This window comes from Natrix helvetica (genome assembly GCF_964273705.1).
Source record: "Natrix helvetica genome assembly, chromosome: Z".
NCBI lineage: Eukaryota > Metazoa > Chordata > Lepidosauria > Squamata > Natricidae > Natrix > Natrix helvetica.
In genome coordinates, this window is record NC_138554.1 from 100,085,245 (window position 1) to 100,207,140 (window position 121,896).

Sequence of the window (121,896 nt, forward strand, 5' to 3'; positions counted from 1 at the left end):
AGCCAGTCCAGGTCGGTTCTGCGCGGCATCACTGCACATTCCACTGGGAGTGCTGCCACTTCCGCAGCCTGGGCCACCCAGGCCTCGATAGTTGACATCTGCAGGGCGGCTACGTGGTCCTCACTGTCACCCTTCGTGCGACACTATAAACTGGACGTTTTCGCCTCGGCTGAGGCGTCCTTTGGCAGACGAGTGCTCCAGGCGGTTGTGTCAGCAACTGAATCCCGGGAATCTTCTTCTGCCCGCCCAGATGGACAATAACTTGGGTATGTCCCATTGCTTGGACTCTCCAAGCGGTGCACAGGAAAATGACCATTGGCTTACCTGAAGGGTCCTTTTCTGTTCACCGTGGGAGAGTCCAACCCGCCCTGGATGTTCAGTCCGGGATTCAGGTTCTTCGTGTCAACAGGATTGTATTCTTGGATGCTTCGCCCCATCCTCACGTTCCTGGCTTTATCGAAATTCTGGGGGAGTGGCTACACAAGGAGGTGTGGTCAAAGGGAAAAAAAGTTCCTCAGTCCAAAGGGCAAGCAGACTGAATTAACCCATTGCTTGGACTCTCCAAGCGGTGCACAGAAAAGGACCCTTCAGGTAAGCCAATGGTCAATTTCAGTTTGTGGTATAAGGGAGCTCTAGGGAATGCAAAAAACAAAACTAAAAACAATAAAATGCTTTATATAATGCTTTTTTATTTTTCTTCTTCTCTGCTAGATCACTATATTCCACGAGGGAAGGGGGGACGGGAGCTCTTTACTGCTGTATATTCATTAAATCCATTCTGAACTAGCAATAATACATTGACTATTACTATGGAACATTGGTTCCGGTGTTTGGAACAATTCCCTATTACCTTCCTCCCACGCTGAAAAAAGGTACTTTATTTCTCCTCTTTGTCCTTTATGTCCTTGCTAGTTTTAAATTAATGACTTATTGTAGCCCAAGTTGTAATGTTTCTTCTACTTACTTCTATGTATACCCTCTAGAACCTTAACCAAATTCTCCTTATTAATTTTGCTTTGCCTCTTGTTCTACCTTTATTATTTCTTTGTTGGCTAAAATCTTCCAATTACAACTGGGTTATTGTTGTTTTAGTATGGAGTGAGAAGGAAAATTTGGTAAGAAATAATCATATAGTGGAAAAAATTAACTTTCTATTTTTTTTAAGCAGCCAGTATTTCTTGTTCATAAATGACTTCTTCCTTCCAGCTGTTGCATTATTGCTCTATTATGTTGTTTTCTTGAAAGGGGGAAAGAGGAAGAAAGGAGGTAGATAAAGAAGCTGCCTCCATTCTTGGCAATAAGTAGCATCATAATTAACAGGACAGGCTGTTCTGTGAATCTCATTTGCAGGTAAAGCATGTGCACAAATATGAGATTTTCTCTAGATATTATTCAATAATGTCTTTCAGTGAGACATCAGAGGGGGTTGATAACGCTGCCAGAAGTACAAATTCAGCTCTTCTGTTCTGGTTAGTGGACAGCCTAACCCTTTGTTAATAAGTGTTACTTGAAGAGGAATAGGTTTCAGTGTGGATTAGCTTTCACTCTCGCTTAGTTTCTTTGTTTTCCTCCCCACTGTGTTAGTAGCAGAAATGTGTTATAAGGTCCCTCTGCCCTCTTCTTGTTAAGAATATCAAATTGAATCTCTTAGATTCTGGCACAAATCATTTACAATATTATACCTAATGGCATATCCAGATGGAGATGCCATGGAGAAAACATATCTGCTTCTGTTTTTCTGACTATAGATGAATATTTCTGAAAAGGAAATAAAGGATTTAATGTAAGACCAGATATAGGTCTACTTTCAAGTCATGTTGTTGATGTTTTTTTGTAATTTTCAGTGTAACATTACAATGTAAGATATGATACTTGGTAAACATGCCAACAAAAATTTCACGCATAACTGTAAATATTCTACAATTTCAAAGTATTATAGTAATTTAATCCTCCTAAGAAGCTCTCCCATCCTAATTTTGGTATTCCACTACTGCAACAATGAAATGAATTGAGAGAAATCATCTATCCATTTGGAATCATCAATATACTGGTGATATTTAATTGTATATCTCATTCCTGACTGTAAGGGTGAAAATGTCCTGCCCCACTGTCTGCAAACTGTTTAGATCTGAATAGGAAGGAAAGGTCTCAGGCTTAATTCTGATTACATTGAGCAGGACTGGGACTGTTTTGGATTTCTAAATTTGGGATGGTTTTAAATTGTTGACCTGGAAAGGATTGCGTTTCCCCATTCAAGAGGATCCTCCTAGATTTTCAGAAACTGCTGAAGTGTGACAGAAAGCTATAGGCAGGAGGACTTTTGTCCACAGGTTCATCTAATTCACCAATTCCATCATTTAACTGACCAACAAAGAGGTCTATTTAGATGGTCATTCATGCACTGATAAGGCACTCTACATGAATTGACATTAAAAACCATATGAAAGCCACAATCATTCCAAATGCATCAGTACAAGCTGTAGTGGGCATTTCACGCCCATCACGTAAACTTTGCTTGACGAGCTGGACTGTTACCAGTTGGCTTTCAATTGCAATTTATGTTGTTGGTTGTCACCCTGTAAAGTCCTTCATGGCACAGGGCCTGGGTTTTTTAAGGAATTGTTGTATCTAATAATTTCTGCCTTTCAGGTATGATCAAACAGAGGAGGTGGTGCGCTCAGAGTGTCGTCAGTTAAAGACTGTCATTTATCAGAACCAAGGAAGTATATCTTCTCTGTCATAGTATCATCCTCTGCAATATTACTTCCCCAAGGTACATATGGTTTTCATCCTTCAAATGTTCTTTATATCTCTGAAGATCTGATTGTGCTCCCAGGCCTGGCTGTCCATGGAGCCCTGATAATTCTTCTCTGGCTGACTTGTGAAATTCACACAGTAAACTATAGTCATCAAAAGATCTAAATTGAGCCACAGAATTCATACAAAGTGTGTAAAACTAGACTATTCCTTCATCTAGCTGGGCATTGTCTATTGTCACTTGCTTGTCTGGAAAGGTGTGCCCCTATGTCCCTCCCCAGACACTGTATGCAAACTAAAGAATTTTCTTCAGCACCTCTAAGGATTAGAAGAGGTGGCATTTTTTCAATCTACTTTTAGTCGTCGTCGTCCCCTTTAACAATATAGCTATCATATCAAAACCTACTTTGAATCTCTTTCTTATAGTGTTACAATTTCTATAACAACTAAGCCTGGTTGGTAAAATCTCACCATTTAAATGATCATTTTTTCAGAAAGAAAGAAAAAGAAAGAAAGAAAGAAAGAAAGAAAGAAAGAAAGAAAGAAAGAGGAAGGAAGGAAGGAAGGAAGGAAGGAAGGAGAAAGAAAGCTCAAAGAAAACAACCCACACAAAACCAAAATGGTCAGAAGCAGAATGGCTAAGCAACTCTTCAATCACTATATTTCTCCAAATCTTCCAGTCTTCCTTTTTCTCATAAAAAGAAGACACTTGAAATTGGTTATAGACTTTGAAGACTACTGTCCATTTTATTTATATCACTATACTACAACTGTCTTCATTTTGTGAAGATCACACATCTGGATTGACAGCCTCCTATTGATACACATGATACTATAGGAGACGACCTTTGATTGGGTGAGTTTCCAGGCCCAATTAAAAAACCTGGTAATGATCCGTTAAGTTCTATACAGTTTAGTATCAGATTACATCAGGCATCATTTGCCCAGCTGGTAAGAACATCTTGAGAGCCCTATTAAGAATGTTCCCTCTATTTGAAGTGAGGGAGATATAGATTAGTTGGTGGGCATAGATTTCTTGCAATAACCCCATACTCTCCCACAAGAATCTATGGTCCAGTTTGACACTGATTCTCCTGAATTTGGAGCAGGATATCTATTTCTATTTTGATTAAACTCTGTATTGAAGCTTAATTAATTTGTATTGCTAGTTGAACATTTTTAGTTCTGCATGGTTAAAAATGCTGTAATGTATTTACTTATTTAACAAATTTATATAGCCACCCAACTCATACATAGGTGACTAAATGAACTGCTCTTATTTAAAAAAGGTTTTTTTTTTAGCTTTTGTTTTGTGGCTTAGGTCAGAGTCCATTTGCTGCAGTGAAATTCCATCTCCCCAAGCAAAGCTATAAAAAGACACTGTGAAAATGCCGTGAAATTAGCAATAATTAAGCCAGCCCACTTGATTGTTCTTGTGTCCCTGTTGTTCATCAACCATCCCACTCATCTTCAGCACTTTGGAGTAAAAACTATGATTAGGTTTGCACTCAACTCATGTTCTGAGCACTATTTTTTTCAGAGAACATGTTTTCAACACATATATTTTCCATCCCATTTTACAACTATGTCCTAAAAATATTGCACATTAACCGATGTTATTGAAAATAGATTCGAAAAATATATTTTAAACTGCTAGGTGAAACAGTTTGGTTTGGACATCAAATATTCTATTTATAACTTATAATTATTAATTTATAGTTTGAAATACAGAGAGGAACAAAAAGGATGGAGGCAAACAGAAAGAGATAATTTTATTTATAAAAGAATTTATTATAATTATAATGTACATGTTAAGGGTAGAAGTTAGATTAGGATTGTGTATATTTAATTGTATTATTAATGTTAGCACTGTGTAAAAAGTATATTGACCCAGTCAATACATTATCCACAAAATATGTATGTAAGGAAAACTACAAATAAAACATGTGGTATATTCAAAAAAAGAAATAATTTTATGTTCACTTATTGCAGACCATGAAGTCTAAGGAGTGTCAAAGACATCTTTTTATATAAAAATATATATTATGTATCTTTTACATAAAAGATATAGGGCTCTTTACATACCTTATAAAACATAAGCATATGCTGTAACATAAAAACAGATATTTAATGAAAGTCACAAGGAGAATGGCAGCATTATTTTTAAAAAACCAGGGAAATTGTCTCTAATGGATCATCATAAAGATTTTTTTAAAAGGGAATTTCAGATAAAAAGGTTGTAGTAACTGTTCATCCCGCTTCATCAAAGTTATTTGAACCAGTTTTTGATGTGCACTAGAATGTTAGAAAGGAATATATGGGAAAAGAGGCCTTAATATAACCAAAACCAAATAATTAAGGGTTTAAAAAGTTGAAACTGAATGTAGAATTTGATTTTTTAAGTTGCTGCATAATCATAGAGTTATGTTAAGGGGGTTAATTAGATGAAGCCCAGCCTCTGCTTAAGGCTGAAATTCAGGGGTATCCCATTTCATATTAATTTTATTAAATTTTACAAAATGTACACTTAAAAATAACATAAAGTCACACTCAGAAGGAAAGATGAAGAGGAAAAAAAAGATAAAAATAGAGGTGCAGAAACATATGAAGAAAAAGGAAGGAAAATTAAAATATATGCAAGAATGACTTCTGACTTCTTGCGAGGATATAAGAAACATGTTCAATTCTTAGATTAACACTATAATATAGTGTCCATTTTCTCCCACAAAAAGAAAAAAAAACTATTTTTTAAATTTTGACAATCATCTATTCCACATGACATATTTCAATTCTTTATATTTTATATCATATTGGTATAAAAGTACCAACTGTAGATAAATTTCTTCAGTGACTTTTCTGACACAGCTACTGTTGGCAATTCAGGGATATCTGAAGAATGTTATTTAAAAAGTCATCCCGATGGTATTATCAAAGTTCTAACCATTTTATCATGTGTATTGTGTGTGCAACACACATAACAATAGGCTAAGCTTTGGTTGCATTGTCCCATCCATTCACCATTCTGACTTTTTGGACCATTCCCCTCAGACACCCCCACCGAAACTGAAATCGAAACATCTCTGTCTATCTCTCTTTGATTATCAGTATATTTAATGCAAAGGAACCCCACCACCTCTCTGGAAAATCATTTTCGTTGTCAATCTGTTCTTTCTATTAGGAGAAGTTTAACTAACGTTCAATCAGAAGTTTGTTCATTTACTTATTTCTATTTCAACTTCATTATTTTTATAAGTAACCCATAACTACGTTCCTCCCACTTCCTATTTTTCTTATAACAATTGTGTGTGGTGGGTAGCTGAGAGAGACTGTGTCAGCGTTCCAAATATCATCCAGAATTAGATCAGAGTTCAAGGCATAGCTTTCATCAAAGTTCCAATTTAATAAGAGACACGTTGGTACAAACTGTGGAAACCCGAATCTGAAAGCTTTCGGGTTTCCACCCACTTGAAAGTTCAAAACCTTGCCCCCACACCCACAAGTCCATTACATGGTCCAATGTTCCTCTGCCACGCTGGCATTTCCACCCATCTAGTTCCGGTCAGGTAGAGGTACGGAGACAAAAGATGACATTGGGCTTCTGGAAAGGAATGTTTTATTATGACAACAACACATTCTTCAATTCTACTCCTTACTATTCCCCCTTCCAGTTACCCCACTATTGAAACAGCATAGTAAAATAATAGGGTGTGTGGCAGGCCAAAGATCCTAAAAGGAATATCAAATCAAATCAAATCAAATTTTATTTGATTAGCCGCAACCCTCTCCCGAAGGACTCGGGGCGGCGTACAATCAAAAAGATAAAATACACATAGGACACACATACATACGAAAAAAACAAGGACAATTACATTTGTGCATGGAGGAGAGTAGACCTGCAAGTGAAAGACAATAAACACAGCTAAAAACACAGTTAAAACACAGTTTAAAATCCCCTAAATAAAATTGCTGAATTAAATACCCCTCAGGAGCGTAACGAAGTTATGGTTGGGCCAGGCCAGATATTTGAAAAAGGTGGGTCTTGAGCTTAACACGGAAGGAGCGGAGGTCTGTAGTGGTCCTAATATCCGGGGGGAGGTCATTCCACAGGGCTGGGCCCGCCACAGAGAAGGCTCTGCTCCTAGGCGCCGCCCCATGGCATTGTCTAGTGGACGGCACCTGGAGAAGTCCCTCTCTGTGCGAGCAAATAGGTCGTAGGGATGTATGGGGCAGAATACGGTCCCGGAGGTAACTAGGTCCTGAGCCATGGAGCGCTTTAAAGATCGTAATCAAAACCTTGAAACGCACTCGATAGACCACAGGAAGCCAGTGCAGCTCGCGCAGGTGTGGTGTCACATGGGAGTACCTAGTGCTCCCCATAATCACCCGCGCGGCCGCATTCTGGACCAACTGTAGTCTCCGAGTGCATTTCAAGGGAAGCCCCATGTAGAGAGCGTTACAGTAGTCCAGGCGAGACGTCACCAGCGCATGGGTGACTGTGCGTAGATATAACTGCAGGCCTGACAGACTGGCTATAATCCAAGGTCACCCTCCCAACTTTCATGCCTAAGGCAGAGCTAGAATTCTGAGTCTCATGTTTAATTCATTATTCCACGACTTTCTCTCTTGTACAGTACAGAACATTATTTTAGATGTTTTGTTCATGTTTTTCTATTCTTGCTTCCTATTGGTTGCTTCTTAGGACTGAAAGTGATTGGCCTAAGTCACCCAGTTGGCTTTGTGCCTAAGGTGGTATCCCAGTTTCTAGCTTGATGCCTTAACCCTTACATATCCACCCAATTTTGAGTCAACTGTGAATGACCATTTGATAATGCAAATTTGAACAGCATTTCTTCTTTTTTTTATCCAGGTCTAAAGATGTGGAACAAGACCTAGAATTAAATCCTGTGATACTGTAGCTTCATTCACCTCCCATGTAGGATTTGGGCTTCTATTACCATCAACCTTAAGCAAAGGGTAAATAGTAAAGGACTGCTAAGACCTGCATTGCAAAACACATCTTGAAGTCCACATATCTTGTAGTTACCAGTGTTTGAAAACACTGATCTACTAGTTAGATCTGACCCTTCTTAGTTTTTCTACCTATTTTTTCAATATCAGCCAAGGTCATCCAAGGGCAATGCAGCATCTTCAAAGGTGTTAATAAATAGTTATGAAGGCAAAGAGTTTTACAACTTAATTGAAGCTGTATTTTGCTTTTATTTTCCAAATATGAGCTATGGATATGATTATCATTTTAAGGAGTTTGGGCCACAAATAAATAATATCATTTTGGAATGGAAGACTAAAAGCTGAGCCTTTCACAGCAACTTTCAAAACCAATTTTTAGACTTATCCTAAATTAGCAAGAGACCAGCTTTTTTTGCTGCGGCCATCAAGAGAAAGAGAAGCAAGGGTTTTGAGAGAGAGAGTGAGTTAGGGAGATACAGAGACATAGATTCACATTAATATTTATTTTGTTTTTGTTTTGGGCCCCTAAAATAAATGTTAACTCCTGGAAACTGACTGGACTAATCACCACAATTTTCTTGATAAGGTGTTTTGGAAGTAGTTTGCTATCATCATTGAATTTGCCAGCTTGCTAGAGCTGACAAAGAGTCACTAGTCCAAAGCCATCCTGCTGATTTTGTACCTAAAGTAGGTCTAGAAACAGTTGTCCAAGTTTCTTATCTTACACCTTAACTACTACACCAAACTGGTACTTTCAATATTTAGACAATGGCATTTTCATTTTACCCATTTTTTTCCAGGTATTGCACAAATGCATCATGGCAATATCATGTTTCTGCCAGGTCCTCACAATGTTGTTTCATCTTCTCCCTAATTCATTAGTAATTTGTCTTAATAAGTCTACACAATTGATATTTAAATAAATATTTTCTCTCAGGTTCAATCCGTATCTAGGGGAAGCCTCCAGAAGTACAAAAACTTGTTTCATTATACACCTGTCTGGGGTGAATGTAGGAAGACAGTGACTGGGAACAAAGGCATTTTTAAAAAATCCCATCCCTTTTTTATATACACATCACACATGTCTGAAACTCCGAGGACATCTCTACATCCCTTAGGCATTAAAGCTAACCAAGTGATTTTGGGCCGGTCCCTGTTGCTCAGCCAACCTACCTTACAGGGTTGTTGTGCGAAATAGGTGGGAGGAATATGAAGTATGTTTGCTACCTTGAATTATATGTGCTAACTCTAAAAATTTCCATAAGCATTCTGTTTTCTGTGGGTTGGAAAAAACGCCGGTAATCAAAATAAAAAAAAAATTAATGGCCAAAGACCATGCATTACGCTCCATACTTCTGCGGAGGAGTAAATAATTGCCAGAGGAATTCTGACTACTCAGATCTCGTTTCGCTAGCCAAGAGAAGTCGAATGGCGTGCCAAATAATGGATGCGATTACTGGAAAAAAGCAAGACGAAACCCCGCCTCTTTGAGAACAGCCAATAGCAACCGCAGCCTTAGCAGAATCTGGGCGGCGCTGGCGGAACCTTCCTTTTGTTACTGCATTGAGAATCCAAAGACAGAGACGGGAAGACCGAAGCAAGTATTCAGAACTTTGAAATGAGCCCGAAGCGATCCGAGCATGTCTGGGGCTGTTTCCTGCTTCTTAATTAAAAAAATAAGGTACATCTCCTGAAATCTTTCTTGCATTTCTCTTCTTTCCCTCGGTTCGCCTGCGAAATGGTTTTAAGGTAGCGAAATGCTATTTTGGTCTACTTAGCCATGCTTGAATCGTCACATAATACAGTTTCCTTGGTGGGGTAAGGAAGCGAAGGAAGGGATTGGTTTTTCCTCCAGCTTGGGTACGAACCTTTTAAGTTCTTCTCCGTTGCAAATATTCTTCCACTGTAACGCGTTCATTTTTTAAACATTGCCTCTTGCCCGGGGACGATTGATGTTTAGTGGTGCTGGTATTCCTTCCTTGTAATAAATACCTTGGATGCCGTTCGGGAAGGACCCCGGGCGAACGTGAGGAATTCTGAAAAGTCGTGTTTCTTAAAACCTGACCGGTTTTTTTTTTTTTACATTAAAAGAACGAGTTTGCATGTGTTTGTGGTGTAAAGCCCAAGAAATTATGGAAAGTAATTCATAATTAGATCATATGATTAAGAAGAGGTGAAGGGATTAGTTCATTGAACTAAAAATTTGAGTTTGCACAAAGCGCAACCTTTTCTATATTTAAAATATCTGGGTCTCTTTGGACTTAAATTTAAACCCACCTACGTTTCAGGCTAAGCATCTTTTCTTCTTAACTTTGGAAAAGGCGGCACAGTTAGAGTAAATCATCCTTGCACACAGAAGTCTTATCCCGCCGGCAGGTTGACAGGTTCTTTGGTTTGTTCCCAGTGGGTATCTGCCCGCCCGCATCATATCGCCCCTTGCCACCTGTCCTAGAAACGCAGCTTACTGACATCATGGAAACACCCCGCCGCCCAGGAAAGCGCATGCAAATGCTATTCGCTCTAACGATTTCATTTGGTCAAAACAACTGTCAATCAATGGAAACGATTCTCTGCCCCTTCTGAAAGACCCCCTTGGAACCGAAATGGGACGAGCTCAAGAAGCTCCACCCTATTTCCACAGGTAGCGTTGCTTAAAGTGAATATATTTCCGTTTCTCGCTCCCGTCCGCCCTGTTCTTTGCTTTTTAGCTTTGGCAGCTTACTCAGAGGAGGTGAAAAGCCTCTTGGGTGTTACTCTTTCCGCGCTAAAGATACAACAGCTTTGAGAAAGCTTATACTTGTCTAACCTATGTTTCAAGTTGCTGCCAGATCTCAGGTAAGAACAAATTTCAGGAAAGCTTGTTATTCCAGGTAGATTTTATTTTTGAATGTTATAAGGGGCAGGAAAAAACTTTTAGCGGTCTGCATTTTGTACAACTTTAATGTTTCTTTCCTGTTCAGTTTTTTATGCTTCCCTCTATTCATTTTGTTTTGTAAAAGTAGTTTTATAAATAGTTTTGCTCATGCACAGATAATTCTATATATATATAGATATAAACAAGGCCAGAAACTAAAGTGAATTCCTTTAGATTGATAACAGGGTACTGTACCTCTAAATGCAAAAAGTAGATTACTTCCATGATTTAATCAGGTTTTGAAGACTTTTTCCTTCTGAGCGGAAGATTACTGGTCTAAATGGTGAGGTTAGAGCCAATAAATTGGTGCTTTTTCTTCTGATATAACATGATTTATTACATGTTTAGGGAAGTCATATTGCAGATTATGAAACGTCTGGGCAGGGGCTAATAGAAGCTGTAATATCTCTGGAAAACATTAAGCTGCTGTAGGAGAAAACTGCCTAAGTAAATTAATGTTTAAGAGTGTTTAAGAACCTCTGCTGAAAATCACCCCATTCATCCTAATAGCCATGAAGACATGGATTGTCAACCAGGATAGCAGTTAATAAGACAGCTGTTTCAGGGCTGATCTAGCCATCCAGAGGTCCATCCTTCAAGCAGTAATTTTAAAAGTGTTTGTAGTATTAAGTGTTGTGTGCTTTGTTTTTAAACTACCATAAATACATTACCCTTTCCAGAAAAAAATGAGCGTATTTCTTGGAAACAAAGCCCATCTTATATCTCAAATTCAATAATGTATTCCCAAAATACATCATTGATGGGCACTTGTGTTTATCTCAGTGGTTTCTTATTTCTTGACTGCAAAAAGGCTAGGCAAAATTTTATATGAGGCATGAATGCCCCATACTGACAAAGCCACTTGTGAACTGTATATGTATCATCAAAAATCTATGAAATGGCTCACATGCACCAAAAGCAATCTGTGTTTTTTACCTGCCAAAGAGTGCTATGAAGTCAATATTCATGTATAGTTTCTTGTTTTACAACCGATCCATCAAAAAAAGATATAAGCTAATTTATTTTTAGGTTCCCCATTTTCTTAGGCCAGTTTGCATCAAACCATCATGTTACAACAAAAACATAACTAAAATGGAAAAAAGAACTTTTTCTTTACAAAGACTTTTTTACAATTAGGAAGAATGTGGGAAATAGTTGATATCAGAAGACCTGGAAATTCGTTGGAATTTCAGGAGGTCTAAGTCTCAGAACTTCTGAAAAGTGAGTTTTAAAGCATCCAACTAACCGATCAGTGCATCTGTAACTTAACAGAGGCAATTTTAATTGAAATTTTAATGCAAATAGTGGGCTGGGGTAAGGAGAATTACATGAAGGGGAATATATTTCATGTTGGCCCTTACACTGAGAAATTTTATGCCTCTTATATTACTCCACAAATTCAGAATAAGATATTTTCAAGCACAATTTAAAATTGCCATTCTGATTGAGTCTAAACTTTTATTCAGTTTATTGTGGTTCTGTATAACAAACATAGATGAGTTTTTTAATAAGTGTGAGGCTAGTCATTAATCCATCACAATATCTCTCTCACCAAAATTTTAGTGTAGTGTTTTGGGGATCAAGATTGTAAATAAGAAGAAAGAATGTGTTTCCTTAGGCTTAATACACCCCTTTTCTTTCAGAACTCTTCTTTAAATGTTCGGTTCCTCAGAGGTATCATCATCATGCTCCTTTAAGCACTCACAGGCTAGGTTAAAAAAATAATTTTGACTTAAAATTATATATTTGCAACAAGATGCAAATATATGGATGTGTTGTTTCCCTGATTTGCTTATAATATTAGCTTTTATTTAGAATTGAAACAAGTTTCAATAAACATGGCCAGCGTTTTTGCATTTGCAGTTTTCAAGAGATTTAGATTTTGAACATTATCCATACAACTCATACTAACATTATTAAAGATACAGTTTCTGACATTATCTTGTTTCATCCGCTACTTCATATAGATTTTCAATCATTTTGAATGCTTCCAGAAGATTGTAACATAAATATTTCTCTCTGTTAAAATCCAGTTGATATTAGATTAATTGCTTTATTAATCCTGTGTTTCTAAGAATTAATCTTATATTGCTGGATATATTGGCAGGGGGGATGCTTGTGGAAAGGTGACTTTCCTTGGAAGAATTCAGCAGGGAACAACTTCTGATTTTGGCCTCTGACTGTGTACCATGGAAATAACAATGGGCAACCAGCTAGCTATTGACTCTAACTTCAGAGGTTTTAAGAATAATTGTATTTTTCCTACTTGCAGAAAGTGCTGCTGGATTAGATACTTTGGGGATTTGATGCATTATTTCCTTCTCCTTGTGGGATACTATATTATGAGGAGGATTAAGAAGTAATTAAATTCAGTTATTTGGATATTGTTTACAAAGCAGTATAGAATAATTTCCTAGTCACTCTTAAATTCTGGCATCCCTGCTTGAAATCTTTCAAGCTGACTGGTATTGGGTGCCTGCTTTGCACAACGTAGTTCAGAACTTGCAGTAGTGTTAAATGTAACTATAACAGTAACTTTAATGGAAATGAAAAAAGGAACAAGGAATGTTAAAACTTTTGTTTTGAATGTTAAAGAGCCCAGCATTTTCAGGTAGAAAATCAAATATGTAAAAACTATGAAAAGTTTCTGCTAATTCTTATAGGGAAGTAGAACAATGAACTCATTGTGCTGCAGTTTTCATATATCCTTGGCTCAAATGACAAATTCCAGGCAACAAAGTTTACTTGTTTTTGGATTATTAGCATATGTTTAAGATTATTGCAATATTGTGTTATGTGCTTTTCTTGAGTATGAAAATTGTAGGAGAAAATACTTACCTTTTAACTTCCATTGATAGCTGCAGATTCCCAAAACAATGATTCTAATTGCTCTGTTTCAGAAGAGTTTATACATTGGATGTTTACTGCCAAAGGGATGAATAAATGAAGTATAAAACCTGTGGTGATCTTGAGTTTCTTTCTAGTTGTACTTCAAGTAATTTAATTACCATATTATCCAACTTAATTTCTCCCTGTTATATTGTTCAACAAGGCCTCCAAGGCCTCATTTATTTTGATCAAAAATCTATGTAACAACCCCCCTCCCTCCCAATATATTTACACATTGAGTTGTGGGAGAAGGAAATCTAAACATTGTGTAGTTCATATGGCTTGCATTTTAGACTTATTATGTTGTGGCCGTTGCCCATCACAGTTGTATTCTTTTAAAAAGGTTTGTGGGTGTCCTGTAATTTCCTTTAAAACCCATTCTTCCTCAATCTGCTGCCTTTCAGATATGTTTAGATTGCGGACTGTAGCAAGCTAATGAATGCTCACCTCTTCTAATAGTCTTTACAATCCTCAGAAATAGACTACAATGATTTGCAAACCTAGCCTAAGACATGAATGATCTATAGAAACTAATACGGTTGTCACATCTGGCACACCAAAATTCTTGTATTGAAAAGCAGGGAATTTGCTTACTATCAAAACAGATCACAAATATTTCTCCTTCTTCCTGTCATAAAAGTATAACAGAATTTGCTTCCATTTCTTGACTATTGGAACCAGCTGCTGAGGAATGCAGTGTCTACTCTTCCTATTGGTATGGTTGGTATTGTAGGATACATGCACAACAGGATTATATTGTTTGAGCTGAACTATGTCTAGTTTGTACTTGTTATATTTTTGTGTCTGAACTTTAATGATTATCTGATGCTTTCACAATGCCAGATTATGTTTCATAGGTTTGTGTAGCATTATTGCCTATGTTGTAAGGGAAAAATTGCTCAATGAAAACATTGCACTGAGAATAAAATAATCTAAGGGAAGGGCAAGAAAAACAGTTGCAACTGTGGTAAACCCACATATTAACTGCTTGCACAGGAAATATAGATGCCTGAAATGAAACTGATTTTTTTTTAAAAAAACCACTGACTTACATATAATTTTTTAAGAGACTGACAAAACATTTGCAAATTATAGTACTATTTGTAAGACAGGATTTGTCTGTTAAAAAAATAGTATCTCAATAAAGCTGTGAGCCTGCATGTCAAAACATTAAATGTATGCATCAGTAATGTGTACTTCCTAAATTTGTTTGCCTGACTTAGATGAAATTATTACAGTATTCCAATCATGTAATTTTTTCCCAATAGCTTAACATCCCAAGCTGTAGAGGGAGAGAGGATTGTAATATTGATAGTTTTTCTATCAACTTAAAAGCAGATTTCATAACATATAACACAGCCTTCCTTGATCCTATGCCCTGCAGAAATGTGCTTGCTGGGATTATGTTGCAGTGCAATAGCTCTACAAAGCTATGCCGTGGAAGAAGACTTTATTAACAGCCTCCATACTGAATGACAGTTTGTTATATAGTCATCCTGCCTTCAAATTCCAGCTGTATGGGAAATTGAGGCAATGTTACTTCTAGCATTTATAACCCATCCTTCCTCATGGAGGTCAGTCATCACAACAGTATCCATAACAAATCTCAGTGACATCAAAATGACAATGTGTGCATTGCAACATCATTTAAACCAGCTTAATACTGGCATTACAACATCTGATACAAGTATATAATTTGCATCATTTTCAGTTTGTCAATGTATATCAATATATTTGTTTTCATACTATCTACATTTATTATTTGAGACAGTGTTCAGTTGTAGTAACAACAAAGACAGCCATTTCTATGAAATAAACATACTTCCAAAGCTCTCTTAAAGACAAAGAAGTTTTATGTGTCTCTGAAATCCATATGTTCCAAAGAGTGAGGGCTGCTCTTAATAAAGCGTCAACAAGCCACAATTTCTCACTCCTTCTCTGTGTTGGGGCCCTCAACATAATAAACACCCTGAATTGGAAATGCAAACAGCCAGTGATTCATTCAGCAACATGCCATCCTTGGCCCCCTGTGAATGTTGTGTCATAAAAGTAGTTCTATTGAATTTAATCAGCAGATTTGTGAGTTGAACTCAATAAAAGGGAGAATAGACATGGGATACAATGAATGTATGCTCGGGTATGATATGCTTGATTATAACATACAATTTATGGTAATTTGTTGCCATTTTTGAATTATTCTCTAAACAATAAAAATGAATGGTGATTCTACTTACTTTTTATATATAACCAATAATGAACTTTACTGATGAACTTACTTTAAAATAATATCTCATCATCCAAATCAAAACAGCTGCCAGTCCAATATAATGTTCATCATTACATCATTTTATCATGTTAGATGTATAGATCTTTTTGTGTAGTTGGGAAAAAACAGCTAGAATTATCTTCCAGGTTTATTTTTTCAATGCTTGATTGCAAATGACTGTAGTTTTTCAGGTGCCCTTCAGCTGCAGCTCTTACCTGTGCCAGAGATACTTTTCCATGATGCACTCCCATATGTTTGCCTGTATGGGAATGCACTTTATAAGTGGCTCCCATGTGACTGAAGGCAGCCTCTTTATAATGTACAGATTTTACATTTAAGGTGTTATTTTGCTCTCCATTAAGATGCTTGTGTGTTTAGTTCTTTGATATTTCTGTCTAGTTTTCCAAGCAAATTCCTGGTTTGGAAAAACTTTTAAATGTGGCAGTGATTTAGTTGATGTAGACAAGTAACAGTATATAATTTATGGTGTCCTACTTCACTTCTGGTTATATCTTTAAAAGTTGCTATTAACAGTGTGTATATAATTTATGCTGTTCTTAATTTCTGGCTATATCCTTTTAAAAGCAACTATAAACCAACAAATGAATGGGAAACTCAATTAGACCAGAAATGTTACATGTCATAAATACACTTTATCTTGAAATGACAGATACCCAAAAAGTCATTTATACTACTTGACCCAAGTGCAGTTCCTGTGATTTTAATTAAAATGATCTGGAGTAAATGGATTGTGGATTACAGCCCAGATTTGCAGGACTACTACTATATGAGTTGAAGTTAAGCCAACCCTCTTTCATAAGCAGATGGAACAAAGCACTGAGTTTCTGATCTACTTGACATTGAAAAGTAGTATAAGTTATTTTATAGGACACATAAAACTTAAATATGCACTATTAATTTGAGGCCACTTTGTTAATAGTGGATGAATCTTTTGATCGTATGAAATAGTGTAGGGATACAAATAACTAAATGTGTAGTTTTGGAATGAAATACTGAAAATCAAGATAAGACTGCAGGCTTATTGCCACAATCTGAAGCATGCCTAATAAACTGCGTGATCCTGATTTCCTCAAGTTCATTACTCGGAATTATGACATCCAAAGGGTTTGTGGTGTTTTAGGTGCAGGGAACTACTAGAAAATCTGTTGCTGGAACTTTTATCTTTGTTTCTCCATTTTTCATCACTTCTTTTTGAGAGTTGCTGCTCTGCTAAGCAAATGAAAGAGCTTGTCCAGCATGTACTTTTAGCTGTGTTGGTTCTTCCTTGCAAGTCTATAAGGCATCTTATTTTAACAAACAGTTTCTAAGGGGAAAAAAAGTGGCATTTTGTTATTGTTGTTAACATGCCTCTCTAGTTTCTGATATTACAATATTCTATTGATCATACTTGTGGGTTGAAGCAAATAATTATTAATAAATTAATAAATACACTTTCTGACTTTCCCCTTTCCTTCCTTTATCTTCATGAGAACTAGTGATGGTGTTCCCTGAGTACATTTACTCAGATTACATTCGTGATCCAGAACCACATATCTTTTATCCAACAATTCTCTAGCAATTCCTCCTATTGCTCAAAACCATTCCCTCGCCCCTCTATAAATATAAATGATAAGGTTCTGGATGGGACTTTTATTGCTGAAACATTATATGAAATGCATAGCCATTTTTAAAAAAAATCTGCTGTTTTGTAAATATCATAATAGTACTAATTCTTAGTATCGGGCTTAAAATAAATTTTCAGAATTTTAAATATTGAGAATGGGGAAACTCTATTCAAATCTCATTTTTCAAATTTTCTTTTGGGTATAATCTATATCATAACTATAAAAGATAATATGAAGCAACATTTGCATTCTCCATACCTTGTCATGAAATTATGATTTAACCAGTGACGTGCAGTCAGGTGAGGCAAGTGAGGCACAGCCTCACCGCTCTCATCATGATAAGAAAAAAAATGTAAAAGGAAAAAGCTGAGCTAGTTGCTGCCTCACCATGGATGACTCTGCTTAACTGTTAAAAAAAGCTTCTAAAAAGCGCCCTCTACTATGAGGCAGGAGAACTGCATGCCTCATCTAGTCTGACTTTAGGCGTTTTATGAGCAGAGTTAAGCAAGGGTGAAAAGCCTAAAAATTCCTGACGTAGGTGAGGCACGCAGTTCTCCTGCCTCATAGTAGAGGGCACTTTTTTAGAGGCTTTTTTAAAACAGTTAAGCAGAGTCATCCACGGAAGCCAGGCAAAGAGCCATGCTGTAGCACACACACTTTCCCCCAGCCTCTTTCTTTTGGAAGGCTCAGATCGGCTCCCCTCCAGCTTCTCTGCCTCTCCTCTCACACCAGCCTGCCAGCAAGAGGTGAGTGGGTGGGCTTTATTGCGTTCCAGGCATTTCCCACCCAGACAACAGGCTGCATTTGTAATGGTGGAATTGTTTGGGGAAGGCAGCAGGGGAATGGGGGGAATAGCAGAGGAGCTGCTTTCAAGTCACTGGAAAAGATATCCAATTAAACTTTTGTGTGTGTTGTGTTTGTTTGAGAGTGAGTGAGAGAGGGAAGGGGTTAGGAGATAGTCCAATCCAACTTCTGTGTGTGTATGTGTGTGTGTTTGAGAGAGGGGGAGGAAGGGAGAGAGGGAGGAAGGAGGGGAAGGGAGAAGAAAAAGAAAATGAAAAAAGGAAACTTATTTCGCAAAGGAGAAAAAAAAATGCTGTCGTTTTAAATCGGAACTGAGCATGCCTGGCTGTGGAATTCTGGGAGTTGAAGTCCACAAGTCTAAAAATATTTGAAACCCACCACTGTGTCAGTGCCTCACCAGCCATAAACCTCACCGCACGTCACTGGACTTAACTATGATTTAATAAGGAAAATCAACTTTCAAGCATAGTTTATTAAGATCTATTAACTATAACACAGTTAAAGACAATTCATAATTCAGATTACAGATAGGTACAATAATTCTAAAAGTTAGTTGAAAATTGACAGCTTTTGATAATTCATGTTACTTAAAGAGAGTATGGTCTTCCTCCTTTCTTTCCTCCCTCCCTCCCTCCAATCTGGACAAGAAAAAAGAGGAGAAAAGTGTGAAATCTTTTTTTAAATATTTTTTTTATTTTTTATTTTCAAAACAAACACAACACATCCTTCTTTACATACTGTAGAAAGTGTATCAGTTGATTACAAAAAGGCCTATGTGCATCTCTTCCACAGTCAACAAACATAATTCATATTAACTCAAGTATTTTAACTCAGATATTTATACATGTTATCATCATCATATCTCCATTTTCAATTTGACTATAATTGTTTAAACGTCCATCATAAAATATACCAAGATTTAATACATAACCACATACTGGCATTTCATTTACTATTTCTAAAATCCTCCAATAACACTGAATCCTTATGTCCTATTCTAGCTAAACATCCATAATGTTTAATAACAAAGTTTTCTAATCCTCCTTTCCAAATCACTGTTTACAATTTACATCCAGTTTCCTTATGTTGTACCCATACCTGTATATACTTTGTTATCATTATCCCTCCTTTATTTAACTATGGCCTGCATCATAACATTTTCCCCCTAATTATCAAGACTTAACTGTATCTAATAGTTCTTTTTTTATTAACTTTTATATATAATCCAAAAGGATTTCTAATCTTCCTTTCATGGATACCATTCAATAGTCATAGTCAATTATTACTTACTATAACACTACACATTGTATACATTATTATCATTATCAATTATTTATTTAACTATATCTATTGTCACTAAATTCACTAAGTTTAACTAGTTTTAAATTATACTCTTCCATCTATCAACCTGTATCTTTCCAGTAGCAAAACAGTCTCATATCTTCTGCCATTTGTGGTGTCAGTCCTTTAATCATCTCCTTAATCAACTTTGTATGGACTCCTCTTAGCAACTCCTTGCTTATAAAATCTCTCATGTAATTTCGATGCATTTCTTCTGTTTCCTTAATCAGTTTATCTTTGATTGTTGGTAGTGTTATCAATGATATTGGTAATAAAATTTCTGTCTTTAAATCCATAAATTATTTTGTTTTTTCTTCTTCTGTATCTTGCCATCTGGGGTAGATTTCTCCTCCATTTAATTCCTCTTTCAGTATCCCACTTTTTCCATTTTCAGAGACAAACCAATCACCATAAATATCAGCAATTTTAATTTCTTTATATTCATTTTCCTCTTCGATTTTTAGAATTTTAACCACCACTTTTTCCACCTGATAAACATCTCCAACTTCTTCATCATATTTTGCTGCTAAATGCTCTAAGTCTTCCAACTTCTTCTCTATCCTCTCATATGTGTTTGATAATTTCTGTATTTCTGAGAATATCTTTTGCAGACTTAAAATTTCTTTCTGCTGTTGAAATTGTGCCATTATCTCCAGCTAACAAGCACTGCTGCTCTATCTTGGAAGGTTTTAACAAGATTAAGCATAGATTAACAATAATGTTTTATTTTCACCTTTCTCTAGTTAAAGATTTACTTCAAAGGGACATCTGTATGCTTTTCTTCTTATCACTCTCTCTATAAATAAGCAGTGACACCTTGGAATTCCAAGCCAGGATAATCAGTGAGAAAAGTTGGGAGTATTTGTTTCCAGTACACAAACCTCCAGCCTCCGAGTAGCAGTGTTATTGTTGCAATTTTCTTTGTTTCTTTTTGTATCTTTTTTGTATTTCAAGTTTTTAAAAAAGTCCGATTCTTGAATGAGTTAGAAGAACACCCACAGTAATGAAAGAGGAGAATTTTAGTTCATAGGTTACAAAGAATAATAAAAGAAAAAAAATAGAAGAAGAAAACTTAAGCCATTCGTTTTAAAAGGCTTGCATAAATTCCATCCATGAAGATAGCATTTAAAAAGTAAGCTAACCCACTGTCCACTGTCCTCCTTGGAGGAGGAGCCAATGTCATGATGAGACGATGTGCAATCTCAAAGCTCTTGAGATCACCGTCAATACTTTTGCAGCTGGCTGATCCAAACGGACCTAAACCGTCCCGCAGGGATGGTGAACAGGAAGAATACGTCTTACTGATTTCAGGGACATTGCAAAGTCCCTGATCTATCCAAGAGAAGTTCTTCAAACTGGCGACAAAAAATCCAGCCATTAGGCTGATGAAGTCGGGCGGCTCCAAAACGGAAGGATATGGAAAGAGAAAGTGTTTCCAGCTGGTGAGGCATTTTTACCATTTTAAAAGAGACTGCCTATAAAAAACTTAAAATTAATTTAAATTGGAGAACAGAAGAAATAACTGGCAGAATTAAATTTAGAAAAGTGTGAAATCTTGATGTTTGTCTAGGACAGTGATGGCAAACCTATGGCACATGTGCCACAGGTGGCACACGGAGCCATTTCTCAGGGCACGCATGCGCATGCTGGCCAACTGAGTTCATCCTTTTTTAAAGCCATTTTTCACCCTCTCCAGGCTCCTGAGGCTTTATAGGAGCCTGGGGAGGGCGGAAAGAGCCCCCTGACACCCGGAGACCCTACGGAGGCTTCATGAGCTTCTCTGAAGCCCCCAAAGCGCAAAAAAAAGGCCCTATGGGCAAACCGGAAGTTCGGGAACGGACTTCCTGTTTGATTGGAGGGTCATTTTGACTGCTCCAGAGGCTTCAGGGGAGCCTCTTGAAGGTCCCTGAAGCCTTCAGAGCACTTAAAACGACCCTCCGAGCAAACCGGAAGTGACTTCTGGTTTGCTCGGAGGGTTGTTTTGACAGCTTCGGAGGCTTCAGGGAAGCCTCCTGAAGGTCCCTAAAGCCTCCAGAGGGCTTCCGGGGGGGGCAGGGGAGGCTGTTTTTGCCCTCCCCATGCTCCTATAAAGCCTCTGGAGCCTCAGGAGGGCGAAAAAAGCATGCAAAAATGGGGGGCGTGCCTGTAGTGCGCGCATGCGCACTGGGGAGTGTCGCACATTGCATTATGGGTGCGGCACGCCTGCATGCGACTAAAATCTAAAAGTCATAGGGTTATCAGTGCATGTAGCATAGATGTTTGTGCGGGTAAGATGATAACTCCTGCTGTCAAGCAAAACCAAGCATTTAATAGTGAGTGGCATAACATGTGCATGAATCATACAAGTTGAAAGAAAATAGGGGCAGTCAGGGATAAAACAGGTTATGTAAACAGTAAACACAGGGTCAATCAAAATGGACTCAAATATTATTCACCAATGCACAGAGTATGAGGAATAAACAGGGTGAATTAGAAATTCAAGTAAATGATACGATATTGTATCTGCCCTCATATACTTGAATTTCTAATTCACCCTGTTTATTCCTCATACTCTGTGCATTGGTGAATAGACATTTGAGTGCATTTTTATTGACCCTGTGTCACAGACCCTGTGTCTGTGCCATTAGAGAAACTTGGTGGGATGAAACCCACAATGGAACATACAGCTAGAAGGATTTTAATTATTTAAAAGAAATAGACCAAATAAAAGAGGAGGTGGAGTTGCACTATATATAAGAAATAACTACCTCTGTACAGAAATAGAGCACAACAATGATGAGAACTATCTTGAATGCATTTGGGTCAATATTAAAGGTTGGGGGGGGGGTGGAATGACATTGCCATAGGTCTATACTACAGACCACCCAACCAAGCAGAGGAAGTAGATGAACTTTTTGCTAGTCAGCTAACTAAGATATGTAGGAAACACACCACAATAGTAATGGGGGATTTTAACTACCATGACATCAACTGGGAAACAAACTCTGCACCAAGTGGAAGATCCAACAGGTTCCTAACGAACCTAGCAGACAACTTTGTTTCCCAAAAAGTAGAGAAGGGAACAAGGGGATCGACCATATTAGACTTAATTCTCACTAACAGAGAGGAAATGATAGAAGGTGTTGAAGCCATAGGAACCCTGGGGGCAAGTGATCATGCAATATTGGAATTCAACATTATCCAAACACGAGTAGTAGAACAAAGTCAAACGAGAGTCTTGGACTTTAAGAGAACTAATTTCAATAAACTTAGAGAGAGCTTGGGAAAAATTCCATGGATGAGAATCCTCAAGGGGAAACAACTCAAGAAGCTTGGGGAATTGAAAAATGAGATTACAAAATCTCAATCTAGCACAATACCAATGAAGCACGTAGTCGGTTGGGAGACCGGGGTTTTTGGTCATTCCCGGTCGTTTGTACCAACCCCTGCATACTAGGTGGTCAGGATCTACAGACCCAAGGCCTGAGACTGCTGTTATGCAATGCGAGGTCCGTTGTCAATAAGGCCCCCCTCATCCACGATCTAATTTTGGAGGGGGACCCGGACCTCGCCGGAATAACCGAGACCTGGTTGGGCCACGAGGGAGGTCTACCCCTTGTGGAAATGTGCCCTCCAGGTTATCGAGCATTTCACCAGCCTCGGGCCCAGGGAAGGGGCGGTGGGGTAGCAGTGATTATCCGGGAAGACTTAGAGCCGAGAGAGTTCACTGTGCCGCAGACATCCGGGTGTGAGTCCCTCGTCGTGAGATGGGGCCCAGGGAGGCAGTTGGGCCTGCTGATAGTATACCTGGCTCCTCGCTATACTTCAGCGGCCCTGCCCGAACTCCTTGAGCTGATCTCATCGGTGGCGGTTGAGACCCCCAAACTTTTAGTGATGGGGGATTTTAATCTGCCGTCGATGGGAGAAGCGTCTGAGGGGGTTCGGGAGTTCATGGCTTCCATGACAGCCATGGACCTGACCCAGTTAATTCAGGGCCCTACTCACGAGGGAGGCCACACCCTGGACCTTGTTTTTGTCTCTGGCCAGTGGACGAGTGATCTGGGAATAGGGGATCTAGACACTATTCCCCTGTCATGGTCGGATCACTCACTTCTCCGGCTGGACTTCCCTGGTGCCACCCCCCGCCGCGAGGAGGCGGAACTGGAAGGTATTAGATGGTTCCGCCCCAAGCGCCTGATGGAACCGGATAGGTTCCAGACGGAACTTGGGCCACCTACTGTGGACCTGACCCGCCCCCGAGTGGAGGACCTGGTAGACGCATGGAATAGTGCGACTACCGGGGCCCTAGACCGGGTGGCGCCTTTGCGGCCTCTCTTGCGGCGACGAACCACCCTGGCACCTTGGTTTACCGAGGAGCTAGGGGTGATGAAACGCCACAAGAGACGCCTAGAGAGTCGTTGGAGATCCTCCCGTTCCGAATTTGACCGAGCACAGGTACGAGCATATTTGAAGACGTACCTTGTGGCATTAAGAGCGGCCAAACGTCAACATTGTGCCGCTCTTATTGCGTCTGCAGATAACCGCCCTGCTGCCCTGTTTCGGGTGACCCGTTCCCTCTTGTTTGAGAGACCACGGGAAGCCCCATTACAGGGCAGAGCAGAGGAGTTTGGGAATTATCTACAGGATAAAGTCGCTCAAATCCGGATGGGATGGACCCCTTTCAGTGATCCAGTAGAGACGCCCGTTGCGAGTCTTGAGGGACCGCTTTGGGAGGAGTTCGACTCGGTTACCATCGAGGATTTGGACAGGTTGCGTGGACGTCTGCGACCTACCACATGTTTATTGGACCCGTGTCCCTCCTGGCTTGTACTGGCATCCTGGGAGGTTACGCGCGACTGGCTCCTGGGCCTGGTGAACGCCTCGCTGGGTGAGGGTTCTCTACCGGCCGCCTTGAAAGAGGCGGTGGTGAGGCCCCTGCTCAAGAAGCCTTCCCTGGACCCAACGGACCTAGTCAATTATCGTCCAGTCTCCAACCTTCCTTTTTTAGCGAAGGTTGTAGAGAGTGTGGTAGCACAGCAGTTCCCACGTCACCTGGAGGAAAATGATTATCTAGACCCGCGCCAGTCCGGCTTCCGACCCGGGCACAGCACAGAGACGGCCTTGGTCGCATTGGTTGATGATCTCTGGAGGGCCAGAGATAGGGGTTGTTCCTCTATCCTGGTCCTATTAGATCTCTCGGCGGCGTTCGATACCATCGACCATGGTATCCTGTTGCACCGGCTAGAGGGGCTGGGAGTCAGGGGCACCGTCTTACGGTGGTTTGGCTCCTACCTCTCTGATCGGACGCAACGTGTGTTGACAGGGGAGCAGAGTTCGACCCGGAGGCCACTCACATGTGGAGTGCCACAGGGATCGGTACTCTCGCCTCTCCTGTTCAACACATATATGAAACCGCTGGGCGAGATCATCCGTGGTTTTGGGGTGGGATATCATCTGTATGCTGATGATACTCAGCTATACATTTCCACCCCGAACCACCCCAATGAGGCCGTCGAAATGATGTCCCGGTGTCTGGAGGCCGTACGGGTCTGGATGGATGGCAACCGACTAAAACTCAACCCTTCCAAGACGGAGTGGCTGTGGCTTCCGGCCTCCCGGTTCAACCAGGTGTTTCCATCTCTGGCCATCGGGGGCGTCCAACTAGCCCCCATGGAACAGGTGCGCAATTTGGGCGTCCTCCTGGATGCCCGGCTGTCCATGGATAACCATGTAACAGCCGTGGCAAGGGGGGCGTTCCATCAGGTCCGCCTGATGCGCCAATTGCGCCCCTTATTGGACCGGGATGCCCTACGCACAGTCACCCATGCGCTAGTGACGTCTCGCCTGGATTACTGCAATGCTCTCTACATGGGGCTTCCCTTGAGATGCACTCGGAGACTACAGTTGGTCCAGAACGCGGCCGCGCGGGTGATTATGGGGAGGACTAGGTACTCCCCTGTAACACCTCTCCTGCGCGAGCTGCACTGGCTTCCTGTGGTCTACCGAGTGCGTTTCAAGGTTTTGATTATGATCTTTAAAGCGCTTCATGGCACAGGGCCTAGTTATATGCAGGATCGCATCCTGCCCCACACATCCCTACGACCAATTCGCTCACACAGAGAGGGACTTCTCCGGGTGCCGTCCGCCAAACAGTGCCGGGGGGCGACACCCAGGAGCAGAGCCTTCTCTGTGGTGGGCCCAGCCCTGTGGAATGACCTCCCCCGTGACATCAGGATTACTTCCGATCTCCGCTCCTTCCGTGTACAGCTGAAGACCCACCTCTTTCAATTATCTGGCCTGGCTCAATCGTAATTATTCTTATTCCTCCTAACTGTTTTTAAATTGTATTTTAAACGTTAAATCTTAATTTTATATCGGGTTTTTACAATTGGGGTATTTTAATGCGGGTCTTTTAACTGTCTATATGATGTAAATTGTTTACCTCCTCCGAGTCCGTGTTTGTGTATCTGTATGTATGTTCTGTATGTACGCCTATGTGTTTTATATATTTTCTGTGTTTTATATGCCCCATTGTACGCCGCCCCGAGTCCTACTTGGAAAGGGAGCGGCTAATAAATTCAAACTTATTATTATTATTATTATTATTAAGAAGAAAAATAACAGCTCCCAAAAGAAACCAGCATGGCTGCATAAAGAACTCTCTGACAAATTGAAAGACAAAAAAGTTAAGTATAAAAAGTGGGAAGACGGCGACATAACTAAGGCAGAATATCAGCAAATAGCCCAAGCCTGTAAAGATGAAGTAAGGAAAACTAATGCTTACAATGAAGAAAAGCTTGCCACAAAAGTAAAAAATAACAAAAAAGCTTCTTCCAACATGTTAAAAACAAGAAAAGGGTTAAGGAAATAATTGGCCCATTGCTGGGAGAAAGTGGCAAGAAGGTGACAAGCAACAGGGAGAAAGCAGAACTATTTAACTCATTTTTTGCATCTGTCTTTACACAAAGGGATAAACAGTCCAACCTATCAAAAATAGCACCACAAAAATCAGATTAGGAACACAAATTGAAATAGGGAAGAAAATGGTGAGCACCTGTCTACCCTAGATGAGTTCAAATCACCAGGACCGGATGGATTACACCCCAGGGTTCTGAAGGAACTGGCAGATGAGATCTCAGAATTACTGAACTATATCTTTCAGAGATCCTGGAGCACCGGGGAACTGCCAGAGGACTGGAAAAGAGCTGGCTGGTTCCCATCTTCAAAAAAGGGGAAAAAATAGATCCAGGAAACTATAGACCTATCAGCCTGACATCAATACCAGGAAAGATTTTGGAAAAAGATAATCAAGCAACAAATTAGCGAACACCTAGAAGTAAAGAAAGGAATAGCCAAAAGCCAACATGGGTTGTCAAAAACAGATCATGCCAGACTAATCTTATTGCATTCTTTGACAAATTGACAAAATTAGTGGACCAGAGGAATGCCATCGACATAGTTTACTTGGACTTCAGTAAGGCATTTGATAAGGTAAACCATAACCTACTACTAGATAAAGTAGAAGAATGTGGGTTAGGCAGCATCACCACCAGATGGGTTTGTAACTGGCTGACCAACCCCACTCAACGTGTAGTTCTCAATGGAACTGCATCTACATGGAGGAAAGTATGCGGTGGATTAACCCAAGGCTCTGTTTTAGGCCCAGTACTCTTCAACATCTTCATCAATGATTTGGATGAGGGAATAAATGGGGAATTCATCAAATTTGCAGATGACACCAAGCTGGTAGGAATAGCCAACACTCCAGAAGACAGGCTTAAGATACAGAAGGATCTTGACAAACTTGAACATTGGGCAGTATCTAATAAAATGAAATTCAATGGTGAAAAGAGTAAGGCTCTACATTTAGGCAAGAAAAAGGAAATGCACAGGTACAGTATAGGTGGTACCTTGCTCAATAGTAGTAACTGTGAGAGGGATTTTGGAATCCTAATGGACAACCATTTAAATATGAACCAGCAGTGTGCAGCAGCTGCCAAAAAAGCCAACACAGTTCTAGGCTACATAAAAAGAGGGATAGAATCAAGATCACGTGAAGTGTTAATACTTTATAATGCCCTGGCAGTGACATGCGGTGAGGTTTATGGCTGGTGAGGCACTGACACAGTGGTGGGTTTCAAATATTTTTAGACTTGTAGACTTCAACTCCCAGAATTCCACAGCCAGGCATGCTCAGTTCCTATTTAAAACGACAGCATTTTTTTTCTCCTTTGCGAAATAAGTTTCCTTTTTTCATTTTCTTTTTCTTCTCCCTTCCCCTCCTTCCTCCCTCTCTCCCTTCCTCCCCCTCTCTCAAACACACACACACACACACAGAAGTTGTATTGGACTATCTCCTACCCCCTTCCCTCTCTCACTCACTCTCAAACAAACACAACACACACAAAAGTTGAATTGGATATCTTTTCCAGTGACTTGAAAGCAGCTCCTCTGCTATTCCCCCCATTCCCCTGCTGCCTTCCCCAAACAATTCCACCATTACAAATGCAGCCTGTTGTCTGGGTGGGAAATGCCTGGAACGCAATAAAGCCCACCCACTCACCTCTTGCTGGCAGGCTGGTGTGAGAGGAGAGGCAGAGAAGCTGGAGGGGAGCCGATCTGAGCCTTCCAAAAGAAAGAGGCTGGGGGAAAGTGTGTGTGCTACAGCATGGCTCCTTGCCTGCCTTCCGTGGATGACTCTGCTTAACTGTTTAAAAAAAGCCTCTAAAAAAGCGCCCTCTACTATGAGGCAGGAGAACTGCGTGCCTCACCTACATCAGGAATTTTTAGGCTTTTCACCCTTGCTTAACTCTGCTCATAAAACGCCTAAAGTCAGACTAGATGAGGCATGCAGTTCTCCTGCTTCATAGTAGAGGGCGCTTTTTAGAGGCTTTTTTTAACAGTTAAGCAGAGTCATCCACGGTGAGGCAGGAACTAGCTCAGCTTTTTCCTTTTACATTTTTTTTTCTTATGATGAGAGCGGTGAGGCTGTGCCTCACTTGCCTCACCTGACTGCACGTCACTGTGCCCTGGTAAGGCCACACTTGGAATGCTGCATTCAGTTTTGGTTGCCACGATGTAGAAAAGATGTGGAGACTCTAGAAAGAGTGCAGAGAAGAACAACAAAGATGTTTAGGGGACTGGAGACTAAAACACATGGAGAACAGTTGCAGGAACTGGGTATGTCTAATTTAATGAAAAGAAGGTCTAGGGGAGACATGATAGCAGTGTTCCAATATCTCATGGGTTGCCACAAAGAAGGAGTCAAACTATTCTCCAAGGCATCTGAGGGCAGAACAAGACACAATGGGTGGAAACTAATCAAGGAGAGAAGCAACTTAGAACTGAGGAGAAATTTCCTGACAGTAGAACAATTAATCAGTGGAACAGCTTGCCTCCAGAAGTTGTGAATGCTCCAACACTGGAAGTCTTTAAGAAGATGTTGGATAGCCATTTGTCTGGAACAGTATAGGGTTTCCTGCCTAGGCAGGGGTTTGGACTAGAAGACCTCCAAGGTCCCTTCCTACTCTGCTATTATATTGTATATCTTTAACTACCAGTATAATTTAGGATTATATCAGAATATAGCCTAAAATCTGAAAAAACTGTTACAATACTATTTTTGGCACTTTCATATAAAAAATACTTAGTGGTTGGTATTTTTCTTTTTATAAAATCAATATAGATCATAGGATTTTCCCCTTTTTTGTGTTTAATTTTCATTCTATAAATTTTTAAAGTTTTCTAATTTTTAATTTTAATGTTGATTTTTCTATATTTTTATATAACCATAATTTATTGATTATGTTATACATCACCTAGAACCCCTCTTTAAGATGATGAACTGTTTAAAATATGAAATATAAATAAAGTTTATATTTATATTTGTATATATGTATGTATATAAAGAAGTTACCTAAAATTAGACAACAAAGTTCACCTAAATTTCAGTTAGGCTTAAGAAATCACTTTCCTCAATTCTGGGAAGTTTTTTTTATAGTATTGTGAAATTTCCCTCATTGTAAACAGTACTTTTTCAGCTACAAAATGTGCACTTTTATTTCATTCTATTTTAGAGAAAAACAAGAAAGAAGACATAAAGAAAATCAGTGAAAATGGTTGCAACTGGTACACAGACATAACTGGGTTAAGACATTTCTAATGATATTGGAGTATTGGGGAGTGTTCCAGATTCTGAATTTACTTTTTCACACAGAATGGAATTTATTTCCAAACAGACTGAAATACAATTCTCAAATTCATTTCTTGATTCCTAACACCATATTGGTCTGTGCAGGTTGTTATCTAGATGATAGTCAAACAACCATCATTTCCTTCCTTCAGGTTGGATAAAGGATGTCTTCAGCATAGAGGTAGAGGTTGAGCAAAACAGAATAGATAGATCCTGTGAGCATTTTGGGACAATTGCTTAGATGTATAACAAAAGACCCCAGATGGAAATGTTTCATAAGGAATAGTGAACCAAAGGCTCAGTCCTGCCAAAAATATACCACAATTGGTTATATGAAAACCTAACCTTGCTCCACTTTGGGCTGTAATCTCCTGGATGTTACAGAAAGGTTAAATGCAACCTAGACTACCTCAAAGACGCAAATAGGGTTGCTTCTGCTCCTCCTAGCATCTGGTAGGGTTTTAAACAAACAGTGACTGTCTTAGTCTGAACTATATACCACATTTATTGATCTTTCTCCTTTGAACTTCCTTTTTAATAAATTTATACCAGACTTGTGAATGTCAAGCTGATCTCCAGTGCTAAGTACAAAAAAATTAAAGATTCAGAAGAGCAAACAACTGAGTGGCAATTTGTGTTAGCTCTTCAAACATAATGCACTAGATAAATCAGCACACTATATTCCTATGAACTTTTTTGATATTTAGAAATTCCAAGAACAGAGACAGAAAATACAGAGTATATAAATACGTCAACCAGTGTATTTCTTAAGAAAACAAAGCAGTACATCCACATTGGACCACTACCTAGAAAAAAGTTACCTAATACTATAAGTAGGTGACCTTTTTGAGCTGGAGAGTGCATTACAAAATGCCAGGGGGCAGGCTTGTTAATTCATAAGATGCGTAAATACTAATTTACTAGAAGAGAAACTACCAAGAATGTTTCCTTCCGCCCATTTAATCTCCCAAGAAAGTCTCTGGTTTATATAATTTTTTGTGTGTGTCTATAAGCCTTATTATTTCCATTTTTAAAGAATGCCTGTGTTGGACTCACTAATATCTTGAGGTCAACTCTTTGCCAACTTCCTACTTTTAAAATTAAATGAATATAAAAATAGCCAGGTGGGCAGGAGGATTATTGAAATGAAGGAATGAAGAAATGTTGGATTTACTCAGGGAAGGAGGAAGAGAATGCCAAGCCATTACAATAAGGATATTTGAATCTTGTGAAACTAGAAAGCATGAAAAACAAACTTGGAGTAACTCTGTTTTGATTCTGTTGGGTATAAGGTGAAAGAGAGAGGGTAATTTGATGGACTTTCAATATTCTGTTACAGTATTATAACCACATAACAGTACTTTCCAGGATTCCTAGTGATTTCATGATGGCTACCTTAAAAGGCTGATAGAAGTGCCCATGGTACAACAGGACCGACGCATACAAAATCTCCCTTCTGAGCCATGTTTGTTTATTTGTTTTTGAACTTCCCTTTGATATTGCAAGTGAGTAAGGACATGAAGAGCAGATTATCTGCATTTCCTTTCACTTTATTTAGAACATCCTAAAATATATAGAGCATATGGTTTCTATGAAACTACCACAGTAGAACTTGTTTGATAACTTTGAAGGTGTGGAAGTAAAGGGGATTGATATTGTTTCTTCTCTTTCCCGGAAAGTATGCTCTTCATTTACGTCAGGAGCTTAATATTTGTGTTTTGAGGGGGGGGAAATTTGCAGTCAATATATGGATATTTGGTTAATGAAACATGGTACATGTAATCCAGCCTTCACAAATCCTTGTTAAAGTATGTTATTTGATGTCAACAAAGAAATTGAACCAATACCTTCCTTGGAGGTATGAGGATATGAATTACGTGTATAGATTGTTATTGGAACGTGTTGCAAATAATTAGGATTGTGTAACATTTACTGGAGCTTGATAATTAAACTTGAACAGTCGAGTGATTTCATCTAGATACCTAGGGTGTATATATTTGTATTTGCATTTGTCCTTCATTAAACTTACTAATTACTCACTGATTTACAAAGGTATTTGAGGAAGAGTATATTTACATATTAGATTATAGCTTATTTTCATCATTTATTGGATGGCACTAGAAAGAGATGCAGTTATCTAGCATGAGATGTGTGGCACTATTTATCTCCATGGAATAAATATAATACTGGGACTGAAACTCTAAAAATTTCTAACAAACAAGGTTTATTCAAATGGCAAGAAATTCTAGCAAACACAGCGCCAAAACAACTGGAGGGGCCAAAGTGGAGAAGCTGGGGGAAAACACAATGAAGAAATATTTATTATTATGGATTTTAACCTGCCTTGAGAGGTAATTTTCATCAACACAATTCTATTTGTGAGAGATGTACAATACTTTTGAACACAATAAGTTTTTCTAATAGTTGTCTGCCGTTTATCAGCCCAGATATAAAAGCTATCACTCCAAAACGAGGTAAAGTTAAAATAAACATTTCTCCTGTGCACTACTTGGAGAGTCCAAGCATGGGTTAAACTCAGCCTATTCGTCCAAGGACTGAGTTGAAATTCTTAACCACGCCTCCTCTCCTCATTGAGGTTCATTTCAAAAACTCAGTCCAGCCCAATTCGGCACGTTTTGGGGAGCTCCTCAGTTCTTGTGTGAATAGACTGGGACTTTCCATTAGTTAGCTTAGATTTTCGTAGTTTTGTCGTTTGCTGAGAAATAAAGATCGCTGGTGATGCTTTCGGATTTCCAGGTTCCGCATTGCTGTGGAGCCTGCGATTGTCGGGGCATTTGTCCAGCGACTGCTGGCGAACGCAAGGGAAGGTAGGAGGCTTCCTTTTCCCACGGCTGTCTTCACCTTCATCTGCGGCTGCCGGAGTCCTCGGCGGAGGCTCCCATTTATGCCTGACAGTTCCCTGAGTGTCCGAGAGCGAGGTGGCCATTTTGAAAGCGTTTTTCATGCGTTTTTCGCTGCCAGCCGTTTGGAGTTACTTTGCTTTTCCTCCCAGCCTGCAGATTGCTGCGAGGGAGTCTTTGGTCTTCGTTCGGGGCTCCGGCAAGGCCTCCTCCCTCCAGACCATCTATATTGCAGCCTAGGAGAATTTTGGCTGCCTGGTCATACTCCTGTCCCACGGACATATCTGCGCAGTGCACAGCAGCTCCCAGCTTGCGCCTGTGCCAGCCTACTGCCTGCAGAGTCTCCCAGAAGAGCCATGTGAGTCTGTCTTCGATCCAGCTGAAGAACATCATGGCTGACAGTGGCAAGAGGGTGCCAGAGGAACATCCTGCCTCCTCGCCAAAACGCAGTAGGCCGGACCCTCCTGGGGTAGAACAGGGCAGTAAGAGCACCAAGGGAAAGGGGATCCCTAATCCCAGAGGTGGCAAGGCCCCATCTAGAGCTGAGGCCTGCAGACGAAGACTTTTGAAAGGGCCCAAAGGCTATCCCTATCCTCTGGGCAACCTTCCCGTGATCCAAGAAACTTGTCCCAGGTGCAGGATTCTCCCTCCCAGCCTCGTCCACCAAGAGCCATATCTCCTTCATTGGAAGATGACGAATGCCAGGCTCCCTCTCCTGCAACCTCTCTAGGCTATCCGGATTCTTCCTCAATGATTGAGGAATCCTGTCCCTTTGAGTCTGCCATGGCGGAGGAGAACCTGATCCCTTAGGGGGCTCAGACAGGGGGAGGGCATGTAGACCCCGGCCTGATGAAGACCAGGGGCCCAATCTGTCGGTTGAGATGCAGAGGGTTATTGAGCAGGCCATTGAGAGGGGCATTGCTTCTGGAATGACCAGAAAGAAACAGGCTGCCAGAAGCTCCTCTGCCAAATCTAGGCACAAGCCTGGCTAGAGTGGGCAAACTCAGGGACCTCCTTCCCCAGGCATCTCCGTTGCCACGGAGGAATCTGTATTAGAGGAGGATAACATTGGGGAACGGGAACTCTCAGAAGATGAGACTCCTATCCCAGATAAATCTGCCTTCACTGAATTATTCAGGCCTTCCCTCTTTAAAGCAATACTACACAAGGCGAAGGCCTCTACTCAGGAAGGTACCCCCATTCAGGGAGCTCCAGCTCCCTCTGGGACCCAGGATCATAACCAGGACTATTCAAAGAGACTGCTCCTGTGCAGGACCTGGTTCCTGTGCTGAGCTGTTTGTAAACGTGATCCAGCGCCAGTGGGCACAGCCTGGATCACTGACCAACCCTAGTGGGGCTGACAAACACCTCTATTCTGTGGAGAATAATTTGGAGGATATCTTGGAGCTTCCACAGGTGGAGGCTCCAGTGATATCTCTCACTTCCAATTCTGTTCTACTGGCTGACCTCCTTGAAGGGCTCAAAGCCGAGGACAGAAAGGCTGAGAAAGCATGTCACAAGACCCACCAGGCGGCCGCCTGTTCTATTAAGATATCTACAGCGGCTTTGTTCTAGAGCCTCACTGCTTTGGCTGAGGCAATTGAGAGTGAATCCCCCCTCAGAGGGCTCCAGATGGATGCATGACCTTATCAAAATTATAGCAGCTGTGTAGTATTCGGCTGATGCTTCACTCAATGCTGCAAAATTTGCCTCCCAGGCTCTGGCTTCAAATGTGACCTCACGGCGTCTGTTGTGGCTTTGTCACTGGCAAGCGGACGTGAAGTCGAAATGGAAGCTTGCTTCCGCTCCCTTCAAGGGAGGACAGTTGTTTGGTGACACATTAGACAAATTCCTAATCGAGACCAAGGATAAACATCTACTGCCCATAAGGCTGACAGGAAGAACAATTCCTTTTTTCGGAAGCAGTCCTTTCGGGGGAATGACAACTCGGGTGCAGGTCCCTCCTTTCAGAGACCTTACCCCCAGGGCAATGAGTGTTGCCAGGACAGGTCATCTTTCAAAGATAAGGGTCGACAGCAACAGTCTTTCCGACGCCCCTTTCGTGGTGGTTCAAACAACCGCTCCTACCATAGGTCCAAGTGACCACTATGGGATTCTCCCATAGGCGGCCATCTCCAACTTTATGCTGCCCAATGGAAGTTGATCACAACGGACACTTGGGTTCTCAACACGATCAGGCCAGGCCTGACCTTGGAATTCCTATCCCTTCCCCCGCGAACTTTCATCTGCTGTCCAGTTTCCACCTCCCTTCCCAAAGGACAATGCATGCAGGCAGAGATCTTGCATCACCTCCAGATAAATGCCATAGAACCAATTCCCATAGAGCAGGGGGTTCTACTCCATTCTTTTCCTTGTCCCCAAAAGCTCCTGTTCCAGAACACATAGAGGAGATGCTTTCAGACAAGTGCAAAGCCTTTTCTATAAAAGTAGCCTGGGTTAAGCTAGGAGTATACATTCCAACAAACCTGACGAGCTACCTATGGGATTGCCTTAACTTTCTGTAGGAAGGTAATTTTTAAAAATGCATGTATCTTCAATGGAGAAAGGGTTTAAATCAGAATAAAGTATATACCTTCCCTTCAAAATTGAAAGCAGCAAAGTACAGCGCTGCTCATCTGAAGCAAATAATGTACAGCCTTCAGTGACACACAGAAATTATGATCTTAACTGCATAACTGCTATATTTAAAAAAAAACATGAGATGTAATTGCAACTCTTGGAGATTCAAAGGAAGAGTTCTTTTAAAATCCCATTAATCTTTTTTCCCTCTCTAACAGAGATTATTGCTTCGGGTTCAGAATTACATCTTACATAAAAGTTAGCTTCTATTCGGTCATCTCACTCCTACTTTGGCCTATTTTGACTGCTGGACTGAAGAGAGTAACTTCTATTTATTCACTCATGATCATTAGCAATGTGTTATGAAAGCTGTCAAATTGGCAAGCATGATAGTGTGAAAGGAGGGAAGGTGCTTGAAGGAAGCAGTAAGCTGAATTGGGCAAGTTGTTTGGATTTGCTTGCATGCCTGTACTTACAAGTAGGGTTTTTAAATGTTAGTCCTTATTATATATCATATATCACAACTGACATGGAGATAAGCTATTTTAACACTCTTACGAAATATTAATAATCTATTCTATTCAACAGTGAGGCAATCCAAAATTAAGAATGCCTGATAGGATGTTTTTTTTTCTGGAATGGGTGAAAAGGCATCATTTACTTTACTAAAGTCCTTTCACAATGGAGGAAAAAAGATGAGTGATATATGCATTTTATTTTCACCATGCCCCAAAGACTTGCAGTAGTTTTAATGAAACATTAAAAAAATATTGTCCCAAGGGTGCTTTTTCAAAAGGTAACTAAACTGTTTTTTTTTCCTTGAAGATTTTGCTTCTCAGCCAAGAAGCTTCTTCAGTTATCATTTTTAAATAAAAATAAATGCCAGGCATTATCTTCAAGGAATGCTATCCAATCTTAGGGAAGCTTTTGAATGAGATGAATGGCATGTCACCCTGCAAATTTTGGGGGAATTTAGTTTAGTTTTAGTAAATCATCTGAAGAATCAATTGGTGTATTTCCATTCAAGTGATGTTGCTTTCTAGGAGGCAGCGTGCCTTGCTAATTTTAAGTGGTGACTTGCATATTTTATTTTTCAATATTTGCATGTGTCTTTCACAGCTTTTTTTCTGAAACTAGACAAGACACAAGACCTTTAATTTTCTCTTTTTCTCTGCTCGTTGATTCAACTTGCAGGCAAAATGAAAGGGGATAAGCAGAAGAAGAAAGATAAAATGGTGTGGAGGGAATGTAGCCAGCTGTGATAGTGCATAGGGATGGATCTAAAATTTTAAACAAACACATTTCCTGGATTCCTTCCTTCTTCCTCATAAACACTTCCCTAAACTTTGTAGAGCAACATTTCATTGAAAAATTGCAACAAAGTTGCATCAGAAAAAGTTGCAATTAAAAATGTTTATGTTAGGAAAAGTGGAATACAAAAAATAAATGTGCTTTTTTTGTATGTGTATTTGATTAAGATCCATTATGAAAAATGCAGGGAATCAAAAGAAAATTATGTACATGCTGTAACATGGACTGGTTGTAATTAATACAGCCGTATAGATATTTGAAGAATCCTCCTTAACGTGGAATAGCTATACCACACTGCTTCATTCCCCAGCAGAAATTTCTGTGTACATTCAACACAGGTACAGCATAGCTATTAGAAAGGTAGAATGGCTGATAGGTTAGCCTCAATTCAACAGTTTATAAAGTATCTCACCAAAACAAAGATTCTAAGCAACCTATATGAACAGATATCTATATCCTATTTGTTACATAATAGGACTCACTTGGGTCAACAGATATAGTTAAACACATAGCTTGGAATCATGAGGAGCAATGAAAGAAACCTTTTCATCTTTTCTCTGGGTGTATCTGTTAAATAACTGCTAGTTCTGCAATGGCGAACCTTTGGCACGCATGTCACAAGTGGCATGCATAGCCATTTCTGAGGGCATGTGAGGCGTTGCCCTGTCAGCTCCAGTACTCATGCATGTGCTAGCCAGTTGATTTTTGGCTGTTTCTCACCCTCCAGAGGCTTCCCTGAACGAACCATTCCCATTCAGGAACAGACTTCCAGTTTGCACGTTGGACTGTTTTTCGCCCTCGCCTTTGGAGAGTGAAAAACCGCCCAACGCGCAAACTGCAAGTCCGTTCCCGAACTTCTGGTTTGCGCATTCGGCCATTTTTCGCTGTCCAGAGGCTTCAGGGAAGTCTCCTGAAGCCTCCAGAGAGAGAGAAATGGTCCAATGGGCAACCCAGAAGTTGGTAAACGTGCCATTTTTGATCTCTGGAGGGCCTCCAGGGGTGGGGAAGGCCATTTTTGCCCTCCGCATGCTCCTAGAAAGCCTCTGGAGTCTGGGGAGAGCGAAAAATGGGCCTTCTGGTCTGACTGGAAGTTGGCCAATGGGCCATTTTTACCTCCAGAGGGCCTTGTGGGGGCAGGGAATGCTGTTTTCTCCCACCCCAGACTCCTAGAAAGAGTCTGGAGCCTGGGTAGGGCAAAAAATGGGTCCACCATGCCATCATGTGGCAAAAGCAGGGGGAGGCAGTGAATCACACATGCATGCGCGGGGGTTCGCATGGGTGGGGAGGGCGCATAGAATTATGGTTGTAGAAACGAGCTCACACGACCCCTTCCCCCGGGCTCCCCCCGCTTTTGGCACGCGATGGTGAAAAGGTTAGCCATCACTGTGTTAGATCTTTACTATGCCAATATTGCATCATTGATTATTTCATTAGATACCATATTTTCGGAGTATAAGACGCATCAGAGTATAAGATGCACCTTAGTTTTTGGGGAGGAAAATAGAGGGGGGGGGATTCTGCCTGCCAGGTATTTATCTGGCTACCACCCTTAGTCTGGTCAAGTTCAGCACATAAGTGCTGGTTATGAGCGTGCACCCGTGCTTTTTGTCCCCTGGTTGAGGGTAAAAAACAGCTCTAAAGCACAGTTGATCATTGGAGAGAGAAGCAGTGTGAAAAGCAGGCAAAGCATGGAAGATCGCTTCACTCGTTAGCGCCTCATTAGGGCTAAAAAAAGCTTCGAAAAAGCTACATTTGGAGTATAAGATGCACCCAAATTTTCAGCATTTCAGGGAAGCTCTTGAAGCCTCTAGAGGGCCTCTGGGGGGGGAGGCTGTTTTCGCCCTCCCCAGACTCCTATAAAGCCTCTGGAGCCTGGGTAGGGCAAAAAAAGCATGCAAAAAATGGGAAGGAGTGCGTGTCATGCATGCATGCGTGCTGGGGGGTTGCAGATTGCATTATGGATGTGGCATGCCTGCGTAAGACCCCCCCTGCATTCCCCGCACTTTTTGCACACGATCCAAAAAAGGTTCGCCATCACAGGTGTAGAGTCCCCTGCTTGGGCGGAAGGGTTGGACTAGATGACCTACAAGGTCCCTTCCAACTCTAACTTAATCTTTTACTAAGAATGCTTAGATTAAGTATTTAGCATGGCAATTGAAATTAAAGATTCTAGGTTTTGTCATCAATGTATTCTTTTCTGTAAGACAATACCATTGTGTATCAATCCTAAAGATAATGAAGGATGAATAATATTTTTTCATATACATATGTCTACTTTATTCTCAGTAAGTCATCTTCACAAGAGATAGCATAACAATCAAAACAATCCCTCATTGTTAGGAGGACACAAAGTTGGATTCTGTTTTTATTTTTCCACATAACCCACCTGACATATAAATAGATTGATAAAGCTGAGTGTTGTTTATTATACTTGGGGCAAACCAGATTAGATAATAAAGCTGCACATTTCCTTCCCTTCATGTTTGCTGCATTTCAACAAGATGGTTGAATATGTTTGTGCTGCCAATCTGGAGCCAGATATAATTTGATGTATATAACATTTCTGGTGGATAAACTATTTTGTGCAAGGTTTATGGTAAGTATTCCATAATGTAACTGCAACCTCTTGTTTTTTGTCTGCTTGAAAACAACTGTAGGATAAAAGCCATTTTGTAAAATAGTTTTATCCCACCATAAGGTTAAAACTGTGAAGAGGAACACCTAAAACCCCACACAAACATCTACAGAGAAAGGTTTTGTCCACAGATGTACTCCCTCTTTCAAAGCGATATCATCTTTATATCCTTTCAAGTCAAAATATCCCAGATAAATTGATCAAGAGTTAGGAAAGTTGCAATGCAAAGCCAAATTGCCTACTTCTTGATGAACATAATGCCCCAGTTCCCAGAAACTACTGCAGTCTGCTACACATGTTTACAGGTGAGGGGATATCATACTCAAGAAAAGGATGGTAACAATAGACAGCCGAAGATTTAATTTCCATTGAAAACCTTCACATTCAGTTTTAAAGTGGTAGTTTTCATTTCAGACTGAAGGGGATACAGCTCATTGCAGTAAGGAGGGTGGGGGGTGGAGGGAAAGGCAGTAAGAAGAGCAGAATCAAAACAAGATGATTCTCCATTGCTTCTTGCTGTAATTTTCGGCTGTCATTCCTTTTGGAAGAGTAAGCTTTATTCCGGTATGTTGAATTTGAATTGTTTTCCAGCACTCAAAATCAGAGCATACACATTTGTTCCAGACAGTAGCACATTGCCACATTTTCTCAAGGGTGCAATGAGTCACCTTTGCTGGAAGATGAATTTGGGGTTAAGTAATTTTGATTTCATTTCCTTTGGATATTCCAAGCCATTTTGTTTCATAAACTAGTTCATTGCTTGCTTTGATGTGTCTGGTGGCTTTTGCTGTTCTTACATCAGCAAAATCGTGGGCATGAGAAGGGAAAGAGGCTCAAATATCTTTCATATTTTGAAATCAGTAGGTCTGGGACAAAGAACTAAGTGCTGCAAAGAATCTGATCCCAGTTTTCCCATTAGCTCCCACACAATTAAATTTATGTTCCATATCATACTTAAAATACCAACAACTTATTTTCTTTTGTGTATATGTGAATGGGCCATGCCCAAGAGTTTTTAGAAGAAAGAAAAAAAAACATTTCATTAACCCCACTGGAATCAAATCAATCCTCCTTATGGTTAAGAAAAACTATCAGGAAATTGACTGCTAAAATAGAAATATACAGTAACATATTATGAGGATCCAGATTGTTGGGAGCAATATGCTGACTCTGTAAACCGCTTGAGAGGGCTGTAAAGCAGTATATAAGTCTAAGTGCTATTGCTAGTGCTACTGCTATCTAATAGTTGTAATATACATATTCAATATTATATAATAGTAAAAACAGCTCGATTCTCGCTGGAAGTGGCTTATTAGCTGCTATTGTCATTCCTGATTGGTGGATCCCCTATCATATTATTTATTATTTATTTATTAGATTTTTATCCCACCTTTATTCCTTTTATGTAACTCAAGGTGGCAAACATACATAATACTCCTTCCTCCACCTATTTTTTCACACAACAACAACCCTATGAGATGAGTTGGGCCAGAAGTGGCATCCTACTGGTTTAACAACTGGTTTGCTGAGCGTGTGCTTTGCTTTGGACATTATCACTTATGGATGTACTCACTTTTGTTGCCAGCAGTTTAGACATTAATGGCTGTGTGTAGCATTATTTTCAGGGGACAGCACATTTACAGTTATAAAAGCTGTATACTCACTGCTTTATGTTGTAGCCAAGTGTCATTTCTTCAGTATTGTCACATGTAAAGATATACTTAAATATTTACAAAATGTGAGAGGGGGTACTCATATCTGTGATATAATGTATAACTTAATGACCAGATAATTTTGTAATAAGATGGCCATTGCAATAGTGTACAGCAGATTTTACCATTACTAAACTTTCTTTGTTTACTTTTTACATGTAAATTTCTAGCATTTATTTAGAGATGATTTAGCACCAATAAATTGGGGAACAAACTATTAATTTCCTCCATGTTCTTTACTATATCTGAATAATATTTGCATATGCTGATACCTGGATATAACAAGCTGTAAGAATAATTTTGAGGAACAGGAAGTAGATCCACACATAGCCAAGACAATAGTTAGATAAGGGAATCAGAGCCCAAAGCAGGAATGTAATTTGAGAAAGCATACTTTGAGGGCATTTTTTAAGTTAAGTGGAGAAAAGGAAAAGGGGCATTGTCTTATTCTGTTTCTGTAACTTTAAGTGCAAGTATTAGCATTCTTAACTTTTTTTCGTGGTTTGGACTACTTCAAAGGACTGACACATTGCATGTGGTCAGGGGAAGGTAAGGTGAGAAAAGCTGAAAGTTAGCCAACTTTTTATGCCCAGAGTGACACTTAAGGAAGACAAATGCTGTTTTTATTTTTTTCAATGTGTAGAGGATTTGAAGGGTGGGTTTTCTAACTTTTGTTCTTTAAATGATTATTGGGGAATCACTAGGCTGTTGTATTTTGTGTGGGCAATTCATCAAAATTATTTCCTGGGGTGAGAAAGAATGACTGTCCCAACGTCATCCAGTTGGCTTTTATGGATAAGGAGGGGCTAGAATTCCCATCTCCTGGTTTCTAATCTGGTGTGTTAAACACAGGCCAAACTGGCTCTTATTTCTTCCCAAGAAATCAGTGAATCAAAACCTAACATAACAATAAAGTTTTGGAGACTAGTTTTACATCTAAGACAGCTATTCACAGTGGAGTCACCATATTTGCTATTGATATAACAAGTAAAATGAAACACGACTTTCATTTACATTTCATGCTCATGAGCCATTAACCTCTTCCTCTGCTTAAGTCATATTCTGCTGATGAATTACATTCAAAAGATAATTTCGCTACTGCTTGTGTAAGTTGTTTTAAAAGGACTGAGTTCCACAGGAAAGGTAGTTGCACAATAGAATTCCTGTATTTGAGACTGAAGAGCTATCAGTCAAAATAACTTTGCAATGTTTTCTTTGAGGAGCAGCGCAGAATACTTTTGAGCTGACAGTTTTATGTCTGTAAATTACTGAAAACGTACCTTTTAAGTCTGTTGTAAGGATATGTAATGTGGCTTGTTACTTGATTATAATTACTTGAATGTGAATGTAAAAACTGCACTGTATTGCTAAGAATCCTTTTCCATTGGGAGGAGTGATAAAGAAGATTTTTTTTCCTCCTTTGAGAAAAGAGCAGGGGGCAAAATGGTAACCAAAAATCCTTTCTTCAAAGGATTTTGTTAATTTATTTATATCCCACCAGGGAACATAACACAATATTCTTTCATCCTCCAATATTCTTTAGTCCTCCCCCCACAATCACCCTGTGAGATGAGTTGAGAATGACTGGCTGAAAGTCCCCCAACCAGCTTTCATGTGTAAGGCAGCACTAGAACTCACAATCTCCTGACCTCTAGCTTTCTCCTTAACCACTAGAGAGGAAAGTGGCTGATCAATGACCTTTTAGAGCAGGGTTGTCAAACTTGATTTCGTTGAAGGCCGCACCAGGGTTGTGTTTGACCTTGGGGGGCCCGAGGGCCCTGGCCAGCGTGGGCGTGGCCAGCTCCACATCACTCATTGAGGTTCCATTTTCAGCTGCAATGGCCTCTTGCAATCCTCTTGCCACTGAAAATGGAGCTTCGGGAGACCATATGTAGCTCCCCCCCCCCCCCGGTCCATTTTCGCTTGCAGAGGTTTGCAGGAGGCCATCGTGGCCGGAAACGGAGCCCGGGCACGCCACACATCTGTTTTCACTGGCAGAGGCAAGCCCGTCCTTTGCTGTTCTCAGGGCTGGCTGCGGGCCCCATCTAAGCACACTGCAAGTTTCACACCCCTGTTTTGAGAATGTAATCTTTTAACTTGCTACATAAAGCTTGATGCTACTGTCAAAATGTTTAAAATTGATCCCAAAACATTAAATAGAACAGAAATTATTTCCATTCTGTTTTTCATTTCATTCTCCCTTTGTTATTCTTTTGTTTCATATTTTCCGATTAGCCTTTTCTTTGTAAAATGCTATGAAAGGGGTATTTTAGTGTCACAGTATGCTGCTAAAAACACTAACAAAAATCTATTTCAGTAGTTCTCAACTTTTCCTTCATCACAGACCCCTACCTTTTATGGCCATGGACATGGACCTCCTTAACTCAAAATTTAAATCATAAGATTTCTTCAAGCCGTTATGAACCCTCTGTGATGACATTGCGACCCCCTGGGGGGGTCCGAGGACCATAGATTGAGAATCACTGATCCATCTACAATATTACTCTTAATCTGTAGTACTATAGAAGGAAAAACATTGAAACTGAATGGAAATAGCTCTAATCAAGTGATCCATATCTCAGGTAAGATACAAACAAGATTTATTTCTACATATATAAAAACATCACTTTTATGGATCCACAACTTATCCTAATGGCTTTAAATTAAACATTAAATCAAAGCCCTCACAATAATCAAGTCTCTACATCCGTGATGGCGAACCTATGGCATGCATGCCACAGGTGGCATACGGAAGCCTCTCTATGGACACGCAAGCCCTACCTGAGCTCCATTAAGCATGGCTGCCGGCCATTTGATTTTCAGGTCTCTGCAAAACACTATACAAGCCATAAATATACATCCAACAGGAACAGGAAGTCGCTCACAGGAGCAGATAGAGGTAAATCCCAGAGAGACAGGAAATGCCTCACTGAACAATGGAGATGAATGCTAGAGAGGAATAAAGCTGCATACAAGGCCAACATAACTTCTGTAACAGTGTAGGCATGCAAAGGGGGGGGGGCGATCCCCCATGCCCCATTTTCGGTCCCAGGAGGCTTCAGGGAGGCCTGCTAGGTCCAAAATGGGGTGCGGGGATGGGTCGCATGTGCAGGGGAAGGTTCGGGGGCCACGTGCGCATTGTATTATGGGTGTGGGCATGCAGGTGTGTGCTGTTGTGCACACAAACACGCTTTCAGCACACAAGGACAAAAAGGTTAGCCATCACTGCCCTACATCAATACTGAATCACAATTTAAGATGTCGTCTTTAAACCGGTCAAACATATTTTTGTAGTTAAGAAATAAATAGGGAAATATAGATAATTGGAAATTGAGGGCATTCCCCAACTTTCTTGTTTAGGGGGAACAACTAACAATATAATTTCTTCTGCTTTTGTGCTATGATAAGTGTAGGGATTTTATTCTTCCAAAACCCCTCTATTTTCTCCACAAATATATAGAGAGAGGAGGAGGAGAGAGATAACCTTCAGTGTCTCTTTGATGCTGCTTGTCCATAGATATCATTGAGAATTTATTGCCCTGTCTCCTCTCCTTGCAAGCCTGGGCACAGCTGGGGGAAGGGAAACGTGGATCCAAAAATTGCTGACTTGTTTCAATACTGCTTTTGCTTTTTTTTTTAATGTAAAGCAGCTTCCTCAACAGAAGCAGTACTTAACCCCTTATCCAACTCTTGTTCTTATCCATCTCACCCTTAAATAGCTTACCTTTACTATATTTTTGATTCCATGGCTCTGCTCAGAATCATTGCATTGCTTTTCTTCCCCATGTATGCTAAGAATAACAAGAGTAATTGATTTGTAAATAAATCAGTCTATCATCTTGTCCCTGTAGGGATTTTCCAAATCTAATTATTTTTGAGAAGTAATGCTACCTGATTTTTCATCCCTTTCAGACTAATGAGGAAGGACAGCAGGCTATAAAATATTCAAAAGCTGCAGCAATACAACTAACCGTAACTGCTGAATAAATGAAAGAGCTGGTTGCTTTATTCATGAACAGTAAAGGGTACAAAGTATTTTTGAAAGGAAGTTTTTAATGGAAGAGATGAGGGGCGGCTATTGATATATTTTGAGGAAACATACTTGATTAAAGGTCTATGGTGTATACAGATAACCCAAGTACAGCAGAGACTCATTGTTTTGACAAAAACAGCTGATGTGAATACCTGGTCTTGTGAGAAAATTCTTCATGTCTCTTTTGCTCTCAATCAGGGGAACATTCAAGCTTTAATAATAAACACACAATAATTAAAATATTCCATTATTGGGGCATTCAATTCAGTTTAGTTACACTTTGAAAAATACATGGTTTTTGCAAGTTTAGAAAGCGGTAGATTTCTGGGGGAACAGTGGTGGGTTTCAAAATTTGTTAAAACCTATTCTGTAGGTGTGGCCTGTTTTGTGGGAGTGGCTTGGTAGTGATCAGGTAGGAGTGGCTTGGTGATCATGTGACTGGGTGGGAGTAGCTTGGCAGTCATGTGACTGGGTGAGAGTGGCCAAGTCGATGTCACTGAATTCTTTGCCCCAAAGAATGACCTACAAAAAGAAGATATAAAAAGAAAATTTATTATTTTTTGCACTTACTACTTAAATAAGAATAAAATAAGTACACAAAACAATAAAACAGCTACTTACAGAGGAAATATGGCTGTCCTTGCCGGTCTTCAACATTACTGACCACTTTACACCCCCACTTCCAGCCCCTTTGCCTCTTCCCTCTTCCTGGATTCACTCAGATGTTTTTAAAAGAGTGGAAGAGTGAATGCGTGTGCACAGGCTGTGGGTTTAAAAACGTCTTGTGTGTGCATGGGCTGTGGATTTTAAAAACATCTGAGTGAATCCAGGAAGAGGGAAGAGGCAGAGGGGCTGGAAGAGTGTGTGCTGTGCACAGGCTGTGAGTTTTAAAAACATATTGTGTGTGCACAGGCTGTGAGTTTTAAAAATGTCTTGTGTGTGCACAGGTTGTGAGTTTTAAAAACATCTTGTATGTGCACAGACTCTGAGTTTTAAAAACGCCTGAGTGAATCCAGGAAGAGGGAAGAGGCAGAGAGGCTGGAAGTTTGTGTTCCTATAGTATCTTGCAGCCCTTCTGCCTCTTTCCTCTTCCTGGATTCACTCAGACATTTTTAAAACCCACAGCCTGTGCACACGCACACACTCTTCCAGCAGTCCCTCTGCCTGTTCCCTCTTTCCCAACATCCTCCCCCTCCACCCCAGCCACTCATCAGTTCTTTCTTCTTCTGGTTCTTCTTCTGAGAACTTTTCGGCAGCATGATGCAGATGGGCAGGGCACGTGAAAGAGCGAACGAGGGGATGGAGTGTTACGGTACGGCGCCTCCTGACCAATGGGTACAGGAAGGCACGCTAAATTTCACCATCCGGTACTCCTGTACTGGTTGAATCCCACCCCTGTGGGGGAGGATCTTATTTCACAGCACTTTTGACAAATACACTCATAGATCATGGTTGATAAATTGGCAATATACATCGCTTTCAGAACTTTAAACTCATGATTAAAAAAATACATAAAACTTATATTGAATTATTTCAAGGAGCCTTTCCTAGTTAAAGAATGAAGCCGACTAGGATGGCATTCTAAACTTTAGATTCCACCACTGTGATTGTTGTCTCTCTTGTATGTCAGATACATACTATATAAAGGAGAACGTAGGCCAGTGCAGGCTAATAAAGAGCTTGAAAAATAAAGAGCGCTTAGAATTGTACCAAGGAGCCAAATGAGATACAGTGCAATTGTTGTAATACGGTTATAATATTTTACATTTCTCAGTTCCTATTAGTAATCTAGAGCTATTCAGAACAAAACATAGTTTCTAAACAACTTTCAGAAATCTTCAAAAATGATCCTAGATGCAAATTAATACCAAAGCTAAAAAGCTAAAAATGTGGGTTGAAAAAAAAAATAGAGCATAAGTAATCTTGAATAATGTAAGAACTTTTCTTCCAATCATAAAGTGTTATAATGCTGCCTTTCACTAATTTGCTATGCGAAACAGAATGCTGAATTGATCCTGGATTAGGGCTAATGTGAAATCTTAAAGGATTTATAGGATTTGAAAAACCCTTTATCCTTGTATACTTTATTCAGGTCAATTTCTCTTGCTTTAAATGGGGGAAAAGTCAAGGAACTTTTTGTTATCTTTTCCTGATTGGATCTTAAGTCAAAATCTTTGAACAAAATAGTTTTATTGTTGTTATGTGGATCACATCAAAAATCTATTGTTTCAGGATAGTGAAAATTTTTGTGCTAAGGACTTAAAATACTTGCCCAGACAATAATAGAAAATGAGCTTGTTTTCTTTTTCTCTTTTTCTTTTTGGTAGTGGTTAGGGAAGAATTGCTTGAATGATAAAGTAGGTAGTATTTATAGGCACTGTTTTGTATATTCTAAAAATAAAATGGATAACTACTAGGTTAGAGATGAGCCATAATTTATAAAGAACCATAGAAAGTGCTAAGCAACAGCAAAAATGTATAAATGCTCCATAGCAACTCTGCTTCCCACTTTTTCTAATATTTCATTCCAAGAGGATAAATGTGGAATTGGGAGTAAAATCATATCTTTGCTATATAAAAATAGTGTAACAGATTGTAGAAATCAGATTCTGTTATGGTGACAGCAAAGAGATTCCATAATACTGTAGTGTCTTCTGACAATTTACACTCCCACTCCAATAGAAGAGAATATATATATATATATGCTAAAAGCAGGGGAAGCGCAGGGGGGTCGTGGGCCACATGCATAATCTTATGTGCGTGACCCCGTGTGCATGCACAAACAAACCATGCACACACAACCCCCACCCTCTCTACATTTAGTGTGCAATGGTCTTGTTTTTCTCCCTCCCCAGGCTCCAGAGGGGCAAAAATAGCTTTCCCCCGCCCCCAGAGGCTTCTAGCGCCTCCCACTCGCACCCACAGTACCTGCCACTCCTGGCCGCCTTCAGACGCAACGGAGGCAACCGCTACTCTTGCTGGGACAGCCATGCTTACGCGGTCTTGACTTGAAGCCTCATAAGCCAAGCGCAGCTCACCTGCACCAGGAGGCACCGGACAGTGCTGGCGGTCTCCCAATGGCGGTTGGGGGTACAGTGCCCCCAATACACAGCGCCTTCCACCGGCACAGAAAGAATAACTAGAAAAGCAGAATCAGTTCATAAAAATAAGACTTGGAGGGTGATAGAAACTGATCAATTAATTGAAAACAACGTCGTTTGCACTTGGATGAATTCTCATTTAGCTAGTAATCCTCAACTTTGTAACCACAATTGAGCTCAAAATTTCTGTTGCTAAGCAGGACAGTTGTTAAATGAGTTCAGCCCCATTTTATGACTTTCCTTGCCATAGTTGTTAAGAGAAACCTTGAAGTTGTTAAGTTTGTAACATGGTTCTTAAGTGAATTTGGCTTCCCCATTGACTTTTCTTGTTCAGAACATGCCAAAAAGGTGATCACAAAGTCCAACACACTGCAACCATCATAAATGCACGGTAGTTTCCAATCATCCAAATTTTGATCATGTGATCATTGGGATGCTACAACGGGCATAACTCTGAAAATTTATTGGTCATAAATCACTTTTTCAGTTCCACTCTAACTTCAAAAACTTACTAAATGATTGGTTGTAATTTGAGAATTACCCGTACTTAGACTTTTAAAAGGATACTTTGTGCACTTAGAGATATAGAAACTGGAACAATCATGATGAATTTATACATACAAATTAGTTTTATTGGGTGCTGAACTACAAATATTGTCATTAAGTTGTTCTTAATATTTTAAGCCTTCCAGGTAAATTATAACTGTCAGGATTCCGACCGAGGCCCTATTGAGTTTTCTTTGGGTGTATATGCATGCTTTCATTCAAGTGACGTATTAGTAGATGTGACAGGATTTCCTACTTGCCATAAATATATCCTCATTTATTAGGGAAGATAAATAGGGAAGATAAATTGGGAGAATCAAAGGAAATATGTTTAAAAGTACAGATGTCCAGCAGAAAATATTCTCTATTTCTATTGTGCAAATGAAAGCTAATTCCAGCATTTAAAGAAAACCAACTTTAATAAATCAGATGTTAGTTCATGACCAGTTGAAAAGAGTCTATAGAAAAATATGAGAATTTGAAATAGTTAAAATAGTTACTATTTTATATACCTATGAAGTTATATAAGTGAGGTAAGACAAGAACTCCCTTTTGTGGGTAATTGCAGCTGAACCACAGCAGGAGCTTCCTACAATGTTATAATTTAAAAGAAAATTCTAAAACTGGTTTTGGTGTGGCATCCAATAAATCACAGCAAAAATAATCAAATAACAGCTTTTATTCTGTTCCCTCAAACAAACTAAACTAATCGGCTCAGAATCCAAAATGTTTCAAAACATCAATTTGGAAATTCCTACTGTATCTGAGATTCCTTTTGATATAGTATATTATCAAAACACTTTCTTTCCTGTTTGAGTTGTGAAAGGTATTGCTTTTTTAAACAATGTCTTTATACGGTAACGAGAATCTGTTTCCCTGGTTACGGTACTATAGTTGACATAATTCTCAGAGGGTCTGCTAGCAAAGTTTCTATTTCAGATATAGACTGCAATTCTTGGCTTTGGTTACTGTTTTCCTACCAGACCCAGTAATAAATGTAAACTGGAACATTCAATCTTATTAGACAAGAAGTATGATATTTTATGACTGTGTGTGCGCGCACACACTCGCACATGCATTTATGTATATATTTATGTATGAAGTTTATCTGAATGAATTTTTCAGCATTCACTATGATACTTTAATGCTTTCATGTTATTCCATAAGTTTATATTCAGTTAATGTACATGCATAAAAGGTTAATTAGTATTTTGATGAAAAAGTTGCATGGGAAGAAACAATTAAAGTGCTAATAACTATAAGCAATATGAAAAAAGACTGCACGACCCAAAGAAAAGACATGAAGGAACTACGCAAATTATTAAATTATTGTGCTGATTCCTTCTGCAAAGTTTTCTTTAAACTGTGACAAAGAAGAATATATCCATACATTAAGAAATAAAAGCAAAGTTGCAGAAAAGCTAGAGATGGATGGACAATTACCATAGTGTCACTATAACTGTTTAACAACCAATATAAGGCTGGCGAAATCGGAAGAGTTGACAAATTGAACCATAATTGGAGACTGAAACAGATAATCATTTTGTTAGCTGAAAGTAATTACAATTTAGAATATCTGATTATGAAAGTATGAACGGAAAGAAAAAATTCCAGATGAATGTTAAATGTTAATACGAAAGTAATTTCAGTAACCATACTGAATAAAAGTATAAATGATGGCAAATAAATAAAAGTGGTAGTAGATTTGTTTCCTTAAGTTCTGATGTAGGGTAGGGATGACAGTGGAAAATTAAAGAGATCAGTATTAGAATAGAAGGTAATCATAGTAAAGATATTTTCAATGTTAATCAGAGGTTGGTTTCTGCCCGTTCTGCCTGGATTGGGCGAACCAGTAATGGTGGTGGTGGGACGCTCCACCTGCCCACATGCACAGAAGCATCATGTGCGCACGAGCAAACTGGTAGTAAAAAAAATTGGAAACCCACCACTGATGTCAATATATAGCTGTAACAATTTAATATATTACAAATGGGAGAGGAAGAAAATAAATGCTTTGAATGGTGGTGAAAGTACAACAGACTCCAAGAAGAACCTATCAGTTTTTTATGGAAGAATAAAGACTGACATGAGGCAATATTCAGCAAACAGAAACTCAGATAATTTAATGAGATGGTGTTTGATTAGAAAAATGAGAGAGAGGGAAAAGAAAAAGAGAATGGATAAGGACCTAGGCTTATTGCTGTTGATAGTTTGACCTTAATTGTCCCTGTAATCACAAAATCTGACTTGATATGATTGCATATAATTAGTTCAACCGCAGAACATTCATAGAAAACTAGAGTGCTTATTAATAAAACCATCTGAAGAGAAATATCCTCAGGAAGGCTATTTCTAATATTAGGAAAATCATCTCCCTAATATTATATGTTCTCCCACAGTTTTTATTTTATGTCTTCAGAGAAATAAATAAAATTATGGCAACATATGATTTTTCATTGAAATATAGTTTCACGGCTCCTTCAAATCTATTTTGTTATTATTTTTCAAAATTTGGGGGCTATCTAAAATAGTTCATTTAATGATCATTCCAAGTTACAACAGCACTGAAAAAAGTTTTTAACATTTATGATGTTATCTTATTGGTCACATGATCAAAATTTGGACATTTGGCAACTGACTCATACTTAGGATGCTTGCAATGTCCCAGGCTCATGTAATCATCTTTTGTGACCTTCTAACAAAAAAAGTTAGTGGGGAATCCACATTCACTTAACAACTGTGTTACTAACTTAACAATATCAGTGATTCATTTAACAACTGTGGCTAGAAAGATCATAAAATGGGGCAAAATTAACTTAAAAACTATCTCACTTAGCAACAGAAAATTTTGACTCAGTTGTGGTTGTAAATCGAGGACTACCTGTATTGTATCACAGATTAACTTGCAGATTAATTTGCAATTTCGTAACAAACTATTGAGGTTTTTTCATTTGTAAAAACATAGTTCTTTCCTGGTGTTCCTATGACTATCAAGTGAAATGTATATATTGGGTCCCCTCCTTTCTTAGGAATGTCATTGGAATGTATGAGGGAAAGAAATGACTGCTCTTTCTCTTCTATTTCTTCCCATCCTTCTGATGCTGTTGTAAGTGATTTGATCAGAAGAATTTTGTTCTACAATCATGACTGAAGAAAAGAATCTGGGGGTGTCTCAGAATGCCTTGTCACCTTCAAGAAGTACCAGCAGCTGTTCTTCTAAACAAGGAAGTCGGCAGGTAAATGCAAAGTTATATTAATCTTTGTTTACAAACTTCTAGATTTGTGAAGAACATGAACCAAATATATAATATATTAAGTCCTGGCCATATGACTATTTCAAAGAACCAATCTGATATATTGAGCATGTAATATCAGTAAGTCCATGAATTTCGGACATTTTGTGTCAACATGGCGTCATATACCGATTATAAGACTTATCATTCTCTTGTAAATCACAGTATTGATATTTCATTCTAGCAGAGCATTTTCTGGAGAATTCGTTTACTTGAAACAAGAATAATGTCACACATTTTTAAAAAAAATTTTTTTTACAGAAAAATGGGTTCATGTATTTAAATGATTATATGTGAAAGTAATCCTTGGGCAAATCAGTTTGGAAAATTAGGCTCAGCATAACAAGAAACAGGTTTATTATTAAAATAATAGTTATAACTATTAACTAATATAGAAAGTAGATAATTTTATACATTGCATTATGTGATTGTATTTATACTCACCCTGCCTCATCCAAAATGATCTGGTTCCATATTTATAAAATTTAGAAAAAGAGATCATTTGAACAGCCCCATCATTAGAAATTATTGCTGAGTTTTTGTAATGGCTTCTAATTTATCAAAATCTTAGTAAGCTACCAGCAAGACTCCAGGATTTAATTAGTTAGCCATTTTATTTATTATATAGAACTAAGATCATTTTTAATAATTTTAGGATAGTCATTTTCTTATTGTGAAGTAATAAATAAATTGCATATTTTGAAGGTAATGAAAAACTTTATTTACTTATAAAGCAATGTTTCTCACTTATTTTATTTATTTTTTTATTTTTGTAATGGTGTTATGGGAAAACTTCCACAAACGAAGCATTTGACATGTTGATTATGAATAATGGGAGATGTTTTCCAACATAATTAGAGAATCATAATATTTTTGGTTATGTACAATAGATCTCAGGGAAATATTACCACTTATTTTTTTATTGGAAGTTCCTTCTGATGCTTATTTTCCTCCTTCCTTTTCAGTAACAATATTGGAGAGTATTTTTGTAGTACATATTTATTTCAGTAGAAAAAATATATATACTTGAATTAATAAACAAAATAATAAAGAACATTAGATGCAATCCAGGGACCAGAAGTTCTCCCTAGATCTGTTCTTGTATAAAAATTCATTGACTTACTTCACTTTCTCAAGAATGTAGATTAAATGTATTATTTCTCATGATGATATCAACTGCTAATCCTGGTACCAGCTTCATGTTTATAATCATCCTTTGACTGTGTATTAACAACACAATTGAAAATTAACATTCTAAGATTTTAGATCAGCTTGATTATAATGATCATGTGTTTTGTAAGTTACTTTGGTAGTATACTAGGAAAAAATCAGCATTAAGATGAGATTTTGCTTTCATGTCATGTCTCACTGAGTCGATTTGTCTGTCTCTCTCTCAGACACACACATACATTTGAAAGTCAGACTTGCTCACATATTTTCAAGGTCTCTATGACACATCCTTTGAAACAAATAAAAGAATAAGAAAAGATTTGATGGATTGCAGATCCATTTGCCTAGCAGACTGTTTTCAAAGGAGGCAAATCCAGTGCTTCTGTAAGGTTTATTGCCAAATAATAAAGAGGCCGGGGGGAGAGGCGAGGGAACCAACTTTTCAACCCTCAATAACTGCTGTTGAAAGAATCTGGAAGCACAAAAGTTCAGTAGACAAATGCAACTGAGTTTCATCTTTTGCTATGTTTTTATGAACTCCAATTATTAGAGAAATGGCGTTTATTGTAAATGCTCAGTTGTAAACTGCCCAGTGTCACTAAGATGAGATGGGCAATATAATAATTCAATAAATAAATAAAAATAAATGAATGTTCCATTTAAAATCATTTACAGGTAAAGAGTAAGAAAATTCCTTTTCTATTCTGCTTATTCAGCTTATTAAACAAAAACATAGCTAAAATAGTTTAAATCATCAAATCTTTATAAGGTCTCAGAAAGCATTTGCATGTTGCTGAAACAACACTTCTTTCCAAGTGACTTTTAATCAACACCTTCAACTATAACTGACAAAGGTATTGATCATTCCTTTAGCAATCCCACACACAAAATTGATCCTGCTTTTCCAATAAATGCCACTGCTGTCGATAAAACTTTATTGGATCCTTGGACTTCACTAGGGCAGGTGGTGGCCAATTTACTATATTCCATAAACATGTTTATTAAGTGGGAAAATTACCAAAATAAGGTACAGAAGTGTTGATTTTAGGATGGCATTACAGGTAGTCCTCGACTTATGATTACAATTGAGCCCAAAATTTCTGTTGCTAGTAAGACAGTAGTTAAGAGAGTGTTTCACCATTTTACAACCTTTCTTATCATAGTTGTTAAGTGAATGACTGCAGTTGTTAAATTAGTAACACAGTTGTTAAGTGAATCTGGCTTCCCCACTGACTTTGCTCATCAGAAGGTTGCAAAAGGTGATCCCATGAACCCGGAACACTACAACCATCATACAACTGTGTGAAAAAGTCCTGCACACTTTACAGTTTATGGTTTACGGTTTATGGCATTTTTTGGATAGGCCATTGATTTTATGATATTTTATGCTAACTGCTATGTAAATATTGTTATATTTAAATAAATACTGCTGGTTTTTAAGTGAAAAGCATAAGCTTTTTGCAATTTGGTGCTGTTTCGATGAATTTGTGAATTTTCTTGCATGCTTACAATGCATGCTTACAATGACTATGAAAACAGATTAACTGATGCATACCCAGTGGCATACATGTTGCAGTTACTAAGGGCGATGCTAGTGTTTTGTTAACATTTGTATTGTTTGTGGCCCAGAATAGGATCGTTTAGGTAACCAAACATGGTTACTAATATGAAATTGGCCAGGCCTTATTGCTTATCACCAGGCGGCATCGCTTTGACATAGACTGTATAAGCCTTTGCATGTGATCTCTGGTGACAATGTGGTGCCAGGTTGCAATAATGGTTTCAATCAGCTCCTGCTTGGTCTTCAGATGCTTCTTGCTTATTTCGTAACCAATCTTGGCCCACAAGTTCTCAATTGGGTTCAAATCCGGGCTCTGAGCTGGCCAATCCAGGAGTCGAACACCATGCTTCTTCATCCACTGCTGGACGGACTTGGCTCGATGACAAGGAGCGTTGTCATCCTGGAAGTAAAAGTCCTTCCCTACAAGTTGCTGAGCTGAAGGAAGCATGGTCTTTTCCAGGACTTCAACATACTGCTTGGAATTCATCATTCCCTGCACCATTTGTATCCGACCAATACCAGAAGCAGCGATGCATCCCCAGATCATCACATGCAATGGATGCTTCACAGATAGATTCAGGCAGTACGGCCTAAATTCTTTAGCTGGAAATCTTCTGACATACTTATTGCACTGATTCCCAGTCAAGTAGAAATTGGTCTCGTCACTGAAGATGACCTTGGACCACTGTTTGTTGGTCCACTTGGCATACTTCTTGGCCCATGCACATCGATGATAGAGGTGAGAGTCTGTGTTTACTTCGAGCCTTGCAGCCTTTGAGTCCTCTGGCAAGCAGTCTGCAACGCACTGTGCTTGTGCACACTTTTACATCACATGTTTCACCCCAAATTCTTGTAATCTGTGAGGTGAGCTTCCTGTCAGCCATTGAAATTTGTTACAGAGCCAGATCTTGCCGTTTTGGTGACTTTCTTGCTCTTCCAGAGCGGAGTCTGTCATCAACTGAACCAGTTATTTGGTATTTTTCAACCACTCTGCTCACTGTGGTGCAATGGCATTTCACTCTCTTGGCTATCTCTGTACAGGAGTAACCCTCTTCAGGAAGCATAATAATGCGATGCCGCTGCTCAGTACTGGTGAAAGCAAAGGCCTTCATCCTTGCCCGCACCCAGAGCTAAATTAAGTTTCTCGATGCTTTTCATGCCTATTTATAGTCAGAGCATATGACAACATTGATTGGCTCATAGACTTAGCCTCTGTGCATTTTGATTGGTCAGCCAAAGCTTGCTGCTGATTGGCTACTTTCGATCCTAACATTCCTGAAAATTCAAGTTGTGCTTCTTTTAGCACATAAACTCACTCAAAACCTTTAAAAGACTTTGGTTATATTAATAAAAATTATGCATCTCAATCCGACTTCAGAAATTTTCATCAAAGTACTTATTTTGCATGGTGAAAACCTATGAGTGAAAAGTTGATTAAACATGTAAATACAGCTTAAAACTGAAAGCGTACAGGACTTTTTCACATAGCTGCAAATATGAACCAGTTGTCAAACATCTGCATGAAATCACATGACCATGCGGATGCTGCAATGGATGTAAGTGTGAAAAACAGTCATGTTACTTTTTTTTTAGTTTATTGTAGTTTTGAATGGCCACTAAATGAATGGTTGTAAACCAAGGACTCCTAGGTTAAAAATGCAGATATGGTACCTTTTTATTTTATTTTTTACTTTTCCACATTAAGAAAACTTCAATCCTATGTTTCTATAAGATTGTACGTATTTAAAAAGAAATAATCAAGATCTCAAATTACATTTTTATTTCTCCTAAACTAATCACACAAATAAAGAAGATGTGATGGATTTCTTGGGGAACAAATTTATTGCTACAGAAGAAGAGCAAAGAATTACTTGCGAACTTTTATAAATTTTGCTTTTTTATTTCTAAAAAGGAGATTGCTTATGGGATTTTAATCTTTGGAATCCATACATGGTTGCGTTCACTCCTGCAGACCTATGATTTTGATGAATTGACTTATTTAAATCTCTGCTTTCCATAGAAAGCTCTGGTCTTTCCATCGTGCTGGAACTGGTGAGATTTAGAAAAAAGCTAGAAAATTAAAAAATGTCAGTACAATTATCTTCAGGTTTTTGTAGGGGTTCCACTGAATGTAGTGAGATGTAGTGGGATGTAGCCATTGTTTTTAGTATTGCACATTTAATAGCATGCATCACAACCCCTCCAAGCTTCCAAACTTTCGCAGCTTAATATATGTAAAAGAAAGAAGAGCATATTAATGACAATTGCAGCAAATCAATTGGGGATCAAAGAACAGTATCATAAAAAGCTCCCATGGTACAGAAATAAACAGCAAATTTGGGAACAATTGTACCAATTTTATGAGCTGTAACAAACACTTCCGTTGATGATGCCGATGCAAAATCCTGAACTCCCCCACAAAACTGCTTTCTATTTTGAGCAATTGAAAAATATGTACCACAACTGACTGTATTTTATTCTAGACACAAGTCTGGCACTGTCATCTGGCATGTTGATGGAGCTTTAAGAACAAAGAGTAGTTTGAACTTATGCTATCTCACGTGTTCCATTATTTTGTCCTAAAATAACATGCAGCTTCTTTGAGATTCTGGTACTGCCCATAGCAGAAAATTAGGGGTCCTATTTGATCATAGATTTCAGCACAGATTGTAACTGTGTCACTCCAAAGGTCTGACATGCTCTATATTCTGTACAAAAAGTGGATCACTAAATTCTTTATCTTCATGCTTTATATAAAAGGAAATGCTGAACAGATGAGTCATATAGGCATTAGTGGACAATTTCCATTCTTGTTCTTTCGATTTGTATAAAACTTGTTAAAATGTCTCATCTTAGGCAATTCTGTGGACAATTCCAGAAGTTATTGATCACAGGGTATCACATACCCTGTGATCAATAACTTCATTCTGATATTCGAATGATTGATTGTTGCTTTCATAGAATCAAATGATTCCTCTTCCCATGCATCCAGTCCATTAATGAGGGGAGGCCAGTTTAAAGTTTCTAAAATTGGGTGGAAAATATTAAAAATAGTACCATCAGACTTCAATGTGACATTTCCAGGAATTTATGATGTTGACATGTCTGTATTTTTAAAAAAATAGCATCACATTGGACTACTGTCTGCCACCTTCCAGTGTCCTTAGGGCTTGAAATTCAATCCTCATATTACGGTTTTTATAAGACACAAAGGCCACATAATTTATTTAGTGCATGGTCAGAATTATTTAGAATTATTTAGACATAAATAAAACCATTAAGTTTAAAACATGCATTAAGGACTATTATCTGACTGGCCTTTTTTATGCTGTCTCGAAAATATATTTTTAGTTTTGTTTAAAAAGATAATTATAAAACTATAAAAGATAACTTTCTACCTAGTTGAAGTGAAAGATAGAGGATACTTGGGATTATGAGAGCACAAAGCTATGCATATGTATTTGGGTAACTACTTCAGTGGTGGGTTTCAATTTTTTTTACTACTGATTCTGTGGGCATGGCTTGGTGGGCATAGCAGGGGAAGTATATTGTAAAATCTCTGAACAGAGATTCTGAACAGAGGCATGATTTCAGCTTTAAAGATTTGTATGATTTGTGTGCATTTCTAGCTTATAACAAAATGAATCTTTAATCTTCTTCTCCAATTGTCTAACATTAGAATATATTAGTTTCCTTTGCTGAAGCAAAATCAATAATGGATTCCCTGATAAATGTCTAATAAACAACCCAGAGCATGTTGTTCTACATGTGAAAAAGGTACACTTTTAATTTAAAAAAACTAAGTTCTTATTAACATAAATTCTACTAAATGTTTATGGTACCTTCTGGTTTTGAGAAGAAATATGGTTTTTTTTTAAAAAAAATATTATTCTGTTTGAGAATATTTAAGTAAGTTTCTCCAGCAAAAATTATATATTGATAGTTTGTAGCAAGAACAGTTATGAAATATATTTTTTATTGTAAAGTTTTATTGATTTTTACAAATTTTTCAAGGAAAAAGGGTGAATAGGGATATAAAATTTTTTAGACAGCTACATCGTGTGGAGAAAAAGAAAGTTCCCCCCAAATCTCGCCACTCTTAGAATATAGAAAAATATAAAAAAGCATCAACATTAGGTATTAGCAGTTCTAGGTCTAACAAATAGTCAATATGTTTCAATCATTTCTTTTTTTTTTGTATCACTTCATAAAAATACATTGTAACAACAATTGCAGTAATGTTTCAAATCATTTTTGTGATCTGAGTCTCCTAATTGTTGCCTCCCCCCCCCCCCCTGTCTGTTGGCAGAGCCTCAGCCACTCCCTCCCTCATCTCTTGTGTAGAATCCCCTATTCCATCTAGGAGAGCACTATGCCTCTTCATGAAAGCCTCGGCCTCCATAACTGTAGTAATTCTGATTCTACTGCCCTCCCAAAAAATCAACATGCCTTCTGGTAATAACCATTTAAACCAGACCCCCTTATCATATAACTTTTTTTGCTAAAGAGCAATATTTCCTCCTCTTATCTCTTATTTTCTTTGGGATCTGTTTAAGAATGGTTATTTCTTTATCTTTATATTTTAGTGGTCCACCCCTTTGAGCTCGTAGAACCTCATCTCTTGTGGTTTTTCTAAGAAATTTTACATGAACTTCCCTTGGAACATTATGTGTTCTTGCATATGCTGAGTTAATCCTATAAATCAGGTCAATATCCCACCCAAGTTGTTGTTTATCTCTGTTAATATATTCAGCTAATATTGTGGTCATAATCTCCTTAAGATCTTCATCCTCTGCTTCTTCCAGGTTTTGAAACCTAAGGAAAAAAGACATCCTTTCAAATTCTATCTTTATCATGTGGTTTTCAAATTCTACACTCCCCCTTTGGATGTTCTAACCTCCTCCCTCACCCCAACTGCACCCTCCTCCAGTACACCTATTCTCTGTTCATTTTGTGTGACTTGTTGTTGCGTTTCTCCGAGCCGATCGCTTAGGTCTGCAAGTTGTTTTTTTATTTCGTCCTGTCCCTTTAAGAGAGATTGAAGCATCTGTTGAGTAGATAAATCCTTTGAGCTTTCTTCAGGGGCTTTAGGTTGTAAGAAAGACCCCAATTGTGATTGATGGGTGACAGGGCTGGAAGTAGACGATGTCGGGGCCAGAAGTCTTGCCAGTCGGTACTTTTTTCGGAGCCATCATGAAGCTCAGAGACTGTTCAATTTCAATTTTCAATTTATTTGTGTTTCTAGACCGCCCCCTCTCCCAGAAGGGACTCGGGGCGGTGTACAGTCCATAGAGAATATCACAAAAATACAATAAAAAATTAAATATGTACAGTTCGGAGGAGGTTAAAATGCAATTAAAAGAACTGTACAAAGCTGAATAAATATAATTTTTTAAAATCCCTAAAACAGACACAACAGATAAAAAAACCCTAAAATAACCAGATAGTAATACATTTGCCAGGAGGGACAGTTGTAATTATGCCAGGCCTGCTAATCGGAACAGGTGAGTCTTCAATTTTTGCCGGAAGGAGCGGAGGTCAGAAGTGGTTCTAATGTCGGGGGGAGGTCATTCCAGAGGGTTGGGCCCATCACAGAGAAGGCCCTACTCCTTGGTGTCGCCCGTTGGCATTGCCTAGTGGACGGCACCAGGAGAAGTCCCTCCCTGTGTGAGCGAATTGGCCGCAGGGATGTATGTGGGAGGATGCGATCCCGCAAGTAACTAGGTCCCGTGCCATGGAGCGCTTTAAAGATGGTAATCAGCACCTTGAAACGCACCCGAAAAACCACAGGTAGCCAGTGCAGCTCGTGCAGGAGAGGTGTTACGTGGGAGTACCTCGTACTCCCCATCACAGCCCGCACGGCTGCGTTCTGAACCAACTGCAGTCTCCGGGCGCGTCCCAAGGGCAGCCCCATGTAGAGAGCGTTGCAGTAATCCAGGCGGGAGCAGTAATCCAGGCGGGACGTCACCAGCGCATGAGTGACCGTGCGTAGGGCATCCCGGTCCAGTAGGGGGCGCAATTGGCGCACCAGGCGAACCTGGTGGAACGCCCCCCTCGCCACGGCTGCCACATGGTCATCCATTGACAGCCGGGCATCAAGGAGGACGCCCAAATTGCGCGCCCGTTCCACAGGGGGCAATTGTTCGCCCCCTATGGCCAGCGATGGAATCAGCTGGCTGAACCGAGGTGCCGGTAGCCACAGCCACTCGGTCTTGGAGGGGTTGAGTTAAAGTCTGTTGTCCCCCATCCAGACCCCGACGGCTTCCAAGCACCGGGACATCACTTCAACAGCCTCGTTGGGGTGGTTTGGGGTTGTTATAAATCTTTACAAAGAAATGGCGTCTGCAGGAGGGCACATCCGGTAGAGATCACAAGGCAAACAAATCCAAAGGAGAATAAATCTTCTAGTCAAGTCAATTAGATAAGTCCAAGTGTTCCAAGTCCAAGGGAAAAAAGTTTTAGAGAGGCTCCTGGAGATCTCTGGGGTGGAGACTAGTTCAGAGCCATAAAATCTTGCAAGGAAGGAATCTTTTCCATAAGGATGAAGAAGGAGGATGAAGTGGCCATCTTGGCTCAGCCTTCACAGGTGGTCAGGAAACAACATCCCAAGTTCCCATACATAGTTCAAAGAAGAGCCAGTTCAGCCATCCTTTCTCCCGCAATTGCAGTCCAAAATTATTTTCCCATTATTAAAGAGAGTGAAAGTAGCTTTTAAACTCCCTCTCTCTCCTGCATGGAGAGAGATTTTACAAGCGCCGCTTTTCCGAGGGGGGTGGGTTCCCCCCCTCCAATCTTATTTCTTCCGAAATTGAAACCAAGGTCCAAACAAGCTGCAATCCATCCAATAATCAAACCAATAAAAGATTTGGGGAGACTTCCCCCTCACTGCACTTCGGCTGTATCTTCTTTTTACATTTGAAACCTCCCGGAGCCGTCCGACAAAGAGGCGATGTCACTCGCCCCCCCACTGCTCCCCGGCGCCTAAGCGAAGCTAGGAAAACACCCCCACTGGCTGCCGCCAACTGTGGGGGGTCCCAGCAGGCCGCCTTTCGGCAGGAGACCCTTCGCCTGAGTCTCCTGTGTTCCTTTCGGAACCCCCCAAGGAAGCGATCGGCGGAGTACGCGTCCGTCGCCATTCGGTCCCGGAAGCGGAAGTGGTTTATGAAATATTTTAATGTGTGTGTGTGTGCGTGTGCGCTTATGTGTGTGTGAATTTGTGAATTTGTTTGTCACTCACCTTGCAATGACGTGACTGGCCAACTTACAATGTTAATAGTTAACAGAGTCATAAATCAGAATAAAATAACTACCTTATTTATCAAAAATTAGTGTCTTTCATTATCCCAAAATATATATTCCTTATCAATTTCAAGTATGCTGTTAAGCTTACCTTTTCTGAATGCTTTATTTGAGTTTCTATTAATGTAAATTTGTCCAATGCAACTCCTAGGCCTCAAAATATTATGTTCATTGTATAGAACATGTGTTTCTCACAATAAAATGATATCCAGTTACTATTATGCAGTTTCTTGCAGATATGTCCCTCTTTAAATATCTAAATAATCTATGTACCCAAGAACTACTTTAAGTGTCATACACTTCTTGTAGATAAAATGTTTCTCAAGATCAGTTTCTTAGTATAAAAGTTATCTTTAATACAATAGGCATGCTAAATAGCAAATACATAAAGAAAAAAAAATTAAATGGCATGCTAGAAGAATGTCCTTGGTTCAGTTCCAAGCCTGGTTACCTAATTAAGAATGCTGGACGTTTGCTTGAAGTAGAGGTAACGTTTATTTTGAAAGCATGATATGCAATATAGTGATTGGAATGTAGGCTACAAAGTTAAAACACTGAAAGTGATATTGTTTATAGTAATAATGGACTTTGAGTTTGAAGTAATGGATATGTAACTTGAAGTGTTCCTACCCCTTTGGGTGGGTGAAGTTCGTAGAAAAAAAGTTTCTGTAGAGTTTGTGATCTTTGATGTGTAGATTTTTTTCCTATGTGTGGAATTTTTTTGAGGAATCTGGCATCAAGATGCAGTATTGTGATAAAAAAAGTACTTATCTTGAGGGGATTCCATTTTATCTTTGTTTTGGTGGTGTTGGCTGATTTCTCAGGCAGACATACTTTTGCTATCTTTGGTCTCAATAAGATGAAATGCTTTTTCTATAACTTACTTTGAAGATTAGGGGAGGCTGTTGCCTGTAAAAAAAGGATGACTAGGTGGGAAGTGGATATTTTTTTCATCCTACAGCCAAACATATCTCTCTCCATCTGTCCATCCATATGTCCGTCCATCTGTCCATCCATCCATTTATCCTTCAACCATCATCTATTTGTCTATCTCACATAAAAAGGTACTCACTCCCACTGTGTTAATATTACCAAAAAAAAAAAATTTCATTTTAATGTTTTAGATAGATTCAAGATACTGCTCCCACCTGGGATTCAATTTTTTTTTACTGCTGGTTCTGAGGGCGTGGCTTAGTGGGCGTGATGTGGCTTGATAGGCATGGCAGGGGAAGGATACTGTAAAATCTCCATTCCTACCCCACTCCAGGGGAAGATTGCTGAAAAATTCCCATTTCCTCCTGATCAGTTGGGACTCGGGAGGCAGAGAATAGATGGGGGCGGGGCCAGTGAGAGGTGGTTTTTACCTGTTCTCCTAACTACTAAAAATTTCCACTACCTGTTCTCTAGAACTGGTCAGAACCTACTGAATATCACCTCTGCCCACCACCCTTTCTCACCCCTGGGAATAAAGAAAGTAGCATTTAAGCTCATATAGTAACAAACAAGCTGAAAGAGAACTAACATTGTTACTCATCAGGTAAACACTGAATCTATAAAAATTCCACAGTGGCAGATGGGTTTGTAAATGTTTTTACTGCGGACAAAAAAAAAATTGTTCTTATTCTTTGTGAGTGAATGGCCAAATCAAAGCCTTTAAAATCTATATATTTTTGAAAAGGGAATGTTTATGATTATTCCTTTCTCTGGGCCTATTTGGAGTTTATGTATGTAACATCTTTGAAATTATGGCATGTTTCACATAATAAAGAGGTATCTTTATTTCTAGTCTTCAAAGCTGCCAGGAATCTTTGGTCTTTAACAGATGAGTCAGCACATTTTTTCCTGAATAACATGAAAGATTAATGCGGTGTAAAAATCAAATTTACAAAAGAAAGATAGGAGGTTTTACTGGAAAACAATGGATCAATGTTTTAAATAAGTTGATTTCTAATAATTGTTTTAAAGACTTTGAAAGATTGAATGCTGAATATCACTTATCTTTATATTTGCTTAGCAATATATACAGTTCAACAGTATATTAAAGAGGATAAAGTCAATTCTGCAACACTGTCTTAATTACTGGCAGATTTTGGGTCTTTAAGAGAAATAGCATTGGAATAAAGGCAAACAATCACAGCAACAAACAACAAATCAACTGTACAAAGCCATGATGGCAAACCTGTGGCATGTGGAACCATTTCTCAGGGCACATGAGGCATTGTCCTGTCAGCTGCAGTGGCCAGCTGATTTTCTACCTTGATTTGTGGCCGTTTGTCACCCTCCGGAGGCTTCAGGGAAGCCTCCTGAAGCCTCCGGAGGACGAAAAACCTCCCAACTCGCAAACTCAAAGCTCGGGAATGGATTCTGGTTTGTGTGATGGGCTGTTTTTTGCCCTCCCCAGGCTCCTAGAAAGGCTTTGGAACCTGGGGAGCGCAAAAAACGGACCTACCAGGCCCACCGGAAGTCTGAAAAAGGGCTATTTTTGGCCTCCGGAAGGGCTCTGGGAGGGGGGAGGCCATTTTCTCCCTCCCCAGGCTCCAAGAAAGCCATGCGCGGGGCAGTGGGGGATTACATGCATATGCAGGGGACACGGCTTGGGGGGGCACTAAATTATGGGGGTGGGCACGTGTATGTGCACAATAGTGCACACGCACGTGCTTTTGACACCCGAGGCATAATAGGTCATCACAGGTATAAGGAATGAAAAAGAAAATCAAAGTAATATATCTGAATAGAAGTGCAGGTTTTCCTGTACACCGCTTGGAGAGTCCAAGCAATGGGTTAATTCAGTCTGCTTGCCCTTAGGACTGAGGAACTATTTTTCCTTTAGCCACACCTCCTCCTGGTGTGATCAATCCCCCAGAATTCTTCCTCAGTCAGCCCGTTTGGACGTAATTAGCTAGAGCTCTGAGCTGAATTAATCTTTTTTTGCCTTGGACTCTCTATTTGCGTTTTATTTCTCTTTCCTAACATTTCCCCAACTTCGTGAGACGTTTTTCTCCTCATCGCTGCGTTTTTCTCCAGTAGAATTTACATTTGAAGGCCAGGAGGTAAGCTGGAAGGTGGTGGGGGGTGCCCCTCAGCCGATCCTTATGGGACGGCTTCGGAGGCCTGCCGCTTGTCGTTTAAAACGGCGCGGCTGCAGCAGCGAGGTTCCTACGTTCTCAGGCCCCCCCGTTTGTTATTTTAGACGAAGTTTTTTTCGTTCCCCGGCCTGCTAGAGGACCTCTGCCGCAGGGAGGAGTGAGCGATCGTTGCCATTCGAGGCGCGTTCGCTCCTCGCTCTCCCTTAGCCCCACGCTGTTGCGGCAGCCATTTTAGGCGCGAAAAAAAGCGTCCAGCCATGGCCGCCATTTTGCATCAGCCTCGTTATCAGGAGACCGCTGGAGGTGGCAGGGCCTAGCAAGGGTTTCTCAGGCTGGGATCACCACCTCCATCCTTTTGCCTATTTTTGCGAGCGGTGCTGGTTCCTGGGCCATACCAACGGTCATTATACCAGCTCAGGGAGGAGGCCTAAGTAAGCGCAGGCCAAAGCATTTTTCTAGTCATTCTCCTCCCTGCTTCTCCTGTGGAGCCTTGCGCCTCGGTGCAGGCCCCAATCCTACCCCTGGGCCTCTGACTGGTATTAAGCATGGGATAATTTCATACGTATTGACTCAATTACTGTGCATATAGCAATCTTGACAAATCTTTTTGTTTTGTTCCCCTTGCAGCAACCAGTCTCTCTCTCTAACTTCTGCCTTGTCATAGCCTTGCTCCATCTTGTGTGGTCATTGACTATGGACCTGCCTAGTCCCCCCGATTCCCAAGATACTAGGCCGAGCCTCTCTCAGGCCCCTAGCAAGGGTTCCTCCTCATCGGGGAGTGGGGGTGCGGGCAAGAGTGGTGGGGGTAGTTCTGGGAAACAGCGTTCCAGAACCCCTTCTGTGGCCGAGGCCAAGGATGCTGAAAGGTGCCAGTGGGCCCTTGACAAGCAGTTTGAGAAGGCCAGACGCCAGGCAGACAGGGAGCAGTCCCACTCAGGAATCCCTCCCTCCCGGGAGGATCTCCAAATAGTACTTGCCGAGGAGGTGGAGTCCCAGGACCTGTCCCCAAATAGGTCATTTGCAGAGCCGGCTTCCCCGGCACCCTCTTGGGCCTGTGAACAGGCCCCTCCCCCTGGGGATGCTAGCATAGATGATATGCAGGGTGAGGCTTCACCCCCCCTAGAGGAGGGTTTGGATCCTGATTCTGACTCAGAGGAATTATCTCCCCGCATGCAGGAACTGATGGCCCGTGCCATTGCCAAGGGCATCACGGAGGCCATGAAATTTAAGAATCCCACTGCAGTGGCCCCAAGGGGTCCCAAACCCGATCAGGCAGCTCCTCCTCCAAGCAAGCGTGCTCGCCATCCTTCCCTGGAATCCTCGGTGGTCAGCGAGGCCTCTGCCATTGAGGACCCTGACCCGGAGGTGCTAGGTCTCTCGGACGACGAGGACCTTCCCCCCCGAAGCGCCCGCCTTTGCGGGTCTGTTCAAGCCCAGCCTTTTCAAATCTGTCCTCCACAAGGTCAAGGCTGCCACCAGGGTGGGGATCAAGCCCAAACCGGCCGCGCCGGCGGCGGATGCCACTCTGGCTAATCCCAATGCGGTCATGTTTGATGTCCCAGCACCCCAACAGGAGCTGGTTCCGGTCCCGGGGCTGTTTCTCGACCTAATCCAGCGCCAGTGGGCTCAACCAGCCATGCAGTCCTCTCCCAGTGGGGTAGATAGGAAGCTTTATACTATGGAGCCAGTGCTGGAGGACCTTCTGGCCCTTCCCACTGTCGACCCGCCCATCGCTGCACTCACTTCTAACTCCTCCCTACCGGCCGACCTTCTGGAAGGCCTTAAGGCGGAGGACAAGAAGGCGGAAAAGGCGTGCCACAAGACCCACCTGGCAGCTGCCTGGGCCATTAGGGCCTCTTCATCCGCCTCCTTTTTCAATAGGGCTTCTGTGATCTGGCTACGCGAGCTCCTAACCAAGCTCCCGGCGGGAGACGTCCGCCTCCACCAGGACGTGTCTAAAATAATCGCGGCTTCCCAATACGCCGCTGACGCTTCCCTTAACGCCACTAAATTCGCCTCCAGGGCACTCGGCTCTAATATCACTTCTCGCCGGTTGATCTGGCTCCGCCATTGGCAAGCGGACCAGAAAAACAAGTGGAAACTGGCTTCCGCCCCCTTCAAGGGGTCCAAATTATTTGGCGAGTCCCTGGATCCTCTCCTCATCGAGTCCAAGGACAAGAGGAAGATCCTCCCTTCTCTAAACAAGAAGCAGGAACGTAAGACCGCTCCCTATTCCAGGAGGCAGTCCTTTCGTGCCTCCGAGCCTTCCACCTCTGCCTCTTCCTTCTCTCCCTCCAATAGGTCCTTCGGTCAGCAGGGCGACAGGTCCCAGGACAGGGCGCCCTTTCGGGACAGAGGCAGGCAGCAGTTCGGCTTCCGCAAGTATAACCGCGGTGGGGCCTCCAACAGGCCGTTCCGTAAGTCAAAGTGACTGCCCGAGCTCGGCGCCCATCGGGGGTCGGCTCCAGCTGTTTGCCTCCCATTGGGCCCAGACAACCGAGGATGCTTGGGTTCTGCAGATAGTCAGGGAAGGCCTCTCCCTGGAGTTCCTGTTCCTCCCCCTCCCAGACCTTCATCCGGTGCCCCATCCCATCCTGCCCTCAAAAGAGGGAGCGTATGGACCAGGAAGTCAGACATCTCCTAGACATCAGGGCCGTGGAACCCGTTCCCCAGGGCGAAGAGGGGAGGGGGTTTTACTCCATCCTCTTCCTGGTGCCAAAGAACTCGGGGGGGGTGGAGAGCCATCTTGGACCTCAAAAACCTCAACAGGCACATCGCCTACCGGAGGTTCAAGATGCAGTCACTGTAGTCCATCCTGGCGGGGATTCGACAGGGAGATCTCCTCACATCTATAGATCTCAAAGAGGCATACCTCCACATTCCCATCCGTCCACAGCACAGGAAGTTCCTGCGCTTTTATTATGCAGGTCGCCACTTCCAGTACAAAGCTCTCCCATTCGGCCTCTCGTCCGCTCCTCGGACGTTTACCAAAGTTCTGGCGGTAGTGGCGGCCCAGCTAAGACGCAGGCCCATAAGGCTCAAGTGCTACCTGGACGACATCCTTATCCAGTCGTCGTCCAGGCAGCAGGCCCTGCGGGATCTCCAAACCACTATGAGATCCCTCAGAAATCACAGCTTCACTCTAAACATAGAGAAGAGCCATCTCACTCCAACAAACAGACTTGTCCACCTGGGGGTGGTGATAGATACCAACTTGTGCAGGGTTTTCCTCTCCCAAGACAGATTGGACGGTCTAAGGTCCATGACCCACAAGGTGATGAGCTTGAGGCAGGCTCCAGTGGTCCTTCTGTCGCAGCTGCTGGGAAAAATGATCTCCTGCATTTCCATCGTGCCGTGGGCCCGCCTGCATTCCAGGGCGCTTCAGTGGCTGCTGCTGCCGCACCAGAGGGCATCCAGGAGCAACTCTCCCAGGCCGATTCGAGTTCCGCCGGAAGTGAAGAGGTCTCTCCAGCCGTCCTCAAGGGCCACCTATTCAAGGAGCCCGAGAGGTTAATCATCACCACAGATGCCAGCCTCTCCGGCTGGGGAGCCCACATGGGTTCCCTGGTTGTCCAGGGCAAGTGGTCCCAAGTGGAAACCAGTTACAGCTACTGTAACTGAGAGCTGCTCGCCTGGCCCTGCGCCATTTCAGCCGGTCCATCCAGCGTCAACATGTGCTTCTGATGACGGACAATGTGGCCACCAAGGCCCACATCAACCGCCAGGGTGGCACCAGATCCAGAGCACTGATGAGAGAGGCGGAGTCCCTGGGCCGCTGGGCGGAGCGCCATCTGGAATCTCTCCGCTCCGACCACATCTCCGGAGTGGACAACACACAGGCAGACTGGTTGAGCAGGACAACCATAGATCCTGCGGAATGGAAACTGGACCCTCGCCTGTTCCACCAGATGTCCAACAGATTCGGAAATCCGACCGTAGACCTGTTCGCGTCCAGGGACAACAAGCAGCTCAACCGCTTCTACTCCCGATTCTTCACACCGGGGGCGGAGGGGACAGATGCACTGCGTTGCAAGTGGCCCTGCGAGCTACTGTATGCCTTCCCTCCCCTGCCTCTCCTTCCTCAATTCATCTCCAAAGTCATCGCAGAGGGAGCGGAAGTTCTCCTCGTGGCCCCACACTGGCCCCGCAGGTCGTGGTTCGCCGACCTTGTCCACCTGTCGGTGTCTCCTCCGTGGCGCATCCCTCCGGACCAGATCTCCCTCAGCCAGGGGGCCGTGGTTCATCCAGAGCCCCAGTGGCTCCAGTTGGCCGTCTGGCACTTGAGGGGGACCAACTGAAAGGCGAAGGCCTGTCAGAGGAGGTAGTGAACACCATTCAGGTGGCGAGACGCCCTTCAACCACCAGAATTTATGATGCGTCTTGGGCCGCCTTCGCAAAGTGGTGTGAGGAGCTGCTCATCGAGCCGACGACCGCGCCTGTTTCCAGAGTCCTTGACTTTCTTCAAGCGGGACTCAACAAGGGCCTGGCCCCGAACACCCTTCGACGCCAAGTGGCGGCCTTGTCCACCGTCTGGTCGGGCGACCATCTTTTGCCTCTCAGCAAAATCCCGAAGGTGCGCCTCTTCCTCAAGGGCGCCTCTAACCTTCGCCCTCCCACCGTTCATCGCTACCCCACTTGGCAGCTGTCCGTGGTCCTACGGGCCCTCTCCGGCCCTCCATTCGAGCCTCTACGCACTACTTCTCTTCGATTCCTGACGCTGAAGACGGCCTTCTTGATTGCCATCACGTCCACCCGCCGGATTTCGGAGCTGGCGGCTCTGTCTGTTCGCCAGGACCTGTGCGTCATCCACCCTGACAGGGTCATTTTGAGGCTGGACCCGACCTTTACCCCCAAAGTAAACTCATGGTTCCATAGAGCGCAAGACATTGTGTTGCCAAATTTCTGTCCTCATCCGTCGCATCCCAGAGAGCGTTCCTGGCACAATCTTGATGTCAGGAGGGCCCTGAAGGTTTACATCGCTCGCACTGCGGAGTTCAGGAAGTCAGAGGCTCTCTTCCTCTCCTTCCAGCCTGGTTCCCTAGGGAAGAAGGTCTCTTCCTCCACGATTGGCAGGTGGCTTCGTGCCTGCATTGCGACAGCCTATGAAAGCCAATCCAAAGCCGTTCCGCGCGGCATCACCGCACACTCCACACGAAGTGCTGCTACCTCGGCGGCCTGGGCCACCCAGGCCTCAATCCTGGACATCTGCAGGGCCGCTACGTGGTCCTCTCCTTCTCCTTTTGTGCGACACTATAAATTGGACATTTTCGCCTCAGCTGAGGCGTCCTTCGGCAGGCGTGTGCTCCAGGCGGTTGTGTCAGAGACCGAATCCCGGGAGCCTTCTTCTGCCCACCCAGATGGACAATAACTTGGGTATGTCCCATTGCTTGGACTCTCCAAGCGGTGTACAGGAAAATGACCATTGGCTTACCTGAAGGGTCCTTTTCTGTACACCGCGGGAGAGTCCAACCCACCCTGGTTCTCAAGGCCGGGATTCGGGTTCTTCGTGTCAACAGTACATCATCTTGGACGCTTCGCTCCGTCCGCACGAACTGACTCCTTCTAAGAATTCTGGGGACTGATCACACCAGGAGGAGGTGTGACTAAAGGAAAAATAGTTCCTCAGTCCTAAGGGCAAGCAGACTGAATTAACCCATTGCTTGGACTCTCCCGCAGTGTACAGAAAAGGACCCTTCAGGTAAGCCAATGGTCATTCTGATTAGGGTTCTTAAAGAAAGAACTGCTTAAGCTTCTGAACTCCTACATGATCTTTCACTTAGAAAAGATTTCTCATTTTCTTTTAGCGATCAAATAATATCATTGCAGTTGATTTTAATGTCAATTTCTTCTACTTCAGTATTTTTCCTGCATAAGTTAAGTAAAAAAGGTCATTATACAATTTTGATATACACTTTTCACAGTTTTGAACTATTTAGTACTCCAAATATTTTTCAGCTATTGCTTTTGATACGTATTCTCTTGAATACTTCATTTCATTGTTTTTATGGTTTTCTTTTTTCTATTATTATTAGAATATTAGGTAGTTTTCTCATATGGGGTGATATATAAATGCAACACGCACAAACACAGTTAATTCAAATTGCCTATAGCACTAATTCAAGTTATTGATTCCAATTTGCATTTACATACAACACACATAGAGGCCATGGAAACACACACACACACACGGTGGGATTCAAAAATTTTTACTATCGGTTCTGTGGGCATGGCTTGGTGGGCGTGGCATGGTTTGGTGGATGTGACAGGAGAAAGATACTGTAAAATCTCCATTCCCACCCCACTCCAGGGAAAGGATACTGTAAAATCTTCATTTTCCTGTGCACTGCTTGGAGAGTCCAAGCATGGGTTAAATTAGTCTGGTTGTCGTAGGACTAACAAATCTTTTTCCTTGGCCACGCCTCCTGGCTCTCCTTAACGCCAGATTTTTTCTTCAGTCTGGCCCGTTTAAGGACTAATTTTGCAAGCTCCAGCTTCTACTTTTAATTCAGGCTTGGACTCTCCATTACTAGATTTTTTCCCCTCTTTTTCCTTGTTCCATTACTTTGTCTCACTACATTGGACTTTTTTTATCAGCAATTTCCCTTTTATTTGCAGCTTTTTTTGTTCCCTTTTCTTTCACATCGGTTCTACATTGCAGATCGAGGTAGGAAGAGACATGGGGGGTGCTCCGCTTGCCGCGCCACTTGTGGACGGCAGCGGAGAGCTCTTTGGAGAGTTTTCTCTTCCGGAGCTGCGGTGGAGCACTTGGCGGTTGCCGGGAGCAGGAAGCTGGCGTTTCTTGTTGGTTTTGAGTGCTGCCTAGCCACGGAGACTTGTGCAGCCGTTTTAAAAGCTGCAGCTGCCATATTCTCCTTCTCCACCCTTTCACTGAAGCATTTTGGAAGGCTTATTTTCGCGCCCTTTTCAACTGCTGCCTTGCCGCTTCCCTATTCCAACGCAGATAGCTGCCGAGTGGCCAGCTGACCCTTTTTGGGTATCCGACAGGGTCACTGCCACTCACCCTCTTCAACCCAGGGCGGCGCTGGTGTCTTGGCAGCCTCGCAGTCATACACCAGCTCAGAGAGGGGTGGATTCATTTTTTGTTCCCTCTCTGCATTATTTGCTAGGCATCGCAACCCTGCTGGTTCACGTTACCTTGGATTGGCTTCCTCAATTGACTGATCTGTGACAGATTGATAGACTCTTCATATTGAGCATTAGTTTCCTGAGTTCCAGCTGCAGTATACAGTGGCACCTGACATCATCAGCTTTGATCCAGCCCAGGTTTCATCACCATCTCCACCTTCCTGCCTGGTGAGATGGCTGAAGCCTCTGACGCTGCAGTGCTGGAGCAGCCAGGCCCTTCTGCAAGTCCAAGTGACCGTCAGGAAGTCTCTCCCATCGGGGGGTGACTCCAACTGTTCGTCTCCCAATGGGAGTAGACCATGATGGACGACTGGGTCTTACAGACAGTGAGAGAAAGATTCTCTAGAGTTCATCTCACGCCCCCCCCCCCAAGGAATTTCATCTGATGCCCCACTGCCTCTTGTCCACTCAGGAGAGAACTCATGATCCAGGAGATCCATCATCTCCTGGAGATCAATGCCATAGAGCTTGTACCACCCGACCAGAAGCGGAAGAGATTTATTCCATCCTATTCTTGGTGCCCAAGAGTTCAGGGGGTTGGAGGGTGATCTTGGACCTCAAGAACCTCAACTATAATCTGGCATATAGGAGGTTCAAGATGCAATCCCTGCAAACCATTCTAGAAGGGATTCGCCAAGGGGACCTCCTCACGTCCATAGATCTAAATGAGGCATACCTACACATCCCAATTTGGCCACAACACCAAAGGTTCCTGCGGTTCTTCTATGCGGGCCGACACTACCAGTACAGAACCCTGCCATTCGGCCTGTTGTCGGCACCCAGGACCTTCAAAATTTTGTCAGTTGTTGCAGCATACCTCAGGCAGAGGCCCGTAAGGCTACAGTGTTATCTAGACGACATTCTCATCCAGTTGTCGTCCAGGCATCAGGCCTTGCGGGATCTTCAGGTCACCTTGGGGTCCCTCCAGTCACATGGGTTCTCTGTGAACCTAGAAAAAAATCACCTCATACTGACAACCAGGCTTCTCCACCTGGGGGCAGTGATTGACACTTCTATCTGCAAGGTGTTTCTCTCCCAAGACAGGCTAGACAACATACACTCCCTAGTCCACAAGGTCCAGGGTTTGGACCATCCGGTCCTGTTTCGCCAGCTGTTCCACCGATTCGGCATCCCCGTGATCGACCTATTTGCCACCCGCGAGAACACGCAGCTCCAACGCTTCTTCTCCCACTTCCACTCTTATTGCAAAATCCCCATTTCTTTCCTGGGACTCGGGAGACAGAGAATAGATGGGGGTGGGGCCAGTCAGAGGTAGTATTTACTAGTTCTCCGAACTGCTCAAACTTTTGGCTCTCCAGAATTCCAGTTCTCCAGAATTATTCAGAACTGCTGAATACCACCTCTCCCTCCCTCCCTCCCTCCCTCCCTCCCTCTCTCTCTCTCTCACACACACATACACACACACACAAACACACACACACACACACACACACCTTACAGAAACAAAGAGGAAGGCAAGACGGGAACCGCAAAACAAAAGAAATAAAATCCGATGAAGAGGAGAAAAAAGGGCTGAAGATAGAAGAAAAGGGAAGAAAAAGAAGATCTGCTTAGGGATTAAATTTATGCAAGTAATTCTTCATTTATTTTTTAAAAACATCATGCTTTCTAGAAAGTGCAGTAACTATCAACTATGGCATCTCTGAGTTAGAATATAATCTCAATTGACAGGTTTGGAAAAAAATGCTTTCTTTGGAAGATCATTTCTCTTGTGTTTATCAAAATCCACAGCTTGAGCTCTGTGCATTTTGCTTTTAATTACCCATGTCTGTAATTATAATTGGACTAGAAAAATACTGTCAATAACCATCTGGATGTTTTTTTAAAAGAAATTTAACCATTACACTGTACATGCATACATTTTGAGTACACAGAGAGCTGAAAAGACCAGGTTACCATGCAGAGTATTATAATAACAGCAGGAATGTTATTAGTTTCATTTTGGGTTAGGATAATTCTGTGGAGCAGTTTCCAACATAACATTTTAACTAATTTTAATAGAAAATTCCTTCCAAATAAAGAATAAATTTTATCTTACAAACAAATTGTAATTTAGTATAATTGTGTTCTTTTTAATATATTCAGCTACTGCTTGGATAATCATAGGTTTCATGCATTAATCTTAGTCCATATATTATAGTTTAGAAATATAATGTTTCAGATTGTTGATTCATTTTCACTGCTTGAATTATTTCTCATGGCTTTACTGATTCAAAGAATGATATAATACCAGTACCATATTAAAATGATTAATAAAAAGTCACAAAGAAATGTTTTATGTTTGTAGTATAGGCATTTTGGTTAGAGAGATGCTACTGGTTTTCTGATGGTTTAAGCATCATATCTCCTATCTCCATTTGGAGTGGGGAGGGGAAATGAACAGTATAGCTTAGAATAGAAGTCATTCTAACAGGACCCTTGGAGACATTAACACCTCCACCTGCCTGATATTCCTTATAGATATCCTAGTCTGGATAAGTCAGAACAGTGCTGGGTTCCTACCAGTTCAGCCCGGTTCAGCTGAACTGGTAGTGATTTGGTGGCCTGGGTTGCTGGAACTAGCAGTGACCCAGGCCTGCCACGCCCCAGAACTGGTTCCTTGGCGGCGCCTATGGCGCCGCCATCTCATTTTTGGCTTCTGCGCATGTGCAGCCATCAGCGAATCAGCAGTAGAGACTGCTAGAGCTCACCCCCGAGTCAGACCATGATCTGGTCAGACATGTCTATAGTTGTCCAATTCAGAAGAAGCATTAAAAAAGGGATAAACTTGAGTCATATTCAGAGAAACATTCTGGTTATAGCTGATTTAATATGGAATATATTTTTACCATCTTGTGATGGAACATTTCTAAGCAGCAGAACAAGTAAAAGAATCATGTCTGCTAAAGTATAAATGATCGTATGATTAGAAAATCTGTTGTTTAAATCCCCACTAAGAATGATATTTTCCTGTAGTCTTCAGATACAATTTATTGGGAAGCTTACAAAGATATTATTGAACCCAGAAATGGGCTCTACACTATGATTATCAGAAAAATGATTTCTGAATGCCAAATAAACCCAAGGGGAAAACATTTTGTTATATTTTGTACCATTTCTTTGTTTGTTTATATATCCCATCTTTATTATAGTTTAGTTGTATTTCTAGTGTTTTCTTATTTACAATATTTATAGTCCAGCTACCATTCAGAATAGCAAAACAATATCATTAACTGAAAAGCATCTAAAGGCTGGTGTATGGTTAAGATGTGGAAGTGCAAGATTAAAGTTGAGGCTTCAAATAGTACTGAAGGGTAAGTAATGTTGGTAAAAGCCGGTTGCAAAAGAATACCAAGTTGTAGAGTCAGGATGCTGTGACATGAAAGTTCTTTCCTTCATTTCCACATAATGTACTTCAGAGGCTGGGGAGGGTACTCTTGAAGATCTTTGGGGTAGGCATATACTAGAAGAGATATTTTCTTATCTTACAGGATACACTTCCCTCATAAGATGATAAAACAATCCTTCCAAGAGATTTTACTAGTGAATGATTAATTTTCAGATTTAGATTTCCTGGTAAGCCAATGGAGCAATGAAAACAACAAGACCTCTCTTTAAAATGGCTATACTTGATTGACAATTGTCATGATTGCCAGTATGGAGTCCAGGTTCATAGATCTGAAGCAGGAACACAAGGTTACTTTTATAGACAATTGTGTAGATATGAAGGGCCCAAGTGTCCCTCTCAAGACAGTGTTTAAATGACAGCTGTTCTCTGTTATCCAGGGCTATGCCTTGTACAGGTATTACCATGTTTCCCCCAAAATAAGACCGGGTCTTATTTTCTTTTGACCCTTGAAATAAGTGCTTGGCCTTATTTTCGGAGAGGTCTTATTATTTTTGAGGTGCAGGAGGCAGTGAGCATGGTCACCTCATGGCTGCTGCTGTGTTGCAATATTTTAGGGCGGGCTTATTATCCAGTGAGGTCTTATTTTCAGGGAAACAGGTAAATAGACTGCCTGATAAGTGACCATGATCTGTATTCATTTCAAAAGAGATATATGTGAATGGCATAAATGACATGTTACAAAAAAAAAAAAAACCCCAAATAATTTAGTTTGCAACATATTTTGGGGGGGAATGAACAGGTCCAGCTGTCTGTTATTTTTTTAAAAAGATCTCTATATTGCTCATGTGATGACTTGGTACTCTTGATTTTGTGTGATGCACTTGATACATTTTGCTGAAGACTGTGGCACCTGAGTCCCATTTGAATCAATTATTTTTAGATTTAATTTGAAGATTCCTTCATAAGAAATATAGAGAAATGGGAAACTTCAACATTCATACAAGCTTAAATTGCAGCCTGTTTTTATCCCCATTTCTCTCATGTTTAGGTAGTCAAAGAAAACCTAAATTTTAATCTCTATGTAAATAATGACCAGTAATTTATTTTTCAGACTAATGTGCCACTATTCTACCATTTTGAGGTAGGTAGATATGAAAATTTTAATATATTTTACACAATAGGATCAAATACTTTATACATATCAGATATACATATGTTAATTAAGAATAGAGTTAGTGCTTTCAATGAAACACTAGAAACACATACACCTGTATATGTACATATGTATATGTATGCTTCTAGTGTTTTATTGAAAGGAGTGGAAATTGAAATATACAAATGCTATTGTCAGATTTGTGTAGACTTTAAATACAAAAAGAGATAAAATTATCCAAGAAAGTGTTTTTGATGAAAATACATTCCATTTTTTATTCCAATAATTATCTTATTATTAATTGCCAAGAAAAGCATTTCCATGAGAAGTGGCAAAACTTGCCAACCTGATTTTGGAATCACCTTGTTCTTGAAACTTTTCCAACAATTCTTGAAAAATATACTAATTTCTCTAAAATGTCTCTGAAACTGATCTGTCCCTCTGGCTTTCCTTCTAAAAATGTATTCCTTAATTTCCTGTTTTGCAAGGTGAAACATAAACTGGTAAGATTGAATAGATAGGACAGGCTCCCTAAAAGAGCTGTAAGTCTGATTTTTTAATATACTGTATAATATGAGTCTCAAATTTCACAGAAACCCCTTATGGATTTTAGATGATATTCTGCAGTATAAGGGTCCATTTTCAATTACAAAATAAATAAATTCTGTATTATATAATGAAAAGCAAAATGGTATGGTTTTCAGGCCAATGGCAATTGTGTTATAAAGATTGACATAATGAAGATATGTTATTGGGGCTGGGCACAAACTATATTTTTACAAAACTGTAGTCCCTATTTAGGATAGTTTTGAGGCAACTGGGTGGAGTTCAGCATTTACTGACTATATGCCCTTCCTGATGCCTACAATCTTTCAAAAATCTTAATCATGTATGTGACTAGTGCAACTGACTGAATGTTCTTTGCAAAAGAAAAAAATTATCCAACAAATTCTGCTGGGCGGAATGTATCTTTATGCAGGGTTTGTGAAAACTTTAATCCAACTAATGAGTGAGATCCAGATATGTGAAGAATTTCCTTCATATGAAAAGTAGCTTTTTTTTAAATAAAGAAAAAAAATTAAATTCATCCTGAAACATTCAGATGCCTCTTCTTTAATATGTAAAATATACTAAATAGCTTTCAAATTGATATATCCTGATTAAAAGGATTTTATATTGGAAAAGATATGTAAAGAATAATATTGATAAGATAAACCAGAAGAATGTAAATTATGCATTATTTTTCTCTTGAAAAAGCCTTTGACAATTTGGAATGGCTTTTCATGTTTGCAGTTCTGAAGTACATGTCTTGTTGCTGTATTTTTTTTCATAGATACAGTATATTTCTAAAGAAGAAAAAGCCAAAATTGTAGAAAGTACTCTTAGTTTGGAATAATATACCATATCGAAATGAACAAGACAGTATGAAAAGAAATAAAATTTCGGGAGTTAAATTAGTCACGAAAAAGACACACTAAATTTGTTTGTTTGTTTGTTTGTTTATTATAGCTGCCCATTCAACAATGATTTATTTACTTTACTGATTTGATGTTTACTCATATTGTATTTGCATTTACTCAGTCCAGCATCCTTTAACATTGTTGGTAAAATATATGCAATTATAGTTCTGGGTCAGGTTATCTAATGAAACTGTTGACATGGAATTCAGCAGAGAAAGAAAAGCTGTTGTCTATCAAGCAAGAGATTTTAACATTTCTGCCAAGGTCAAATATTCAGGATTCGTTTTTGCAAAAAGTAACAAAGATTTAAAGGTAATTGCTTTTCAAGCTATATAAATATATTATGAGACAGTTCCTGGTGGGGAAAAAAATTAAAACTGTCTTGGTTTGGGAACATTATGACTGTCAAAGTGAATATTATATCAAGATTCTTTTTCAAATTACTTTTATATTTATTGACAATAAAGTATAGTAGTCCTCGCTTAAGAACCACAATGGGGCTGGCAACTGAACTGCTAAGTAACGTGGTCAGTAAGCAAGACATCACCTGACCAACCTGCTCAGCGATGGCAATTCTGACAATCCCTGTTGCCATTGTTAAGTTAACCCCACCTGGTTGTTAGGTAAGCACCCACCCTAATTCAAGCCATTCCTGGCTTGGTGCCTCCTCCCAGCTTTTATTCTTTGTTCTTTCAAAATAAGAGACTGCCTCCCCTTCAAGTCCCTTCCCCTGACTACTTCCCTCATCTCCAGCCTTTAGGCTGCCCTGTATAGCAGCACTCCTTGATGCTGGGAATGCTAGAGTTAAAGTAGAGACCCAGGATTGCTACTGTCATATTTCAGCCCTGCTGGTCCAGCCCCAATCACTGAGTGCCGCATTAACCCCATGCTGCATCCAGCCACCCAAACCTGTGTTACAAAGCCCCAGTGCTGCAGCCTAAATCCCCTATCATCCTACACCAGTGATGGCGAACCTATGGCATGCGTGCCACAGGTGGCACGCGGAACCATTTGTCAGGGCACGTGAGGCACTGCCCTGTCAGCTTGCCAGCGCGCATGGTCACGCTGGCTAGCTGACTTCACCCTTTTTAAAAGCCATTTTTCGCCCTCCCCAGGCTCCAGAGGCTTTATAGGAGCCTGGGGAGGGTGAAAAGAGCCTCCCCCCCCCGGAGGCCCTCCGGAGGCTTCAGGGACTGTCCGGAGGCTTCCCTGAAGCCTTCGGAACACTTAAAATGACTCTCCGAGCAAACCGGAAGTCACTTCCTGTTTGCTTGGAGGGTCGTTTTGAGAGCCCGAAGGCATCAGGGAAGCCTCCGGACGGTCCCTGAAGCCTTCAGAATGCTCAAAATGAACCTCCGAGCAAACCGGAAGTCACTTCCGGTTTGCTCGGAGGGTCGTTTTAAGCGTTCTGACGGTCCCTGAAGCCTCCGGAGGGCCTCCGGAGGGCGGGGGAGGCTCTTTTCGCCCTCCCCAGGCTCCTATAAAGCATCTGGAGCCTGGGGAGGGCGAAAAAAGCATGTAAAAATGGGGAATCGTCCCTGTAGTGCACGCATGCGCACTGGGGAGTCGTGCATTGCATTACGGGTGCGGCACATCCGAACACAACCCCCCTGTGCTCTCCCCACTTGTGGCACGCGAGCCAAAAAAGGTTCACCATCGCTGTCCTACACTGTGCCACCCCTGCTATCCTCTGCTGACTTTTGCTACCTTCGTCCTTCCGCTAATCCTTCTGCTGACAAGATGTGTCCAGTTTGGCCCTTTGTGAAGCAGCTTTTAGCTGTGCACAGACTTGTTCCCCAAACTACACGCAGCCTTGCAAAGGACCAAGCCAGGCACTTCTCATCAGCAACAGGAAGAAGAAGATGGCAAAAGCCAGCTGGAGACAGAGGAGGCAAAATGGAGGGTGTCCAAAAGAGCAAAGTTAGAGGAAATAGTGAGTGGAATGAAGCTATAGTGTATTCTGTGGTTGTAAATCCAGGCAGATTGCCAAGCACCCGAATTTTAATCGTAGGGCTGCTGGAATAGTCATAATTTCTACAATTGAGCATAAGAACCATGCATTCCATGCTATTGTAACGTTGAACGGTCATTGAGTATATGATCATTAACAAAGACTACCTGTATTAAATATTTGGTGTAGATAAGTATTGAATTGCGTATGTTCCAATAAAAAACCAAGAATTAAATTCAAAAACTTGAAGGATCAAGAGAACAAAGAGACTGTTCTGAACTTCAGCTGCATTTTAATTCTACCTATTTAATATGAATTTCAGAGTGGAATATTGCCCTATGATTCTGTAACTTTAATGGAAGGGGCATCCTTCTGAGGTAGGTAAAATGAGGACCCAGATTGTTGGGAACAATATGCTGACTCTGTAAACCACTTAGAGAGGACTGTAAAGCACAAAGTGGTATATAAGTCTAAGTGCTATTGCTATTGCTATTCTTGGTCCACAAATTTATACATGAAATTGTGTCACCTACAAAATTTGGGTGTTAGAGACCCCCTTTTTTGTGTGTGTATAAGGCAAGGCAATGTAAATATTCTTCTCTTAACGAATAAGGAAGAAACATTGATTTGGACTATAAAATGGTCATGAAATATCTGATAATACTGAGAGTTTCTAAGGATGTAGTAGTACACTGTATATTAGCTATATGATATTTCAGATCTGTTGCTTGTCTGCCTGTATTTCTTTCTATGTAGTTGATTTCTTATTTGTACTATCTATTTCTTACATTTTTTTAGAATAAATAATGTAGAGAGAAAAAGGCAAACATGAATAAGTTTACCTCCCTTGTTTCTCTTGTGTGATGAAAACTTCTTGGAAAATCTTTATATGGTTTTTTTCCCCTCTTGTGACTAACACAAGATTGTTGATGTCTGGTGCCTTCAAGTCAGAATTGACTCCTGGCAATTGCTTGGGCAAGTCCCTGAAGTTGTTTTTGCAAGATTTCAGAAGTGATTTGCCATTGCCTGCTTCCTATGGGTGAGGTAGAGAGTGACTGGACCAAAGTCACCCAACTGGCTTTGTACCTATAGCAGGACAGAACTCACAGTCTCCCGGTTTCTGGCCTAATGCTTGACTAAGTGCTTCCCAAACGGTTTTCCTTCGTTACCCAAAACTGCTTATCAGAAAGTCCCTATTTAAATATCCCTGCTGAGTTTGTGTGAGAAAGAAAAACCACCTTTACTCAGTGTTGGGTAATTATTCATGTTTGGAAAGCACTGCCTTAACCACTACACCAGGCTGCCTCTCTAACACAATATCAAAGGGTTTTGAAATTTTTATTTGCTCTTCTGCCTATTGCAATGATTTGATTTGCAACCCATCAAGAGCCATTTCCTGCTTGCACGTAACTACAGAAAATCTTTGGTTAGCAATCATTGAACCAGTGACTATGTGACATTACAATAGCTCTGAATAAATGGTACTTGCAAACAGGCCTCAAAGTTCCAGCACCCCCATGTCACATGATTGTAATCTGGGCATTTGGCAACCACTTAGAAAAGTTGCAGTGCCCCCTGGTCATTTGATTACCACTTCTGACCTTCCCTGTGGGCTCCCATAAGCAAAGTCAGGTCACTCCGGTAAGTCACTTCTAATCTCCTCCATCCAGTAACAATGGACCCTGACTACACTTATGCTATAGTAGCCATTTCTGTACTCTCACTCTCTGGCAGCAATCATTTATCTGCCCACCAGCCTTCTAGTGAGCTGCCTGGGACTTGCAGATTTCTGCCAGCTTCCCCATTGACTTTGCTTGTGAGAAGCTGGCAGGAGGTTCTCACTTAATGTCCCACAATCCTTGCTTAGGAAAGGTATTGGTCCTTGAGACATCACATCACTGTGCAATTAAAATCTCATGTTTATCTGCCTTATAGATACTCCTTGTTGTTAAGCAAAGACTACTACATCTGTACAGCATAATCAGGCCTCAGAAACATCTCCCCTACCCCCCGGCATCTCTATGATGCTTTAGTCAATTTGTACTCAGATCATGAGTGATAACAGGCATAAATTGTCCTTGGCTGAAGTAGCATAACTGTTCTGATATCATCCAAGAGCAACCTAAGAATGTATAAAATTTTGTAGATTTTGTCCTTTTTAGGTAAAGTTAAGATGACTGAAAACGTGAAACTGAAACAAGGGAGAAAAATGGAAAACAGTGAATTCCAGTTCTTCTTTAAGCCTGGAAACCGGCTGGGTGACATTCAGCCACTCATTCTCTCTCAGCCCAAGCCACATCAGAGGATTGTTGTGGGGGAGAAGTGGGGGTGGCAGGAAAGTTTGAACAGAAAATGTCATGCTAGTAAAGTTTCCTGCTGATTCAAGAATGTATGAGTAACATTTTATCTCAATTGTGGGAAAGACTTAAGGTCACTAAGTAAAATAAAAACCAGTTAAAATTGAACACTTTGCATTCAAATGAATGTCTTTGAAAAATCGATATAATCAAATGAAATGTTTCCTGAAATTGATTTACAGTACATTGATAAGATGTTATTGTATCAGTTTTTTTTATTTTTTATATTGTCTTTATTATTTTTATAAATAACTGAAGGCAACAAACATACGTAATACTCCTTTTACTTTAAAAAAACCCTCATCAAATATTTTGAATTCTGTTTCTGAACAGGACAGCTGGGAAATCATAGAAGGACTTCGTGGAGTTATGAGTTGCACCCAGGAACCTCAGAAGCAGGAAGGCTACTTGCTGAAAAAAAGGAAATGGCCTCTGAAAGGTTGGCATAAGGTGAGAACCAGTCTCCACCGCTGGTATTTGTTTCCAATGCCATTTAAATCATTGGCTTGCTGTCCAGTGGTGGGATTCAACATTTTTTACCACCAGTTCTGTGGGTGTGGTTTTGTGGGCATGGTGTGGCTTTGGGGGCGTGGCAGGGAAAGGTTAATGCAAAATGCCCATTCCCTCCCCACCCCACTAACCTGCTTTCTAGCTCCATTCTCCTATTCGGGGCAACAAAAAACGATCAACTGGGAGGCAGCGGGGGTGGGCCAGGGCGGGCCGCGGCTATTTGCCATGTCTCCGAACTTTTCAAAATTTCCGTTACCGGTTCTCCAGAATCTGTCAGAACTGGCTGAATACCCCCTCTGTTGCTGTCCTTTTTAAAGTTGGCAGGGAGAATATTGCAACTGTTTAAAAATACATTTTACTGCAGTATGTTGTCCTGGCTGATTAAAAAGTCTTCTTTTCTATTGCAGAGATGGTTCTTTCTGGACAAAGGAATTTTGAAATACGCTAAGAACCCAGCCGATGTAAGTATTTCAGTATGCAGAGGTTGTCATATAAAATAATATTTCACAGCTTAGAAAAAGTAATAAGTAATTGTTTCAATAGACATATATAGGAAGAAAGAGATAATTCTGAAAACCAATATATTATGTTGTTTTCTCCTAAGCCAAACTAAATAATTTTAAATGTTTTTTTTACCAGATAGAGAAAGGGAAGTTGCATGGATGTATAGATGTTGGACTTTCGGTGATGTCTGTGAAGAAATCAACTAAATGTATAGATTTGGATACTGAGGAACACATTTATCATTTGAAGGTAATCCTAGTTAAATAATAGGAATATATTCTGAAGCTAAATAATAGAAATATATTCTGAAGCTAAAAATATTGTGCGGCTCTTAGATACCATTATATACAGGCTTAGAATCCTCTTGAAATTGCTTGATACAGTAATACATTTCTTTGCAGTTTGCTTAAAATGCAGGTTCACCATTTAATCTTTAATAGCCTTTTTTCTCCACATACATTCATATTTTGCAAAAGTCGCTGCAGCCAAATAGAGCCTTCATTGTAACAAAAAAAATAATAATCCAAAATTGGTTGTTAATAATAATGAATTGTGTCAGGATCAATTTTTTCTCCATATGTAATAATTTAATTTGTTCCTGTGGAAGATAGTTGAGAAAAGCAGCTCTGGGAGAAAACAAGTGAGCAAAATTAATTAATAAAGTGAGAATGAAGTGTAACATAGATATATCACTGTTTGTTTACTAAATTGCTTTAGGTAAAAATGTACATTTTGTGTAGCATATTGTATCAGAAAATGAGAACTATATTGAATCTATTTTTAATCCTGTTGGACAGAATGAACCAGAAAACATGTTGCTTTTTAACAGTATGTGCACAAATAAGATAAATTAGGCTTCCACTATTGATAGTAGTTTTAAAGGGCTTGATGAGGTTTTAAATGCTCAGATATAGATTTTGTGGGCCTTCTGTTTTTATTTATACATTGGGAGACTAGTTGAACTTTTAACTGTTTTTTCTGTGGTTCTCAGACTGATATTTGATGAAACCAAAGACTGCATTTGCTAACCTTCATGGACAAAACAGACTCTTATTTCCACTATCACCAAAGTGGATATATTTGGGAAGGTTTTTTTAAAATTAAATTTTGCATTGAAATCTTTGACAGATTTCTGCATGTGTATGATTCAACTTTTTTTCTACTGAGGGGAAAAAGAACCTTCAGTGGAAAGTATGGAGTTTTTTGCTTTTATTTTGCTGATCTGATTGGTCAACCAATTTTTTAAAAAAACCTGCAACTGAAAGCTAGTGAGAGAACAAACCTTTGAGCAACTTCCTATTCTTCATGATTTATATTTGATTAATATCTTCTGCTTTTGGTGCTGTTGTTTACATGTTCTAGGATGTTTGTTTTCTAGATACTGTACATTTCTGCTTTCAAGTGTCCTCCATCTCCTATCCCTTAGGTTGAAAAACAGAACTGATTACAATAACTTCATTAAGAAAGTAAATCTGTTTCATCTGCTGCAGTAAAACTTCTGTTTTCTATGTTCCCAAGGAGAAACATTATCCTATCCTCATGAAAAGCAGCCCAATCTGTTAACAAATATAGTACTTAGGGATAAATTATTGCTTTATTGTTTTGACTGGAGAAAGTAGGACCATATAGCAATAGCCCTTAGACATGTACCACTTCATAATGGTTTACAGCTCTCTCTAAGCAGTTTACAGAGTCAGCATCACGAGTCCTCATTTTACTGACCTTGAAAGAATCGAACTCCTGGCAGTGAGCAGACTCAGCCTGCAATATTGCATTCTAACCACCACATAACATGAATTATATATTTATGTTGGGATTTAGTAATTATTGTTTCTATCATCTTCAATTCTCTACTAGGCAAAATCTCAGGAAGTATTTGATGAATGGGTAGCAAAACTGCGTCATCATAGAATGTATCGTCAAAATGAAATTTCCATGTTTCCATATGATATCAACAATCATTTCTTCTCAGCTTCAACATCTATAGCAGATTCAGTAACTGGTCTTTTGGAATCAACAGCAAACAAAAAGGTAGATTTTGTTTTAACTGTAGATTAAAGAGCATCCATTTAAGGATTAATTTATTATCTTAATAATTATAATTAATAATTATAATTAATAATAATTATATTGATGATAGGATTTGAGGAACATATATAAAATGCAGTGCATAAACCATTATCAAAATGTTATTGGCTTTTTGTAAGTTCTTGGGATCTGATGAAAGACAAAATGTAATTTCTTCCTGGCATTTTTAATTCTGTTTTAATTAGCATAGAAACTGGGGGACAAAGTAGGTTTTTGTTTTTAATCAGCATTCTTTTGCAAGGTCATCTATGTAAGATAAGCAAGCCTGGACTCTTCCATGTTCTCCTGCCGACTTTAACTGATAATTGGCAGGGAGGGAATAAGGTCATGGCCCGACATTTAAGACACATTGTAATGGGAACTCTTTCCCTTTTGAATGTTCTGTGATAACATAGGTTTGCACTCTACGTTGTTGATTCAACAGGCATGTTTACTAATATATTTTGAAGTACTCTAACTACCTCTATTTAGAGTTAGGGAAAGAACCAACGATACTGAGTCCGTTCCTGGCTTTTTGTACTTGATGTCTCTGTTTCTGCAGATTTTTTGTTTGCTTTTTTGATAACTTCTAAGAATTGAAGGCAATACTTAGTGAGTCTTTTTGAAGTAAATCTTCATTTATCCAGTCAGCAGATTAATACAGTATGGAGAGCATCATACATATAATCTTAATTTTGGGCAAGCTTTTTTTAAATCAACTTTTTGAATATGAATGTAAACCTTGATAAGTTGATTTTGAAGTGTCCCTTAATCATAAGTCACACACTGTCAATCATTGGCAAACTGATTATTGTCATATTTATTATTATTTATGAAATCTTGTCATATAACAGAGAGGCAGCATGACACAGCAAAATTCAGTGCAGGCGGGAAGTTCTATGTCATTCCCTTGTTTAAATGAATCAAGAATTCCAACTTGTTTGCAGTCATCTGAAGATATGGAAAGATGTTCAAAAGGTAAAAAGAAAGTAGAATGATTTAAATATTCTACCCCTTCCAAATTTTCTCAGATGATTTTATGACATATGCCTGTTATCTTACAATGTCTACTTTCTAATGTTTAAATTAAAAATTTAGTCCATGTGATGTTGAAATAAATACAACTGGTGCAGTACCTGCTTGAAGAACTTGAATAATTATCTTTAAAAAAATGGAGTTGTGCAAGATGAGGAGACTTTCAGAAGAAGCATATATTTTTTTGTGTTCTTTCTGTATGAAAGTACAAGAATCCTTTGTGTAAATTGGACTTTCTTAGAAGTATTAATGAAATATCATTCCTTATCTTTGTAAAATAGTTCTATTCTGCCTAGCTTGGAGCTGCTGTAATTGGTTCACAGGAAATCAAACCTGTAAAATATAATGTGAAATTTATTCCCTTGGAAAAAAAATACAAGCCCTTACCGCTTTTCAAACAAAATGTTCTTACCTGGGAAACAAAACTGTACTATTGGAATGGGACCATCCTTTATTAAGCCTTTCTGTCCCTAACAAACAATATATAATAACCCTATTACCTTTTTCCCAGATGTTGATCAGTCACATGTGAAGGCTAACTTGAACTCTCTTTTCTCATTAGCAGTTTTGACTAGGAAATATTCTTCTTTATATATTAAATGGGGATATATGGAAGGGGGCCTTAATTATTTAGGAAATATTGAAATATTGAAGGATTAGCTGTTACAGCTTAATTCAAATAAACTTTCTGTTTTATGTATAGATCTTTTTTAATTTGTTCAGTTATGTCTAAATATCAGATTTATTCAATAGTTATTACCTAGAGAAATTATAGTATATGGCTTTTTGTATGTATGTATGTATGTATGTATGTATATGTGTGTGTGTGTGTGTGTGTGTATGTATGTATGTATGTATATATATATATATATATATATATATATATATATATATATATATATATATATATATATATATATATATAACAATATTATATTTTTGTAATAGAATATTAATAATCATACTTTTATTGATAATTCTGATCTGATCGAGAGAAAGCTGTTGAAACCATATTGTTCGTTTATGTTGGGAATTCTTTCTAGCATCTCTCTTTTTTCTAGGCAGTTTTGATAAGTGGATAGCCGAGCTATGCCACTTCAGAATGTACAGAATGGCTTTGCAACATATATTTGAAGTTACAATTAAATCCTGAAAAAGCTACTTATGACCCATTTTAGAAGTTTTGACGTCTGGTTCTCCCACATACACATGACTTCATTTGGGTACTCAACAACTGGCCCACATTATTACTGTGATTTTCAGTTTTTCCTCAGAAACCATTTAATTCTAGCGAACAATGGACCACTTTACAACTTCCACATTTGCTTTACAACTGCCATGTTCATCTTACAACTGCCACATTTCCTTAACCACCAGGGGGGGGGGATCAGATCCTGTTGGGAACCACTCCGCCAGGCAGGAGTGAAGTCTCAAGTGGGGAATTAATCTCAAATCCTTGCACAGTGACAAGATATCCAGAACTGAGCCCTTCTCTCCCAAGCTTCAGTGAACCCTATTCATATTTTCTCAGGAGAAAACAGAAGATTTTTTTTATAGAGAGGATATAATAAAACAATTAGTTTAAATTCTACACCTTGGGGTCAGGTTGCTTACCCCTGACAGGTGATCCACTTTGTGACCATCATGATTTACAGCCACAATTGCAGGCTGAATTACAATTATAACTTGAGAACAATTTGTACAGTGAAGATAATTGGCATCATTGATTAATTGGCATCATTGTGCTAAAAATAAGCAATAATGCATTCATGTCAACTAAGTAAATTATTCTAATGTACTTTTACAGTTTTAAGAACCAGAACTGTCTGTTAACAATAAAAGTAACATAGAACTGTGGGACACCCTTGAAGATTTAGTAAATTATATCTGCTAAAGCTGTAAAATATTGGAAAAGTCTTTGTTCTTGTTACATAATGCCCAAGGAAATAAAAAAATATGTTCAAAGATGGCATTAAATTCTTTTTTAAAAATTCTTTAATAGTTTTAACACATATATTTTAGGAAAGCATTATTTCAGATGCTATTGTCAAATAACTCTCTTTGTATTCTAGTTCATAGAATATTTATATTCTAAAATTTAGAACATAAAAAACTACATTCCAAGCTTTCTTTTAAATAGTTAATTCAACTATTAAATTATTAATTCTATGCTAATGGTAGAATAATAATAGCAGGTACTGAAATATTGAGTAAAAACTTTTGCATTCTGTCAGTATCTTATTTAACAATTAAGTACAGCAAGATGTTTGATGGTTTAGTCCATTATTTTCTTTCTTCTTTGCTTTTTCTCTCTTCTTTTCCACCCAAGCCATTGTTTTTATTCCAAACAGACCTCTCCCATTGTCAGAACTATCTCTTGGAAATGACCCAGCTTTTACAAAGCATGGAAGTTCTCCATAGGACATATTCGGCACCTGCCATAAATATTCAGCAAGTAAGTTGAAGAAATTGCCGCTTCTGATGGGGGTCACTCTGCTTGCAAAACTAGATTTCTTTCTAGAATAATGATAAGTGGTACGTTTTTCTTTTTCACATGCTGTTGTAAAGGGTCTCCTTTTTGAAAGTCCCAAAAAAGAAAAAAGAACACACAGAAGATGGCGTTCTAGAGCTCTTGGTAAAGATGCTAAAGGGATGTTGCAGGTAAACCACCTCTTCTATACCTCAACTTCATTTTCAGTCTATGATAGATGCTGTTTGCTGGCAAAAACTTACTTTTTCCAATAGAACTTATAGTCTTAGTTGCTATTTTTATAGTAGGAAGAGATTTCATTCTGCTTGTGAAGGCAGCATGGAATGAGTGGGGTTTCTAAATTTTAATCAGCCTATTGAGCTTTTTGGCCAATTCACTTTTAATGAAGAATAAACAGTTATTTCTTTATAAAGAAACCTGCTTATAAAAATTATATCTTTTAGAAGAATGTCAAATCCAAAGGGGGGGAGGGAGAGAGAGAGTTCATTCTGTGTCCATTTATTTGTGCATTGTTTCCAACACAATATGTAGGAAGGCACCAATCCTTCAAATTAAGTGGAAATTTCTGAGACAGGGCAGGAAACCTGAACAGAAATATTAACATATCAATAGTTAAATGTGATTAAGTATGCTTCTTGTGATTTTAGAATGGCTTGGTTCAATAAAATGTTTCTCATTTATTGAACACATCTCATCAGAGAATATCTCACTATTTCATATCTCACTATTATATTCAATCCATATTTTTTCAGGAGCACACATTCTTGACCCCATCTCTTTTTGATTTATCACCTTCAGTGTTTCTGACCTGCATTTATTTTTCTCTTGTCATAGCCAGCTCTCACTTCTATACAACTAAGTAGGAAGAAATCTGTTGTTATACATAACTATTTTCATTTCTTTCAATTAATCATTTATTTTTTTCAACAGACTACATACTGCCCACTAATTTTCTACCAGTTTGTGCCTGTTTTAAAAATTTCTCCATTTTTCTATCTCTTCTAAACATTTTACAAGATATACTAATTTATTTGCTTTCTCTAGTTTTGCACCATAATTTTCATAATTCACATAAACCAAGACAATTCACTTTATCATATAGTTTGTCTAGATCAATACACTTATAATAAACTTGTTTTTAAGAAGAGTCTAGATAGTCATTTATCTAAAATGGAATAAGTTCTCCTGCTTGAGAACCCTATTCTGTTCTATTCTGTTCCGTTCTGTTCCATCCATTCCCGCCCCATATCATACCATACCATACCACCCTAAACTTTCTCTCACTCATGTTTTTTAATTTCTTAAATTGCATAAATGCAAAGTCTGATCTCAACCCTCCCTACCCAGCATAGTCACACTGCACTTTCCAAATGTTGCTTATTATAATCTCTTCTATTCGTTAGTTAGAGAGATCATATTTTCATATGGTCTCTCAATCAACTAATCTTTCTATAAATGCTGCATTTATTCTTGCAGAATTTTCCAGAACACAGATGCAATTTTCACATATATATTAAACAAATTGTTTACAGCCACTCTATTAAAAAATCACATGAATGTTTTAGCATTTGTTCAGTTACACTCTGTTATCTAAAAATACGTAATTACCATTTTTTAGCATTCTCATGACATTAACATCTTCCTTTTCAGACATTTCTTGGATTTTAACATCTTCAACATATCCTAAAATTGTTATGCATATTTTCTCTTTAAAAAATAAAGAGAAACTCCTTCCAGTATTTCCTTACTTCATTCCAAATTATATTATATCCCCAAAATTTTATTTTTAAACCCATGCATTCCACTGGGAGGTCCTTGTTTAGTTTTATTCATCCATTCCATAGTATTTTTTTAATCCTCAAAATGGCTGTTTCCTCTTCCACTTCATTTGAACATTTTTACAAGAAATGTTTTTACACTTTTGCAAAATTCTGTAATTTTTATAATAAACACTAAACTATTGAAATTGATTTAAAGAAGTATCCTAGGTAGAGATCTAAGTATCACAGTGTTACTTTTAACAGAAAGGGAACATGTATTTTTCAAATAATCTATTGTGGGAAAAGAAATTGCAGGGCAAAAGAGCCAAACAGAGAGGTGTAATGGCCATTTTTGGCATTATTTCAGATATAGCAGCAAGGTTAATGTTTTGTTTCATTTGTGTAGGAGTTTGTATACATCATTTTTGTTCATTGGTTAAGGTGTCATGCTAAAAACTGAGAAACTTTGAATTCTATTGTCACCTTAAGCACAAAGCCAGCTGGGTGACCTTGGGCCAGTCACTCTCTCTCAGCCCTAGAAAGGAGGCAATGGCAAATATTAAAATACTGCCAAGAAAACTGCAAACATATCCAGGTAGTCTCTGAAAATTGGCACAACTGAATGGAAATATATAAATAATTATAATGTATGTTCTTTGCAGGTACCAGCTCCACTAAGGCTGCATGCTTCAAATCCTAATTTATCTACATTAGATTATGGGGATGAAAAACTGTATTCAAATGGTTCTGAGGTGACATCAGAATTTTCTAAATTGCAAGAGGACTTGTGTCACATAGCTCACAAAGGTAATTGGGATTTGTCCCCAATAGAAAGATGGCGAAAACAATTTGTAGGTTCATGAAAATCAAACTTGGTGAACACTGTATGAATACCGAATGTTGGACTATTTATGGAGACCACAAGATGCATTTTATAAATATTTCTTTTCATTATCACCCCCCCTCCCCCAAAATGGGAAGACGGTCTCATATTGACTGTTGTTCTGAATGTAAGATTTTGGAATATTTTAACACAACAGACATTTGTTAAAACCTTTATCTAAACATGTAATAGCAGATTGCCTTAGGTTTACTTGTACAGAGTCTCCAAGTGGCTTGCTGAATTTCAGCTTTAGCATGGTGATATAAAGGGTTGCTATGAGAGTAAGCTATTTTAATTAAAACAAAATAGAAAAAAATGTTGAGGAGCTCCAAGGCAAAGGAAAATGGCATTTGTCATCTATTTATTTACAAAATAAATAAAGCAGTAACTTAGCTATTGTGCCAGTAAAGTTTTTCCCATCTAAATTTATTTGATTGATTTTTCAGGGACTTTTTTTCAAATGAGAAAAATATTCTTTTATAGACAACTTTCAAGGCATTAATCACAAGATTTGGGTTTGTTTGTTTGCTTAGTGTTCTTTGTCTTCATTGTGATAGTTCTACATTTTGACCTACAAATCATTTCATTTCTGTAATTTTTTTTAACTATTTTTGTAGTGTACTTTACCTTAAAGTCAGCTTTTAGTACGATTTCAACAGAAAAAGAGAAGCTGAAGCAGATGTTTGACCATGATTCAATCGCATCTCCATCTGCTCAGATAATTGGACTGAAGAATGCCTTATCATCTGTAAGTTCCCACATTAATTGGACTTGTGTTCACAAAATGTGTCTTATCAATTACATTAATTCTTCTTGGTTTGATTTTTGCCTTCGTTTAGTTGAACTGAGCTGAGCTTTGATATACACTTGTTCATTGGTTTCTATAATAAGCTGCGAATTGTGATCTTCCAAGAGCTGCCTAAGTGTGGTAGAAGCTTTTGGAGAAGGCACAATGTGTGTCCTTGTGCTGAACACACAGGCATCTATTTCATTTTTTCTGAAGTGGTACACTTAGTGTGAATAGATTCTATCTCCATAATAGTTTTATCTCCAATTAGTGAGCTGCCATATTTCATCACAGAATTTAGTGAAGTTAATTATAAAAAAAAATATTTCCAATGCCCAGGATAATCTGTGCTTGTTAATCTCTCTATTGTTGCTCAAACTATAATATTGACTCCCAAAGTAGACCCAGAGGATTGTGAGAGCATCTACCCATTTATCTCTTCTCTTTTATACTGTATTGAATTTATATAATAAAATATAAATTGATAGAATGAACCAGTTGTATCACTTTACCCGCAATAGGGCAATCTGGCGTTTCCCTTCACCACCATTACTTTCATTCCCTAAGTCTTAAGAAACATCTTGAAAGCAATCCCTGATAGTCTGGCTAAATAAGGTGGAATAAAATCCCATCATTAACTTTGAGTTCATTGATCTTTGAATAAAACCTACCGTGTTTTTCCGAAAATAAGACAGGGTCTTATTTTCTTTTGACCCCCCCCCCAATACGGCTTGGGCCTTTTTATCAGGGGAGGGCTTATTGTTTTGGGGTTGTCGGATGGCTGCTCTCTTGCGAGCGGGCTTCCAAAGAGCTGGACACAGCCTCAGGGGCGAACAGCTGTGTTGTGCTGTTGCAGAAGCGCAACACAGCAGCCATGATGTGAGCACCTGCTCCCTGCTCCCGCGGCTTGGCGCCTTTGAAATACCCCTAGGTCAGTGAATGGCGCTCTGCATAGCTGGAAAGGGGGGTTGCACGAGCGCCTGTTCCGTTCCTCGCTCACACCCCTCCCAGGCTCACCATGCCCTGTCCTGGCAGAGCCTTCCAGCAGCCAGCCCACAACCATAGAGCACACTTCCAGAGCGGCCACTGCCGGAAGACTCAGCAGCCAATCTCAGGCTTTGGAAGCCAGAGAAGAAGCCATGGCACAGCGCCACTCACCGACCTAGTGGTATCCTGAACGTGCCAAGCAACACGAGCGTCTTTCTCTCCCTCCCCCTGTTCCCGTGGCTTGGCACCTTTGAGATACCACTAGGTCGGTGATTGGCGCTTTGCCTGGCTGGAGGTGGGTTGTCCAAGGGGCTTATTTGGGGGGAGGGCTTATATTTTTGCCCATCTGAAAAATATGGCATGGCCTTATTTTCAGGATATGTCATATTTTCAGGGAAACATAACTACTAAGATAAACAAATTTCAAGAGGTCAGCTTGCAGGAGAACCCTTATGTGGTGATTTATCTGAGTCTCAAGCAAGATAAAATTGATTTTGGTCAACTTGCTATTTAGATTGTTGATGATTAGTAATTGGAACCATCAACAGCAATCAATTTTGAAAGGGGTAAAATGTATCAGTTGTTCTCCTACTGTAAAGCAAATGGTTCATATTTGAGACTGAAACTGGAAGGAAATCGGGAGATGATGAATTGCCCTAACTACAGTCTTCTCTAAATATAGTTCCAAGATTGGAAGCATGGTGCAGAATGGAGTAGTGGAATAAATCATAACACTTGAAGTTGCAGTGCTTCCCACATACAAAGATACTTTTAAAGGGATAAAGGCTGTTGGTGAATCTGTAATGCAATATATCATTAGTTATTTTAGAATGTATACAATATAAGCGTATTATGAAAAATCCTATTTTCCTTCTTCATTTTGAAGTAAGGCTCTATTTTCATCTGTCTGGAATTCTTTATTTTTTCCCCTTCTTCCATATCCATAAGCAAAGTCTGCCACATATAATTGTAAAATCAGGTTCTGTTAATAATTTTATATTATTTTTGTATGTGTAAATAATATTTAAACTGCACATCAATAACTTTGGTGCTAAGATGTAAACAACTGTAGAATGTTTGAAGCTTATGTGCAGAATGTTCTATATATTAATAATTACAGTATCCTTCCTATTCATTTAGCTCTTAAATATTTTACAGCCTTCAGCTTGTATTTGCTGTACTCTCTAAAGAACAATAATCTTGTATTTTGCTTAGATTAGAGAATAAAAAAAATTGGCTGGAGCTAAAATATTATAATAGTTTATTCAGCTCTGGTGGGTGCACTCCTGTCATTTGCCCTTATTTCCCTTAACTCTTTCCCTGCCTCAGAAAGCTGATTGTAGAAGAGTTCTTTTTCCAAGAGACATTTCTTATCAGATCGCTTCTTAGACCTAATTTACTACAGATCAGAAATTAGAAATATAATTTGAAGAAATTTGCTATTCCAGTTTAAGCTCTGGAAATAGAATTTATATTGCTTCAATATGCATTGCTGTTTTATGGATTTGTGAGGCAGTAGTTCATATACTACAGTACAGCACAGTTGAGTTTTGTTTTTTGTTTTGCATTGCAGAATGCACAATAGTTTATTTTATTAGTTGGTGATGCAAATCACCAAACAATTGCCCAAAGTTTGGCAGGCATTTTAATATATTAAAGTTAAGCAGCTCAGGATATCCTAAAGAATTAGCTAAGAAAATGTAGCTAGGAATAACCCTGCTAACCCTCCTGGCAAATGTATTATTATCTGGTTATTTTAGGGTTTTTTAATCTGTTGTGTCTGTTTTAGGGATTTTAAAAAATTATATTTATTCAGCTTTGTACAGTTCTTTTAATTGCATTTTAACCTCCTCCAAACTGTACATATTTTTTTATTGTATTTTTGTGATATTCTCTATGGACTGTACACCGCCCCGAGTCCCTTCTGGGAGAGGGGGCGGTCTAGAAGCACAAATAAATTGAAATTGAAATGAATTGACTTCTTTCTGGGAATCAAATGTAGCTCATACATGGTTATGAAATGTGGACATTTTTCCTAGATTGGACAGAAACAAAGGAGGCACAATATCTAGTTATGACACAAGTATGGATTGACCAAAAATGTTTTTAAGTTCCTGAAGAAAAACAAAATATAATAAAAAATAATTTATATTATAAAGTAGAGCATAAAGTAGAGATGTGCCTAATTTTCACAAAAGTTAGGAAATGAGGTATGTGGATTTCTTTTCGGACTTCACTCCATTTCCTCCTATGATTTCATGTTGCATTATTAGAGCTTCTACCAAGGTACATTATGACATTTTAATAATATTATTTATATGATTGAAGTTTTGCACTGCTTAGTTAAAAGGGGTAAAACATGGTACATATCGATCCAAGCTAATGAAATAATACAAGCCACATGTAATCCATTGGTGAAGTTTCATTGCTCTAATAGATAAAGGAAGAATAAATATTCAAAATAAAAAAATGAAAATACTCTTATTTCAAACCTTATAGAAACTGGCATTTGGAAGTAAACAAATTCATGGGTGTTTTGTTGTTTAATAAATATCCGTGTGTGTGTGTGTGTGTGTGTGTGTGCGTGTGCGTGTGCATGTGTGTGTGTGTGTGTGTATCAGTGTCAAGCAACAATCCAGGTTGTAAATGTCTCATGCTTATAAATCATGTCATTTTAAATATTGATACATTTGGATACTGGATTTATAGCTATACAATAAGGCACTTAAGATAGCTAGTCATTATTTTCCGTAACATCCACTCAAATCCTAAATGTATAACATGCTTTCAGTCCATTCAGTTAATGAATAAACTGATTCTCCATGTGTCTATGGAGATTCTCAGTCAACCAGGTTATGGTTGTCCCAAAGGTGTTTTGAAAAACCAGGCAAAACCAGAAAGTCCAGTTGCCTCTTGAAAAAGCACCTTTGAGATGATTCTCCATATATTATAGGCATATAAACACCAGTAAGATTAAAACAATATAAGGAATTTCCATGATAATTTGTTCAGATACATTTTCAGAGTGAGAAGGAAATAAGAAGGTTGCCACTTTCTCAGATCCCAAAGCATCATTGAAATAGCCAAGTCTCAACGTTTTTGTTAAAGGCCAGGAGAGTAGGAATATGTCTGCTGTTAGGGGAATGTTATTTGAGAAAAGGCGATAGCATTGGAGGCAGTCTATAGATACCCAGGTCTTGAATCATGAAGACTTTCAAAAGTGATATTCACAGTAACACTTTGAATTGCACCCAGAAATATACTGTTTACCAGTTCAGAGATATCACATGGGCAAATCAACTGAAGCCAAATTGCTTGAGCTGCTGTATTAATCGCTAGCTGAAATTTCCAAATTGTACGTAAAAATTGGAACTATATATGGTGTATTACAATAATCCAAAATGGGGGAAAGGGGGCACTAAGGTATGAATAATAGTGCACAAAACCTCCCAACCCAGAAAAGTGTGTAATTGGCAAATAAAATCGAGTTGTGCAACAATTCTTCCTGACACAATTGCTACTTGCTCTTTTAAAAGTACTGAGAGTCTAAGTGGACCCTAGATAATACATCAAATTTGCATAGGGAGGCACCACTCCATTATAGAGTCAAAAATTGAATAACACTGAAATCAGAGAAGTTTCACGCTCAAAGTTGCAGTCTTTGTTTATTGAGATTGAGAGTCTTCTTCCCTATCAACATTCAGCTTCTGGACATCAACACAGATTCTCATCCACTTTTCATGTTCAACCTAGAATTGATACATGGCACTGTGCCAGCAGGTGATCTCCCATGTGCTTTATATAGATGTCACATAGGACAGGTGAAAATCTCAACATTTGAGACATACCAAACTGAGCATCCTAATTCTTGATATTTTGCACCTCATAACCATCAGTTGGAACTGCTCACTCATGATCTCATACTGTGCCCTGACTGGAAAGGGTATAGATAATTTGTTTTCTCCTGAGTCCTTTTCAAGGTACAGCTACAGAGTATAAGTAACTGGATTTCTCTGCAACACCTACTTTCTTAATGACTTTCCCCCACCCCCAAAAAACAGTTGGAAACCAGTCAGTACTTACCTAAATTTGCTAGGTTGAGCAATGACTTTTTCAGGAAGGGGGGCACTCTCTTTCCTGGAGGATTTCACTAATCAATAAGAAAATGAATCCAGGCTAGACATGCAAAGTTGATATCATGGAGAACTTGATCCATTTTCTCAGGATCCGCAGCTCTGAACTGTCCCAGATAACTTTCAGAGAAGTAGCCTATGTTACCTCTCTAGAACTGCTCTGCTTGTATCAAAGGCTGAATGAATTTGAATGATTTTATCTTCCACACAACTCACAAATTCTTCACAATTTTTTAAATAAATGTTGTTCCAGCCTAGCCTTCTCTAACACTAATAATTCTGATTTGAATAGATCTCTCTGAATATAAAGTAGATTTCTAAGTTCCAACCTGGTATCCAAAGGTTGCTCCTGTTTTTGGTTGGGTTTTTTCTTTTGTAATAAGTATGTGTTACAAACTCATTCATAATTTATCTGATATCCTTTTAAAATTTCCAAGTCAGAGGCTACCACTACCTCATATGAAAATAAATTTATTAGTTTAAGAAAGTAATATATGAAACTTACTTTCTCACTATTCAGCATTATTAGTAGGCTGTATTTTATATACCGTATTTATTCGAGTATAACGCGCAAAATTTTCTACCAAAAAAAGAAATCAAAGTGTGGGTGCACGTTATAAACGAGGGCTGGGGTGGGGTGGCAGTGGCGGCCGGTCCATTGAGGGCGCAGGCGAATTGTAAATTGTAAATTTCCGGACTGCAGCCTCGATCCCAGCCTCAGGCGGCGCTGCGCCGTGCTCAATAGTCGCAACTCAGCTGCCTGCCGCCTTTCCCCTCCTTTGTCTCTCAGCCGGGGCGGCCCGCCGCCAAGTTGCGACTATTGCCGCCGCTGCTGCCGCCGTTCACAGGACCCGCCTCTCACCCTCTTCCTCCAGTCGGCAGGAGGAAGAGGGTGAGAGGCGGGTCCTGTGAACGGTGGCAGCAGCGGCGGCAATAGTCATGGCCACACGTGTTCAACAACGTTTTTTTGTCAATTACAATGCTTGGTGTGAAACAAAATTTTATACCGATTTTTAATCGAAAATTAGGGGGTGCGCGTTATACACGTGTGCGCGTTATACTCGAATAAATATGGTAATTATGATTGATGGAGAAAACGTGACCCTCAAATAGAGTGGATATATTTGGATATTGGCAATGGAAATACTTTCAGAGTACCCACATCAATTTAGGTCCTTTATTTATCTATATATTATCCATTGCCAGGATTAAATTTGAAACTCCTTGAATTTTCTTCATTTTCTTATTTAATAGTTATATCAATTTATACAGTAGTAATTATGGCTGGCAAATAGGTTTTAAATCAAAGAACAGAAACAAATGATAGGCAACAATATATCTATCCATTTACCTATCTATCATGCTACATTTGATACATGCATTGACAGTGACATTCTAAATAATTAAAACTTTCCAAAACCGTATTTATGGTACTTGCTATTTAATGCATTGAAGTTTATTTCCAGATAAATGGATATAACATTGCAGTATCATTTCTTTTGACATGAAAGATAATTAACAAATTCCCAAGTGGTTACTCATAGTTGTCTTAAAAATTGTATTCTACTTGAAGAAATCATGTAACACCCACTTGGTGAGGAGTCTTGTTTGATCTTGCCCTGCTTAGTCATATAGAGATTAATGTGAGTTATTAACAAATGGGTGTGCATTTCCTGTCTTTTGCTTATGTTGTAGTTAAGTGGGTAATGCACCACACGGCTGCTACTATTGCACAGAAGCAAGTTTGGTTTGCATGTGTTGAACCTTCTTTCTTGAATCAACTCGTGGTTTCCATAATCTTTGCCTAATAGAAGAGAAAAGTCATCTTGTGGTGGCATTTTCATCTAGCAGTGATTATTTTCTAACATAACTCAAAGTCAGAAGAATGTTTGCTGTCTTTGGAGGGAAGAGAAAGAGATATTCACACCTAGTTGGTGTTGATGGCAGCATTAATTAAATGGAATGGGGAGGCATTCCATTAGGATAATTAGCACATATACTTCCTAACTTATTAGTCATACTTTTTCTAAAAATTACATTTTCGGAATATAGCACAAAATAATAATAATCCAAGGATCTGTCAGGAATGTAAGAAGCCTGCCACATACTTTAAAAAATGGAAGAATCAGTTATTATCCATAAATCCTGAATAATCTTATTTAAAACCATATTTGCTTTCATCTATCACCTATGTTTTCTTGGAAACCCTTAACTCTCAAGTGCATGTGATGTTAAATATGTAATGTCAGTTGTATGTTTTTCATTAAAATCGGATTTAGAAAAAAAGGATGGTAGAACCTCAAAGAAGTTTAAACTTTTCCTTCATCTATTCATTAAAAAGTAACTCATCTCTGACTTCTGACTATATATATTTTTAAAAAACGTTTATATCAATACTTTGATTAATTCGGTATCATGATAGAGAAATATTAAGACTTTCATCACTAGATGCTGTGGTCCTGTACCAAATCATTATTTCCCAATAAGCTGGCAGTGTAATACGCTACAGATTTAATACCATCTTCACTTACCTTCTCAAGTGACAGCAGTTCATACTACTTGAAAATTTACTATCATGGAGACTCTATAGCACAAGTTCATCCCAGAGTTAACCCTATCTTTGCTTTCTGAGCTGTTGCTTTGTAAAAGTTGCTTTTCAGTTGCTATACAGCTCTTACCATTTAAATATTACCCTTTCATCTAGAGGGAAAAAAGGAAAAATTATTTTGCCTCAAATACTCTTAGCATTCCATTTTGTCTCTCTTTTTTTTTAATACCAGAGAGACAACTATTTGTAATTAGCTGAGACATTATACTGGCCCAAATGTACTTTATTTTTTCTCTTAAATGTTCCAGGCCATAGCACAAAACACAGATCTTAAAGAACGGTTATGCAGAATACATGCCGAATCTATGCTCCTTGATTCAGCTGCTAATGCAAATTCGAGCCCAGATTTTGTAAAGGTGGGTATAGATTTCTTGTCTTTTTGCAAAGCTCCTTGTTGCATCTCTCCTCCATTTAGTTGCTCATTGTCTTGCCCTAGTGAATCTTCTCATCACATAGTATGGCCACCCAAACAATAACATCAGCTTTTGACATTCTTTGTAGTGTTGGTGAACAGTTGGTATATTCTATGTTTTAGTTTTTTATATATCAAATTCTTCTACACAATTTTTGCACTTCAAATAATTGTCAGAAACTAATTTGCCTTTGTAAACATAACCTTTTAATTCAGTCTGGGAGAAAATAACACTGTAGAAAACCCATGAAGATAAGGATTATTGTACAGCAGTCCACTCAGATTGATAAAGGGGCTTTTGGCGTGTTGGCGGGAGGGAGGGGCGGAGGTAAAAAAAAATAAGTTGAACTACAAAATGTTCTTATCAATTGACTAGTTTCTCTTTTCTTGCTGAATATGTTTCTGCCACTAATAACATTACCTAGAAACAGGATGAAAATTAATATAGATTCATTTAGATATAATAAGTCAACCAAATCTTATTTAAGTAGGTGCCCTCAAAATATATTGGGACTGAGCTATAGGTTTGGAAGAACTTCAGCTTAAGGAAGGCTGAGATAGAATGCATAACTTTGTAACAATGGAATAAGTGAGATTACTATAATAACTGAGACTTTTTAAGACAAACAAAAATGAATTTAATTTAGTCATGACAAATAGATAATATAGATGAGTTCCAGTCGTATATTTTGAGAATATGCTGTGATTTGAACTGAACAATTGGAGAGGTCAGATGTTAGTGGATCATAGTTTATATTGCATTTTAATGAGATATCTCAAGGCATTTGCCACTATGTGCAATGGAATTTCTCCTACTGTCTCATAAAGGCTATTGTTGTAATCGGAGACCAAGGACTTTTTTGACATTGGTGGCTTTTTAATGCTTATGGTGCTATACAGAACACTTGCAATTCATTTGCTGTAAGCTAGGCACACATTTATATTATACTGTTTTATTTCTTTGGACATTCCATTTTGTTTATACTAAAAAAGATAATCACACGTTAGTGTTTGCTGTTATGTACATTGGGGAATAAACTGCATCCAGAACTCTGTTTTCACCTTGTGTGGTAATTTAGAAGTGGGAAACTTTGGAGGCTTCGTTATTTTCATAGGCTAAGGCAGTGATGGCGAATCTATGGCACGCGTGCCACAGGTGGCACACGGAGCCATTTGTCAGGGCATGCATTTGCCAGGGAAGCCTCTTGAAGGTCCCTGAAGCCTTCGGAACGCTTAAAACGATACTCCGAGCAAACCAGAAGTCACTTCCGGTTTGCTCGGAGGGTCGTTTGACTGCTTCAGAGGCTTCAGGGAAGCCTCCTGAAGGTCCCTGAAGCCTCCGGAGGGCTTCCGGGGGGCGGGGGAGTCTCTTTTTGCCCTCCCTAGGCTCCTATAAAGCCTCTGGAGCCTGGGGAGGGCGAAAAAAGCATGAAAAATGGGGGGGTCGTGCCTGTAGTGCGCGCATACGCACTGGGGGGGCGTGCATTGCATTATGGGTGCGGCACGCCCACACACAACCCCCCTGCACTTCCCCCACTTATGGCATGCAAGGCAAAAAAGGTTCGCCATCGCTGGGCTAAGGGATCTGCAGGAAATAAGGTAGTCAGTTATAATATTAGAATGGGCAAGGGAGCAATTTCATTTGTTTGAGGGAATGCTATTGCTTTTAAGCTTTGAAGAGTCTAAGGCAGGGGTGTCAAACATAAAGCCCGCGGTGGGATCTGGCCTGTAGGGCTACCCTGGAAACAGTGAAGGTCCAGCCTGTGGTGCTTCTGCCAGCGAAAACAGAGCTCAGAAGGGCTCCGTTTTCGCTGGCAGAGGGCTACAGAAGTCCATCGCGACTGAAAACAGAGCTCGTGAGGGCTGCATGTGCCCCCCCTCCTGATCTACATTTTCACTGACAGAGGTTTACAGGAGGCCATTGCAGCCAAAAACCGAGCATGGAAGCCCGTTTTTGCTGGCAGAGTGCTTGGGCCACAGACACCACCAACACGACTGAGGTCAAGATGGCTATGCCCACCCTGGCCACACCCATCTCTGCCACACAAGGTCAGACACAACCCTGGTGCGGCTCTCAATTATATTGAGTTTGACATTCGTGATCTAAGGCATGTTGCTTATCCTCATCAAATTCAAAATGCCAATCCTACTTTTAAATGATGGAGCATACACCATCTCTGCACAAATAGGGTGGCTAGAAATGTTTTCCTTAAGAAAAGGAAATGCATCACTAAAAAGGACAACAGAGGGCACAGATTTACATATGGTGATTTATATTTGCAAATCCAGATTTAGAAATTATGATTAATTATTTCCAGTATATCAACATACTGAGAAAAATGATGAACCTCTGTGAGGTGTACTTACCCACTCAGCTGGCTGGATGCTATTGTTGAGGGCAGTATCAAGATCCATACTATTTCCTTCCCATTTTTATTTACTTACAAAGTTTACTGTAATTATTATTCATAAGCGATTGTGAAATGGGAAAGGCAAGACATGTCCTTTCTTGAAAAAGGTCTGTGTGAGAGAACAATCTCTGGCTATTCCATATCCATATACGCTAGTTATCTGCTGTTTTTATTTAAAAAACTGGGATCGTTAGGTTGGTTCTGTTAACATTTTCCTTTTCATTATATATCTTAATAAATTATTTAATTCTCCAATCCTCCCTGTCTCTCTCTCTCTGTGTAGCCTTTTAGGCCATTCCAATCTACTGACTTCTCAAATACATAATTTAGGATTAAAAGCAGATATTAAACGTTTAAAACTAAAACCGTACAGTAGATCTTAATATAATAATCTTACTGATATCGTCTAAGAATTCATAATTACAAATACATAGACTAATAGGCAATGGAGATAAGTATGGAGTTAATTTCATTTTATGGGTTAATCCAATTTTCCAGTTGCCTGTGACTGCTGATTTTATCTCTCTTTTTCCATGAGAGAAAAAAAAAGTAAGACTTTAGAAATTGCTAAATCCAAACTTTACACTTTGGTAACATCTTTTCTGTTTTGCTATTACTTTTATCCATTTGGATATATTATTGATACTGAATTTGCTTACAGTGAATCTAATAATAATAGTAACTATATTGAAATTATAAAAAGATATTACTTTTGCAAAGTAACAAAGTCATGGAGAGAAGTGTTCCTAATGGATTTCATATAAATCAATATCTTTACTGCAACTGATATGTATATTAATCAAATCCTGAATAATAAACAAATTATCAGAAAAAGCATAATTGACAGGCACCATAGGGCACATTAAATTAACTAATTATGCTTTTCTCTTTGATCAAAAAGTCAGCAAAATATATTTTGTCCAACAAATTCCTAAGGAATCTCTAACTGGAAAGATAAGTATCTACAAAATAAAAACCACAGACATTTTCATGACAGGAAAAGGGGCCCACCTGCAAATATTCTTTATTCTCCTGTGCTCAGTTTCCTTGAATGTCAGCTGTTTCTGCTGGGGGGATTTGGGATTGAGGGCAGGTATCAGAAAACTAAGACCCACACGCTGCATACCTTGCTTTTGTGATCACAGAAGCCTTCAACATCATGCTCAAAAATTTGAAACATATCAAATGAAAATGTCAAATAAAAGCTGCAAAAAAGATAAATTCATTTATGTTTACAAAAAGAACTAGGGTGGGGGGAATGTTGTGGCAATTTCATTCCTGTTCCTTTTGGTGACAATCTTTTACTGCACTGAAACCTTGGGTCACTCAGAAAATGTAGAAATTAATAAAAATGTGCTGTTTTACACACAAAAATTAACATTATTTAACTGGACATATGAGGTCACAAATCAAATGAAAAATGTCTTTAGGCTTCTCTATGTCAATAACTATATTAATTTAAGTATTATGAGAAACTATTTTGTGAGGAAAAATATCAGACAGAAATAAATTAACACCTGCTTCACTATTTTTTCTTGCTGAACCCAAATTCTTCACAATCTTGATCTCAAGGGATAAATATTATAGCAATGGCATTATAAGGCAATATAAAGATTGAGATGAAAGGACGGAAAATAATTGCTCATTATATTCAGCATTTCTATTTGACCTTGTCAGTTTCTTTACTGCCCTTGACTTTTATATATGTTAGCTTCTTACAATGCACTGTACTTCACAATTCTGTTTTGTTTTGCTGTTAATTTGCTTAGATGGGCTTTTTGACTTTCCTGCCAACCAGGATTTTGACACCTTTGCCTTAACTTCTACCTATCCATCACTGCTTGCAGTGATGTTGATAGGTCATTTGTTCCATTTTCTGTGAAAATTTATAACTAGCGTTAGTTCCTTTAAAAAGCTTAGAATGATTTCTACAAGCAAAGTAAAACACCCATCTATCTTTCCTGATTCAAACAATGGAAGATCCTAGCTTTGCAAATCTATTCTCTATGCATCATTATCTAGCTTACATTAGCTTTCCCTTTTCCCTTTGGAGTATCGCTTTGAGACTAAATGTTTGTCCACCCTTCCATCCTGGGTGGGCAAATCTACATTTTCCTATATATGTGCTATATATAGTAAAAATAACCATTGTATTTCAGGAAATAGTATTTTAGTAGAAACATAGTGTCAGCCTCTGTTTTGCTTGCTATCGGCTGCCATAGGAACGGGAGGGGGCATGGTATTGGGGAAGGGAATTATATTTACTGGAGGAGTCTTGTTCTCACCATCTTCTGCGGATGCTGGTGGCTGATGTTTGGATTTGATCAAGGCCAACCGTTTCACATACCAACTTGATGAGATTGTTTGAAGATGCACTCCACATGACACCTTAGGGAGTTGCAGATTGGACACTTGGTTGGGGAATTTGGGGGAGGGTGCTGGGTAAACGTTTGATATGTATATGTTCCCGCCTTTCTGGATCAGATCTTGCTTTCCTTTTTGCTGCATTCATTTCATATCTAGTAAAAGTACTTTATCTCTATTAAAATGGAGTTGAGGTTTTTCTTTCTTGGATATTGAAGGAGGCATGCCTGACACATAGGGAGCTTCTGCAATTACATACATGCTTAGCTGACTGTGTCAGCTTCACAGTGATCTCTGTATTAAAATCAGCATGTTTGCTGAAGAACTTTGTAATGTGTAACTATCTAGTATCATTTCATGGAGGGGGGGATGCTTAGTTAAGGAACTCTTGACTTCCACCCTGAAATTCAGCTTTAACTGCCACTAGAAGTTGAGGTATTTAAGAAAAGTTTTAAAAATTCTTATGGTTCCATGTTTTCGTTCCTAAGGTAATTTGTGTAGGCATCCTTCAAAAAGCCTGATCAAGCAGGCCTTTATACAGGTAGCCCTTGACTTAACAACCATTTGTTTAATGAACTTAATGAAGTTTAATGAACTTTCAAAGTTGCAACAACATTAAAAAAAAGTGAATTACGACCATTTTTCAGTTTTAAAGCACTTACAACATCCTCATGGTCATGAGATTAAAATTCAGATGTATGGCAGCTGGTTCATATTTATAACATTACAGTGTCCTGGGATCATATGATCACCTTTTGCGACTTTCTGACAAGTAAAAGTCAATGGAAAATCCAGATTCACTTAACAATTGTGTTACTAACAGCTTCAGCGATTCACTTAACAAGTGTGGCCAGAAATGGGGCAAAACTAACTTAACAACTAACTGTCTTGTTTCGGAGCAAAAAATTTGAACTCAATTGTGGTCACAAGTCAAGGGCTACCTGTATAGCCACATGTACTTATATTCTCTGCTGTAGTGCCTGACCTCTGGGACAGCATATCCCAGAAGGCCCAATATGTTGTTCCAAATAGTGTTGAAAGCCAGGCTGGGCAGACTGTGGTATGAACTCTTGTAAAACTTTGTATTCTGTTTGATATGGTTTTCTGTTTCTCTTTTTCATCTGTGTAAAAAGCCCAGAATCAGTTGTAGTCAGACATTCTTTTAAATCTATTTTAATAATAAATAAACTATTGATCATGACTGTTTTTATTTTTTGCAGGAAAGTTCTGAACATCAAAACAGGGGTTTGGTTCACCAAATATCCAATGAAAGCAGACTATCAATAACAGATTCACTCACTGAATTTTTTGATGCACAGGAAGTTCTACTGTCTGCCAGTTCTTCAGAAAATGAGGTCTGGAAAGTAGTTCAGAAACATTGGATTTGTTTCAAAATCGTGTGACCTTTATTATCTTAACAATCTCAGTGGCAACACCATGCACATTATTTCAGCACGCAAAACTTACTGATACTTTCTAAAGTATTTTAAGAGAATAGGGGGGTGAAGGAATGAATAAAAGATGTACTGCTTATGTGAAGATATTCCTATGCTTTTCTTAGGAAGAAATATTTAATTAACCCAAATTTGAATATTATTTCCATTTGGCACTGGCCATGTAGCAAAGTTCTCCATAATGTGGAAATTATATTCAAGCTTACTTTAGTCTTGTCCTTTCCACAGGCTAACAGTTGCTTATAGAGGAATTTTGTTGTTGCAATATCCATTTCAAACTTGATTGATGTATTTTTATTTCCTTTGCATAAATGTAGCAGTATGTGAAAAGAGATTTTTTTTCTGATTCATTATCAGAATAAAAGAATGTTTCTTTCCTCCCCAGGTATCTGATGATGATTCATATGCCAGTGATATAAGTGATAATATTTCCGAAGACAACCTAAGTAACGACATAGAGAATGAAAGGCAAACACTTGGTAGGCGTCTTTATTTATTTCTGGTCTCTGGTTTGTTTTTTAATTTTGAACTACCAATAACTAATAACCTAGAAATATGCAGATTAAATTCAGGATTCCACTTTAAACAATTGCTTTCTGCAGTTCTCATACTATGTGCAGTCATATCCAAAGAAGAAATAACTCACATTTTAATGTGTAGCTTTCCGTTGTTCTCTTCCACCTCTGATGATGTTCTATGTCTTTCTCTCTTACACATCCTTCTCCTATGTTGCATCTTGTATAATTCATGACTTGGGAGAGACCTGTGCAGTCTTACCAATCCAAATCATTCTCAACATCTTGCAGTGTGTAAATAACCAAGTTGTGGCAAAAGATTTTAAAAATGGATTTTATTGAGCCTATTCTCTCAAATGATGTCCAGCTGCATAGGAAAGGCCTGATACTAAAGTTTATGTGCAGTAGCCCCCACCCACCACTTTTGCTACTACAATCCTTTTCCTTCTAGCAAAGATCTCTGCCTACTGGGGTGCTCTATTTTTTTATGAAGTGTAGAAATAAGGAAATGCTCCAAAATGATTTTTAAAAAAACCGAGCCTTAAAATGAGCAAGCTTTACATAGTATCTTTGAAAATCCTCATTCTATAGGAATCTCATTCTGTAAGAATGGCAAGTGGTGATATTTTATTATTAATGGCCCATGTTTTGTGATTTCATTCTGGGAATCTGAAATCTAATTAAAACAAAATGTGTTAAGATATATAAAATGCAGATTTTAGCAAATTTTAGCAAGCATAATTATAGGGATAGAGGTATAGAGGTAAAGATTATCTTGTTTTTTTATGCTTCTTTCTCTTTAAACTCACCCTAACATTGTCAATATGGAGGGAATAGAAAAAGTTCATATATGTAAATAAGATCTTTTTAAACAAATAGTTGTAAAATGAGTGGGAGGGATATGCATGGATGGGATGGTTACATATATAGATAGCTATGTGAATGAGTAAGATAATTTTTATATGTATTAGAAACGTAGTTTTGGTTTTGCTCACCAATTGCATGAATTCTTTGGAAAATTACCCAGAAGAGAATGCAAGTGACTGACTGAAACAGATTCTATCTCTGAATGAAATAGTTGATTTTGGAAGCCAGGAAGTCCAGAGTTATTAAATTTTGGGTTGTTCTTAATCAAATCTCTATGGTTCAGCACAATTTGCTTCTCAAAGCTATATTTAACTATCTTCTATTCTGAGAAGTTTGGAACCGATATAATATGTAAAAAGAATGTTAACCAAACAGAGTGAATTCCAAAAAATATTAAATTGCCAAACTTATACCTAACATCTGTTTTCAAGATTGTGTCCCAGATGGTATTGTGGAATGCTATTCAAGGCGGAGGACACGTCTACCAGCCCCATGCCCCAATACAAGTAACATCAGCCTCTGGAACATTCTACGGAATAATATAGGAAAAGATCTCTCCAAGGTGTCAATGCCTGTTGGGCTGAACGAACCTTTGAACACTTTGCAGAAGCTTTGTGAGGAACTGGAATATAGTGAATTGCTAGATAAGGCAGCATTTACACCTAATCCCTTTGAAAGGATGGTAAGGAGAAATATGCTATACTGAAAATGAGAAAATTATTTACTTACTTTGTATTATATTACATTATAAATTATATTACAGCTTTACTTATTTGTTTACTGGCCACCAATCTTATATAACATACTTTTGGGCAGTTCACAATAGCTTAAAGAACAGCAATACACAGAACAATAAAACCATTTCAAACAACCAAGGTGCCATAATATTCCTAATCCAAATATACTTGTTCTGGGCTCAATTGAGGAAGACCCAGGTCAGCTTCAGGAAAGTGAGGGAAAACCAATATGCATATTTTTACTCAACTTTTAAATAATCTTAACAGTCAACTTGACTATTGAAATCAAACTTAGCTGTATGCTTGGATTTCAGATTCAAATAGAAATACAAATTCAAAATGGATCTTGACTGACTTGAATATACTGACCTGTCAATCCTCCTTTCCCATTATACTGAGATAGCTGAACAATGAAAATGGGGATAGTTGGGCAAACATTATTCCATGAAAGCTAGTTCATACAAAACCTGCCTATAGATTTTTCAGATATGGCTATCAAAATACAGGGGAAATAATGTACTTAGAAAGATTGAAATTATTGCCCCTTTGGCTAGGAAAAGAAATATTTCATCTATCACTGCTCATAGTACAAACTCAAAGAAGGAAAATGTGAAAGCATTACTGCATTCAAGAACTCATTAGCTTATAGGAGGTATTGATGTCAATGTGAGATCAAAATCTCATAAAAAAAATTAAACATTAAAAATCTACATACCTTTCCATAATGATCTATTTATTATGTTCTTAGGTTTATGTGGCTGCTTTTGCAGTCTCTGCCTATGCATCTAGCTACTACAGAGCTGGAAGCAAGCCATTCAATCCTGTGCTTGGAGAAACCTATGAATGTATCCGTGAAGATAAGGGTTTCCAATTTTTTTCTGAACAGGTAATGCAATTTTATCATGATGGAGAACTTCATGTTCCTACAACTTAAATTCAGACTTGCAAAGAAGATAACATTGTGTAGTTACACGATAACATAGCAACATTTTGGCCCTCAAGGTCTTGCCAGTTTATAGTATCTGTTGAATAACCAATGATAATTATATAAAAAATGGAACATAACATACATTTGTCTCAGTGGAGATTCTGCAGTTCATGAAATTGTTGTTGGAGGTCAAGAGAGTTATGAAGTCAGCAAGAGAGAAAGAGAATTTTGAGGAAAGTATTGGAAGAAGTGAAAATGTTACTGGTTCTGGTTTGTTACATTCTCCATATATAAAGTTTTCTGCTTTTCAGGGCCAAACAAAGAAGCAAAACAAAAAAGCAAAGCTATTTTGGGATTTGCTCCTTTCTTCCTTCCCTATTCCAGTTATAGTGAGAACAAAGTTTCTCTAGTTTCTACTACCTTAAAAGTTGTTAGGACACATTCTGTATGTTGTGCTTACATGAACTACGTTCCTAATGGGAAATACTATTCCCATTCCATAGTAACTTGCTTATATGTTAAATATTTCATATGGGATATGCCCTTCAGGTGTCTTACTATGTAAAGCGATCCAACAGAGACAGGAAAGTGTTCCTTGTGATTTTGAAACCATGTACAGAATTTTGTACTCTAGCAGACTTGCTTTGTGTCAACTTAATTGCTTTTTTTTCATCTAGAAAGGTTTTTTTAATTGCTCTTAATTTTTTTAACATGACGGGGTTGTGTTAGCTGCTGAGTAATTATTTTTAGAAACAAAATTCAGTTCCAGAGGTTTGATCTTTATTGTTGTTATTCTGAACTGTCCTAGGAAGATTTGTATCGAACATATTGATGTATATTTAGTTTTGTTTTTTTAAACAAAGTTTTTTTTAAAATTTACATATTTTAACTTCTTTTTTAAACAAACTGTTGTCCGGGTTTTCCCCCTTTACATCTTCTCTTATGCATAGTTCATTTTACATCATAATTCCATTTCATATTTGTCACCTTATTTCTTTCCATATTTTCCAGCTTAACTTTTAATTTTTTTTAATATATAAACAATATCATTATTTGCCTTTCCAAGTTAATCAAATTTAACATTTAATTTCCATCTATTATTCTGTTTTACTATCAATAACATATATCCTCAAATTTAATTTTATATAATAAACATTTCATTTAATTAATTATCCACAATTAATAGTATTGATCTATTTCCCTCACATCATATTAGCTATATACCCGTGATGGCAAACCTATGGCACACATGCCAGAGGTGACACACAGAGCTGTTTGGGCACATGTGCCATCACCATTTGCTCTTCTGGTTTAAAAAACAGGCCATTTTTCAGGCTAGAAAATGGCCCCCCAAACAGCCTGAAAAATGGCATGAAAACGGTCCAAAAATAGCCTGAAAACAGCCAGAAAATGGGCAAAAACTAGGCATGCGTGCAATGGCAAGCTGGTCTTCAGGTTTCCGGCATTCCAGGGCATGCACATACACATGTTCTGATTTGGGCACTTGTCATTACTGCTATATATCATTGGCAATATTTATTGTATTTCATTCTATTCAACTAGTAAATCCTTTCCCTTCTTTCCTCCTTTCAACCATTTTCTCTCTTCTCTCTGTCCATTTGCCTAGCTTTTTTTTTCTTGTTTTTGTAATGTCTATATTTTTTCTTCTCAATCTTTTTTCTCTTTTAGTTCTATTGTTTTAGTAACTTTCCCCAGTTTCCCCCCCTCCCATCTTTCTCCATTATTCCCACATTTGCTGTTTAATTTACCCTTTTGGGGGGCCACTTCCCCCTTATCTCTTTTTGATGTATCACTGTAAATCCCACTACAATCATCTGAATATTTTTCTTTTTCAATCTCTTTTTCTTCTGTAATATCTTCTTCATTTAGTCTCTTTTCTATCTCCTTTTCTCCTCCTCCTTGTTCTAGGTGTTCCTCTGAGTTTCCACTTTTTCTTTACCATTGAGCGTTTCACATTCATTTTTTAACATGTCAAGTAATTCATTATACATCCAAAATTTCAGTGTCTGCTTAGTTAATAACAAATTGTTTAATTTTTTTCTGCTATATCACATTTACTTAAACTTAAAGTTCATTAATTGATTTTTCCCCTTTATTTGTCCTTTCTTATTTCCAAATTCTAAAGTCCAGTTCCAGTTTTATTTTGTTTTTTCCCTTCCACCACAATAGTAAGTCAAATCTCCGGCCGGATGCAATGTGTGTTGACTGGGGGGCAGAGGTCGACCCCGAGGCCACTCTCTTGTGGGGTGCCACAGGGGTCGGTCCTCTCGCCCCTTTTGTTCAACGCATATGTGAAGCCGCTGGGTGAGATCATCCGTGGTTTTGGGGTTGAGTACCATCTGTACGCTGATGATACTCAGTTGTACATCTCAACCCCAAGCCACCCCAACGAGGCTGTCGAAGTGATGTCCCGATGTTTGGAAGCCGTCGGGGTCTGGATGGGGGACAACAGACTCAAACTCAACCCCTCCAAGACCGAGTGGCTGTGGCTACCGGCACCTCGGTTCAGCCAGCTGATTCCATCACTGGCCATAGGGAGCGAACAATTGCCCCCTGTGGAACGGGCGCGCAATTTGGGCGTCCTCCTAGATGCCCGGCTGTCAATGGATGATCATGTGGCAGCCGTGGCAAGGGGGGCGTTCCACCAGGTTCGCCTGGTGCGCCAATTGCGCCCCCTTCTGGACCGTGATGCCCTACGCACAGTCACTCATGCACTGGTGACGTCTCGCTTGGACTACTGTAACGCTCTCTACATGGGGCTTCCCTTGGGACGCGCCCGAAGACTGCAGCTAGTCCAGAACGCAGCCGCGCGGGTAGTCATGGGGAGTACTAGGTACTCCCACGTAACACCTCTCCTGCGCGAGCTGCACTGGCTGCCTGTAGTCTTTCGGGTGCGTTTCAAGGTTCTGATTACCATCTTTAAAGCGCTCCATGGCATAGGGCCTAATTACCTGCGGGATCGCATCCTCCCACATACATCCCTGCGGCCAATTCGCTCTCACAGGGAGGGCCTTCTCCTGGTGCCGTCCACGAGGCAATGCCAACGGGCGACACCGAGGAGTAGGGCCTTCTCTGTGATGGGCCCAACCCTCTGGAATGACCTCCCCCCCGACATTAGAACCACTACTGACCTCCGCTCCTTCCGACAGAAACTGAAGACACACCTGTTCCGACTGGCTGGTCTGGCATAATTTATAACATCTACCTCCTGGCATACACATTTTTACTGGTTTTTAGAGGGATAGTTTTTTAAATTTAATCTTATATGACATTGGGATTTTAAATTTTATACATTTCGTTTATTTATTTAGCTGTACAGTTTGGCATATTTTATCCTCCTCTCATATACGTATTTATGTAGTTATTACTATGTTTTAATTTGTTGTATTTTGATACGGACTGTACACCGCCCCGAGTCCCTTTCGGGAGAGGGGGCGGTATATAAACGCTAATAAATAAATAAATAATAATAAATCCACAGCACTGTTACAAAAACAAATCCTCCTTGTTATTTCCACCGCTTCAAAGTATTTTATCTTGTTACAGTCAGGGTCAGGTCTGCAGCTGTACTTTCCTCTGTTGTTTTCTATAGAGTAGTGTAGTATTCTTCTCACCAGTAGATGTCTCCCTCTCCACAATAGCAATATGCTCTAATCAGCTGGCTGTCAAAAGCTGTCAAAATTCATATTTAATTCACAAAAAATAGAAAAAGGTAGAAAAAGAAAGAAAGGAATTCCCCCCCCCCCTCGAATTCTTTTATTATTTTTAATGTTTCCTGATCCAAGTTTTGGAATAAAAATCTTCTAGGGCTTTCTGTTTAATCTCCACCCTTTCTTTTTTCCCTCCTTTAAATCCCCCATCTGCCAGATAGCCCCTAATTTCCTCTCCGGGTCTCTTTTTTAATCCAATTTTAAAGTTTCTTTACTTTGGGTTGATCGCTCTTTCACCCAGATCCAACACTTTGTACCAGCAATGCTCCTGCTCAAATAGCTTGGTCCAGTTTCCCTGACTTTGAAGCAGCCATTTGGCTGCTTCCACTGCTGCTGTTAGTTTGGAGAATTTTATCTCCAATCTTTGGAGGAACTGCCGGTTCCATTTTGGTCGTCGAGATGTTTCTCTTTTCCCCCCGTTTCCTCAAGAACAGTTCTGGCCCAAAAGTCCCTTGCAGCGGTTTGTCCGGTTGGGTTTTTGTGGAGCCCGTCAGAGCTCCGCTATTTCCAAACCAGTCTCGTCTGGCTTCCAGAGATGTATATTTTGGAGTTAATTCCAAAAAAGTGGGAAGATGCAGGAATATGAACGTAATAGTCATCAAGAAGAGACAGGAGCAGCCTTTAAGTCTCCCCATGCTCCAAAGCACTATCCAGCCTTCATATAGAATTTTAGAAAATGATAAGTTCATTGGAACTTATTGCCAAGTCAGCCTTGGCTGTTTTATGGCATTTTGTAGAAATGTTTAAAACATTTAATTTCAGTCTATTTGGAGATAATTTCACTGTTTTCTTTTTTTCTTTTACTTTTTTTAAGCATTTTACTACCTATTAGCCTCAACTGTGACTCTGTGAGGTTCTTGCTTGTTGCAGGGGGCATTTAGTGTAAAATCCAGTTGCTTCTGCATTGTGTGGGAGTCAGTTGTGTAGGAGTCAGTTGTGTAGCCCTTTGTGTTAATTTTGTGTAAAGTGTGATAGTTGGTTTTTGAGCTGTCTGTGACTCTGTGAGGTTCCTAGTTGTTGCAAGGGCCATTTTATGTGAAGTCTAGCTGCTTTTACAATGTGTATGAGTCAGTTGTGTGGCTTTTGTGTTGTTTGTGTGTAAAATGTGAAAGTTGGTTTTTGAGCTCACCTAGTCACATGATCATGACCACCCACTCACATGACCACCAAACCACACCCACTGAACCGGTAGGGAAAACTTTTAGATTTCACTACTGGTTTGTACCCTTGAATAGCTTTAAAGTTGCCTTTCTGAAATACATGAAGTATTGCTCTTTGAGTCTGTCAGATATGTGGAGCTAACTTTCATGTATCTTTGTAGTATTTGCTGAAATTTATCTTGATTGTAACAGAAATTAGTGAAATTGAAATTCAGTAAATTTGCTTGGAAAAAAAGAAAAACTTGGAGATTTTATGAAGACACTTTCTGGCATTTTAATGATTTTACCAGTGATGACTGGTATGCCCCGGTATGGGTGTATCAGTGCCTGCTGGGAGCACCAGGTACCGTTCCGGTACAGTGCTCTGGAGGGCACGCCCCCTCTCCTTACCTCTATTTGAGCCAAACTGGGCATTTGTGCATGGAGCATATGACGCCTGCGAAACGCTCCGCTGAGCAGCTGGAGCGTCACGGGCAGTGGGTACACATGCACATGCTGTGCGCGTGCATGTGGTGGGCTCCCGGCTCTGTTGCAGCATACCGGTTGCAACGGGATCCGGAACCCACCACTGGATTGTACATCAAGGATGCAACATATCCAACCTGATTCCATAACTTAGTCACAAAGAGGAAATGGTTTGCATGAAAGTCAGGAACGCAAGGAACTAGAAAAATGTTATTGCTGGAAAAATCTGTAAAAATAAGTTTGAGAACAACATGTATTTGCTTTTAACAAAAAATAGACCCTTTTATCCAAAGTCCATGACTTATTGTAACATGGTTTTATACAAATCTTAGAAGACTTTGAGTATGAATCTTAGCTGTATTTTTCCATTTGTTCTGTTTTTCCCACTTACATTTTCCTATATCTTAGATTTTATTTAATACAGGTCTTTTTAATTCACAGTTCACCTAATATATAATTTTATATAAAGGATGTTTTCAAACACGGTTTCTAGCAAGTCAAATAAAAATTCATTTATGATTCATTCTTCTTTTGCTTCCATGGCCTTTTTTCTACCATTTCACTGAATCCTTAACCTATTTTATTCATTTCCATTATTTGTTTTAAATTTTTTGCACTACTTTAGTAATGGGTGGTTTTTATTTTAATAGCTCCCCCTTGTGGGATATCTTTTCTTCAAAGAAAAATGAAGCCATTTCAAAAATAAATATGAGAATAGAAAGTAAGGTTTTAAATGTAATTGTAACCTTACCTTCCTTTCCCGTTAGGTCAGTCATCACCCAGCTATATCTGCATGTCATGCTGAATCTGATAACTTTATATTTTGGCAAGGTAACTCATTAATTTATATCATCGATTTTTGAAATGCAAGAACAAACGAGGAACATGTTTGGGTAGCATGGTAATAATTTGGATAGTAACCCAACTTTCTATTGAGACTTTAGAATGCAGTTTTTCCCCATAACTGTGGAACCTGTTTTAGGATCAACATGAAACCTTCAGAAGCAGGATGGAAGTTTCTGAGAAAATAATATTGGCTGTCATGCACCACCCTCCACAAAGAGAATGTCTATATTCAGCAGAGTTACTTTGAAGTCAGATTAGTTTAGGGAAGCAACCTAAGTAAATACATTTGCCCTAGTTGTCATTTCTATATTTTTTAATCTTATTAGTGATGTTATTTATTTTATTGATACTAAGTTTGAATGGGATTTGCACATTTGGTTTTTATTTGCGTTGTAAAATACTGTGACTCAATTGAATTGTATACAGCTTAGAACATAATAAATGTTATTGTCAGCAGGATGGCTCCCATCATGTTTCCATAATATACATCTATGTTCAGCTCTGCTGAAAAGATTAAAAATGCATGTTACATTGGTTTTGTATGTTTAACAGCACTGTTGTAACCTTAAAGGTTGGTGTTATCTTATGATATTATTTTGATAGTTTAGGGCTTATAAACTGATCAAAAAAGCTTAACTATAGACAGAGCTCTATCAAATATTAAGGATTTGTTTAATTTTGTTGATTATTTAATTTCAGATATCAGATGGAAAAATAAATTCTGGGGAAAATCCATTGAAATAGTACCAATTGGCACAACACATGTAATTTTGCCAGGGTAAGTTTTCCAGTAACAAATATGATAGTTGGATTGCTAGCAAGATCACCTTTTACAACTCAGTAGTTCTTAAGCCTCATTGGCCTAAAAAAACATAAATTATAGAAACTGAATTTTCCATATAGATTTTCTCATGTTGATAAAATAATCTTTTCTGTGGCTTGTTTCCTATTAATTAGATAGTTAATGTGAGCTAATTTTGTGACTTTTAAATTTTAAGTTAATTTTTTCCATTTTAGCATTTGCTTAAAAACCTATATTCTTGATTACGTAGCATTATTATTATTGCTTTATGGAGAATTAGTGAAAGAGCAGTATTTTTAAAGAACTTTGATTTAGCTACTTTTTAAATTCAGTAACTCATTTACCTATTCCACTGAAAATAAGCCATCCCCCGAAAATAAGCCCTCCTCAAAAAATATTGCAACACAGTAGCAGCCATGAGGTGACCATACTCGCCACCTTTGGCCCTCAAAGATAATAAGACCTCCCCGAAAATACGGCCAAGTGCTTATTTCGGGGGTCAAAAGAAAATAAGACCCTGTCTTATTTTCGGGAAAACATGTTAGTAAGTCAGCATTTTTCTCAGGAATATTGAAGGGGTGGTCACATTGTGCAAAGTCATAATTTGCTTAACCATTGTTTGTTTATTTATGTACTGAATAAACTGAGACTGGATGAATTTATGTTAAGTGATCTAACATATTTTATAAAACACAGTAGGTGGATTCACATGCTAGGCCTTAATGCTACAAAGCACCATATTGTTTAGAATATGTCAAGCAAGCAGTTTAGGCTGTTTCTGAAAAGATCAAATCACAATATTTTATTGAGTATTTTAGAAAAATACTTTATTAGCTATCTTTTTCTTTCTTGATGTGCATATAATTCTTCATTTGACTCCAGTTTTAAGGACCATTATGAATGGAATAAAGTAACATCTTGCATTCATAATATTTTAAATGGACAACGATGGATAGAACACTATGGAGAGATTATAATCAAGAATCTGAATGATGATAGCTGTCACTGCAAGCTTACTTTTGTAAAGGTAATTGAGACTTATTTTGGTTTTTATCTTCTATTTTGTTTTGAACTTTTAATACAGATTTTGCTCATTTTTCTCCAGACTAAATATTGGAATCGCAGTGTTCATGATATTGAAGGCAATGTTTTAGACAAAAATGGAAAAGTAGTACATCGACTTTTTGGAAAATGGCATGAAAATATTTATTGCGGAACACCATCTTCACCAAACTGCATCTGGAGAGCAAGTTAGTGGCTGATCGCCCATTTAATTTTTAAGTTTGACATATTATTGTTGTTATTATTTATTATAGTTTGTTGCACTGTCAGAAGTTCAGGCTGAATTTGGCATTTTTGTCTACCTAATTAGTCCTTTCCAAGGACCTGTGATAGGCAGATGTGGATGTTTGATGGTATTACAGATAGTTGCAGGATGTAAGCTGATCAGATTCAAGAAATATTAGATATGAAAAAATAGTACCACTATTTTTAAAGTACATCAAAAGCATAAAAATGCGCATAAAATTTATGTTGCTCTTTTAACTGTTGCTGAGAATAAGACAGTTTTAGAATTATTGCAACTAGTTTCAGACATAGAGTTTTAGAATTTGAAAGCTGAGGTACCAACACAAACACAAAACCCTTTGGCATTTGTTATATATGTGTTTGTTTTTTGTTTTTAAACTAAGGCTATAATATTTTAAGGGTCATGGGGAAAAGGTATAATGTTTACCTAAGAATTTATTATGTTTTTCATTTGCAGATCCAATGCCTAAAGACTATGAACAATGGTATGGTTTCACACAGTTTGCATTAGAAATAAATGAATTTGAGTCCATCAGTAGACCACTGTTACCACCTACTGATACCCGATTTAGGCCAGATCAAAGGTAATTTTTTAAACAAAAACTACTATATAAACAAAATGCAGAAAGATGTTATTATAGTCAAGACTTTTTGCTTCATCAAAAAAAAAAAAAGATAGTTCATTCTAATTGTGGAAAAAGCAGTGATGATAGCCATTTCTGCCCAAATGCCCTGTGTAATATGATAAGAGAATTACACAACCTTAGTATATAGCAATATGCTCATGTAATATTGTATTATAACAGGTTCTTAGAAGAAGGTAATATTGAAGGGGCAGAAATACAAAAACAAAGAATTGAAGAGCTGCAGAGAGCAAGGAAGAAAGTTCTAGAAGAAAGCAATATAGAACATCATCCTAGATTTTTCAGGTAATTTATAACATGACAGGTTAGTTTTTTTATTGAGTAACAGATAAATAAAATAAAAAGTTCTCATGTAATTCTGCTTCATGATGAGGGCTTCTTTTGATGTTTCCTGGTTAAAACAGGTTATAGAAATCAAACAAATTTGTTTGTTTTGTTTGTTTTTATTGGATTTATATGCCGCCCTTCTCCCAAAGGACTCAGGGCGGCATACAACATTAAAAAACAAAAGTTAAAAAGAAATAAAATACATATCCCAAAAAAAAACCACCCCGAATTTATAGGACAATACATTTAAAAATGAGTTAAAATTAACTTTGAGACCTTGCAACAGTCATAAATATGAATCAGTTGCCAAGCATCTGGATTTTGATCATGTGATCGCCGTAAGTGTGAAAAATGTGTAAGTTACTTTTTTCAGTGCCATTGTAACTTCAAACCATTACTAAATGAACTGATGTAAATGAAGAACTTCCTATAAGGAGTAAAGGGGAGAAATTCATGAATAGAATATTGGAAAAAAAATACCTTGTTCCACTCTCTCTGTTCAGAAATTCATTTCTTTTATTATTTTGATACAAATTACTCTTAAGTCTTTTTCACTGCGTGACAGTTCTAAGAGGTTAAAGTAGAATGAAATGCAACAAAAATGATGGAAATTTTGATATCTACTTACCGGTAGTCTAACACGTGACTGACTCACCAGATATTGCTCAACTGCAACTGTTAATGTCCTACCGCATTGGGGATGATTTGAAGGGAGATTCAGCAACATCTAGACATTCTATTGTTGTTGTTGTGAAGTTGTATCCGACCCATTGTAACCCCATGGACGACGTTTCTCCAGGCCTTCCTGTCCTCTACCATCCCCCGGAGCACATTTAAACTCATGCCAATTGCTTCAGTGACACCATCCAGCCACCTCATTCTCTGTCGTCCCCTTCTTCTTTTGCCCTCAGTCTTTCCCACCATTAGGCTCTTCTCCAGTGAGTCCTTCCTTATCATTAGGTGGCCAAAGTATTTGAGTTTCATAGACACTCCATTACCTCTGTCTATTGGAGAAGAGAATAAAAGCAGATGTATTAGCCACAAAACAAAATTGCTTTCTTTACTATTTTACAGGAAATCTGCAGATGACTCTTGGGTAAGCAATGGAACTTACCTGGAACTTAGAAAAAACCCTGGATTTTCCATGCTGGATAATCCTGTGTTGTGGTGAAAAAGAATCAAATGAAGAGGACCTTTAACAATCCTTTTCTGTTTGTAAGGAGAAAATAATGCATATAATTTTGATCTTATAGACTATTACTTAAGACTTTGGCATGCATGTATATTTACTTCATTCTGTTTTCTCTTCTATTTCAAAATTAATATTTTTTCAAAGTTACGAAAACTAATTTTCTTTATATATAAATCAATGATTACTGAATGTTATTTTTAAATGGAGACAAAAGAGAGATTAACACTATTTTTCCAAAGGATGATGCAAGTAAGATTTAATGCCTTATAAAGTTGTGTGACAAATATTATGAGTCAGCAGCATTTAGCCGCACAAACACAAATAGCTGACATTGATCCCTCAGCAGGGCAATACCAAAGCTGCTGTTTATTTATTATGTCTATTGTTTGAATTTAAACACTGGACTATTTTTCAATAGATTCGGTACCTTAACATTGTATCTAATTAAAAAAAATATTCAAAGAAATAATGTAAGTGGCAGTAGTATTGGTAATTCTATTGTCTTATAAAAAAGATAAAGAACTTTGGGAAGTTCTCTTATGACTTGGTGAAATGAACTGAAAACCGTTGAAGAATTGAAGAGTTTCACAGAACTTTAACAGAAGAGATTCCAAGAAAATTGTGTACCAAATTTTTATCATAGGATGTATATGGATAATGCTGTATAGAAAGCCGCTGTAACTCCTTTGAAAGAGATACTTTAAAAAGCATACAAAGCACCTCTTTAGAGTGGTCATGTCTTTTTTTCCTTCTCGGCTTGTGTGGCTGCTTTGGAAAGTTGTTTCAAGCTGCCTTCGTATGTGCATGGATGCACAGACATTTTACTTCATACGGAGAGAGCCATTCAAGTTTGGAAAAAGGCATGGCTGCTTGAGTGATTCATCTGTGTTCGTTCGTTTTCTCTCTCTCTCTCTCTTTCTTTCTGTCTCTCTCTCTCTCCCTCCCTCCCTCTTTCTCTCTCTCTCCCTCCCCCCCTCTTTCTCTCTCTCTCCCTCCCCCCTCCTCTCTTTTGAAAGTCTTAAAACTCTACAAACATAGAAAAATACCTCCTCCATTCAATCCCTTTCCTTGATGGTATCATTATGCTACTTGGCAGACTCCTGTGACTTTCCAGAAGCTCGAGAGATGAAATATATAACCTTGATCTTTCAAACAATGCTCCTATCTAATTTAGAACATGGGTAAAAATGACCAAATGAAATAATCTGATCTACTACTGACATAACTTTTTAGTTTCACTCTGTGGACTTTCCTCTTTAAAAAGTAATTAATATAAAAATCCTTCATTTTAACAATTTACACAGCAATTATGTTAAAAGACAAAGGTTTTTCTAATACAATATTTTGGTATTTTCTACCTCTTCTAAACAACTTGTTTAATATCTTGTATTTTTATTTTAAATGACCATCTGCCTTAGATAAACATTTGAAAATATATGACCTTGCTTTAAATCTAGTATTGGGTGATTATTTGTCTTGTACCAAATGATTATGTATTTTCCAGTATCTTGGTTTATATTGTAATATGTTCATTAGCAGACTTAGCCAGTATCAGAAAGAAACAAAAACAGCATTTTGGAATAAAATTGACAACCTTTTGTTTATTAAATTAATTTTATTTTAGTATTA

General features: G+C 39.1%; 1 protein-coding gene and 1 long non-coding RNA gene across 5 annotated transcripts in view; both read left to right on the plus strand.

The window, feature by feature from the left end:
- The window catches only part of LOC309400893, a 17,562-nt gene extending 12,834 nt beyond the window's left edge, over positions 1 to 4,728 (plus strand). Inside the window, exons 2-4 of one of the 2 annotated variants that reach the window (XR_014176728.1) lie at positions 712 to 872; positions 2,650 to 2,773; positions 3,252 to 4,728. This is a non-coding gene — a long non-coding RNA (uncharacterized lncRNA). Of the gene's footprint in view, positions 1 to 427; positions 873 to 2,649; positions 2,774 to 3,251 lie in introns of those variants that run through there. The other variant, XR_014176729.1, reaches the window with a different exon arrangement.
- A 4,527-nt stretch (positions 4,729 to 9,255) lies between these two features.
- Positions 9,256 to 121,144, plus strand: OSBPL3 (oxysterol binding protein like 3). 3 transcript variants are annotated; one of them, XM_081932913.1, is made up of 23 exons: positions 9,256 to 9,406; positions 51,626 to 51,750; positions 82,673 to 82,789; positions 83,257 to 83,310; positions 83,489 to 83,602; positions 85,211 to 85,384; positions 86,275 to 86,398; positions 88,807 to 88,910; positions 89,024 to 89,116; positions 91,369 to 91,513; positions 92,207 to 92,337; positions 100,353 to 100,460; positions 106,512 to 106,646; positions 107,131 to 107,224; positions 108,559 to 108,809; positions 109,613 to 109,750; positions 115,916 to 115,979; positions 116,694 to 116,772; positions 117,679 to 117,823; positions 117,902 to 118,046; positions 118,562 to 118,688; positions 118,911 to 119,033; positions 120,150 to 121,144. In XM_081932913.1, the coding sequence occupies exons 2-23, from the start codon at positions 51,658 to 51,660 to the stop codon at positions 120,244 to 120,246; spliced, it is 2,655 nt and encodes an 884-aa protein (XP_081789039.1). In that variant the 5' UTR covers positions 9,256 to 9,406; positions 51,626 to 51,657; the 3' UTR covers positions 120,247 to 121,144. The 3 variants fall into 3 exon arrangements, with proteins under 3 accessions (XP_081789039.1, XP_081789038.1, XP_081789040.1); XM_081932912.1 differs by lacking the exon at positions 9,256 to 9,406 and adding an exon at positions 10,374 to 10,560; XM_081932914.1 differs by lacking the exons at positions 9,256 to 9,406; positions 100,353 to 100,460 and adding an exon at positions 10,376 to 10,560 and having other exon boundaries at positions 120,150 to 121,138.
- The last annotated feature ends 752 nt before the right edge of the window (positions 121,145 to 121,896 follow it).

Excerpts from the sequence above, each read along its gene's own strand:
- OSBPL3 (XM_081932913.1), top strand. The coding sequence starts at position 51,658 with ATGACTGAAGAAAAGAATCTGGGGGTGTCTCAGAATGCCTTGTCACCT. Across the intron at positions 91,514-92,206 it reads GTGTCACATAGCTCACAAAG|TGTACTTTACCTTAAAGTCA; the intron begins GTAATTGGGATT and ends CTATTTTTGTAG. Across the intron at positions 118,047-118,561 it reads AAACTGCATCTGGAGAGCAA|ATCCAATGCCTAAAGACTAT; the intron begins GTTAGTGGCTGA and ends TTTCATTTGCAG.